At 45.0% G+C, this 118,364-nt stretch overlaps 3 protein-coding genes across 3 annotated transcripts; 2 read left to right on the forward strand and 1 right to left on the reverse strand.

Annotated features, from left to right (window-relative positions):
- Nucleotides 1-11,471: 11,471 nt before the first annotated feature.
- On the reverse strand, nucleotides 11,472-30,174 carry CKAP2 (cytoskeleton associated protein 2). The gene is made up of 9 exons (XM_075592014.1): nucleotides 29,046-30,174; nucleotides 27,619-27,706; nucleotides 24,610-24,688; nucleotides 22,309-23,111; nucleotides 20,010-20,241; nucleotides 18,661-18,831; nucleotides 18,384-18,453; nucleotides 14,916-15,189; nucleotides 11,472-12,403 (listed from the first exon to the last, which is right to left on the reverse strand). Exons 1-9 carry the CDS (start codon nucleotides 29,170-29,172, stop codon nucleotides 12,154-12,156), a joined length of 2,094 nt encoding a protein of 697 aa, XP_075448129.1. The 5' UTR covers nucleotides 29,173-30,174; the 3' UTR covers nucleotides 11,472-12,153.
- Nucleotides 30,175-59,179: 29,005 nt separating this feature from the next.
- Nucleotides 59,180-79,314, forward strand: VPS36 (vacuolar protein sorting 36 homolog). Its single transcript, XM_075592015.1, has 14 exons — nucleotides 59,180-59,451; nucleotides 60,432-60,500; nucleotides 62,597-62,667; nucleotides 66,608-66,722; nucleotides 67,187-67,276; nucleotides 68,996-69,082; nucleotides 73,465-73,497; nucleotides 73,592-73,669; nucleotides 74,555-74,689; nucleotides 75,204-75,269; nucleotides 75,715-75,779; nucleotides 76,472-76,556; nucleotides 77,356-77,432; nucleotides 78,419-79,314. The coding sequence occupies exons 1-14, from the start codon at nucleotides 59,356-59,358 to the stop codon at nucleotides 78,510-78,512; spliced, it is 1,161 nt and encodes a 386-aa protein (XP_075448130.1). The 5' UTR covers nucleotides 59,180-59,355; the 3' UTR covers nucleotides 78,513-79,314.
- Nucleotides 79,315-84,407: 5,093 nt separating this feature from the next.
- Nucleotides 84,408-108,916, forward strand: THSD1 (thrombospondin type 1 domain containing 1). Its single transcript, XM_075592016.1, has 5 exons — nucleotides 84,408-84,698; nucleotides 87,421-87,572; nucleotides 93,059-94,015; nucleotides 103,614-103,772; nucleotides 105,936-108,916. Exons 2-5 carry the CDS (start codon nucleotides 87,512-87,514, stop codon nucleotides 107,321-107,323), a joined length of 2,565 nt encoding a protein of 854 aa, XP_075448131.1. The 5' UTR covers nucleotides 84,408-84,698; nucleotides 87,421-87,511; the 3' UTR covers nucleotides 107,324-108,916.
- The last annotated feature ends 9,448 nt before the right edge of the window (nucleotides 108,917-118,364 follow it).

Raw genomic sequence — 118,364 nt, forward strand, 5'->3', positions numbered from 1 at the left:
ATAGAGGTAGAGGTGGTGTTAGGTGGTGGTTGTGGTGTTAGCAAAAGTGACACTGAAAGTACGATAGGAGAGGATAGAGCTTTGTTACGGATACCAAGAGTATGGAGAATGTGTAGGAGAAGAGGGATGATCCATAGTATCAAATGCTTCAGAGAGATCGAGTAATATTAGCAGAGTGTAATGACCTTTGTCTTTGGCAGCATAGAGGTCACTAGTTATTTTAGTGAGGGCTGTTTCAGTGGAGTGAGCAGCGAGGAAGCCAGATTGCAGAGATTCTGGAGAGAATAGGAGTTGAGAAAATGGAGCAAGCGAGAGAATACAAGGCATTCAAGGAGTTCAGAGGCAAAAGACAGGAGGGAGACAGGATGATAGTTAGAAAGACAGGTAGGCTCAATCTTTCTGTTTTTGTGTAATGGTATAACTGTTGCATGTTAGGAGGAGGGAATGTGTAAGGGATCGGGGGACACGCTCCCTACAGCGGGTCCCCTCTGCTCCGGCTCCCTGCACCACCGCACATGCCGTGCGCCCTCCCCGCCAGCTCCTTACCTCCTCCGGTCGGGTGCCGCTCCTCTCCCCTGCGGCACACGCCGTCTCCACCCGCACGCTGCTGGGGCGCGCGCGCACCCGATCCTCTTGGCCAGCCTCCCGCACGCCTGGCTCCGCCCCCCACCTGCCGCAGGACACCAGGGCGATCTCCACCACTCACCTGGCTGGCCCCCCCTCTAGGCACCTGAGCCTATCTCTGGGCCTGCTCCAGCATACCCCCGCTCCACCTCTTCCTCCTATTGGTCCACCCTGGTATATTACCCCAGTCTGCCCTCTCCTTCCTCGCTCTGCATAGTTTCTTGTGGCTCTTGCTGAACGGAGTTCTATGCCTGGCTCTCTTGTGTGTTTCAGCTCTCGCTCCAGTTCCTAACCCCCGTATGCCTTGGACTTGATCTCGGCTTCCGTTTGACTTTGTGTACCTCTCTACCCCCCGGGCCCGGCTTTGGACTCTACTATGCTGTTCTCTCCTATCCTCGACCTACGGCTTCTGGATCTCACTACTCGGACATCTGGCACCCCGGACTCGGCACGTATCTGGCTATCCCTCTCTCACCAGACCCGGCAACGCACCCTACCACACTCCGGGCACGCCCTCACTGCTGTGGGTGCATGTTATACCCATACCCACCTCAGTACTGGGGACTGGCCAGGTCTGCGGGCATACAGCGTTACAGAATGGTACCAGAGTAGAGGGGGGAGTTAAAAATGTGTGTGAGCGTAAGGATTAGAGTAGGAGCAAGAGGTTTTAGGAGATGGGAGGGAATGGGGTAAAGATGGCAAGTGGTAGAGGGAGAAGAGGAGATGGACAACGATACATCCTCCTCTGTGACAGCAGAGAAAGAGTCAAGGAAGGCAGGAGGAGAGTTAAGAAGAGGTGTAGGATGGGAGGATACAGGAGGGGTGTTCTAACTTATGTACTCCACCTTTTTCTTGAAATAGTCAGCAAAATTAAATGGAGGAAGAAAAACAGGTAGCAGAGGATGGTCTGAGTAGGGAGTCAAAGACAAAGAAGAGTTGGCATGGGTTAGACTTGTGCGTGTTGATTAGTTAAGAAAAGTAGGGTTGTTTAGCCTGTGAGAGGGCAGAGTTAAAACAGGATAAAATACATTTGTAGTGATGGAAGTCTGCAAGAGTGTGAGATTTCCTCCAGAGGCGTTCAAAGGAACGAGTGAAAGAATACAACATGTGTGTGTGGCAATTTAGCCAGGGTCTGGTGTTAGAAGGGGGAGAACGGCAGTGAGAAAGAGGGGCATGTAGATCAAAGAGGATAGGGCATAGTTGTAGTTCCTGACCAGGTTGTCAGGGTCTGGAGCAGAGCTGAGAGAGGAGAGGAATGAGCGCAAAGTGGAATCAAAAGTTGGTAGGTTAATCGAGTGCAGGTCTCTGCAGAAATGAGGGGTAGATAGAGGTGGAGAAGGGAAGAAGTGAGAGAGAGAAAATTAGATGAGATGATGATCAGAGAGAGGAAAGAAGGAAATTGAGATATCAGAGAGAAAGTTTTTTTGTGAAAACCAGGTAGTGGCTATCCTGGTGGGTGCTGGCTGCAGTCCACTGTTGAAGGCCAAAAGAAGAAGTTAGAGAGAAAGTGTGAAGCCCAATGGAAAGAGACAGTTGAAGTCCCCAAGGAGAAGAACAGGGGACTCTGAGGAGAGAAAAGGAAGCCAGGATTCAAAGTGAGAGAGAAAGACAGAAGGGCGGTTTGTAGAGGTAGGTGGGCGATAGATGACCGCCACGTGGTCAGGGAGAGGGGGAAAAAGCTGAACAGTGTGAGCCTCAAAGGAGGGAAAAGCAAGAGAGGGAGGAGTAGGAAGGGTTCGGTAATGGCAGAGAGAGGAGAGCAGGACCCCCACGCCTCCACCCCGGACATTAGGGCACAGAGTGTGGGAGAAAGAAAGGCCACCATAAGAGAGGGCAGGTTCCAGTGCAGAGTCAGGCTGACTGAGCGAAATCTCAGTTATAGCAAAGAGGAGCAGAGAGTGAGAGAGAAAGAAGTCATGTACAGAGAGGAACTTGTTAGAAAGGGAGCGAGTATTCCAAAGGGCACAGGAGAAAGGGAGAGAGGAGGGAGGGTGGCAGGGGATGGGTATGAGGTTAGAAGGGTTGTCACCAGAAGGAGTAGAAATTGCATGTGGGAGGCGAGGACGAGAGCATACAGAAATAAGACAGGGACCAGGATTGGGAGAGATATGCCCAGAAGCAAGGAGGAGAAGCATGGAAAGAAAGAGAATGTGTGAGCGTGATTTGTAGGGGTGTGTTTTAGTGCAGGGTGTATAGCTGTGTAGTGCCAGAGGGCGCAGGTAAGAAAGGAGTTCATGTGAACTGAGAAGTGGAGAAGGAAGGAGAGATGGAGATACATGAATAGAGTTAGGCCCAGGACATAGTGCACTCAGCGTCGCTGAGCCGCGCTGAACAGATGCACAAAGCCCCTGCATCTGTTATCAGCGCGGCTATAGTTTCTCACTCCGCATGCTTGCTGATGCGTGCGGAGGCTGAGAAACTTCACCGAGACAGGCAAGTTTGAAATTTGCCGCTCGGGGAAGCGGAGGAGCGGTCACGTGACCGCTCCCATCCAATGGGGCTGCAGCCGGTCCTACAGAGCCATCAGACCAGACAGAGGCAGCACAGAGGTGTGTGTGTGTGTATGTGTGTGTGTGTGTAGGAGGGGGGGGAGCGGGTGATGTGTCCCCCTTCTGCCCCGATCCTTGTGCCGGTCTCCCTGCCAGCGCGGGAGATGCAGGGGTGTTGCGCTGCCCCCGTGGGGGGGGGGAAAGGGGGAGCAGGTGATGTGTCCCCCTTCTGCCCCGATCACTGTGGCTGCCTCCCTGCCCGCGCGGGAGATGGAGGGGGGTTGCGCGGCCGCTGGGGGGGGGGGAGAGGAAGGGGTTGTGTCCCGGAGCAGTGGTGGCAGCAAGGTGGTGTGTGTGTGTGATTATATGTATGTGTGTGTGTGTGTATATGTGTGTGTGTGTGTGTGTGTGTATGTGTGTGTGTGTGTATGTCTGTGTCTGTGTGTGTCTGTGTGTGCATGTGTGTGTGTGCATGTGTGTGTGTGCATGTGTGTGTGTGCATGTGTGTGTGTGCATGTGTGTGTCTGTGTGTGTGTGCGCATGTGTGTGCATGTGTGTGTATGTGTGCATGTGTGTGTGTGTGCATGTATGTGTGCATGTGTGTGTATGTATGTGTGCATGTGTGTGTGTGTGTGTGTGTGTGTGCGCGTGTGTGAATATATTTATCAAAGTTGCTCAATGTTAATAAATAATTTATTCTCACAACATGTCTTTTTTTTTAATTTTTAAAATATTATATAATATACACACACACACACAGGTTCCCCAGTGACACACAAACACACAGACCACTTCAAAGTGACACACACACACACACACACACACATACACACACACTGACAGTTACCAAGTGACACACACACAGTGATACCCGCCTCCCAAGCGCGCTTGCTGTCTCCTCTGCCAGGACAGCAAAAAGCTCCTGGTAGAGCGAGCGGCAGCAAGCAAGAGCGAGCAGCAGCACCTAAGTGCTTACTATGTCCCAGGCCTTAGAGACATAATGAGGCTGGTAGAAAAAACGTCTATTTTGAAAAGAAGTGAGGCCAGAGCAAATATAAATAGTAGAGGATGCATGGCAGCAATAGTTTAGTGTTGAGAGACGAGTGATATCTGGGATGGAAAATGTCCTCCTTTTCAGCACAGTTTCCCCCCTCTGCACACTTGGTGACCTCATCAAGTCTTTTGCCGTTTTGTATTCTCCTACGCAGATGATGCGCAGATATATCTATCCACACCTACCCTCATTCCTGCAATCCAGTCCCAAGTCCCGGATTGTAAGAACAAGTGGAGGAAACTGTCAGCATTCTGCCCCTGGGTTTGGCTGGAGCCCATCCACCCGGAGCTTTGCAGGTTCCAGACAAACTATTCCCTGCTTCTGCAATCACCTGCCTCTTGCTGCCTCCTGTGCAGCTCTGTCCTGATTGGCCTCCTGTGCTATTTAGTTACTGCCCCACCCTCAGGAAGTTGCTGGACATACACTTTGCAATCGAAGTTGCAAGTAACTGTGCTTGTCACAGACTCTCTGTTTGGCCTCCTTGTGCCTTGTATACTGCCTCCAGTCCCCTGCTTCCCAAGGCCTCCTTGTATAGTAGCCCCGGCGCTGCTTTCCTTGTTCCTGGCAGACTTCGCCTTTGCCGCGCTGGAGCGGCTACGCTGGTTTCCCCAGTGTTTCCTGTGGCGTGTCTGCACCCCTGTTTTCTGTGGCCTTCGTCCTTCTCTGTTCCTGTTCCCTCCTTCCAGAGACCCTGCCACGCTGAAGCGGATTCAATGAACTTTTCCTGCCTTCCCGTGCTGACGCGTTGGATTCCCAGCACTGTGGCTTCTGGTTCTTGCTTCCTCCAAGTGGAGATTGTTCCTGTGCGGAAGTCCCTGTACTGAAGCTTCTTGTTCCTGTGACTCCTGTCCTTGCGCTGTAGCGCTGCAGCACCTACACTGTAGTGTTTTACGCTGAAGTTTTCCCGTTGCCGAACCTTGCTTGTGCCTCGACCCTGCTCCTGTGCCGCCTGCTTTGACCCCAGCCTGGATAACGTTTACGCTGATTTCTCCAACCCTGATCTGGCTATGTCTGACCACGGAATCCGCACTCCGGACCTGACTCCGTGGCCTAAGGTTGGTGCATATACATCCCCACCTCAGCCCCGCGGTCCGGTACCAGTTTGTGGCAAGCACGTACGTTACAGAAGCCTCCCAACAACAGAGCTCAAGAGCATGTGAATAGGTACTAGTAAGTAAATATGAAGATAGACATCAAAGGTAAGTGTAACAAATCCAGTTTAGATTCATCCGTAATGGTCTTGATCCTATTAAGCTCTGATGTAGGGTTAGCCAACCAACCATAAGAAATGGGGATGTCTGAGAGGAACTCCAATGGGATCAACCAAACCCCCAAAATAGCCGGTGAATGTAACCCTAGAGGTGGATCATAACTGGTGAGTGACTACATTGTGTATTTATTTATAGATGTGCTATGTTTAGCTGGATTTAACTTGTTTGTTGATTATATGTGATATATGTTTTTTATACAGTTTGCTATATGTGTCTTGGCATTCTGTTGTTGAGAGGCTGCTGGAGTTACCTCTTCCGTTACGTCACCAACAGACTCCCGTGATCGTGTATCACGGGAGATCCAAGAGGTGACGTGTGGGGGCGGAGCATCGGGCAGCCAATCACTACAAATGCCGGCACATTCGAGTAGAACGCTACTCTTTGACAAAGTGCCCGGTGGCACGAAACGCGTCAGAGCGTCCTCCTCGAGGTACTTGCGGCAGCGTTCTATGGATTGCATATTCCAATAAACATTATTTTTAAGTGACCCAGCGACCTCAGACTCTCCTTGGCACTTCAGTGTATGCAGTGCACGGCCATCTCCTCCCTGGCGGAAGAAATTCTACTTTCCAAGACCTGCATTGCCTCCTGGCTCTATCCACGTGGATGGTGTTCCGATGCCTTAAAGTTAATGTCTAAAACTGAGCTTCCTACTGTATATATCCCCCTATAGTTACATAGTAGATGAGGTTGAAAAAAGACATATGTCTATGAGATGAACCTATGCTAAATGTAGAAGACAGGTGCTTATTTGATATTTGTATTAACAGTATATTGATCCAGCGGAAAGCAAACAAAAAACCCCAGTGAAATATCATCCAATGATATCTCATAAGGGGGAAAGGAATTCCTTCCCGACTCCAAATATTGGCAATAAGAATTCTCCCTGGCTCAAGATCCTTCCCATGTTTACTTATTTGGTATATCCCTGTATGCCTTTCCTTTCTAACAAGATGTCCAACCTTTTTCTAAAGATATCTATTGTATCTGCCATCAGTCTCCATGGATAATGAATTCCAGATTCTAACTCCCCTTACTGTAAAGAACCATTTCCTTTGTTGCTGGTGAAATCTTCTTTCCTCCAACCTTAAGGTATGACCCTGTGTTGTTTGTACTGCCCTTGGGATGAATAGTTATTTTGAAAGCTCCTTGTATTGTCTCCAAATATATTGGTATCGTTATTATATCCCCTCTAAAATGCCCTTTCTAATTTAAACAAATCTAATTTAGCTCTCCTCATAATTCAGATTTTCCACCCCCTTTGTTAAGTTGGTGGCTCTTTTCTGCACTTTTTCCAGTTCCATATCTTTTTATGGAGTGGTGCCCAAAACTGTGCTCCATATTCAAGGTGTGGTCTTACTAATGCTTTATCGAGTGGCATAATTACGTTTACTTCCCTCCCATCCATTCCCCGTTTAATGTAAAACAAGATCTTGTTTGCCTTTGCAGCTACTGCATGACATTAGGCACATTGCTAAGTCTGCTGTCTACAAGCATCTCACTCAAGGATTCTCCTAATTTTTCCCCATTTAATTTGTAAGTCACCCGTTTATTCTTGCTTCCCAAATGCATAACCTTACATTTATCTGTATTAAACCTCATCTGCTGTTTACCTGCCCAAATTTCCAGGCTCTCCAAGTCCTTCTGGAGAGAAATTACATTCTGCTCTGATTCTTCTACCCTACACAATTTAGTATCATCAGCAAACATGGAGACTTTGCTCTCTATACCAACCTCAGTCATTAATGAATAAGTTAAAAAAAAACAGGGGTCCCAGTTCCGATTCTTGGGGTTCTCCACAACTTTAGTTCAACCTGAAAAAATTCAATTTACTACTACTCTGTTATCTATCGTAGATCTTGCCTAATATCCCATTTTTCCATCACAGTGAATGGTACTACCATCTATCCCAGGCCTGCACAACTTGTAAAGCGAGAAGGGCCGAACTGCTCCAAGAAAAACAGATTCGGGCCGCACGGGTAAAATCATCATCATCATCATCATCATCATATCTCCCCCAGAACCTCTCATCATCATCATCCTCATATCTCCTCCAGCACCCCTCATCAATCTCTCCCAGCACTCATCATCCTCATATCTGCCCCAGCAGCCCATCATCCTCATATCTCTCCCAGCAACCCTCATCATCCTCATATCTCCCCAAGCACTCATCATCTTCATATATCTCCCCCTGCACCCCTCATCATCAACCTTTGCGAGACTCACCCTCTATCTCACACCCCCATCTCTCCCCCTCACCCTTAACACAATACTCCCCCTCCACATAACACACAATACCCCCTGCAGACCACACACATCCCACCCCCCTGCACCTCACCTCACTCTCCCCCCTGCATCTCACATCACATCACTCCACTGCACCTCACTCTCCCCCTGCACCTCACATCACCCCACTGACACTAACACTCTGCCACTACCACTCTGCCACACTGCCACTAGCTCTGAGGAGCAGCTGCAGGGGGGGGGTGTCCTTCCTTTCACTGTGGAGCATGGCTGGAGGGGGGAAGCCATCTTGGTCCCTGGCAGCAGTCACCTCACTTCCTTCTCTCACTAACAGGCTCCGCTGTCACTAACCCCACCCCCACCCTCTGCAGTCAGACTGGCCTCAGCTCTGTCCCTTCTCTCCTCTCTGCCTGCAGGGGATCGCATCAAACTGCTGCCGATCCTTCCCTAATAGGCAGAGGGGGTTGGAGGGGGGGCAATCACAATGCTAGCGCTCGGCAGAGCGGACTCAGGAGGGGGTGGGGAGCGTGTCAAAATGCTGGCGCTCCTTCCCTCCTGTGTCTGCAGAGCGGGCTGGAGGGAGGGGGGCATCGCGGGCCGCACAGTGAGTCCAGGCGGCCCGCGGGCCGTATGTTGTGCAGACCTGATCTATCCTGTCACCAAAACATGATGCCTAGGAGTAACATTTGACTCTTCCCTTCTCCATTCACAGCATGGCTAAAATGTGTTGCTACTTCCTCCATATTATTGACAAATTCGCCTTTCCTCTGTTAATCTACGGCTAAAACTATGGCATGCCCTTTCCAGTCTGGATTACTGTAATATACTGCTAACAGGCCTCCCTGTAATCTATCCAAAATTGTTCTGTTAGAATAAATTCACTGTCTCCCAAAACAGTGCTTTTCTCCTTAAATCCCTCTCCTGGCTTCCCATCAAATTTCAGATGTCCTACAAAAGTTCACCTCCTTACGTTTAAGCCTCTCCACTAATCTGCTCCTTCCTGCATATCTTTGATCGCTCGTTATGCTTTTGCTCTCTACCCAGAACGGTCTCCTCTTCACCCCTACTGCACTCTCGTTTTAAACCCTTTTCTCTCACTGCACTTTATCTGTGGAACTCCCTCACACTCGGTATACACCAAGAACCCTCTCCCCACTTTACAGACAAAACTTAAAACTCAACTCTTAAATAGCCTGGACTCATGGCTACTGTGCAACACCCAGTCGCTCCTTCCAACAACTGCACTTATTCCCTCACCTGCTGCCTCTGTAAGTCTCCCAACACACCGCTTAGGCCTCGGGCCGCGCTGATCAGCGCTCCTGCTCTGCCTCGCCTGCTCAAACTAGAGCTTTTTTGTGTCCTGGCAGGCAAGGCAGTGTGCGCGCTTTGGGGGCGGTGCATAGGCGGGCGGAGGCAGGAGGCAGGGCTAGTCCCCCGCTCCCATTGGATGTGAGCGGTCACGTGACCGCTCCTCCGCTTCCCTGAGCGGCAAATTTTAAATTTGCCTGTCTCTCCAAATGCGGAAGCGGCTGCTAAAGCCGCGCTGACAGATGCAGGGGGTAACTGCATCTGCTCAGCGCGGCTCACCCTACTATGTCCCAGGCCTTAGATTGTAAACTCCCTTGGGGCAGGGATTTCCATTGCTATTGTATCACTTTGTTGCACTTATTGTACTGTAATTTTGTCTCTTATTTAAAGCGCAGAGTACGCTGTGGGCACTATATACATACACACCATTGTTGGCAAAGATGGTACTTCACTATATTCCAAAGGATAGCAAATGACCAAAACAAAGATGGATGACATTTGTGTAAAGTGGAGAAGTGATGCTTGCAACCACAATACCTGGAAGGTCATTGAAGACCTCCATCCAGCAGTGGAGCAACAACTTTGTTCTGTTCTTCAGGTTTGACTAAGTGTGCTCTCCAACGATGGATATGGGGTTGGTACTCAAAAATAGGGGGTCTTTGCAATCATTTGAGAGATTTATACTCCATTCCGCAGTTTGTTTTTCACCGTTATTAAAAATCCAGGGATCCCAGGAAAGTCTGGAAGTTGTAAGAAGTCGTACCTACACTAGTTTTTATTTTGCATACAAAGTGTATATTGTGGAAAGACCGACATTTCAAGTGGACGCCAGTAATTAATGTGCAACTTGGTGGATGAGTGACTTTTCCTTGACTGATGTATCTTAGCAGTAATTTTGTAGGTTGTGTATTTGTAATTTAATTATTTGAAAATAGATCATTTTCTAGGACGATCTACATGATAAATGTAAAAAATTTTCTTTTCTACCTTGTGTAAGTCAATTAAATGTTTCAATGCCAACAACCAGTTCATGCAATTGTTTAATCTAGTCTAATGTACTACAAAATCGTAGAGATCCCATCATATCTGATTTTGGTAGGAAAGGAAGTTAAATCCAAGGCTGCTGCTGAAGTCCCAGCATAAACCAGCTTAGTTTCAGATTTAGTAAACGAGACCTGCTCACCATTCTGTTTTGTTGATACACACAATAGTGACCACAAGGGGTCACTGTAGCCCTAGAAATTGCAGTCCATAAAGTAGGGGAAAAAAAAAACCCACATGTGGAACATATGTATATCACCACCAAAGGGAAGCTACCTCTAATAATAGATCGTATAGAGGGAGCAACAAAGAGGCCAATCAAAAGCATAACATCTCACTAAAATAATACAATTTTAATAAAACGATTTCTGATGAAAGACATGATATACAGTGAAATGGAAATAAAATCCCGAGAGAAGAGACAGATGGGTGTACAATATTAAATATATATATATCAGTATACCTACCACAGTATAAATCCCATAGAGATCAATTCTGGGACACTATCCCTTGGTACAAGTATACATGTGTATAAGTAATGTGACACATATGAGATAATTGGTAAACAACAGAAAATCTCTCCAAAAAATAATATATATCCCCGTGAAGAAGCGTGCTGCTAGTCACGTGAAACGTACGCAGGGGTAATGTGACGTCACGACAGCAACGGCCACGAGAAGAGAGCAGGAAGTAACACATATCAACGCCCACTGAGGCACGATTGTATGACCACACTCACGACAGGGTGAGGGAGAGCATAATTAGAGTGCTATGCTACTCCTGTACCTATATTTATAAATACTGACATCAAGACGATATTTCAACTCACTGCGAGCTATGGTTTATCTACGATTATCTATTACTAAACTGATGATCGTAGTATAGGGCACTACAGGATACCCAGAGACAGCATCTAGTATTAAGGCAGCATTCACTCTCTTTATTAAACGTTTATTATTTTAATTTGAACGAGACATGTTATGCTTTTGGTTGGCCTCGTTGTTGCTCCCTCTATACCATCTATTATTAGGAGGTAGCTTCCCTTGACATTGGTGGTGATATACGTGTTTTTCCTACTTGATGGGCCGAGTGCAGTTTCTAGGGCTAGTGTGACCCCCTTGTGGTCACTATTTGTGTGTATCTGTATATAATTTCCCTATGCACAGAGCCTTCCCCTATTGTAATATTTGGAGAGCAGTGTTAGAAAATATATTGTAAGATGTTGATATTGCAGGTGACAGCTCAGAATGCAGCACGTATTGAATGTACACTTCCACTCCCCAGATAATACTACGAACTCTAAACTTGGTAGAATACAATAAAAAACAAAATAGGCATTGGTAAAATTATTTAAGTTTGGTGAATGCAAGTAAGGTGAAGAAAAAGTAAATAGAAATCATAGCAGATTAGAGAATGTCTGGAGAATATAAAATAACACAATTCAGTTGTAGTCTTTATTTACATGGCTATAAAAGCTGTAACCACTTATTTTCCTTTAACTTTTAGCATTCCGTTCATAAAAAATAATAATAATACATACAGTATTTTTTTCTTGAAACACTGCACACACAATATGACAACTAAAAATCAATTAAGACCAATTAAAAAAAAAAACAAAAAAAAAAAAACCCCATCGGTTAAAGTTTGGATTTTTGAATCAGAAAAAGCTGAAGAAGTGGAAAGAGTAGTTTTAATCCCATCTGTGTCGGAACTAATTAGATAGAATACAATGCAGGCAAGCCCTTCTGCCTTATTAAAAAAAAATAAAAAATACTAGGACACTACCAACTGTTCACTTTGTATTTAAACATGTGCTCACGTACCAAATCATTAAAACAAAATCTAGTTCTGTGTTCCAGTTAAAAGCAATGGGTTTGTAAACTTGACTAACAGTTCAGGATTCTTTACAAGCTAAAGAGAAAAAAGGACTTCATAAAATAGTGACTCTCAGGAAACTACAACCCAATCATGACAGCTGCTGGCAGAACTAGGATCACACAGTAAAACACATGAAGTCATATTTTGTTAGATTTACAGTGAATACATGAAGCACGCATCGATATAGATCAAGCTTGTTAAAAAGGTGCACTTTGTACAAAGACTCCTTTACTCATAAGTATAGTCATTGCTTGCGTATATTGTTGACAGTAACATCCTGGAGAGCATCATTTTGTCTGTATATGTAGGCATCAGAAGGACTTCCCACCTCCCCCAGCTGAGCAAGAGAAGAAACGCAGGGGTCATGGTCTTTCAGCATGTCCGGTAATTGCTGTGTCTTGAGTTCAATACGCCGGGAGCGCCTCACTGGGGTTAGAAACTTTAAATCCCTGATGGTAGAATCACTGTCTTGAAACTGCATCTTTTTTTTGATGCTATAGAAGGGGGAAAACACGTATTAAACATAATGTATCAATAAGATAAAACCATCTCCTTGTACAGGGAGTGTGAAAGATTGGCTAACAGCAACAGACTCAACTGTAGATAAAATACCTGCTCAACGGAGTTGACCATATCTAAGGAAGGCGGTGTAATGTAAACGAATTTACAAAGAAATGCATTTAGTGTGCGTGACCAACACAAAGAGCCTAGCGGATAGGATGCCCCGAACTTCGTGACGCGTCATGGAGATAAGCAGGAAAAGATACGGAAATCTCAGAAACATACAGGGTAACTTCTTTGAAGAACGTTTGACACCTTTAATAATGTTAAATGTATGGAGAAAGAGGGATAGAAAAAAAAAAAAAAAACCCCACAGGATTTTCTGGAGATTACAACCACCAAGTACTGGGCAAATTCCAATGACCGGGATAACTTGCCGAAACAAGTGAATAGACCCCCTTATAGCACAGCACGCCCCAAATTGTAAATATGAGAAATTTAAAACGTAACCTTTAATGGTTGATTTAGATAAAATTAGGTTGGACAAAACAATAAACAGCACAAACAAATGATCACTAATACTGTGATACGAATAATAATTAAAAAAAAATATATTTGTTCTCGAAGTGGTATATAATAATAAATACATATAGTAGGTTGTAACCAAAAACTTGGGATGATGGGCTGTTAGAGAGGTGATAGAATGCGCATCACCATGACGTTAGACCATAGTGTCTGATGTTACATAAATAGTTACACAGTTCATATGTCCTATTAAAAAGGTAGTCAGCTTGGTGTATTGATGAACAACTTATATTCGTTAGACGCTGACACATTCAAATGACCAAACGCGGCCCAACTCCACTGGTCATTCCTATAAATAGAAACAAAGCGCAAACAGAACCCACTCCCTAAAAATAAATTTAAAAAAAATAAAAAATGGTACATGCTGCTCTCTACCTACAGACTCTCCCCTTCTTAAAGCACCAGTCGAAGGCTTGAGGCACAATCCGTAGTGTGTGGTTAAAAACAAAACAAAAAAACAGAATTGTGCAACACTGTTAAAGCGGCAGTTCAGTCTTTTTTTTTTTTTAATTAATTTTTTTACTTCAATAGTTTTATGTGGGCAATCTCTAACTACTTAAAGAACTGCATAGCTGCCGGTCAATTCGTTCTCCGTCTATTGATCGGCAAAGTTTGGCGACATCTTTAAATATGGGGAATGTAAATCATTGCTATAGGAACAAGCATGCTTATTAAAATAGAATACAAGAAAATTGGTCTTTCAAAGTTGTGTTTTTCAAAACAGAAAATGCTAAAAGTATTTTTTCTTACCACAGAACTGATTTATTAAAAAAAAAAACACACATACAGGATACTGCCTGAACTGCAGCTTTAAGACAGCCTTAAAGTGTAAGGTCATGTGATCTCATGTGGTAATCGGGCTTCAGATATCCAAGGGTTTCTTCCAACGGCAGTTACTCATAGTAGTGAAGACAGAAAACCAGTAACATTTACGCGAATTCTCATACAGAAAAAGAGGGTAAACCGCACTCCAAACATCCAATAACACAAGCTTATAGCAATATCAGGTACACGTGGACTCTGACTTTGTGCAACCTGGAGAACACTGCAGGTCGAGGACACGGTGAACAAGAGTCTGAGGCGTTCCTTCAAACAACCATGGCTGAGTGCAGGTGTATCGTATATCGCTATAAGCTCGTGTTTTGGGATGTTCTATAAAATGCATTTTATCCTTATTACAGTATAATTTGAGTAAACATTACACTATGTTCTGTCTTTTATCTTCGCTCTTCGAGGAACTGAAGTTGGAATAAATCCTTGGGTATCGGAGACGCCAGATTACCATACGACACACGATTTTACCCTTTAAGGCTGTCTAATCAGTGACACACACACGATTGTGCCTCAAAAACCTTAAAGAATGGTCATTTAGAATGGAGGCGCCTGTAAAGAGAGCATCATCTATCATGGGGGTTTTATTAAGCATTGAGCAGAGCACATTTTGAGGGAGTGGGTTCTGTTTGCGCTTTGTTACTATTGATGGGAATGACCAGTGGCGTTGGGCAGTTTTTGGTGTTTGGTCAAAAAGACACATATTAGGCTTTTGGGACTCAAATTTGAAAAGGTGTGTCTTACAAAAATAAATAAATAATATATAGTAGGGAGGTTTCCTTGCTGCTTTAAAAGCAGGCAAAAATACTTTCCTTGGTACCATTTTATTCTGCTATTCTTGAAACACAAACGTGACAAAACATGCATGAAATATATATATATATATATATATATATATAAAAATGAAGCCATTAAGCCGTAACCTGAAACCTATGGATAAACAGAAAACAAAATTTGTCGATAAATAAAGGATAGTTTACCTGGAAATGCATTTTGGATGGGTCTTCCGCTTTAAATCATGCCTAGAAGACCTGTTACAAACCGTTATAAATATAAGAAATATAAACATAGCATGCATGAAGATCTTACCTTTGTAGGTATGGCGTTGTTCGAACATTAAACTTTATTAGTGTTGATGCATCACCCCCATTGTCTGGACTTAGAAGCTCTTTGGGTGGCTCCTCTATAATCTTCCATCTCAGTTTTTTGTCCTTCTCAGTTCCTCCCAACTTCCCTTCCTTCTCTCTCTTGACTTTGACATCTTCCACTTCCGGCATTAAACACTCCGATTTTACCACAGCCTCGATTTTCTCTACTTTTGCACTCTTGCCACCATACAGGATTGCGTGTTCGAGGTTCTTCCCTGAGCACAGAACAAACAATGTATTTAATTGTGGAGAACCTTTAAGAAGAACCAGCTTACACATTAAAGAGGGGATTGAGTGCACCCAATCTAAAACAGTGGAATCAACCAAGATAAGTCTCGCACGCTCCCCGGCATTTAATTTAAATGCTTTGGGGAAGAGCGCAGGGCCTCTGTAGCCACCCCCCCCCCCCCCCCTCCATGTCTTTTGACAATATTAATTACAGTCATTCTTAAAAACTATGGCAAGTTCTGTCAGCTTGGGATTGATCCCTAGTTTGCCTATACTAGACCCCAATTCAGTCCCCATCTCTTTGTCCATTTCCCTATAGGAGAAGGGGGGTAGGGCAAAATAGTACCAAGAGTTCTACAATATTTTTTACTTCTAGAAACAGTGCGTTATTAATCCAGATGCTGTTGCAGAATTTTGAAAATAAAACTATATGGGTGCATTTTGTTTATTACAATATGGAGTAACGGCCAACATATTGAAAATAAAACACACACACACACACACACCACACACCACACACCACACACCACACACCACACACCACACACACACTAAGCCTGCTGCACATATCACCCTACAATTAGGCTAAGGCCCCGCTCCCCCAGTCAGTGCACCCGCACTGCATGCAGGCAGCGCGCTGAGAGGCACAGACCACTATCTGCGGTCTGTAGGGAGCGGGAGGCGTGGTTTGAACAGAGGGTCTGTCCGTTCGTACCCCCCTCCCCTCCTCCGGTGTGCAGGAGCCCGGAGGCCAGACTCCCTCCTGAATGAAACTTGAGCCGGCCAATAAAAAAAAACAGGCCGTCTCCCTACGAGCTCCTTCCCTGCTCCCCTGCTTACCGCCTCATTGGCTCACATGCGCACCACGTGACGCGTCAACGCTCCAGAACACCTTCTTCTGGAAGCGCTGGCCGGCTGATGCGTCACAGCACGTAGTGAGCCACGGAGGGAGGAGGCAGCGGGGACCAACGGATTGCAGGTAATGGGCTGGTGGCGCACGCGCCACCGGACGCAGCGGGACCAAGCCCTTACAGCACTGACTCGGGAGCTGGTTTTATCAGTCGGTCATGCTTCTCCCACATGAACGTAACCAGAAACGGAGACATTGACTATGGTGCACGGGTAACTCACTTCTAACAGGTTAGCGCTGAAGTATAGCAAGGAGACTATGGCTAACAATTTCCCAGTGACTGCCCCGAAGTAAAGTTGGTATTTTCTGTGCTGGCCAGCCATTCCCCCTCTTTTGTTTTGTCCTGTGATTGCACAATCCCATATGAACACATACATTACATACACTGTAGTTTCAAAAACCAAATACACTCCAATTCTACCATTAACATTTGCTTAAAACCACAACTCTAAATAGCACAATACCATGTTGCTACATGGACAGTTCATCTTTGATAAATATGAACATCTCAAATTTGAAACTCCCTTAAAATCTGAGGACTTTCACAAAACTACTTAAATAAAGCAAGTACTGCTCAATCCCCTCTACACCCAAGCCGAGACGAAGCGAAGACAAACAGAACTAGACAAACTGACTCAAATTACTTTTAGTATCAGTAGCCTTCATGTGCAATATTTCAAAGTTAGCCTTCCTGTTGATATTATTCTACTCTTCCTCACCTTCCTTGCCAATTGTCATTGTGTCCACTTCTGTTTGCAGATTTAAATTTCTCTTGCATCCCCTTTTTATCTCTTTATGCAAAGTCTGCTCATCTTTCTGTAAAAGGAAATCTCTGGATTTCTCATCTGCTTCATCACACCACTCAATAGTGTCCATGATCTGCTGTTCTTGCATGGCTCACTTTTGGCAGTTGTCAGTGTTTTAACTTTAAACAGCAGGAAAGGAGACATCAGCTTGTGCATCCCTCTTCAGAAAAGAAAGCTTTATAGGGAGACTAAACTGGTCTGCACCAAGATGATGAAAGTTCTTTATGATGTCATTGAGGCAGCAGCCAAACCAGAAATGTCCTGGTCCAGAAATGTGCTGCAGCTTTTAATACCATAGGCCAGTGGTTTAACTTTATTGGTTAAGGAGTCCTATAATTATACTGTATTGTGAAATTCTGAAATTCTCTAATAGCGTGTCAGAGATCAGATGCATTATAAGGAACCCCAACTCTCACTAATAGCGTGTCTGATATCAGATGCATTGTAAATGCTTTTGTGTTTGGTACAATTTTTTAATGACCGGAAAATTGCAGGGAACCCTTTAAAGAAGCCAGTGAAAACCAAATGGCTCCTAGGAACCCTGGATAAAAATAAATAAATAAACCACTACCCTAAGCTAATGAACAGATGCACTACAAATCCGTTTATAATGGTAACTTATGATCTAGAAACCAAACTGTAGGGCATCCATTGGACAGTAGTTTCTGCTCAGTAAATCTTTATTACAAATCAAAGCTACTTTAGGAGACTCTAAAAATCCATTTGAAACATTACATATTTCCTATTATGGGTGAAACTATTGCCACTTTATAAGCCCATCATAACGCGCAAGAATCCAGGGAGGAGAGAGGAAAAACAAACAAAACACTAGTCCAAACAAATTACATTTTGCACAACTGACTCAAATCAAGAGGGCAAAGCGTATTTTTCCACTTCATTTCTCAGAACTATTTAAATCACAGGTCTCGTTAAACCAAGGCTTTACAAGCAGATACCTCCAGTTAGAACACAAGAAAAATAGGCGCATGGAGCACACATTTTGAACCTATCTGGTAACCTATATTTTAATTAAAAAAAAAAAAACCCACCACAACCCATTACATGCGTCCCAGAAAACAGTACAACTGTACTAGAATATTTTATGTGGTTTTAGATGGTGTTAAACGCACCTGGACACCAATATTGGCTTAATCTCAAATTACACACCTCTCCTTTGCTCTCAAAAAGGACTTGTAACAAATTGTATGACCCTCCCACAACAAAGTGGTTATATTTATTCAATTATACAACCACTTTTCATTTGATATTTAACGGGCACACAATTTAATTATAAATCGGGAGCCACACTGAGACCGCGTTATAAGTGGATCCGCGTTGTAGCAGATCGCGCTATAACAGGATTGAGCTGTATTTAGATATTAGTTAAAGATTTTTGTCCTTAGAACACATGCATAATATATATAGAACAATCCCATATGCCCAGCTATGAAGAGAGCAGACATACCAGAATCAGATGGAGCAGTCTTGAGATTTTCCACAGCATCTGCAAGAATGTTTCTCAGCTCATCTAATGGCTTTAAGACAGGTGGGGGGGAAAAAAACAGGGAAGTTACTATGGCTTTATAGTAGAACCTACTAATTGAGTTCTATCCAATACCAGTGATATATTTACATATTTGCCCATAACAATATTTCCTGAACATATGCTGCCTCGTTGGGCCTGTCTCCAATTTAAAAGTAGCTCTATGACAAAGGACACTTTTCTTGTGATACTTTAATACCTGTGCTCCAGCTGCCACAGCTTCCTCACAAATGGAAATCACTTTATCCAGCCGGCCGTGCCGCTGCTCAAGACGTGCAAGACAAACCCAGTACTTGGATAGCTTTTTTGCTTCTGGGACACTCTGAATCTGTTTCTCCAAAATGTTGAGTACTGCTTCCTTAGGACAAACCTTGCGTATGGCAGATGGGAGAAGAAAATAAAATTCAATGGACCCTTCAGGGTGTGTAATCAGACAGACAGACACAAAGATTGACAAGGGCCAGGAGGCGATCTACAGTGCATTACAAATTCTGCTTTAGAAACCTTAGTGACTTTTTGTAAGTACAGTATCAACTACCCAATAAAAACGATCTGTGTTCTAGTGATCTAAATAAGTATTTTTTTTGTTTCAATTTTTTTTTATTGTATTGGAGAGACAACAAATATTCAAACATTGGTACACATATATTGTTCAAGTATTACCAAAAAAAACCTCTACAATTCGTTATCAGTGCTTAAGTAAAATATTCGTTTTAACATAGTTTTTGTGTTAATATGATCTGTTTCCACATCTTAGGCTGTTCTAGGGAAGCAGCCGCTTTCTTGCGTGACTCTCGTAGAATTTAGAAAAGAATAGAGAAGAACAGAGAAAAGAAGAGAAAGAAGGGGGGGGGTGGGGGGGAGAAGCCCATTTATCTAGTTTCTCTGTAGTTATGTCTGTGTTCCTAATTGCCAGGCCAAATTTCCCAGATTTTGTGAAATTTGTCAAGTTTTTGGCTCAATTGCGCTGAAAGGAGCTCCATCATTTTTATTTCCCTTAGTCTCCGTAACACCGTCTGTCTAGAGGGCGCGTTCACCTTTTTCCAGGCCGCTGCAATAGCACAGCGGGCTGCCGTAAACACGTGAATTGTCATTTTTCTATTTTTTAATGGACACCATATCCTTGACATGTACTGATCATTAAAACAAACCCTGCAAAGTATTTAAAGACATTTTTGGACAATGATAATTGGTTATAAATTATGGTATACTGTAAAATTCCTAGGCATGGTTTTAGAAAAAAACTGGTAACATTTAATAAGCCTGATAAGTTTTATATAGTAAAACAAAGGCCCTGCAAGACAGAATTTGACACAAGAAATAATGCCTCAAATAGTTAATTACAGGTCATTTTGTAGATAATTAATGGGTTGTGATTCTTTTTTATTGGAACAAGAAAATTCTTCCTAAGTAATAATGGGTACAGATTACTAAACCTCACAGGTCTCCTTATCTGAACACAACTAGTATCATAATCTATGCTGAACAGAACAAAAAAAACACAGTATACAATACTGCAGAAACTAGAAGGGGAGAGATGGGACATACCTCAATTAATTTGAGACAGTCTGAAAACATTTTGTTAACTTGTACAGTGAAGATTTCCTGCTCGTCCTCTTCTGCCATGGTAGCCCAGAATAATGGTGGAGTTTGCTCTTCCGGTTCATTCTTAATCTTTGGTTCTTGTTTCAGCCCTTTACATGTAGAAGACACCTGGGCTGAGACTGGGGGCCTCTTCATTACCTTCCCATTTAACGCTTTCCATTCTGCCAGACGAGCCCTGAAGGTTAACAAAACATGAATACACAACTACATAATCCTAGTTAGGCCGCGGCCATAGTTAATCAGACGGCGCGAGCAACAACTGGAGGCCAATGCGCATGTCTATAGTGCACGCGAGAGACGGTGCTTCCCAAACTTTAGACAAAATGTTTGTATTTGCTGCGCGATGGCCGGGTCACGTGCTCAGTTCAGCCAATGAGGGCGAACCACTCACATGACGTCACAGGCCCGCCCCCAGTCACACAACCCTGCAAACCACAGATCACTGCAAGTATAGGAGCGCGTGATGTCACGCGCTCGGTTGCGCCTACTATGGACCTGGTCTTACACTGCAAAGCTACAGGCGTGGGCAAAACTCTGTGGGCTGTGAAATACAGCATCTTACATAGCATTGATATATAACGGCTACATACTTTGAAATAAAAGGAGTGCAGTTTCCCTGACCTTGAATCACCAGTCACATACACTTTCACAGTATGTGCATACACAATTGTATTTTTAGAGCGGGGGTGGGCAACACCAGTCCAAAAAGGGCCACCAACAGGTCAGGTTTTAAGGCTATCCCTGCTTCACCACATGTGGCTCAGTTGAAGACTTAGGCTACGGTCTCAGTCATCACTGTGACACGCGTGCACAGCGCTAACCGCGATCTTCAGGAGAGAGGGAGAAGTTGCGACGGGAGGGGGCGTGGTCGGGGTTTTGAGGGCATGGCCATGACCTCACGCGGCTGGTTCGCCCTCATTGGTTGAACCACCGGTGGGGGCGTGGCCACGGCTCCGTCGCAAGTTCCACACACAATTTTTTTGAGTGTGTGGAATCGTGCAGTACAGCGCGGCTGCTGAATGTGCGCCGACGCATGTACTCGGCCCTGAGTGACTGGGGGCCGGTGCTTGTTCGCACAGTGCATGCCGAGGCGTGTGCTGTGGCAGTCACTGGGACCGCAGCCTAAGGCCCCAGTGCTCACTGCTGCGCGCACAACTGGCTGCGCATGCAGAGATTACAGCTCGCGATCTGCGGTCTGTAGGGGAGTTATGTGATGAACGGGGGGAGTCGCCATGGCGGGCATATCTACCCTTCCATTGGCTGCCAAGCACGTGACTGCGCCATCGAGGTGTCTCTGGTGTGTGGCACGCACCTCGCCGTGGCCACTAGGGACCCATTCAGAGTCACTGATTTGAAGTTGCCCACCCATGCTCTAAGAGGAAGCTTTTATTATTTTAATACAACATGCAATTGCCAGTTTGTCAACTGGAAAGGTTCTCGTTGGGGGAAAAGGTCAATTTAACAAAGGAATACATTCAATTTGCCAGGCAAGGTTATAAAAAAAAAAAAAAAAAAAAACAAATTGGAAAAAGTGAACAAGCATTCAGTCAGCCATCTTTAAACCATGCTGGAATTTAAAACATTTGAAATATTAAAGTAAAGGCAGGTTGCAAATACATCATTTAATTTTCTGGAACAGTATAAAACATATCCTCTGTTCAACCAGCTTACTTCTACAACTGGAATTTTACACAGCAGCACAGAGGGGGAAAAAAAAAAGTGTTTGCAGTGTTATAAAACTTAAATGCATCTCAGCCCGACACGTCCAATATTACAGACTATACGAACAAATCAAAACTAGGTGCCTTACATTGAGTAGAATCACAAATACCTCCGATGCCCAATGTTTTTATTTAGAGAACGCAGCAATCACACCTCCTTTAGTTTTAACAAAATTCAAACCAGTTGAATCACATTTTTAGATCCCCAGATCCCCTGGTTAGAGAGATAGTTCATTACCACTAGTTTATTTCAGTTTAGGTAAATCAAAATGGTCATGAAGCTTCCAGTTTGCAGGTTCGGATTACATGACCGTGGGAGCCATTTTTAAAGGTCCAGGAAAACACCGGCAACTAAATATTTCAGGAACCAGATGGCCTCTGGCTGGAAAGCAGCTTTATACATTTAAATAAATAAATAAATAATAATAAAAAATAAAATAAAAAGTAGCTTCAACCTAAAAACCCAATTAAAATGATTTTTCTTCTTCACGTTTACATGCATTTCTATGTTGCACACATACTTGCGTTCTTCTGCAGACTCTTTTGGCCTTGTGTATTTACTTCCAGCAGCAGGCTGTTGCGCAGTTTTGTTCAGCGTAGTACCTGGCCTTGTGCTTACTGGCCCTGCCAATGTTCTTCTCTTATGTAGCATTTCAGCTTTCTGTCCAACAGATTCAGTTGGCTTTTTATTTTTATCGGGGCCCGGTTTATGCAGCACGTTTTCACCCATGGACTTTATGACAAGCGCATGTGTGTGTCTTCTTGTCGTTGCTGGTTCTTCTCTGTTCTTGATGACAGCACTAGTTGAAGGTCTCGTTCGAGGTCTGGTCTCTGGAACAGGAGGCGCCCTTTGTTTCAGGGCACCGGCAGAGGCAGATTTTGACACTTGTTTACCAGCAGCAACATTTAAGGTTTTTGATTGTGTTGCTGGTTTAGGAGCAGGCACCTGCTGCTTTCTCTTCTTGATGTCATTGCTTTCAGGTGCCTTCCTGAAGGAGTTAATCTTGGATGGAATTACTTTGCCACGATATGCGCCAAGCACAGGCTTATTTACTGGCTTTTTTGGCAAGTCTGTAGCCTTTTGTTTTAGCTCTTCATCCTTCAGCTGTTTCTCTTTCAAGACCTTTGTTTTTAAGAAAGACCGAGTAAATGACATTTGCTGGCTTTCCCTTTGTGTATTTGGTTTTACCAATGCTTTTGAGTTATCTGGATTTCTTTTCACTACAATGTTCGTTATTGGATTCGCCATATCAGAGGGCTTTTGTAGACACACGCTGCCACCTTTGCTTGTAACAGACTGCGGTGCTATATTTTCTTTAGTAACCTGTTATGAAATTAAGCAATCAGAAAAATTAGTTTAAGAAAAGTACAGAGATTTATTTTCTTGTAAACTAATGGCTATAAATGTAACATCCCATGCCTATTCATGTTGGGTGCAGGCTGTATACCAGATAGTCGGATAAATAAGACTAGTTCAGCCTCATAAAAAAATTTTTTAACACACATTCCCAGTTAGCTCAAACGCCCACACCCACCACATCATGAATATATATTTATGTCAACAAGAGAGCTACTGAGTGTGGCAATTGTATATAACAAGAGACAGGGGTGCCCAAAGCTACATCCCATTGACAAAACATATATGGTAAAAAAGTATAAAGTTAAATACTTCAATAATAATAATAAATACTTGGTTATTTAGTTAACCCTTTGGCCAAAGCGTCATAAGCCTGCATACCAACTCCAAGGTATAACCAAATTAATGCAGGTCCTACAAACACTGTGAACCCTTCCTTTACCTCTGTTACAGAACAGGTAACAGAACTCTGTAACAGAGGTAAAGGAAGGGTTCACAGTGTAGTGTAGGACCTGCATAAATTTGGTTATACCTTGGCATTGGTATGCAGGCTTATGACGCTTTGGCCAAAGGGTTAATTAAGTAAGCAAGTATTTAATATTATTAGTGAAGTATTTAACTTTATACATTTTACCATATATGTTTTGTCTATGGGATGTAGCATTGGGCACCCCTGCCTCTTGTTATATTCATAAAAAAATAAATAAGCAGCAGAATAAATAAATGCCATGTTCAGCCTAACCTTCACCAGCACTCGGAGGAGAAAGTCATTGTCGGATAAATTAGGGAGGAGGTTATAGAGCCAGTTTACCTAGATCCGAGGTGGGCAACCCTGTCGCCATTCGCCACAAATGGCAAATTGGCCATGAACATGTGGCGAATGAGTTTGCCAGCTCCCACAGTAAATAAACTTTTTCCCGACGGCGTGTGCTGGTTTCCGCTTTCTGAATGAGTCAACGAAGTGAACCAGCAGCATGTGATAGTGCCGAGGTGAGTGAAGCAGACGAACAGTGTGTGTTTTACATGTTCGATTGAGCAACCTCATTTCTCAATTTTTACATGGTGTGGAGTTTTCACTTCTCATTCACCACACCTGTGGCTACATTGAAAAATAGGTTGCCCACCTCTGACCTAGATGCTTCCTTCATGTTCAAGCATGTATGATAACACAGGAAGCCAAACTAACCTTTTAAGCCATAAAATAATCACGCAATTACCAAGAATTTACAGAAATCTACTAACCACCACCACCACTTAACAAATGGAAAGTATATTTCAGAACTGAAACGGTTATTTTGAAGTGGTACTTTTGACAACTTCATTAGAGTAGTCCTGAACCTTTGGATATAAAAAATATAAAATGTAAGATATTGATATGGTTTTACCATATTCTTCATTGATGTTATTTGCCGGAAAAATCACATGCCATTTTTGCTGACAAATGTAACGAGATATAATGGCTTACCATTTTTTGCTTTACAGGTTTAAGAATTTCCACTTTATCTTGAGGTTCAGCCTGATTAACTGTCTCTGTTAAAGGTGACCTTCAGAATAGAAAATGCACAGTATTGCGTCAAGTACGTGATACACTAACAGTTTGCATCTGTTAAATAGTTCTCATAACTTTGGCATGACACTCATTTGTAGAGTAGAAAAACAAACACTGTTTTCAGAAGGAAAACACTCCCTAAGTCAAGTGGACCTGAAACATATAGCGAGTGTGTTTCTATTCTGCATATGATCTATTAAGGAAGTGGAATCCCATGGGGAAAAGATAAAACGGTCCACTGCTGAAAAAGACGATGGTGGCTGAATCACTCAAACGTTGTTAAAAATATTTATTGGGCCAACAGCAGCATGTTAAAAAATGAAAGGGAAAACAAGCAGAGATAACCTCCGACACGTTTTGTGCAGGTGTGCGCTGTCAAAGATCTATTAAGCCATATTTGGACACCACTCCTGTCGTGGTTCTACTTTGAATGTCCACGACCAAATCCTTTCAAAATTGTTGCTCGAGTATCTGAAAGCAGCGGATTGCAGGATGCTGCTTTAAGTTGAGACTGCACGGGAGAGAAAATGGAGTGTCTAACATACCACTTTCAACAAGTAAAAGGAGAGTGTTGGTTTATATGAATTACAATGACAATCATTTGAGCAATGCAATCCTTTTTTTGTGGTGAGAGGCATGCAACACAAAGTATTAGTGAAAAATTAAATGGTGAAGTGCGCTACTAATATAAATTTGTGGACTATATGGGTAAACTGTGTACCGTGCTAAAACTAATAACCAAGTCCCAAAAACCCAGCACTATAATAAAAAAGTGGTTATAGTGCATCAAGTGAATACATAACCTCAAATACCGGTACATAGGAGAGCGTCTGCAGCAGTAAACAAAGGGGGTGGCTCAGCACCCCCTGGAAATAAGAGAATCACAAAAAGAGACACAGCGCAAACTGCTCATAGTGACGTAAAAATGTTATAGCTGGGTAAGTAATCTGCGTACATCAGATAAGATGGTTAAAAGCACATCATGTAGCAAGACGGGTTACTGAACACCGAATGTGGAGCTGGTTAGAAACAGAGTCGCCGCCTGGATATCTTCCCATGGTCTTCAAAGGCGTTGATCTCCTAAAGGTAGGTGGCCCCTCACATGATGGCACCATCAGTCCTCCTTGGAATAGGCGTCTCGTCAACTGGACTCTCTGAGTAGATATCCGGTGCAGAGTACGGTAACACCGAAATTAAATGTCTCAAATGGATATACCAACACAAGTCTCTAGAATCTGTAATGTCGGAGCAAAATTTGCTCCGACATTACAGATTCTAGAGACTTGTGTTGGTATATCCATCTTTGTCCCCCTAAATGCTGTAAATCCACCACTTCTTGGACTACCACATACAAACTTTGATTGAGTGCGGCGCCGAGTGGTGAAGTGAGATTTCTTCACACTATATGTTTGAGACATTTACTTTTGGTGTTACCGTACGCTGCACCGGATATCTACCCTAAGGCTGCACTAAGTGCTGGCAACGGCGATGCGACCGATGACGTCACCCGTCACCACCAGCGAAAGTTATCATTTGTTTTTTTAACGACTGTTGCCAGTGACGTCACTAAAGGGGGCAGGCCGCGAAATTTGATTGGATTAGAGACAGTCACATGTGGCGACTGTCTCTAAAAAAAATAAAAAATCAAATTTACACGGCTTCCAAATTCTTAGAAGCGACGTCGCTCTTACTATAAGCGCTTGCGACGGAGTCAATTTGTTTTGAGACGACGTCGCGTTGCAAGGCACTATAAGCGCAGCCTAAGAGAGTGCAGTTGACAGACGCCTATTAATAGTGCCATCATGTGAGGGGCCACCTACCTTTAGGAGATCAACGCCTTTGAAGACCATGGGAAGATATCCAGACGGCGACTCTGTTCCTGACCAGCTCCACATTCGATGTTCAGTAACCCGTCTTGCTACATGATGTGCTTTTAACCATCTTATCTGATGTACGCAGATTACTTACCCAGCTATAACATTCTTACTTACTAAAACTTACTTCACTATGAGAGGTTTGTGCTGTGTCTTTTTTGTCATTACAAAGTATTGGTAGCTGGTAGGAAACTGCAACGTGTACAATAAATATGAACTTAACTGAAACGTGATGGAGAATATGGATTAGAGATAATAATAAAGCCAGATAAGTAATAAAAAGTTAATCCATGGTAAATGAGAAACAAACAATTAAAAAGGAGATGGAGGGAGTACATGGTATGCCTTTTATTGGCTCAGTGAGTAAAGACACTGACTGGCACTGAGAGTTTGAAGCAGGGGTGCCTGGTTCAATTCCCGGTGTCAGCTCCTTGTGACCTTGGGCAAGTTACTTTATCTCCCTGTGCTTCAGGCACCAAAAACATCGATTGTAAGCTCCACGGGGCAGGGACCTGTGCCTGCAAAATGTCTCTGTAAAGCACTACACAAAAACATATTATTATTATAATAGAGAAGCTTTTTGTGTCTCTACTGTTCATTGTCACACTAGGCCACCCGTTTCTAACTTATTTCCCACTCCCTCAACATCCATTGGAACCAGATATCCCTCGTATAAACACTGTATATTATATTTTGTTTCTGTAATTCTGTCATACCCGATGAAGGACCCTGAGAGGTTTGAAAAGCTTTTAACATAACTACTTGTTGGTTTAATAATAATAATTAAATATATATAAAATAAAAAATGAGTGTCATACCACCTACTTTGCTACTACATGGAAGAAAGTAAGTACTGTACCAACATGGCTACCCACCCTTCTTTATTTACTATAAAACACATTTTTTTTAAATTCCCAAAGGCGATCCATGATAACTTTATTTAGGTAAGTAATTCAAATTACGTCAAATTGAAACAATCTTGCATGCATTTACTAAGGAACATGTGTAGCAACGCAAATTGGCACCCAAAGTTAAAATGACTATTACTAACCTCTTCTCTAGCTTCTTATCCTGCAGATGGGGTCCTGTAAATGACATTTTTCGGGACAAATGTGCTTCTATGTTCTTACGTCTTTGCTCTAGTGTGAAAGTTGAAATATTAATCATGGATTCTAATAACTGCATCAATGAGCTAGTCTACAAACCATCAAGGAACATGTAATAAATAATGCATTGAAAAAGGTCCTTCTACATGGAAAGAGTTAAATTGTAAATAAAAAAAAACACCGCAGCAGCAACATTCAAATAACCAGGTCATTTATGTGCTGTGTCACTACACATCCACATCTCATTTTCCCTGGGGAGAAGGGTTGCTATATCCCAGAAAATATCCCAAACCGATCCAGACACTCCCAGTTTTCAAATCAGGGTGTGAGGTGGGGTGGGAGAAAAACCTTTTCCATTCGACACCCACATAAATGGGACAATTTTACCCAAAGATCTCAAAACCAAAATGTAGATATATATGGCCTGGGAAGGTGAAACCATGAGGAAAGCCCAGACACAAAGGGAGTCAAGGAGCATTTGCAACTATAGCTTATGTTGTGCAGTATACAGTGGTGCAAGACCTGTACGTGCCACACATTACATCCGAGCACCTCAGAAACAAATACAATATGTATTAAGGAAAATATTTTACACACATCTGACGCAGTTTTGTTGCCCCAAATTTGCACCACTTCTGCCTTTAATACAATATAACTGTGTCAGCGGCGTCATCCTTACAGACTGACTATTATAGCGACCATCAAAGCACACGGATTTATAAACTCTTATGCGCCTCTATCTATAACAATGGCATTTAGTCAGAGGGACGTGATGCAGGGCATGCCACCCGGGTACAACATGGGCACCGCAGCCCTACACAGGGGGGCTGGTCCGGGCATGCCACCCGGGTACAATATGGGCACCGCAGCCCTACATATGGGGGCTGGTCCGGGCATGCCACCAGGGTACAATATGGGCACCGCCGCCCTACACAGGGGTGCGGGGGGCTGGTCCAGGCATGCCACCCGGGTACAATATGGGCACCGCCGCCCTACACAGGTGGGCGGGGGGCTGGTCCAGGCATGCCACCCGGGTACAATATGGGCACCGCCGCCCTACACAGGGGGGCGGGGGGCTGGTCCGGCCCCCCCCGCCGCTGCTACCCACCAGATCCCACTAATTACCGAGGGAAAACCAGAAATCTGCCAAATGGGACAAAGTGCAATAAAATAATAATAATATCAATCATGCTGCTGAGTATATCCAATTACAGACGCGTTAGGGATGGTATCATTGGGCTATTATAAAGCATATTTACGCGCATAGTGATATTTAGGGCTATCAGCTGTATATAAACGATGCAAGTCACCAAACCCTAATGAAACCAGGAGCCTGAAGAGAATGAAGAAACGGGAAGGACACACGTCTCACCTCTATAACTAGGCAGCAGTCTCCGGCTGGGGGGAAGCGGCTGCACCAGATTCATCCTGTCTCGTCTACACGGAGCGAAGCCTTTTGATAATCTCCCTAATCTCGTGTTTGAATAACGCTCCGCCATTGAACCGCCTCCTACACCCAGTCCACTCACATGATTGGTGAATTTGCAAACCGTTGGCCAATCACGTCGTCCCCCCGCGCTAAACGCCGCAGCGATTGGCTGGGGAGAGGAGGGAGGCAGGGCCTGGCTGGGGCCGATGCATGTTTACTGTCCGTGAGCGAATCATTTCAAATTGTTGATCACGTGAGGTATAGTTAGTGCCTAACGTCTGGGAGTGCTTGATGCTTCCAGATGGGAGACGAGAGAGTTGACATTGAGCTGAAACACAGCTTCATTGATAGTGGTAACTATCAGACCATATGGTCATATATGCATTATTTAACAGGGCACAATTAAAGGCTGTTGCAATATCATAACCAAAAACAGTGTTTCAGAAGTTTTTTGTAGAGAACAGTATAGCTCTTGTGAGGTGCATGGAGCATATTATATGTTGCTGTTGTGCTGTCCCGCAGTGGTGCTCAGATTTAGGCTGTGCTTATAGTCCCTGCGACGGCGTGCAGCCGCAAAGCAACTCAATGTCGTACATAGCGACCGCACATAGTACTCTTGGTATTCGTATAAAGCTCTATCCTGGATCTCCTCTTAGGGCTGGGACCCGCTGCGCCCGACGGCGCAGGTGGCCGCACGAGCGTTCCCCACCAGCAGGGGAATCCTCCCGAGCCGGTCCCAGTCCCCCCTCACGGCACAGCTCACTACACGCTGTGACGCGTCAGCCGCCAGGGGATTCAAGAGAATTGTAATCCCAAGCGGCAACGCGTCACGTGGTGTGGCTGTGAGCCAATGAGGAGGGGAGGCTTCGGGGAGCGGGGAGGAGAGTGTGGGGGGAAAGCAGCGTGAGTGCCTGTCTGTGTGTGTGCCTGTGTGCGAGTGCCTGTCTGTGTGTATGTGTGTGCCCGAGTGCGTGTGTGTGTGCCTGCCTGAGTGCGTGAGTGTCTGTATGTGTGTGCCTGAGTGCCTGTCTGTGTGTGTGCCTGAGTGCGTCTGTGTGTGAGGGGCTGAGGATTTGAGGGGCTCAGCGGTTGAGGGGCTGAAAGGCTGACGGGCGGCCCCGCCCCCTCACATCATGGCCACGCCCCCATGTCATGGCCACGCCCCCCACCTGTTTTGGCCACGCCCCCCACCCCCCGTTCGCAAAAATGGTCTGAGGCAGCGGGGCCTTAGCCTTAGGCCTCGGCCAGGCTTCCCTGGAAGCGTAGGAGAGCCCCTACTAAAGCCGCTCTAATTGCACCTGTAGGGACTCAGTGCTGAGCGAGAGCGTGCCTCAGCGCGCCTCCGCCAGCAAGCAGGCAACATGGCCGAGGCCTTACCTCTCCCATCGTACTTTCAGTGTCTTCTGCTAACACTGCCTCCTCCTCTATTGATCTCTCTGTGGGGTACCCCAGGCCTCTGCCCTGGGACCTCTTCTCCTTTCTCTGTACACACTTTCTCTAGGTGACTTAATCACTTCTCTTGGGTTTAAATATCACCTCTATGCTGACGACACACAAATTTACCTTTTAACCCCTGACCTTACACCTGCTGTACAGACCAAAGTTTCTGAATATCTCTTTGCGATATCATCCTGGTTGGCCCTTGCCGACTTAAACTTAACATGGCAATAACAGAGTGCCTCATACTTCCTGCTGTTGGAAGTACTATCATTCACCCAGTAGCCCATGCACGCTGCCTAGGGGTCACACCCGACTCCTCTCACATTCAAAACATATCTAAAACCTGTCGCTTTTTCCTCCGCAATATTACAAAGATACACCCTTTTCTCTGTTGCTCGACTGCTAAAACTCTGCCTCAGGCCCTCATTCTCTCCCGTCTCAATTACTGTACTCTCATGCTGTCCGGCCTTCCTGCCTATCACCTGTCTCCCATACAATCTATCCTAAACGCTGCTGCCAGAATCACTCTACTCTTTCCTAAATCTGTCTCAGCGTCTCCCCTGCTGAAATCCCTCTCCTGGTTTCCTATCAAATCCCGCATCTCGCACTCAATTCTCCTCACTTTTAAAGCTTTACACTCTTCTGTCCCTTCTTACATCTCAGCCCTAATTTCTCACGATGCACCATCCCGACTCTTGCGTTCTGCTCAAGGATGCCTTCTCTCTACCCCCTTTGTATCTAAAGCCCTCTTCCGCCTTAAAGCTTTTTCACTGACTGCCCCACACTTCTGGAATGCCCTTCCCCTCAATACATGACTAGCACCCTCTCTATCCACCTGTAAGACCCACTTGCTTAAAGAAGCATATGAGTAGCACCGTGGCTAATACTATACGCAAGATACATAAAGCTTGGCCCCCTGAAAGACGCACTTACCTGAATGCCTGAATACCCTCCGACTGTCTCTGTACATTCTTCCTACCTACCAATTAGATTGTAAGCTCTTCGGAGCAGGGACTCTTCTGAAATGTTACTTTTATGTCTGAAGCACTTATTCCCATGATCTGTTATTTGTATTATTTGTTATTTATATGATTGTCACGTTTATTACTACTGTGAAGCACTATGTATATTAATGGCGCTATATAAATAAAGACATACATACATGCATACATAGTACTTCCACTGCAGCCAGGGATTCTGGGAAATGGCATGCAAATGAGCACAGTCACCTTTTACTTATAGTGTATTTGTCCTTAGTTTAGATTTTTTTGTGACACGTCTGACAGACGGTCACGAGACAATATTGCTGGGATTCACTAACCTCTGTTAAAACTGGGCCTCGCACCGCAATACCACATTAACGGACATTTGAATTCTACAACATTGAATGTACTACTCATAAATCAGAGCCGGGCTGTCGACAGGGTGGTGGTGGGGGGGGGGGGAGGGGGGGGAACGACAGCCGGTATTGCTGTCCCGGGCCCGCCCAGTCAGGGGGCCTGGCGTCAGCAACACTGTTTCCATTCTGTGCAGGGAAGCCGGGCCCTCCCCTTTCCTGGCTGCCACCCTCCCTTCTCTCCTGCAGTACTGCAGGGCCCTCACCTTCCATCAGCACCGCCCGCATCTTCCCTCAGCACCGCCCGCATCTTCCCTCAGCACCACCCTCCCCTTCCCTCAGCACCACCCCCTCTCTTCTCTCCTACAGGACTGCACCGCCCTCCGCTTTCCTCAGCACCGCCCCCCTCCCTTCTCTCCTGCAGTACTGCAGGGCCCTCACCTTCCCTCAGCACCGCCCGCATCTTCCCTCAGCACCGCCCGCATCTTCCCTCAGCACCACCCTCCCCTTCCCTCAGCACCACCCCCTCCCTTCTCTCCTACAGGACTGCACCGCCCTCCGCTTTCCTCAGCACCGCCCCCCTCCCTTCTCTCCTGCAGTTCTGCAGGGCCCTCACCTTCCCTCAGCACCACCCCCCTCCCTTCTCTCCTGCAGGACTGCAGGGCTCTCACCTTCCCTCAGCACCGCCCGCATCTTCCCTCAGCACCGCCCCCCTCCCTTCTCTCCTGCAGGACTCCCTTCTCTCCTGCAGGACTGCAGGGCCCTCACCTTCCCTCAGCACCGCCTGCATCTTCCCTCAGCACCACCCCCCTCCCTTCTCTCCTGCAGGACTGCAGGGCCCTCACCTTCCCTCAGCACCGCCTGCATCTTCCCTCAGCACCACCCCCCTCCCTTCTCTCCTGCAGGACTGCAGGGCCCTCACCTTCCCTCAGCACCACCCTCCCCTTCCCTCAGCCCCGCCACCTCCCTTCTCTCCTGCAGGACTGCACCGCCCCCCTCCCTTCTCTCCTGCAGGGCCCTCCCCTTAATTCAGCACCACCCATCTGTCCCTCCCTCCCCAGGCCTGCTGGTCTCTACCTTGTGCTGGCCATGGTGCTCCAGCAGGCCCATCCACATGCCCCAGGCCCCCCTTATACCACCCTCCCAGGCACCTGACCCACACCAAGGGGAGAGAGGGCTTATTTTTATGTGTGTGTTTGGGGAGGGTGGCTTATTTTGTGTGTGTGTGTGTGTGTGTGTGTCACTGTATGTGTATCACTGTGTGTGTGTGTGTTGTGTGTCACTGTGTGTATGTGTCACTGTGTGTGTGTGTCACTGTGTTTGTCACACTGTGTGTGTGTATTCTGAAGCCAGGGTCACGTGTGATGTGTGAATAGCCCCCGATAGCATTAACTCAGCCCCCTTTCCAAATCACTCCAAGTCCTATAATATTTCCTTCACTTTATTGGAAAAGCAGCAGTAAATACAGGCTCTTGTGGATGGTGTGTAGTAGTGATTTGTAGTTAGAAACAGGTAGAAAGAGATGGCCTTTCATAGGAGAGTAACAGAGATGGGTGCTGTACTCACTGTCTCCAGGGTGGAAAAGGAAGTGAGGAGCAATGTGGGTAAAATGAATAGTCTTGGGACAGACTATCTGTGAACAAAACAGGGGGGAGGGCAGAATAGCCATTCTGAGAAGGATCGCAGAGGCTGCAGTAGCAACTCACTGATTACATGCCCAGAGGCAAGAAATGCAACATTGTAACATTGTAACATATCACACAGGCACAGTGTGTGTGTGTGTGTGCAAACTACATGCAGCTGAAAATAAGAAATTGACAGGCAGAAGCTGCAAACAAAGGGGGGGGTGAACAGTGAGAGCAAAAATGGCTGACTTGTTCCATGATACTCCCCGTCTGGTATCTGGAGATACCACTATATAACTTGAATATGTGGAACATATGTGCAATGCAAACAAACATAACATAATAATGCAAAGTCCATGTCCAAATAACGAGGCGATACCGGCCGGTACCACTGGCGTTGAAATCCTTTGGCAAAGTCTTTTTGCAAAGGATGTTGGGTGGATGCACCGGTCCAGGTTAGCTGGGTGCACCACAATGTCTCTCTGTGAAAGTCTCTGGCACTTTTTCTTTTTAAACTTATGGAAGAACAGTCTCTTTGTCTCTGTAGTTTTACCTACAGAGTGCATCCCCTTTTAGGTATGCCAGCTGTGGCAGCCTGTCACTCTAACACCTGGCGTTTGGCAGAAGGAGATGGCTTTTGGCTCCTTGCGGAAGCGGATCGACAATCCTGGAAGACCAATTGTCAAATCTAGTCCAGTAAAGAGGATGTCGTTCGGGGAGACTCCCTGGAGCTGAGCACTGGGGCTGAACACTACACGGATTTGATCGGGTTCCTGAGGGTGGTAGACCCCAGATGATTGGAGGTACCAGCATTCTTCACCTTTCTGTATTAGAGGTGCTGGCTTTGCGTGGCCAATAAGGAATATCTTCTGGATGAAGGCCACAAAGTTGTTTTTGGCCTCCGGTTCCCTTTGTAGGTCGCAGAGGTGCGAAGTGAACCTAGAGATGGCATGTTCTCCATTGTTTGGGAGGCGCCTTCTTGGTGAACGGAATGGTAGCGGGTTCACCCAACTGCCCGGTCCGTCTTTGACGAGCTCCTTAACGTCAGGAATTCTCTATCTCCCATCGATGGTGTTTGCTTGTCGTCATCCTTTGTGGTCTGGAACGCTGTGCAACCTAAGACATCGATGCATTCCTCTTGCACGAGAACGTCTCCACGTATTTTGGTGATACGCCTTTGTGTCTTTTTATTGACTGCCGTCAGGAGGTTGTTTTCTCCTAGGACAGGATGAAGAACAGTCTCTTTTGTCCTTGTAAATCCCTTTGTGAAATGTCTCTACGACTGTCTCTTTTTTGACATGCGAGAGGACAGTCTTTTTGCCACTGTGGCTTCACCTGCAGGGCGCAATCTTTTGCGGCTATGCCAGCCGTGACAGCTGGCTGCCTTGTCGCTTGATACTCTGTGGAGAGGAATGGCTGTACGTCTCAGCTGTGTCATTTCTCTCAAGGGAACTGTCTGATTGTTTCTTTTCCTTTGGGAAATCCCTTTGTCGGTCACCTTTGGGAGGTTACTTTCTTCCTTTGGTGGAGTTGACTCGTTATCCTTGGTTGTCTTAACCACTAAGCATCCTAGGCCATTGTCACATCCCCCTGATGTGAGGATGTTCTTGTCGATCTCAGGGGTATGACCTTGTCTCTTCTCTTCACTTGGCCCTCCTGTCACTCGGAGATGGCCAAGACATGGTTCAGAGAGGGATGTGTGTCCACATTCTGTTATCACCGTCCTGCGGACGTCAACATAGTCTTGTCCGTGCCCTTTGTCAGTGCACGCGTTGCCAACTATCACCCATCCTAGCTCAAGTCTTTGGACGTATGGTGCGTTGTGGGGTCCGTTACGCTGTTTACGGACTTTATGTACCCTCAAGATGTCCCTACGGAGCAGCAGCAAGATCTTGGCGCCTTGTTCTACCGGCGGGATGTAGTTGGCTATTCCTCTGAGGTGCGGGTGATGGCGTGCCACGTCTGGTGTGGGAATCTCATCCCTGTTTGTGGCCATGTGGTTGCACTCGATGAGTGTGGGGAGAGCTATCTTCACTCTGTTATCCACTGAACGTATGACGTAGCCTCTTGCTCTTCTCCCTGTTGTCTCAGTTGACCCTGCACAGGTTTTGAGGATGTAGGGTGAGGCAATGTCTTGTGAGTTGAATAAGTTGAAGAACTCCGTCTTCGCCAATGATCTGTTGCTTTGGTCGTCGAGGATTGCATACATCCGAATAGCCTTCTCAGGTTGTCCCTGGGGGTGCACTGCGACAAGGCATATTTTGGAGCAGGACATTTTGTCACTTTTTTTTCCGCAAACCTCGGTGCGCTGAGACGTGACAGATGTTGGCTCTCCTTCCTCCCCGCCATGCTCCGCTACGGAGGATGGGTTGTTGAGTTGGTGGAGTGTCAGCGCCTCTGGATGTAAAGATGTTACGTGCTTGTCACTTTTGCACACTGCACATTTGATTTCTTCTTTACAGTCTCTGGCTAGGTGAGTTGTGGAACCGCAGCATCTGAAGCAAACTCTGAATTCTCCGAGTAACCTCTTGCGTTCCTCTAGGGACTTCATCCTGAACCCAAAGCACTTGTTAAGTGGGTGTGGCTTCTTGTGTATGGGACATTCCCTGTTTGGGTCCCTTGTTTCCTCGTCTCCGGCGACCGACTGATCGGGAGTAGTTTGGGTCGTGGGAGACACGTCCGTACAGTGGACCGAGATGGATGTTTGAGTGTTACCGTATCTCGCCACTGGTCTTTCATTCCTCAGGCTGTTTGCACTGTGTGGTTTGCGCACCCAAGATGAAACTGGGATCGTTCCTTGTCCTTGCCACTTCGCGGATGAAGCTCAAGAAGAATGAGAATGGGGGAAGGCGACTTGCTTCTCCCTTTTGTATTTCGAGCCTTGTGAAATCCACCTTTCTTGGTGAAGGGTAGTTTCTCCAAGATGGATCTCACTCCACGAGCTGAGTCTAGGACGTTGAGACCTGTTAAGGAATGGTCTTTTCTTGCAAACTCCAGCTCTTGCAGCAGGTCCCCGAGCTCTCATAACTTCGAGTAGTCTCTAGCTGTGATCTTGGGAAAGCTGTCGACTCTTTTGAAGAGCGAATCCTCGACTGCTTCGGGGCTACCGTAGCACTCTTCTAGCCTTTCCCATACTAGGTCGAGACCTACTTGGGGGTGGTTCACGTTTGCCGTCCGAAGTCTCTTCGCGTGCTCCCTGGATTAGTTTCCCAGCCATTTGGATAGCAGGTTGAGCTCTTCCCTTGCTGAGAAGCCCAGGCTGTTGATTGCATCCTTGAACGTGAACTCCCACGTCCGGTAGTTCTCAGGACGGTCGTCAAAGTTGGTGAGTCCTGTTTGCACCAGGTCACGCCGGTTCATGTACTTGGCTATGTCTGTCAGGCCTGAGGCATCAGCGTGTTGGTCACGTTCTGAGGTAGTTGCTGGGAGGGTCTGTACGGTCTCCTCTTCCTTGGCGTGGACGCGTGATGACTGCTGGTCAGTATGAGGGGCTGTGTTCTCCCATGTGGGTGTACCTGGATTGCGAGCCTGGTGTGGTGCATCCGTGTACGCGCTGGCGTGTGGATCACTGTTGCGGCTGTGGCTATCCCAGGCAGCATGTACCATTGAAGGAGCAGCGTCTTCTCCTCGTGGACCTAGCAAGTCTTCTGTGTCTGTGGAGTCACTGCCTCCGTGTTGAGATGGTACACTGGTGTTTACACTGAAGAGGCTCCTTACGTAGTCTTCAGTGCGTTGGATTGGGTCCTCTGAGGCTATCCGTCTGTATGGTTGCTGCCCGCCGTCCTGTTGCACGGCTGCTTCTAGGACTTCAGCTTGGGCTAAGACGGCGGTGGCTTCCTTCTCTTGATTAAGTGCCTCTAGTTCCGCAACAAATTCGGCTTTCCTACGCGTAGTGGCTGCGGCAGTAGCGGCGGCAGCAGTGGCGGTAGCGGCGGCGGCATTAGTGGCGGCAGCAGCCGCGACATTAGCGGCAGCTGTCTGCTCCTCTTCTATGCGCGCTCTTCCTGCTCTTACGGCTGCCTCTCTCCGACTATACTCGGCCCTGGCACGTGCGGCCTCTGCGGTGGCTCGCGTCTTGGTAACGTTTGTGCTTGTGCTGGACGTGTTAGATTGCGCTGATCTTGCTGACCTTGATGAGTGCCTGGATGTGCTTGAGCGCTGCGATGCGGTCTCCTGCAAAAGGTCTTTTCTCTTATTCTCAGCTTCCGTGATGGTGGTTTGCACGATGCCATCACGTTCTAGGTCAATCGCCTTTTGCAGGTCGCGCTCTCGTATGCTATCTTCTTAAGCTAGTAAACTAGTTCTTGTTAGATAGGTGAAATAGGCCCGTGACAGTGCTTGGTAACGCGAGTGATCTATCTTCAATTGAGTTATTGCCTGCTCGAGCTGTTTACATAGTTACCAGCACCGGCGACATTGCATATCCCAAGTGTGGTTGTATCCCAGGCCAACTCTAATTCAGCGCGGTTTGCTTCAATGTCAGTCTCATATTTTTCGCGGAAAACAGAGGAAGGAAAAATGGAGCACTATATCCAGTGCTGAAAAATCAGCAAAGAACCACCAGGAATGCGTTCTCATAAATTAAAGCTAATTTAATGGATCCAGAATAGAATACAACACACACCAACGTGTTTCGGACTATGAATAGCCCTTTATCAAGGTGAATTATTATTAATTAACGTTGGACTTATGTGCTTTGTGTTTTAATACACCTACTGAATTTACCTGCCTGAGTGATGTCTCCTTTTTGCCAGTTGCTTGTAATGTATGTTTTTGTTATCTTTATGGATTTGCACCAGCTCATTCAGGATACTATATTGGAGTGCCTGTGAAATCTTTTTCAAATATATATATATATATATATATATCATTGTCACAGGAGACTCCTGTGGCGGGTAGGATCTCGGTGGCCGGAACAGCACGAGCGTAGTAGGGGTCACAAGCAGGGGTCCGAAACAGGCGGCAGGCAGCAAAGTCAGGTACAAGCAGAGGTCCGAGGCAGGCGGCAGGTAGCGAAGTCAGGAAACAAGCAGAGGTCCGAGGCAGGCGGCAGGTAGCGAAGTCAGGTAACAAGCAGAGGTCGGCAACGAGGAGACTGGAACAGGACAGGTGGGGCAGGACAGGTCCGGGAGCAGGGACTGAGAACGGGGACAAGGGACTGAGACCAGGGAGCATGGACTGAGACCGGGGAGCAGGGACTGAGACCGGGGAGCAAGGAACAAACAGGGACAAGCCAGATTACTAGCAAGGGCCTTTACTGTGAACAGACTACAAATACAGGTACAGGAACAGTTCAGGATCAAAGACAGAGGCATGTGATAGGAGTCTGAATTGAACAAAGGCAATTGAACAAACCATGAAGCAGAAGCTATAAAGGGCAGAGACAGGAGCAACAAGAAGACAGACAGGCAGACAGAGGAACCCAGACGAAACAGAAGACAGCAGCAAACCCAGTGGACAAAGAAGAACTATGGCTTGGCAGGAGGTCTAGGAGACCCTGACATTACTCCCCCCTCTCAAGAGCGTTCTCCGGACGATCCTCCAGGCTCTTCCCGGAGGCCTTGATGAAAAGTGGACTCAAGGTGACCCACCTCTGGTGGTTTGTCAGCGGGCAGAGAGTACTCCACAGGTACAGACTGAAAAAGTCCATCAGAAAGCCGACAGAGGAATTCAATTCTCTCTCGGACCAGTTGAATGTCAGGATGCATCAACCCAAATGCCAGAGAATCTGTGAGCAGTAAGCTTGACTTTGCAGAGTAGGTCACAGGCTCAGCAGAGGATGCATCAGATATTCGTAGATAAACGGAAGAACGTGCGCTTGTCTTCACAGCAGGAGCAGAGGAGCCAGTAGATCCTCCTGACAACCCTCCAAGTTTAGCAAGGTGTCCCTGATGGAAGGCCGACTCACGATGGCCTTCGGACAACACTCCATGTTTTGCAGGAACATAGGGATCAGCAACAACTCCGGACAACCCTCCAGGCTCTTCAGGGAAATCTTGATGGAAGGCCAACTTAATGTGTACGTCAAGTGCTGATGGGAAATCTGTGAGAGGTGCATTTATCCTCATCACAAGAGCATTGGCATCAGCATCAAGAATATTAGGCATAGCAAGGAACTTCACCAGGGATCCGTCTAACGTCATAGCCGGGGCATCGGGAACAGATACATCAGGCTCTTCACATGCGGCAGAGGGGACATATTCACTTTCCGTGGTCTCTTTTTGTGACCAATATATCTCTTTTAGTTTTGGAATCTGGAACTTCCCAATGGATACGTTCAACTCCATTGCAGAGGCATGGACATCAGGAATGTGGGCATCAAGGACGGATGCAGACTTTTCACATGGGTAAGTGGGAACATAGAATTCATGCTCCATGGTCTCCTTTTGTGACTGCCGTTTCGTGGTGTCACCTAAATTCTCATTAAGACCAGCTATTTGATTTTTCAGCTCTTGAAGCTGTCCTTCTGCACTTCTTTTCCCACTCAATGCAGTTGTCAGTTCGGCTTCTTTGGAGTGGAGTCGCGACTCCATATCTCCCAGCTGACTCAGAGTAAAGCTTAAATATGTTTCATCTTCTTCATTTCTGATCTGCAGCTGCCGGTACTCCTCCCGGGCATTGTCCAGCTCCAGCTGCAGCCGGACCTTATCACGGGCTGTGTGGTCCAATAATTTGCAGGCATCGGCCATTTTGACCTCATAGCGCTGTGTCAGGCCAGCCACTTGACAGACGGACACCTTCTCTCTCTCCTCCTTTTTGGCAAGCTGTGTCTTGAGCTCAGCGATCTGCGCCTGCAGCGCTGTGAACTGCTGAGATGTGTATTCAGCTGCTAGCTTTAGCTCTTCCTCCAGCGAGGCTCTGGTTATGCTCAGTGTGGCCTTCAGCTCCTCATGCTGTTCTTTGGGGACACACTGGGTACTCAAATAATCTTGCAGCATCTTTATTTTGTAGGCAGTCTGGAAACCTTCTTCCTGCAGAACTCGCTGCTTTTCTTCAGCATTCACCCATCTCTCCTTGGTGTCCTGCAGATGTGTACGCAGTTCTTGCAGCTGACTCTGCAGCATATTTTCTGCTTGTGTGCGCCGCTCCAGGGAGACACGTTCTTCTTGCAGCACTCTCTCTGCATTCTGCAGTGCTGTCTGCATGTCTAACTTTTCCTGGGCCAACTGTTTCTTCTCCTCTCCTAATTCATGGAGTTTCTTATCTCCTTCACTGACTTGGACATAGAGATTCTTGCACTCCTGGGTTACCATTTCAAAACTGCTATTTAAGCCTTCGAAGATCTCTCTCAAAGAACGTAGTTCTGTGTTGAAGTGGCAATTCTTCTCCTCAGAGGCTTCCAGTTTTGCGCCAACTTGAGCCATGAAACTCTGGTACTGGGCATTATCAGCATAGGCCTTCTCCAGCTTGCTTGACAGGATCACCCTGTCCCTCTCCAACTGCTCTTTTTCTTTCTCCTGGAGAACACACTTAGCAATTGCTGAAGATAGACAGCTTTGTAATGCAGCCTTGGCTTCTTGCTCCTTATCTAAACGCCCATAAAGACAATCAATCGCTTTCTGTGCAGCTTGAAGCGTCTGAGTTAGGGCATCTTTCTTTTCTTCCACTATTCTTGGGATACGTCTGTGAGTTGCTTTAAGCTGCAGTATATCTCTTTCATTAAATGCATACTCTGGGGTCAAATTTTCATTCTTAATTTCTTCTGCAACTTCCACAGTAATGCCTCCCTTCTTTTTCTTCTTCTTCCTTGCTTTGAGAAGTTCTGAAGAATCAGTGGTACTGTGTTCACATTTACTGCTCAAGACTGTTTGAGTAGGAGCCATAATTTCAGACATGGGGAAACCACACTTCCCAAGAAACCAGTAAAGAGGAAATGTGTTTTTAAAACAGAAGCATTAGAATGAACAACAGGAATATTAGACACAGAGAGACACAAGATGGGAGAGCTGACCTTTTGAGACTTTAGCATCAGTCACGGAGATTTATAAATGCAAGGAAAAAACATAGACAGAGAAACCCTGCAGTTTAAATCTGAAACTTTAGAAATCAGGCATAGAAATATCATAGACAGCAGGAAACTACTACAGAGAAAACTTGCAGTTAGATCTGAAACTTTTGACATCAGACATAGGAATATCAGACAGAACCTTGCAGTTAAATCTGAAACCTTAGATATCAGACATAGGAATATCAGACAGAACCTTGCAGTTAAAATCTGAACTTTTTGACATCAGACATAGGAATATCAGACAGAACCTTGCAGTTAAATCTGAAACTTTAGATATCAGGCGTAGGGATATCATACAGAGAAACATGCAGTTAAATCTGAAACCTTAGATATCAGGCATAGAAATATCATAGACAGCAGGAAACTAATACAGAGAAAACTTGCAGTTAGATCTGAAACTTTTGACATCGGACATAGGAATATCAGACAGAGAACCCTGCAGTTAAATCTGAAACTTTAGATATCAGGCGTAGGGATATCATATGTTGCAGACAAACAAACTTTAGGGGAACTTGCAGGTAAACCTGAAACCTTAGAACCAATCATATGAAAAACTACAGATTGCAGGAAAAATCACAGTATGCAGTAACAAAATAATAGAAGCACTCTTGTCTTTTGAAATGGGAACACTGTGAACAGCAGTGGTCCAACCAGTGATGCAGAGACAAGCCTTATCCAGGGAATGAAAAGTCAGAGTCTAAAAGGTGGCAACAGGTACTGCAAGGGTTAACCCAGGCACTGCACAAAAGAAAAATCTCAAAGAAAGGTGCACTAGTCTCTGCAGTAACAGTTCTAGTCTCAGCAAAAATGTTTTTTCGTTATGAACGCAATAATTCTTGCAGAACACTAAGCAGCAAAAAAAACCTTCCCAACTGGGATTTCCAAAAAAGAAACGAAAGTACTTATCTTCAACCATGCAGATGTGGTCTGCAGAAGAAGAATCTGTTCCAGCGAGATCCAGAAGTGGCCTTTGCTTTCTGTCACGGGAGACTCCTGTGGCGGGTAGGATCTCGGTGGCCGGAACAGCACGAGCGTAGTAGGGGTCACAAGCAGGGGTCCGAGGCAGGCGGCAGGCATCAAAGTCAGGTACAAGCAGAGGTCCGAGGCAGGCGGCAGGTAGCGAAGTCAGGAAACAAGCAGAGGTCCGAGGCAGGCGGCAGGTAGCGAAGTCAGGTAACAAGCAGAGGTCGGCAACGAGGAGACTGGAACAGGACAGGCGGGGCAGGACAGGGCCGGGAGCAGGGACTGAGAACGGGGAGCAGGGACTGAGACCAGGGAGCAGGGACTGAGACCGGGGAGCAGGGACTGAGACCGGGGAGCAGGGACTGAGACCGGGGAGCAAGGAACAAACAGGGACAAGCCAGATTACTAGCAAGGGCCTTTACTGTGAACAGACTACAAATACAGGTACAGGAACAGATCAGGATCAAAGACAGAGGCATGTGATAGGAGTCTGACTTGAAGCAAAGGCAATTGAACAAACCAGGAAGCAGAAGCTATAAAGGGCAGAGACAGGAGTAACAAGAAGACAGACAGGTAGACAGAGGAACCCAGAGGAAACAGAAGACAGCAGCACACCCAGTGGACAAAGAAGAACTATGGCTAGGCAGGAGGTCTAGGAGACCCTGACAATCATTAACCTGTATTGCTGCTTTAAGTAAAGCTGATTAACACATAAAAAAAAAATCAGATAATTATTTTTAAATAATGTAACTCTTTCATGGTAAACAACCGCTGTGGTGGGTTTCTACAATCCCTGGTCCACAAACGGTTTGCCAGTCCCCGAAACTAGAGGTAAATAGTTGATTTTGTTTTGCTACCTGTTTATATTATACATCGATGGAAATCTATTTGTGGGTTCTTTCAGGCTTGGAATTGTATACTTTTTACTTAATCACGATTACATTGTACAAACTAAAGGCTGTTCATCTGAAATTCTTGTCTCTTGTATAACTTCCCATGCATGTGCACTGAGTGCTAGCATAGATTATTGCTGGTGGTATTCCAGAATGTTCTTTTTTCTGGTAAGAGAAACACTCGCGAGATCCACTAAGCTCTGTTACGCTGCATTGCAACGCCATAAACTGCCAGTGACTTGAATGGTCGTTAACTCAAGATCCCGGAATGATAACCCAATCGTTGTAAGGGACATATGGGACATTTTACTCTTCATCCATGTAAACATTTTAACCTTTTAATACACCCACGTCTAAATTATTGTGACCGTAGCGTCACTTCACATGATGGACTGCAGAAGCAATTATTAAAACTTTCATGAGCGCAATTAAAGTGGTGAATTCAACATTTAGTTTCTGACACACCTGAGCCCCTATTATTCCCTTCTTGTACAACCACACTGTCTTTAGATGTGGACAAGAAGAGCACTGCTTATGGGTATATACACGACCTCTGGAGCCTAATCAATAGCTTAACACTAGAGCCTTTCATGCATCTACATGAGAACTTGTTCTCTCCAAATGCGTCTGAAAATAGTTCCAATAGTTATGGAAAAAACTTGCTTGTAAAGTTGGTAGTGGAATACGCATTTAGACCCACAGGTAAATTCAAACAGTCAAAAAAGGTGAAGGTGGATTAATAGCTTCTATATTACCAATGGTGACTCTTAAACGATGTTGTATTTGCTCTGTGGCATTACAATGCTCTTGATCTTTGTGAGCAAATGAATCAGGAAATCCTTATTTGAAAAAAAACAAAAAACCCCACTATTAAAAATACATATCACCATCTAGGTGATGCGTGCAGGAAAGGTGTAATTGTACCTTGTTCGGTGAATCACTTTGCATGTGTGATGCCCTCTCGGCAAAAAAAATGTATGAGTGTCACCTCTGCTCCTGATGTGTAGATCTTAGTGTTTTTTTAACCAATCAAACCGCCGTGTCCTAGACGAAATTGCTGTCACTCGCAGCCTAATCTGCTGCCACTGCTGGTTGCTCGTTCTATATGGATGTAGCCGGTCTATACCTTAAACACCTGCTGCATGGAACACAGCATCCTCCAATCACCGCGGCCGCCCAACACTACAGCAGGGCTCCTCCGGTCTATCAATGTATGGAATAGATTAAATAAACCAGGAATAATCTTGTTTAGATGGTCAAAGAATGACATCGAACATACTGTATCACATATACCTAATCAGAAGGGATCTGAACTTCATATATTAATGATAGAACATATAACAAGATTATGGCCAATCCAGATATTCCATTGCCAACATTGATTAAAATGGCATCCCACATTTCATAGTTCATATGGAATTGACACCAAAAAGGGAGAGATTCAAGCTAGTTTTGGGGCATAGTTATATATCAATAATGGCTATTATAATAAGTCATTGCTCCTAGATTCAGAAACAAAGCAAAAAGGACCGGTCTTACTACTGTGGGAGGGCTACCGTGGAGTTGATGGATATTGGTCGAAACAGTTGGGTGAGCATGTGGGAGACTTTATAGGAAAGAGACAAGATCAATATCTATATTATGGCCTAGGGGGTCAAAGTTTTTAAAGTGTAAATCCAGTAGGATTCAACTGTGAGGTTCTCTTGACATAGTCACCCCCTCACCAATTGTTTGTCACCAATTCAATACCACAGAAAATTAAATTATTGGGATTACATTGATGTTTATCTTTTCTTATTCATTTAACCACCACAACATTTAAACTGTGATTACGGATGTTGGGCCAGGGAAGAGCGCGGGGCCAGGTGCAGTCGCATCAATGGCACCACCATCAATCCGGTACTGGTTACCCGATTGAAGTCAATGGGAGTTAACACCGGAATGGGTGCGGTAACCCGTACCAGCATTTAATGCAATGTTCTCCTTAAAGGGGCAATCCCACATTGCGGGTCAAAAATATTCTTAAAACAACTTATCAGTGTCAGCGGCAGCCTTAGAAACGGAAAATATGACACACACACACACACATATATATATATATATATATATATAAAGCAGAAAATAGCCGTGTTAGTCCAGTTGCGATAGTGCAGAGTAAATGAGTTCTTCAGTATTAGGTGATACCTTTTTTATTGGATGTTGGGGGAGGGGGGGAGAGAAAGTGTGGATTTCTCACTTTCTCTCTCCCCCCCCCCCCCAACATCCCTTCCCCTCCCCACCTTTCTTTGACACTGTCTCCTGGCTTCAAACACTTAGCACCCTACCTTATCTACAGTAAATATCTGTTTTTTTTCTCTCTCTCTATACACTGTTTTAGCCATTGATTCCTGTGTAAATCAGTATTGCCTGACCTGAAGAAGAGAGGAGAACTCTCGAAAGTTTGTCCTATGACATAAATTGTTAGTCCAATAAAAAAGGTATCACCTAATACTGAAGAACTCATTTATTCTGCAATATATATATATATGTAGCCAGGTCCCCCTTGACATGCTAGCCCCCCCTTGCGCACTCACCCCCTCCTTCTGGTATGCGAGCGCGCGTTGTTAGTTGTTGCTGAGTTGTTAGAGTGAGTTCCTGTTGCTGTGCTGCCTCTGTCAGTAAGAGGCACCTGGAGGTCTGCAACATTGTTGCGGTAGTCTGATGCAGAGCTGTGAGTCTGGCAGCACAAAGCAGACAGAGAAAAGCAGTTGGTGACTGGAGCAGCTAGGGGAAGGAGGTAGGGTGCAGGGGTCTGTGACTCTCTGCACTAGGCCAGCAAATCCCCTAGGCCCCAGATAGCCCTGAGTCATCTTAGCTGAGTATTGTAGGGACAGGCCCTAGGTTAGGGACCCTGCCCCATTATATATTTGCTAGGAGTGTATCACGGACATTGCTCGGATTGCTAAGAGGGAGCTGGACTATCTCCACGGAGGCCCAGCTAGCGTGACTGCGGCCTACTGGCAGCAGTCAGACCCTAACTAAGGTAGAGACGGTGCGGAGCTGTACGGTGATATTATCCGCGCTGGAATTCACCCCACGCGTAGGAGGATATCCCGGTGGATCCAACTCCAGTGATATAGCGGCACCCGTGGCTGGAGCCCGGGCAGGTAACCCACAACTCACGTGCACCAACAAGGCCTATCACCAGACATAGTGGCTGCGCAGTCACACACACACATTGGTATATGACTTGGGAGTGCGAGACATTGGGTTGGGGTTACTGGACACAGGGTGGGATCACTCTTTGGGAGGTAGCGTCCGCCGTGACGCCTAGAGGTGGTAGCGTCCGCCGTGACGCCTAGAGGTGGTAGCGTCCGCTGTGACGGATAGAGGTGGTAGCGTCCGCCGTGACGCCTAGAAGTGTTAGCGCCCGCCGTGGTGCAAATTAGCGTAAGCGTCCTGCATGGCGCAGTAAGTGTCTCCTCCAGGAAGGGACACAGGTTATGCAAACTGTTGTGGTTATATGTTGTGTTGCGGAATAAGTAAAGTCCCATATATATATTTTGTGTGTGAGTATTGATTGTCCTGCGAGGAACTACTCCCCCTCTGGTGGGAGCCATCGCAGGTGGAGGCGCTGCATCGTTATACGTAAGTTGTCCACAGTAATATTACCCCAGGTTCCCCGTGGCGGAAGCTCAGCCCTCCTGTGAGCCAACAGGTTATGCACCACAATTAGTAACCATGTATGTTTCCTGCCCCCACACCGTGTGATCTGCGATTGGGTGGGGGAAACCCCGTTACATTTTGGAGGCGCTGCTGAGATCTTAGACCTGGGGTGCCCTATTCAAAACAGATCAGCATCATGGTAATTCCCTCCCGTCAAGAGGTCCACGCGTGGGCCACCACCGTCCGTGAACCACCTAGACACGTTGTCGCCGTAGGGAACGTCCCGGCGTTAGTAGCAGAAACTGACATCCGGAACTCTCTGAGCAAGCTCTTAGGGCAAGATAGAGTATGGTACCGTGGCAGGGTGTTCGACTCTACTTATGATTTGAGTGCCCTACTATTCACCGTCGGGCGGGACATAGGCCCTGAAGCGGCCCCGAATATTCTAGTAGCCCCCGAGTGCCCACCAGAAGGATACCCCCTTATATACTCGGACTTGCCAGTAATACGGGAAATGTTCTCGCTCAGAGCCCCTCCTCAAGATCCAGACGAACCGTCCACCAGTACCTGGACACCCCGTACCCCCGTGTCCAGTACCCCAAACCGGGTTGACCGTCCCCAACCCAAAGTCTCCTTTACCCCAAGCACCCTCCCGGAAGCCAGTAGTTGGGCTGATTGCCCCCCCTCTCCACCCGATACCGTACCCCACGAGGTAAACTCCCGGCCTATCAGGGAGAGAGCAACGAATGAAGGTTCCATAATGGGGGTGACGTTACCCCAATTCGTAGAAGCCCTCACTGTGGCCTCCCAATCTCAAAGCTACCGGAAGCTTAAGGCCTTCTCTGGAATACTTCCAATACCCCAGGGAGAGGAAGGGATAGACCTTTGGAGGGAGAATGCCGTAAAAGTAGTAGAGGAATGGTCGTGCACTGACACGGTTAAGCGGCAGCGCATCATGGAATGCCTCAGACCCCCTGCGTCTACTATGTTGACCATCCACAGGGACCAACACCCAGAGTTGACAGCGTTGGAAATGGTGGCGTTTCTGTTAGAAGCATACGGGCTAGCCGAAGACGAAGGAGCGCTCTGGACAAAGTACTTCCATCTTTATCAGAAGGAAGGGGAAGACTTGTCGGCTTTTATCCACCGCCTACAGCTGGTCCTCGGGATCCTACTCAATCGTAAGCTGGTCTCCGCCTCGGGGATGGATGAAGCTCTCCATAAGCAGTATCTGCGGGGATCAAGCCCCACTCACCCCATAGCCAACATGCTCCGCAGCAAGATAATGGACGGGGGCCCCTACAAGTTCACCGAGTTGCTGCGGCAAGTGAAACTACAGGAGGCTCATGTTATGCTACACTCCACCGCTACACCTAAGAGCCCCTCTGCATCCAAAGGAAAGGGCTCTACGGAAAAGAAGAAAGAGTCTGCTGCCTTGTCCAAGGGGTACAAACCAAGACCCCCCGACCGACCACCTTCCCCGTCCACGAGTCGCCCGGAAAGCCGCCCGGTTGTATGCTATAACTGCGGTAAGAAGGGTCACGTACTCCGTAACTGCCCCGAAAAAGAAGGTCATCCTGAGGAACATACTTCCGATAGAGGGAAATCAGCCAGATCTATGGTCTGCAGTGTACCGATGGCAGAAGCTGACCCCGAACTCCCTCATTCTGGAACCCCGGATGCCCCTTCTGACGCTGGCCCCAGTGATGACGCCTCACCCGGTGAAGCTTGCAGTCAAGTGGGCCCTGCGGCCATCGTGCCCGTGGTACTAGAAGGGATATACGCCTCGGCCCTATTGGACACAGGGTCACAAGTAACCATAATATATCGCAAGTTCTATGATCAGCACCTTCAACACTGCCCACTAAGGCCGGCCGAACATATGAAGGTTAGGGGGTTAAATAATGAAGACTACCCCATCGATGGGATTGTAAGGGTCCAGCTGGACATACTCCAACTGAACACCGGCAAGAAGCACCCCATGCAGGTAGCAGCCATGGTATGCCCGGAGCCCCAAGACCATTGCAAGTACCCAATCATCTTGGGAACCAATGCGGACATAGTACAAGCTATAATCCGAGCCTACTTGAAAGAGACCAACGAGTTGCCGCTGGCCGATTCGCTCCTAGACCCCATCTTACGAGAAGAGTGCCACCGGGTATATGCCTTGGAGCGTCATGGGGACCTCTACAATCGTCAACGAGGACTGACGACCATATTACCAGGGGGACTGCAAAAGATGGCCGTCTGGTGTTGTTATCCCGACCGAGACAAGAGCGACCAACTGTTCTCGCTGGAGAGTGAGCCTGAAGAAGAAGAGGTTCAGCGAGGGTATAGAGTACTACCCGAAGTGAGGGAATGGACGGCTAAGATCCCCATTCGAACCCACGTGTATGTGCAGAATCTCTCCCCCTTTCCGATGGAGTTTGATGTCGACCAGAAGTTGGGATGCATATACCCGGTCAGCCCGGTGGGAGCCACGCCTCAGGTGAAGGCGGCGGCCGCGCATGAGCGGGTAGTCGATCTGGACTTCAACTTCGGCGAGTCAACACTGTCCACAGAGTGGAAGGAACGGTTGACCACCCAGCTGCTGCAACGACGACATGTGTTCTCCACGAGCGAGATGGATGTGGGGTGCAGCCGCAGTGCCCAACATACCATTCGGATGAGTGATGCCACTCCGTTCCGGGAACGTTCTCGTCGCATCGCCCCTCGGGATGTGGACGATGTGAGGAACGCCATACAAGACATGGAAACCGCTGGGATTGTGACGGAATCACGAGGACCTTACGCGTCGCCCATAGTGGTGGTGCGGAAAAAGAACGGGTCCGTACGACTGTGTATCGACTATCGAACACTGAACAATCGCACGATCCCGGATCAATACAACCTTCCGCGCATCGAAGAGATCCTGAATGCGCTGAATGGAAGTCACTGGTTTAGTGTGCTCGATCTCCGATCAGGGTACTATCAGGTGCCCATGACTGCGGAAGACCAGGAGAAAACAGCTTTCGTCTGCCCCCTGGGATTCTATCAATTCACCCGTATGCCCCAAGGTATATGTGGGGCGCCTGCTACGTTCCAAAGGTTGATGGAAAAGACTATCATGGACATGATTCCCCGGGAGTGTCTGGTGTACCTGGATGATATCATCGTCTTCGGAAGGACTCTGGAAGAGCACGAAGAGCGATTGTTTAAGGTGATCGACCGTCTGGGGAACGAAGGTTTGAAATTATCCCTAGACAAGTGCCGATTTTGCCATACCTCGGTGACCTACGTGGGGCACATAGTGTCCGCCAAAGGGATCGCCACCGACCCTGCCAAGGTAGAGGCTGTAGTGAACTGCCCTCGCCCAGAGAACGTCACAGAGCTGCGATCCTTCCTTGGGTTCTGTGGATATTACCGCCGCTTCGTGGAAGGGTACTCGAGCAAGGCTAAACCCCTGAACAATCTGTTGAAAATATACCCTTCAGAGACCGGGAAGAAGGCTGTATCGGCCCGCCAACCGTTCGGTGACAAATGGACCTCTGAGTGTGAGCAGGCCTTCCTGAAACTGAAGAAGTGTCTGACCGAAGCGCCCGTACTTGCTTATGCGGATCCCGAACAGCCATACGTCCTGCATGTGGATGCCAGTCTAAATGGACTAGGCGCCGTCCTGCACCAGAAGCACCCGGAGGGTCTGCGGCCTGTAGCTTACATCAGCCGCAGCTTGACACCCAGTGAGCAGAGATACCCCGTCCACAAGTTGGAGTTTCTGGCTCTCAAGTGGGCTATCACCGAGAAGCTCCATGATTACCTGTACGGTGTCACCTTCGAGGTAAGGACGGATAACAATCCCCTCACGTACATCAATACGTCGGCCAAATTAGATGCAGCAGGCCACCGATGGCAGGCTGCCCTCAGTAACTACAGCTTCTCCTTGAAGTATAAGCCGGGACCATTGAATATTGGGGCGGACGCCCTCTCCCGAAGGCCAGGACTACTCGCTACCCCTGATGATGAGAAATGGGAAGAACTTCCCGGCCCCGGAGTGCGGGCTATGTGTAAAACTGCCGCCATAGTTAATGACCAAGTGGCCTTCTCCGAATTACGAGTGGCCGATTCCTTGGGATGCCAGTCGCAGGCTGTCCCCGCCGCCTACTGCGACCCAAAAGGGATGCACCTCACGCACGACAAGGTGGTCCGGTGGAAAGATCTGGTAGACTACCAAATACGAGATCCGGTTGCTAGTATCATCCGGCACGCTGTTGAAAAGAGGAACCCAGCCCTTCTGAAACGCGCGCCCAATGACTTGGTGGCCTTGCTCATGCGAGAAATTTGAAATAGACAATTGCTTGCTCTATCGGGTGGTGCAATACCACAACCACCCGGATAGGTGACAACTAGTCCTCCCTAAGAACTTACAATACCTGGTGTTGAAGTCCCTACATGATGATCATGGACATCTTGGTATAGACAAGACTTTTGGGTTAGTCAGAGATCGCTTTTTCTGGCCCAAGATGCGAGAAGCCGTTGAACACCACTGTCGCCGCTGTACTCGGTGTATTCAGCGCAAGACCCTACCTACTCGAGCCGCCCCCATGGGTCATCTAAAAAGTTCTATTCCTATGGACCTCATGTGTATGGACTTTCTGTGTATTGAGCCTGATAGCCGGGGAATATGCAACGTGCTAGTCATCACCGACCATTACACTCGGTATGCTCAAGCCTTCCCTACTAAAGACCAGAAAGCCATCACCGTGGCGAAGATATTATGGGAAAAGTACTTTGTACATTACGGCCTTCCTAACCGCCTTCACTCTGACCAAGGAAGGAATTTCGAGAGTACATTGATCAGGGAACTGCTCAAAATGCTGAACATTGCCAAATCCCGAACGACCCCGTATCACCCCGAAGGGGATGCGCTACCCGAGCGTTTTAATCGGACCTTACTAGATATGCTCGGAACACTACAGAGTGCTCAGAAATCGGAGTGGAGTCGACACGTGGAAGCCTTGGTGCATGCATATAATTGCACCAGACACGAGTCAACTGGGTTCTCCTCATACTTCCTCATGTTTGGGAGAGAGGCGAGGTTACCAGTGGATGTGCGTCTTAGAGTCTCAACGGATGGGGTACATAATGCTACCCACTTCAAATATGTGCAACGACTCAAAGACAGCTTGCAGCAGGCCTATCAACAAGCTGAAAAGTCCACCGCTAAGCTGAATGCGGGTAACAAACGGCGATATGATCATAAGGTCAAATATAGGGAACTCCGTCCTGGGGATGCGGTGTTGCTTCGCAATCTCGGGGTCCCGGGAAAACACAAATTGGCTGACCGATGGAGAGATGGAGTGTATGAAATTGAATCCCAGATGCCTGGCCTCCCGGTCTATCGCATCAAAGACACTGATGGCCGGGTAAAGGTATGGCACCGTAATCATCTCCTTCCCATCCCACAAGTGGAAGATGAAGAGACAGAGATATTGGCCACACCGCTCAACGGTGAGCCCGATGTATCAGGGTTGGGTCAAGAGACTGTCGATAACGAGACCAACCCTGAAACTTTGCAAGATCCTATGGAAGGACCCTCTCAAAGGGACTTCCCCGCAATGGGGGCATCTCCCGGAGGAGCTACGGGTAAAGGGCCCCGTAGGCCAATGCCTACTAAGGTGGCACCCACAGGCCAGCCTTTGGACCCACAGAGCCCGAGCTTTGTGCCTACAGAGACAATTCTCCCCTCAAGGGAAGAGGCCGAGCCTCAGGACTATGTGTACTACTCCCCTGAGGGAGTCGCAGAAGAACAACTCCGACGGAGCCAACGCATCCGGTACCCTCCATCTCGGGTCACCTACGATCAAATGGGGGCACCCCATTATAAGGCTCAGCAGTGTTCTCGGAGCAGGATCCAATCTGTGATTGTGATGCTCACGGAATTGTGCAATATTGTTTAGAGTTGGGCATGTGCTAAGTTATATGATCTGATGCATTTTTATTATATAATTTATGTATGGGTTGAGTTATTTATCCCAAGCGAGGTCGTTGGGGTTTTTCACCAGGGGGAGGATGTAGCCAGGTCCCCCTTGACATGCTAGCCCCCCCTTGCGCACTCACCCCCTCCTTCTGGTATGCGAGCGCGCGTTGTTAGTTGTTGCTGAGTTGTTAGAGTGAGTTCCTGTTGCTGTGCTGCCTCTGTCAGTAAGAGGCACCTGGAGGTCTGCAACATTGTTGCGGTAGTCTGATGCAGAGCTGTGAGTCTGGCAGCACAAAGCAGACAGAGAAAAGCAGTTGGTGACTGGAGCAGCTAGGGGAAGGAGGTAGGGTGCAGGGGTCTGTGACTCTCTGCACTAGGCCAGCAAATCCCCTACGCCCCAGATAGCCCTGAGTCATCTTAGCTGAGTATTGTAGGGACAGGCCCTAGGTTAGGGACCCTGCCCCATTATCTATTTGCTAAGAGTGTATCACGGACATTGCTCGGATTGCTAAGAGGGAGCTGGACTATCTCCACGGAGGCCCAGCTAGCGTGACTGCGGCCTACTGGCAGCAGTCAGACCCTAACTAAGGTAGAGACGGTGCGGAGCTGTACGGTGATATTATCCGCGCTGGAATTCACCCCACGCGTAGGAGGATATCCCGGTGGATCCAACCCCAGTGATATAGCGGCACCCAGGCTGGAGCCCGGGCAGGTAACCCACAACTCACGTGCACCAACAAGGCCTATCACCAGACATAGTGGCTGCGCAGTCACACACACACATTGGTATATGACTTGGGAGTGCGAGACATTGGGTTGGGGTTACTGGACACAGGGTGGGATCACTCTTTGGGAGGTAGCGTCCGCCGTGACGCCTAGAGGTGGTAGCGTCTGCCGTGACGCCTAGAGGTGGTAGCGTCCGCCGTGACGCCTAGAGGTGGTAGCGTCCGCCATGACGCCTAGAAGTGTTAGCGCCCGCCGTGGTGCAAATTAGCGTAAGCGTCCTGCATGGCGCAGTAAGTGTCTCCTCCAGGAAGGGACACAGGTTATGCAAACTGTTGTGGTTATATGTTGTGTTGCGGAATAAGTAAAGTCCCATATATATATATTTTGTGTGTGAGTATTGATTGTCCTGCGAGGAACTACTCCCCCTCTGGTGGGAGCCATCGCAGGTGGAGGCGCTGCATCGTTATACGTAAGTTGTCCACAGTAATATTACCCCAGGTTCCCCGTGGCGGAAACTCAGCCCTCCTGTGAGCCAACAGGTTATGCACCACAATTAGTAACCATGTATGTTTCCTGCCCCCACACCGTGTGATCTGCGATTGGGTGGGGGAAACCCCGTTACATATATATATAAACGTAATTTCTTTTTGCATTGGACATTAGTCAATTAGTCTGTGTTTGTTCAATATAACAAAAAAACAAAACAAAAAAAGTTTTTTTCTGTAACTTCATCTCTGGCCCGTTCACCTTTCCGTCTCATTCATCATCATCATTTATTTATCATCCGCCAACATATTCCGCATCGCAGTACAAAAGGGTCAGCGGATGATAAAATTAAAATATCAAACATTACCATACATTGGTACAGTAAGCAAGGAGGGCCCTGCCCCAAACAGCTTACACTCATTGCCCGCCCTATGCAGTTCTTTCAGTTTTGCATATCTTTCATTTTCTAGGGGGCTGTCAAAATGCAGTTGATGTGGTCACCACACCATACTTTCTTTCATTTTTGTTTTACAATGACGCAAAGGTTTAAAACATTTTATTTTTCATTACAGCTTATGGAGGAGACTTTGGCCTATAGCTTTGGAAATAAACAGTGTGTACAGTATGAGAACATCAAGTTAACATATACCTCTCCAAAAACGTGCGCGTTGTGTCACAATAACTTTTGTTCACATCCCCTGTTAAACACATTAGTTGTAGCATTGGACTTCATTATCAGAGCCCTTTATAGACTGCGGCTCCGCTAGTGCTGAGCGCGCTGAACGGGCGGTGCTTGGCGAGGTGACTTGCATATATATATATGTAGCGGTCATGTAAAATGGCTACAGTCATCTCTCCTGCTGACAGTAAGGCCTGGTAAGTTGTGGGCATGCCAGCAGTAATTATGGAGGTTTGCCCTCACACCCTGGTGAGGTGCCCTATGTATGGATGGGAGTGGTCACAGGCTCTGACTCCATGGTTAGTGATGTCAGAGGTGTGTCAGCCTCCAGAGTATACATAAGGCACAGCACTGATCAAAAGTTAGTTCTGTGTCCTGCGTGGTTCTGAGTAGTTCTGCCAGAAGTCTGAGTAGCGTTATGTTATAGTAGCTGAGTAGGAAGACTGTGACCAGGGACCTGGCACAGGGATATCTCCCTGAAGGGGAGATAGGGAACCCACCAATTAAGACAAGGACATACCTTTCAAAGGGAAGCACTAATGATTATGTGTGGCTAAAGAGACTACTGCGAGGGGCAGCTAGCCCACCTCAAGCAATAAAGATGCTCTTAATCACAAACCCTCTCGTGTACATGTGTGGAGTGAATGTACAGAGAGGAGCACCACAGAGGAGTTCCTCGCCAGGACCATCCCCAAGTGGACGCTGGGATCCTGATGAGGTGGAGGCGCTGCACTGGACCTAGGTAGGACTCACGCACACTACCTCAGCTGCCTGTCTGGACGGGTTCTCCCCACACACCATCATGCGGGAGACTCAGGAGTCCTGTTGCCAACAGGTGCACCATCAGACACTATCACACTGTAATGGGGACCGGTTAGACCACAGGGGCCAATGTGAGATTGGGTGGGTCAGGCCGGGTCAGAAAACCCGTTACATATATATATATATATATGCATATGCAAGTCCCCGCTCACGCGATGCGCGCCCGCGTACGCGCGGGCACACACGCGATGCGCCTAAGTAAATAAAAAAAAGCTGTGTGTGCTGTGCACGCGCATAGTAAGTGAAACTTCTTTGACTTTTGTCACAGAAATTGTATTTGTGTTGGTGATGTTTTAATTAAAAATCAAAATACAATTTCATTGACAAAACGCAAAATAATTTGACTTAGAATGCGCGTGCTCGGCACACATCCCCTGTATTAGCTATTTGCACTACGTGTGAATTCCTCGTGTGTGCGTGTGACTGAGTGTGCGTGTGACTGAGTGTGCGTGTGACTGAGTGTGCGGGTGACTGAGACTGAGTGTGACTGTGACTGAGTGTGACTGTGCATGTGACTGAGTGTGCGTGTGAGTGCGCAGGTGACTGAGTGTGCGTGTGAGTGCGTGAGTGACTGTGAGTGTGCGGGTGACTGAGTGTGCATGTGAGTGTGCGTGTGACGGAGTGTGCGGGTGAGTGAGTGTGCGGGTGAGTGAGTGTGCGGGTGACTGAGTGTGCGGGTGACTGAGTGTGCGGGTGACTGAGTGTGCAGGTGACTGTGAGTGTGCGGGTGACTGTGAGTGTGCGTGTGACTGTGAGTGTGCGTGTGACTGAGTGTGCATGTGAGTGTGCATGTGACTGAGTGTGCGTGTGAGTGTGCATGTGAGTGCACGGGTGACTGTGAGTGCGCGGGTGACTGTGAGTGTGCGGGTGACTGTGAGTGTGCGGGTGACTGTGAGTGTGCGGGTGACTGAGTGTGCGGGTGAGTGTGAGTGTGCGTGTGACTGAGTGTGCATGTGACTGAGTGTGCGGGTGACTGTGAGTGTGCGGGTGAGTGTGCGTGTGAGTGCGCGGGTGACTGTGAGTGTGCGGGTGACTGTGAGTGTGCGGGTGACTGAGTGTGCGGGTGAGTGTGCGTGTGACGGAGTGTGCGGGTGAGTGAGTGTGCGGGTGAGTGCGGGTGACTGTGAGTGTGCGGGTGACTGTGAGTGTGCGTGTGACTGTAAGTGTGCGTGTGACTGAGTGTGCATGTGACTGAGTGTGCGTGTGAGTGTGCATGTGAGTGCGCGGGTGACTGTGAGTGCGCAGGTGACTGTGAGTGTGCGGGTGACTGTGAGTGTGCAGGTGACTGTGAGTGTGCGGGTGACTGAGTGTGTGGGTGACTGTGAGTGTGCGTGTGACTGAGTGTGCGGGTGACTGTGAGTGTGCGGGTGACTGTGAGTGTGCGGGTGACTGAGTGTGCAGGTGACTGAGTGTGCGGGTGACTGTGAGCGTGCGGGTGACTGTGTGTGCGGGTGACTGTGAGTGTGAGTGTGCATGTGACTGTGAGTGTGCGTGTGACTGAGATGTGTTTTAGTCTCACCCTTTATATTCTGCATGAATACACCATGTTTGTAAAATTAGTACCATTATTATAGTGTCCTTTGCGCAAATAACTGTGCTCTCTCCTGCAGTCAAGCACAACACCACTGAGGTTGTATTAGTACTGTGACCACTGCCTTTTACAATCTGATATATTGCTGACTTTGTATAGATCAGATATTTCCAGTACACAGAAGAATGTTATATTTCATTTGGGTTGACAGTTGAGATTTGTCATACAGATGCCTTGGTATTTCCTTAACCCTGAGTATTTACTAGCACTGAGATTTCCAGTGTTTAGTGTGTCCTGTTTTGACAGTCTTTCATTGTTCTGCTGAAGGCTCATGCCAGTCTGAATGGTTCCTTCAGTACATATTAGCAGAGAGAACAGGACACCAGGAGCTGCATGCAGCTATATCGCAGCAGCAGCAGCAGCAGCAGCAGCAGCAGCAGCAGCAGCAGCAGCAGCAGCAGCAGCAGCAGCAGCAGCAGCAGCAGCAGCAGCAGCAGCAGCAGCAGCAGCAGCAGCAGCATTTGACACTGACTGAAACGTATTCATACACACACACAGGCACTGAACGGCTGGCTGCAAGGGCAGGGAATGCACATCCACTTCTGCCCTGTCCTGCTACTCGCTGCGTGACACACACAGAATCACTAGGACTGTGATGTTTTCAATGTGATGTCCCTCTCCCCAGCCTATTCTTCATTTGGTGTCCTTTAATGTGGACATCGTTGCCAGGTCAGATCTCATCACTCCCCTCCCCTTCCCTCCTCCCTTCCTGTCCATCGGCAATTCAGCGTGTCAGCGACACACCGCTCTGCTTCCTCCCGGTTACCCTCCATGATCCCTGGGCTCCTCTCCTCCGGCCCCGGCGTCGCTCAGTCAGCGGGACACAGGGAAGCGGAGGGAGGAGAGAGGCTGAGCAGCGGCTCACTGAGTCTGATTAAAAATCCCCGCGCCTGCCTTCTTGCTACACCTTTCACTCTAGCACCGGAAGCTCTGCAGCAGCCATCTTGCTATACCCATGGCAGCTGACGTGTGGGGGTAACGGCGGCCGTTAGGAGCGGCGCCGGCGGCTATCGCCGCCGCCGCCACATGTCACAGTGGGCGGGTGTGTGGGCAGCATGTCACAGCGGGTGTGTGGGGGGGAGCGGCGGCTGTTAGGAGCTAGACGCGGGGGAGGGTAGCCGTGACGTCACTTCCGTTTCACATTTCGCCTCCAACTCTCCCGTTTCACTCCGTTCAGAATAGGTGCCACTAAAGAAGTTTCACTTCAAAAATGTATACGTACACGCTCAATATTCGGCAATGCCGCCCCCCCTCCCCCTGCGCGCGAGCAGACGCAGGACACCCGCCACGCATGCTTTGAGCGCCAGGGCGCTCAGCGCTAGCGGTCCCGCAGCTTAAGGCATGGCTGTCTTTTCAATGCCACTGCTGCCACCTAGATTTTGTTTTATATCATTACCCTTTGGATCATATTCCCATTCTCCCTATAGACTCACATAACTTTAGCCCATGTACTTTATTTGAGGGGGAGGGAGGGGGTAGGAGGGGGAATCACTTAGGAACATAATTTGTCCCATAGATTTCACAAGAATGAAAGGCTCAGTATCTTACAAACAGCATTTCCCCGCAGATTTTAAAAGGATTACCCTTTTTAGCACACATTTGCTGTCCCTGCAGACTATAACAGGATGATTGACAGTCTTACACACATCATTAACCTTCATGGACTAAATTAGTTTAAAAAAAAACTTTTACAATGTTTTTTTTTTTTTTTTTTTACCTATCACAATTTTATACACCTTATTTACCCAGCAGATTACTAAAAATATTGCCTCTATAGACATCACCAGGAAGCCTGCTATGAGCCTCTTGTCCAGAGGTGTCGCTGTGCTGTATCTCCGGCGTCAAGCTCCCTGTATGTTCTGTCCTCCTGCCCCGAGGTGTCGCTGTGCTTTTTCCGCTGCTCCCTGTATGTTCTGTCCTTCTGCCCTGAGTGCTCGCTGTGCTTTATCCCTGGCTCCTGCTCCCTGTATGTTCTGTCCTCCTGCCCTGAGGTGGCGCTGCGCGTTATCCCCGGCTCCTGTATGTTCTGTCTTCCTGCCTCTCCTCTGTCCGGGAAGCGCTGAGCCCGGGGCCGCGGGTGAGCATGGACCGCTGTTCCTGGTGCACCGGGCTGCTGGACATTGATGAGACGCTGGTGATCCAGCAGCGCGGGGTGCGGCTGTCAGATGGGGAAGAAAAGGTGAGGAGATCCCCATTCAATAGGACGGCAGATAAGCATCATCTGGGCCAGCAAGTCTGCCCACTTCCTAATACCAGACCCAGTATGATCTTACTGTAAGCTGGATACTGAAGCAGGAGTTCTTACACTGTGCACCCTATATAGACTATCACATTTCAAATTGAACAAATTAACTCTCCTGTCTTTTTTTTAAAATCTACTAGAGATTGATTCTTAGATACATTGTTTTTTCCACAGAGATTGTATATGTGTTATGTATGTGTATGTGTATGTAATGATTGTAACAGTAAGGTGGTATGTAAAAGTTTGAGAGCCCCTGTAATATAAATAGTACAATATACTGTACTATACCAAAGTACCACCAGGGGTTGCTATGGATTTGTAATAGTTTACACTTGCATTGATTTTGTGTGTGCGCGTGCCTGTGTTTTCTCTTATTTACCAATTTTTATACCAATATAGCTAATATGAGTGATAGGTTACTATCTTGTTGTCGATTCCAGCGTGGCACCCAGAAGGGTGGTTATCAACTTGTAATGCTAGCATGAGTTATCTAGTAATACCAGCATAACAATCAGGAGACGACTTGCATACAGATGTAGTAGGCGTTATTATTCCCATTAACGTGAGTAATAACATGAACAATAACACAAGCCTTAAGGAGAACGTGTATTTCAATCGTTTTTACCGCCGAGATAAATGACTCTGTAGCATTAGTGCATTAAGTGTAATAATGCTTTCAGGTAATGAGCTGCATGGATATTTACCAATCTGATAAGGTGATTAAGGGAATTTAACACCACTTCTATTTGTGTGTGTGTGTATATATATATATATATCTCCCAAAATTTGTATTGGTAATCTGATCTGTGCATATACCGGTAGTAAAATGCATGGTGCCGTGCATCCTGAGGAGGTGTCACTCGCTTGGAAGCCAAAAATAACCTTGTCTCTTTTATTATTTCATATTTTCTTACAAGACCAAATTTGACACTGGAACTTTACTTCTAACGACTCACCGGCTTATTTGGAGGGACCAGAAAAATCATGTAAGTAGTTAAATGTGGGGTCCTATATATCTCTTCAGCCCTTATCAACCCACTGCTGGCTGAAGGCCTCCCAAATAATCGTCCAGGTACTGCAGTTGCAAGTCTCTTCTGCACGTTTCTCCCAACAAATTATATTTCATCCTCCCATCTTACTTTTGGTCATCGACTTGATCTTATAATCTCTCTTGGAATCCAGTTAAGTACCAGTATCATGTTTGTGCAACAATGGTCATTTCTTGCAATATATCCGCAATTATATATTTTTATAATGTATATTTAAAAAATGTACATTGTGTACTAAACTTAATTTCTGTCTGTATGCACCAGCTTGTTAAAAGGGAGAGTATGTGTCATTATATTAATATAGCGGCAACAGTGTTTGCAGCGTTTTACAACATTACAATTCAGGGAAAGTAAAGTACAAACAATGGGGATAAGAGCAGCATGAAAAGACAGCAAAGAGTGACCCTGCTGAAGAGCTTACAATGTAAGGCCTCATTCAGGGTGCCAGAGACAGGAGTTGGAGGGCAGGCGTTCGGGAGGGCGGCAGTCTGCTGGGCGATGTGTGTTCATCCCCAGCAGACTTTTTCAGGAGTTGAGAAGGGGGCGGGGCTACAGACGTGAGGTTAGGGATCGAGGCTGCAGTCTTGAAATCATTCTCAAGAATGATTTCATTGGCTGCCGAGGTCCCAGTGACGCTGCTGCAGCTTCAAAAAACGAATTGGTTTGTTTATTGAAACTGTAGCCAGCGTCAACTCCGGGCTTCGGAGACAGGGCAGCTGCCACCCTGACAACCAGTATTCAATTTGAATACATTGTGTCCCACGGCAGCTCGCACGGCAGCACGCCCTCCCTCCGAAGCCTGCACCCTGAACGAGGCCTCAATGGTACATTGAGAGACGGTCCCTACTTGGACAAAAGAGAATGAATGGCTTTGGCCTGTTTAATATGTCAAGTGAAGGTGATGAGTACCTTTTGTGGGGAAAAAAATAAACAGAAGTAAAATTATTTCTAAACAGGTTTTTTCTTTTTTTCTTTTTCTTTAAACATTTCCATAGTAAACAAATGCTTTTGGAGGTTTTTCTAATTTTCATCTTTTATATTTTGGTGATAAACTACAATCCTGCAAACTGTAGGTGAATTGTTTGGTTCTTGTGCCTTTTGTGAAGTAGATATAATGCCATCATTTGTTAAGATAAATATATAATTAAGTGATGAGGAAAAATGCAGCTGCTCCCCGCCCCCCACCAAAAAGCAAAATATATAACATTTTCACAATAAACAAACACATTACAGGCAGTCCTCGTTTTACAACGCTTCGCTTTACAACGAATGGCTTATCCAACGCTGTGCAATGCAAACCTATGTTCATTTTTACAACGCCAAAACGGCTTATCCAACGCTCTTACAACGCTTTGCAAAGTTGTTTGTGTATATAATATATATTATATAATATACTATTATACTATATAATATATATTATATTATTATATTTTATGTTTATAATATATATATATATATATATATATATATATATATATATTACACTATATAATGTATATATATATATATATATATGTATATATATGTATATATATGTATATATATGTATATATATATATATATATATATATATATATATATATATATATATATATTTATATTACATGTGTGTGCTGCATATCTTATTGCCTGCATAAAATATTTGGTGTATTTTAGTGTTAAAAATGCCTTCAGGAACGGAACCTTTCATTTAAACAGTGTTCCTATGGGAAAACGTGTTCCACTTTAAGACGTTTCGCTATCCAACGCCATTTTGAGTAACGCATTGTGTCGGATAACCGAGGACTGCCTGTACCTTGGATTAGAACAGGGGTTCCCAACTCTAGTCCCCAAGGGCCACCAACAGGTCAGGTTTTCCGCATATCCCTGCTTCAGCACAGGTGGCTGTCATTATGACAGCCGCCCGTGCTGAAGCAGGGATATCCTGAAAGCCTGACCTGTTGGTGGCCCTTGAGGACTGGAGTTGGGAACCCCTGCTTTATTCCCTCTGATTTTACTTAAACCGTTCTTTTTCTTTTCCTGTTTTTCCCCAGGATTCCTGCGTTGCGTTTCCTCTCTCTCAGATCGTTTTCATTGAAGAGCAGGCAGGGGGCATCGGAAAAAGGTATAATGACGCTTCTTGAATTTTGGAGGGATGTGGCTTTTAAGTAGGTACACACTTGCAGGTTCTGCCTCCTGTTTTCAACACTAACCTCTAAGGCTGCGTCCATAGGACTGCAGCCGTGTGGAGGCGCGCGGAGGCTGAGGGAAAGCGGGTGCTTTCCCTGGCCTTGGTCCGGGGGCGTGTCGGGGGGGGGGGGACCTGTGACGTCACGGAGCTGGTTCGCCCTCATAAGACACACGCTTCCGCACACCTGCGGAAGCGTGCTCGAGTCCCTGCTAAAGCCGCTCTCATTGCGGCTGCAGGGGCTCAGTGCCGAGCAGCAGCGCGCCTAAGCGCTGACCATGCCCGAGGCCTAAGGCTCCTATTTAGTATATGCTGTGAAAGACGTCTTCCTCATGCTAGAAACAAGTTTAGATCTACTCATTTTAAATTGTATTTTAATGTTATCCAGCTTTTTTTCTCTATCTTATCATCTATCTCTACCTTTGCCTACAGTATATTGTTTCCCTGTATAGCAACCCCAGGCAGAAGTGGCAACTCTGTCTACTTTTATATGATTACAGCAATTGTAGTTGAAGAATATGCAAAACATCTTTAATTACAATTCACGTAGTTCTGTTTATTGTAACAAAAGTATAGGTCGTGTTTTACAATGTCTGCAACTATGAAATGTGTGCAGAAAACGATAAACATTTCAATGAGGTTATAATGCACTGAATCACCAGACTTTTAAATGACATTTACAAATCTATTTTTAGAGTGTAGTTTTATACACCTTAGGCAAATTATGGCCATCTGTAAATATGTTATATTTGCTTGATAAATGTTCAAAATGTTACAGAAATATTTAGCTATTTCAGGACTTCTTAGTTACACTGCAGTTCACCAATTCTTACATTTTTCTTTCCTTTTATTGTACCAGACGCTAAAAGCCTGGTCTGAGAAACGTGCGGCATAATAGGGTATTTGGGGAAATGTTTGATGTTTTAGGTGTGTCTGAATTGCTGAAGTACAGTAATGATACTTTTGTGTTGATTTTGGAAGTCATTCAAAGGGATAGTTTTATCTTCTGCTGCTGGGTGGCACACACGTTTGAGATACGTTTGTAATAATAGTAACCAGCCTATTTCCGTCCTGTCATTGAAACCTTATTAACTGTATGAGGACAACTGGAAGAGAAGTTTAAGACTTCATTGTATACGTTACTGTGAGTGAACTCAGATTGGCTTTTAATACATTGTTTACAGTATATTGCAGACTCCACTGACACCAAGTGGGTTAAATGACGGTGGATGTTATGCACTCTCACTGAAAAGGGACATGCTGCATTGTAAATTGATATGGAGTACCATCATCAACTGAATGCTGCTGCTTCTTTTTGAGACTGTATTTGTACCGATAGAAACTTCTCCAGTGTGGACAATTATGTTTCTAATGGTCATTACTGTGGGTTAGAGGACAGAGTGGGCAGGTATTGCTCTGTCAGTGCTTTTCACCCAATTTTTGGTTAAGAAACCTTATAATTATATTTTGAAATCTTGTGGAGCTCCAACCCTCTCTTATAGCGCGCCTGAGATCAGATGCATTGTACGGAACCCCAACTCTCTCTAATAGCGCATCTGAGATCTGATGCATTGTAAGGAACCCCAACCCTCTCTAATAGCCCGTCTGAGATCAGATACATTGTAAGGATCCCCAACCCTCTCTAATAGCACGTCTGAGATCAGATGCATTGTAAGGAACCCAAACTCTCTAGTAGCGTGTCTGAGATCAGATGCAGTGTAAGGAACCCCAACCCTCTCTAATAGCGCATCTGAGATCAGATGCATTGTAAGGAATCCCAACCCTCTCTAATAGCGCGTCTGAGATCAGATGCATTGTAAGGAACCCCAACCCTCTCTAATAGCGCGTCTGAGATCGGATACATTGTAAGGAACCCCAACCCTCTCTAATAGCGCGTCTGAGATCGGATACATTGTAAGGAACCCCAACCCTCTCTAATAGCCCGTCTGAGATCAGATACATTGTAAGGAACCCCAACCCTCTCTAATAGCCCGTCTGAGATCAGATACATTGTACATTCTTCTGTATTTGGTACAATTTTCAATTGACCTGAAAATTGAAGGGAACCCAAGGATTCCTAGGGCAGTGTTTTTCAAAAGGGGTTCCCAAGTAAACATGCTCTTTATTGGCACTACTTTTAGGTAAAGTTTTGCATACATGGTGCTAAACATTGAGCTTGTGGGGGGTGGAGTTATTTATAAATACCTTGTATTATTTCCAGGAGAGTAGTGGCCACCACAACCAAGACTACCCCAAGTTTCTAATAACCAGTCACCTGTGATACAATACAGGGGATGTTTCACAGCTTCATTCTGTAATTATACGTATTTTTGTGAGTCTAAAGTATATATGTATTTTTACATGCATTTGTGAACATAAATATTATTTGACTTTAACTGGTACACGTATCAATGTATTATACGCTGTATGTAAAACCCTTTTTCACCTAAAACCTCTCTCACTGACTGCCGTAATGCCCTTCCCCTCAATATCTGACTGGCACCCTGTCTCCACCTTTAAAGACCCATCTAAAAACGCACCTCTTTAACTATGCATACGGCTAGCTCTGCTGGCTGACACTATACATCTCAGATGCACTGACCTTGGCCCCTTGCAGACGCACTTACCAGAACACCCTCCTACTGTCTCTGTACGTGCTTACCACTTAGATTGTAAGCTCTTCGGGGCAGGGACTCCTTTTCCTAATGTTACTTGCATACGTACTCTACCACCTCCTTCTGCAGTGCATAAAAATGACTTCAACACACACTTGTCAGGTGTATAATTTTTGTCTTCGATACAAAGCCACACTAGTAACCAACAGGAGAGTACTCGCCTCTGCAATGATCTATCTATTGGTATTTGGAGTTAGAAGGCAATAGTGGTGAAACTATCAAAGACTTCAATAATGTTTTGGGCCTCTGTCCTCTATATAAAATAGGTCCTATATTGTAGGAAATGGGTAGTCACACTCTGCCGTGTCCGTATTACAGCGTACTCCTTTCCCTAGGGGATTGGTTTGCTATTCAGACATGGAAGTCTGCATTTAGTGAGTGTGCTCAGCACAAAGTGGTAGTGATGTGTGTGTAAGCGCAGTCCAGGCACGTGACATAATCACCACGCAGGCCAATCACAATGCAAGTGATTAGAATAGAAGACTGGGGTAAGAATAAGTAGCAGGCATGACTTGGAGAAAGTGACCACACGTGGGGAGGGGCCGCCATGCAGAGAGCGCTGCAATACAAAGTCATGTACAGGCAAAATATATGGGGGCGTATGGAGCCTTGACCTAGTGAGGACACTTTGTCATATATTGAGTTGAAATCCACGCTTCATAGCACATTGAATACAGGCCAAAAAGAGAAGCATACACTGATCTGGCAGAGCGTGAGGTGCATCTAGCAGCGACTGAGCTGGTTGATAAGCAACATTGTATGTAACATTGCACGGATAAAACTGTGAGGGAGGAATCCACGTTTGTTAAAGGCCATGCTAGTGGTAATGAATAAAGGTGAGCAATTGTCTCAGCAAAGAAGTAGCCAAATGTTCCTGCGTGCAAAGGGATTTTTGGTTATATCTTGAAGGGGGAGGCGGGGTTGAATGGACAGCAGGGGATTTTTTCTTGTGTTTTGATGTTAATTTCTTTGCATTTATTATACATTGTTACTCTGCTAATATTAATGCAGGTGGGAAAAGTGAATTTCAAGAGCAAATATATGCTTCAATAAAATGTAGTGCACAAACACAATAGGGGAAAAAAAATCACATCAAAGTGCTGATGTATACATAAAAATACGAATACATAACTTCTGAGGAAATATTCAGCAATATGTAGGGTTTTTTCTCTGATGTGACTTTTTTTTTCTTTTTTCTGTAGTGCCAAAATAGTGGTGCACCTCCATCCTGCCACGCCCGGCAAAGAACCCGGCCCGTACCAAACCAGCCGCTTCTCGTACGTCAAGCTATCCTTCAGGGAGCATGGCCAGATTGAGGTAAAGAGATTTGCGTGTCTGTTTCTTCGGCAGAAAGGGAATTTGCCAGTTAACGTGTTTCTATCGAATACTGTGTTAATTTTACTGCCGCTGTCTCACCACATGTTACAGTAACACAAAGACTTATAATGATTAGTGCGTTGTCAAGTGCTGAATACCCAAACCAGGCTCAAACAGTTATTAGTTTTGCCATGTAGAATAAATTGCAGACACAATATATAAATGCTTATCCATCACCATGTGATGTGGTAAACTGTAGCTTTCAGCAGCACTTCGTAGGGACCGTTTGCTGCCGTCGGAAGTGAGGATTCATCAGGATCACTTGGATTATAACTGAGGGGCTGTGATTGTAGGTTATAAACTTAATACAGTACATGTATGCCTTGTAGAAAGTGACAAAGATGAGCATGGTTTTCCTGGTTGTTATAAACAAGATCTCATTGATGTACTGTGTTTGTGTGCAGTTCCACAGGCGTTTATCAGAGGAGCTGACACAGAGGAGATGGGAGCGGTCATCTGTGTCGCCGGCCATTCAACTAAGTAAAGGTCCACAGGTAATGACAACCAGTGTGGCTGTTTAAAAGCAGAAATACATACTTTCCTTTTTCCCCCCAATATAAACTTTACAATGTCCTTATAACATTCAGGGAGGTTATAAGATGAGTTACTCTTATGAAGTTCCCTGAAGTCATCCATCATGCCATTTTTGCTCGTGTCAAGGGCTTAGTATCACCTTTTACTACAACTCTACACTTGGCCACAACCCGCACGTCAACTCAGAACTGCAGAGAGTGTAATGTAAATGTGATTGTAACATGTCCATCTCTTAATTCAGATCCTCATCGCAGGCTCCAGTTGGGATGTAGTAGTAATTGTTTTTAATGCTTAGAATTCAAAATATCTGCAAAAAAAAACTGTCTCAACACATCGTATCGTTCTATAGCACTGACATGCAGTGCTGGTAATAGTTCAATAAGCTCTGCCATGACAAGCTTACACACAGTTAATTGATGTTTAAGCTACAAGGATATAGCGTAACTTGCCCTAGGTTACATTTTGTTGGCACTGGATATGTATGCATAATTCAATGTTTGTTTGAACATCTGTCCAGGAGCTGGTAATATAACATGGAAGGTTTCAAATGTTTTATGCTATCTGTCCTGAGTTTTGTATTGCATTGTGGATTTGTAGTGCAAAGTTGTTTACCTTTCTAAAGGTGCAGTTCCCCCTACTCTCTTTTTTTGCCCCCTTTTTGTTTTATTATTTTGTATGTGTATGGGAAGCGAGGGGGGGTCCCTGTGGTTCACAAGATATCACTGACTGCAGCGGCGATACCGTCTCCACCAGGTGCAGCAAAGTGAAGGTTTCAGTCTCGCGTGTCTCGCGTGTCGTGCGGGCCAATAGGATTCCACAATGTCACCCGTCGCCGCTTCCTTTTTGCCCCGCGTGCAGCTGGGGATTTAAATAACTAGGAAGTACCGGCGGCACCTTTCCCGCTAACTATCTCGGGAACCCAGGGGCCCTGCTGCTGAAATGAACGTGGTGCAGACGCAGGGACACCCTGGCTCCCATCCGGTTAAAAAATAAAAGGGCCCAGAAGGGGAACTGCTCATTTAAACATAAGTTGAATATCTCAGAGCAGCAATCCACCTCTAACACACTAAATCATGGGTGGGCTACTCCAGTCCCCAAGGGCCACCAACAGGTCAGGTTTTCAGGATATCCCTGCTTCAGCACAGGTGGCTCAATCGGTTGCCCACCTCTGCTGTGGATGTTCTTTTTTTCCCTCTTCTGGAGCTGACCGTTCAGTAGTCTCAGTTCACAAAATGTCCACTGTTTGTGCTAATATAGGAAAACAAATTCAAATATGGCTTCCTGGAAGGTTGCCAATAGAAAGCCGCAATGTTATCTCCCAATTACTCTGCGGCTATGTATTGGCTGCCAGGGCGAGGCTGACTGGTGTCAATATTGTGTCCATTGGACGGGTATTCTTGCCAGTGAAATCTAAACCCTGATATTTCAGGAACACTGGATCCCCGGAGCTTGGAATACATTATTCGCTGCAGGTGGAGTTAAAACTAAACGTGAAGCACAGATTGCTGCTAATAACATTACCAACATTTTAAACAAAATACCCTACTTCTCTACTGTCGCAATGTAAATTGCACACTGATTACTGCACTTTCACAGCCTACAAGGCTTTGTGATGTCTTTAATGAAAGCCAGTTCTGTGGGAAACGCTTTGTGCCCTTCCTGTTGCCTTTTCCCTGCAGGCTGGAAGAATAAAAGCTGTGGGAATTGTTGGCATTGAGAGGAAACTGGAAGAAAAAAGAAAAGAGACTGACAAAAACATTTCCGAGGTAAGGGCAGAAGGAATTCGGTGTCCGGGTCAAACCTCTATGGGGTAGTTATTGTGTTCCTGGCTTGGATTATTTCAGTATACAATTGGCTTAACACAAAGTGGCAAAGATAGAAACAAATAATACTGGGCAGTAATGATACACTTGTGATATTGCGATAGGACTGCTCTTAAGGCAGCAAAATGTAGAACTGGGCTTTTTTTGTTGTACATTTAATTTTTTAATTACAGGTTTGAAGTGGGGGGGTCGTCTCTCTGCAGCTGAACTGTTCTCATTTCTGCTCCAGGGACCCCCTGCTTCTAGAGACACATACCTCCGTAGCAGTACCGGGATCTCTGTGGAGTTTAAATGTCCAGGTCACGTGGGCCAATAGGAAGCCACAAGGGATGACATCACACAGGACATTTAAACGCCGCCATTTCGTTAGGCACACGAGTTTCCTGGCTGCAGAGATACGTGCCTCCTTAGCGGTGCTGGTATCTCGGGAACCAGGGGGTTGCAGGAGCTGAAATTAGCAGTGTTAATCTCAGGGGACCCCCTATTTCAATCCTGTACTAAAAACTTTTATTTTTGGGATGTGTAAAAATATTGCAAAGTTGTAGTGATGAGAAAATGGTTTCCTACCTAATTTCCAATGTTTGGTTTTCTTATTGTCTCTCCCTGTATCTGGATGTACTGCAGTTCAGTACAGTATACCCAAGGTTTTTTTTTCTCTTTTATGTTGGAGCATAAAATAAGTGCGCTCTACCCCATATACCTTCCTGTGCCCTGCGGCTTTCATCTTCTCTTTACTGCTGTCTCGTAGCTAAAACCTCACCTCCCCTGTGGACATCATGTCCCCTCACTGTATGTGCCGGTACTTTCCAGTTACATTTCCAAAGGGCTGGGTTAGAAACAATTTGCAAGTAGAAGGGCCAGAAATATACCACAATGTCATTTTATCTTTATGTAGCGCTATCCAGGTACATAGCGCTTCACAGCAGTGATACACGTGACATAATATAACACGTGACATAATATAACACGTAATGGGAATAAGCCCTTCAGACATAAAACAATAGGAAAAGGAGCCCCTGCCCCGAGAGTTTACAATCTAAGTGGTAAGCGGGGAGAAGTTACAGAGGCAGAAGGAGGGTGTTCTGGTAAGTGCGTCTGCAAGGGGCTACGGTCAGTGGATATGCGATGTATAGTGTCAGCCAGCGGAGCTACTCTTATACTTCGTTAAAGAGGTGCGTTTTAAGAAAGGTTTAACATTTTGTTAACCTCCTATAATGTGGGCTGTACCACATATTATTAACTCGGCTTTATAGTGACTTGTATTGTGAAAAAACACACTTGGCTGAATGAGCAAGTGCAATGAATTTAGCAGAAAGCAGACACCCGAGGGCCACTACCAAGACCTTCAGGTGCCGGATTTGGACCTCGGGCCGCAAGTTGAAGAGCCCTGGTATTTACCAAATGCCTTTTGTCCCCACCATCAAATCACATATGTTTAAAATTAAGTATTTCAAAATCTTGGACTCCTAAGAACTCCTCCCGATGCCCAGAGTGGCAGTTACCGAACCTTGTGACCAAACACCGCTCCTCATTGTTCAATCTCCTAATTTCTCGAAGTCTCCCAACATACCTCTTACAGTGTGCGCTCTCCCAGGGCATGGGCTCCTTTTCATGTTGTGTGCATTGATTGTATTAGATTTATGCATGTTTTAATAATTTACTGGAGTCCTGTTGGTGTGACTCCCCCCCCCCCCCAAAAAAAAAAAACTCAAAGCACATCCCAAATATCTAAAAACCAACATTTCATCATCATTAACCCCGCCTTATTACTTGTATGCTGCATATGGCCTGCGCAATTGTAATATTTCCTCTTAATTGAGTAGGTGATCTGCTACACGTTGGTTTGGGCCATGCGTGTGTACATTAGACACCTCAATGCATTCAAGGAGAAGCAAGAGGAACTGTATGAGAATTCTGGTTTTGTTCTTAGTGGGGGGGATGTTTATTATTTATACTATTAATGGAAATAATAGTATTATGAGTAGAAAACAATTGAAGAGATTTAGGTATTCATTTGTGGATAAACAGAGAAAAGTCTGGCTAGACTCACTATAAAGCCGAGTTAATATGTGGTACAGCACACATGTTATAGAGGCGAACCACTTAATTGGTTGAATTGTAGTTAATGACCAGATTTAAATTGGGCGCTTGCAGTTTCCTGCATCTGCTGCGTGTTGCTGATAAGGATGTATTGCTGCAGCATTGTGTTTATCTCAGGAAATTCCTGTTAGGCGTGTGCTTGTTCCCCTTTTGTGCTCGGGTCGCTGGGATTCAGCTGGTGCTGAGTTGGGACATGTTCTTAATTAGGTTTGAAAAGTTTCAGATCAGTTACCAGCTTGCTAGCAAATAGGCGTGCATAGGGAGCGTGGACCTGCTATAAAGTCACCGGCTTATCAAGCTGATGGACAAGGTTAGATGACGTATTTTCCCATCAGTTCAAGTGAGTGGACCATAAAGTGACTTACAGCTTCACACCTCTGACTGACTGTGTCACTGTCTTTGGTATGAGTTTTTAGTTTGAGATCCAAATGCTAGCAATCTGAGACCTTGGCCAAATCACTCTGTTGTTCCAGTATAAAAAAATGAAATGATATACTGTTCTGTGTAGGTTACTCTGTGTCTGGATTATGAGCCCGGTAACAGATGACACCTTATTTTTTTAGTTTACAGGCTAGAGCGCCTGCTTCTAACATGATTATAAAGCAGTATGAAGACCAGGCGGGACAGACCTTTTAGATGGGAGTTTCCCCTCTGTGAATATCATGGATTTGTTTTGGTCGAGTGGCACTTCATATTTTTTTTCTACATATCGGGTTAATTCACACGAGAAGCTGTAATGTTAATATCTTTGGCTTGTTTGAGACTACAGTGTTACGAGTACCGTCTCTCATAAGGACAGTCCCTTCAATATATGGTACTGCAAAACTGTCAGGGTTCAGGACCCAGATGAGGGGCAATTGAAGGTTCTGGGCCAAACCAAATGATCTTTTTAATGGGACAATGATTTCAGTGTCTTGGTATACATAGGGCAGTGCTCTTTTAATACGTTTCCAAAGTGGCCAGATGAGAAACCATTCACACATAAAAGGGCCCTGCGTTTGACATTTGAGTTGCATATAATAAGGCTTCACCAAATTCTTCCACATATTGCACTCATTTATAACATGTATACCATATACATTTACATCGCCTTAGCTGTAACGAGTGTTGCAGCTTGAAAACCTGCTGTCTGTGCAACTTTAATGAAATTAGCAGGAGCAGATAGACCAAGGGCCTTTGGTGGTGGATTTGGCTCATGGGCACCAAATTGAAGAGCGTTGAACTAGGGACTGTGTGAGTATGTTTGGGATCCTAAGTAATTACTGAGTTTTCTAATGCCCTAGTGACACGTGTGTGTGTGTGTGTGTGTGTGTGTACAACAAAAAGGAAAGTGCTGGAAGTGCTTCTGCTTTAAAACAATAAGTGATATAACCTCTAGTGATTAGATATAATAAAGAGTATAAAGAATACTTATACATATAAGCAGGGCTGCCTGATAACGAAATGGCAGAACAAGATCAGGAAAACTTACACATATGGCCGCGCTTATAGTCCTGGCGACGCGACGTTGCCCAAAAACAAATACATTGCCGCGAGCGACGGAGCGCCGTCGCGGAAACTGGAGCCTGCAAAATTTGATTTTTCAAGGTCTGTCGCGTCACATGACGGCCCTTGAAGAAATCAAATTGCCGGAATCCCTCAACCCCGCCGCCCGGCGAAACATAACTTGCGACGGGTGACGTCACCCGCCGTGTCGCCGTCGCCATCGACAGCACTAGAGGCACGGCCTAACAGATACAAACCGGTGGCGTTTGTATCTGTTTCCTGTGTGTATAAACTGCCATACCCCCAAGGTTTCCATCTATGTGTATACACTTCCATACCCCCACTTGACAGGTCTATCATATTTTGCTAATTAATCACCAGGAGAGTTCTTTGTTCCAGGGGATTATCTGTTGGCTTTACAATGTGTTGCTGGACCCTCTCACAGCGAATGGGTTTGGGATATTAAAAATCATTTCAGGATGGCATTAGATGTAGCTATAATATTTGGCTTGAAAAATATTTCCGGTCTTGATTTTCCAACACAAAGCTTTAGACAATGGGAAGTTTGTCATGTACAGTATATGACTTTATACTGCTGACTGATAGGTATGCAAACGTGTTTTATCTATCTTAGCTCAATGATGCCAGAGGTGCCTGCAACATCTGCTTGTAGAAATGTTTTCTATATAATCTATTAAAAACAAATTACACTTTTAATACAAATGTTGTTTATTTTCCAGGCTTTTGAAGACCTTAGCAAGCTGATGGACAAGGTTAGATGACACGTTAATCTGAACTAAACTCCTAACCTACTATTTACTGTGTCAACAATAATACTGAGATCTGGTTCCCATCATATTTTTGCAGGCAAAGGAAATGGTGGAGCTGTCGAAATCCATAGCTTACAAAATTAGAGACAAACAGGGGGACATCACAGAAGATGAGGTAAATAGATGACCATCTGTGCTTTGAAGAATATATATCTGTTTTGAGTGATTGGCGGAGCTATCCTGGCAGGATATCACAACAATATTTTTTTTGCGGACCAAATCCAGAAAAGTGTACAAAAGTGATAACACAATTTCGGTACTTGATTTAGGTAGATCAGGCTTGTTGGTGGCAACTTTACTCAGTAGTCTAGTCAACAGTGCATCTGCACTTCACATATATCCTATTCTAGCCTCTCAAATATAAAGTTTTATATTGCAGTTGTCGAGATTCTATACGTGTTTTTCGCTTTTTGTTTTTTATTAGTGGAGGATTGTCTGTCGCCTTTTTAAACATTTTTTTTTTAACTCGCCATAACATTAAAGCAACAATCACCCCTAACTAAACACCCTGACCCCCTTTTTGTTTTTTTGTTTTTTTGTTTAAAGGATTGGAACCAGGGAACTGGAGTTTGGAGAGAGGGATGGGTGGGAACTAATCCAGAGATTAACCGTTTTTAGCACCAGGGCCCCCCTCCATGTTTACCAGTGACGTTACTATTGTTACTTCCTGGTTTTTAATGGGGATTGTAATGGCCGCACCCTTGGAAACATCAACCCATGATGTGGCTTCCTATAGGCCTGAGATTTGGCAGCCATTTTGTTTCCACTTGAGGAACCTGAAAATAGTGTAGTTAAACTCCGAGGGACGACCCCCCCATCCTGAAAAACAAAATTGGGTGTAAATTGCTGTTTTTAAGAAGATTAAACGGTCAAATACACTGAACTGTACAGAGCAGATACAGGATAACGTGGTCCTTCTCAAAGGAACAAATTCATTGACAGTGAAAAAACAATCCAGGAAAATGTTATGTTTTATGATCTGACTAATGATATTTTTAAGACCATCAGGTTTAAATCCTACCTGTTGAGCATGGGCATAGCCAACCCAGTGACCCGGGAAACGCATGGATCGGGCACGCATTACCACATGCAACTAGCAAAGCAGCTGGGGACAATATTACAGACGCCTTTAGAGGTAATACCAATGTTATTTTCAATGGACATTCAGTAATGCAAAAACAGGTTGTGTTTTTTTTTTTTTTTTTTTGTGCCTGATATGACTCAAAAATAGGTATTGTGATATTCGGCAACCCCGCTGTTTGCTCGCAATTGAATTAGACCTTGAGGGTTGGTGGATCTCTTAGGCGGGAGGCTACGATCATCGTTGATTTTGGAAAATGAATATCTGTTCAGAATATAACTTCCTTGTTATGTAGATTCCAAAGCCTTTGCCTGCAAGCGGAGATCAGACCACAATTAGCAGACTGATTTTCCGTCAAACTTTATACCTTACACTAAATCACGTAAAGTTGTAAAACTGTGAGATGTTATGTTAACTTTGTATTATCTGACTTTCTTCTTTTGGTTAATGCACATGGGCACTGGTCCAGAAAATGGTGCTGTGAAATCCGTACCATGGTGTCACTATGTAGTATTAAGGGACGGTAGGGCAGGGCATGTCCGTTCTAACCCTTATTTTATTTTGACAGGAACGAGGGGGCATAATGTCTCTCTCAGAAGTATACTGTCTAGTAAATCGTGCGAGAGGGATGGAAGTAAGTACCAGGCTGTATTATAAGCTGAGAAAGAGCAGGAACTTTGTAGTATTGCAAGTTCCTCTGTCATTAAGGTGTCAGACTCCCGTTCAGGTGGTTAACATATTTAATAGAGGATTCTGACCTATGTAGAACCTTGAATGTAACCCCTGCCAGGAGACCTGAGCTGCATAGGATTGCAGGCGTTAAAGTAGATATAATTTTTAAGAGGAGATAAAAATGCACTCTTTTTTTTTTTTTTTTTTTCCATTGAATGAGCTTATCTTGGCGAAGCGGCTGAGGGTCCATTGGTGGCCAAGCTCTGGCTGAGACTTGTCCAATTCTGGCCAAGTAGGCCTGGAAATGAATTGCACACAGCCATGCTTTGCGTTTGTGACTGCGCAGTGATCTTTGTGTGACCCCCAACGCGACAGGAGTGATATGTGGCACTTTTATTGTTTGACAGTTGCTGTCACCGGAAGATTTGGTGAACGCTTGCAAAATGCTGGAGTCTCTGAAACTCCCATTGAGGTAAGAGACCTTTTGATTGTTCTAAGCGCGGGTTTTTGTGAGACCAAAAAGGTAGTTCCGATGATTCAGAGATCACTTCCCTTCCCAGCTCACAAGCAATCAAGGGCAGACTTGGCAGGCATCTGTATGAAATGTCCAACGAGAACTTCATCGCTGTCTGGTTTCCTGTTAAGTTTCCCATTTGGGGACTTTGATTGTGACTTTTTCAACACCAAATAAACAAGTGACCCTTTCCTTCAGGTGTATGTTTAAAAAAATAAATAAATAAAAAAAACCTGCTAAAGAACTGCTACCAAAAGTAGCACGTTTAGGATTTTGGATAGCCACAGTGCACAAACCTTGTTGATCTAGTTTCTTTGCACACTTATAAAATATGCATATTATAAAAACGTATACATTTTGCTTTTCCACTGTGGTTACGTTGTTGTGCAGTTTTCAGTGTTATCTGATGATAATAAAATAGTATTGTAACGTAAAATACATTTGCGATATCTGAGTTGACCTGCCACGGGAGCTCAGCAGGGATTGTTGGATGCCAGTTACTGCATACATGACTTTATCTGCACTGAGTCCACGTGAAAGCTGCATTCCTGCCGCCGTTTGTAATAGAATTCTGCACAGGCTCCTATTTTGTGCAACAAGAACCTTCTCTTCACATTTGGCTTATTGATGTGCTGCTGCGTCTTTTTTAGGCTTCGTATTTTCGACAGTGGAGTGATGGTGATTGAACACCAGTCTCATAACGAAGAGGAAATGGTGGCTTCGGCTTTAGAAACGGTTTGTACATTTAACTTTAAAATTTATTTTTTTTATAAAAGAGGGGACTTTTATTTAAAGGACACATATATTTTCCAGTTCGTGCAACCTTATATAATTAATAATGCGTGCGTCATTTTCATCCTTTGTAAGCAAGTCGGCAAGCATTGTAGAAAAGATCATTTCAGGCTCTCCTAACGCTTTAGCAATTTCATATGCACGAATTCCTATTTGTGCTATATATTATATATATTATATATGCTTCCTTGCAATCAGTAAGATCAGTGTGGACGGACATGGAACAAGAGGCCTCTCTAGATCAATATGGCTTGTGATGTGATGGTATTTTTTGTGAATTATATTTAATTATATAAAACAAAAATATATTTTTCAATTTTTTTTTTTTAATTATCTAGCAGATGTTTCCAGCAATCAACATGTTATCGGGCAGCTACTATCATGAGCCTGATTTTTTTAATTTTTTTTACACATTGACCAACTTTCCTGTTTTATTAGGGAGGTGCCTTGATTTTTATCTTAAAAAAAATATATATATATTTAGCGTTTTACTACTTCCTCCCTCCAAAATATTTCCCTCATCCAAATGCATGTCAATGGAAGGTTTGGAAATCTTCCACATATTAATCCCTTCACTCTTGGAGCGAAGGAGTTACTACAAAGTCTCCCTGGATGGAGCTTGGATATGTTGACCAATCTGCTTATTTATTATGAAACCTTACTCTGAGGCTCACGGCTGTTGCTAATATCAGAAATTTATTGTGCAACACTAGATGTTAAACCGGCACTTTGTTTTCAACAGGTTTCTGAAAAGGGGTCGTTGACTTCTGAAGCGTTTGCCAAGCTCGTAGGGATGTCTGTTCTTCTAGCCAAAGAGAGGTATTCCCATGTGTTTACATTGGTTCTTATGATATATATCCCTCCCTATCTCCCCCTCCCTATCTCCCCCTCCCTATCTCCCCCTCCCTATCTCCCCCTCCCTATCTCCCCCTCCCTATCTCCCCCTCCCTATCTCTCTTCAGTAGCCAACTCAAAACTCCTCTCCATCATATTCTATGATGCCCCATTAACCTCCTATCCAATCCTCCCCATCACCCTACCCTCCCCATCACCCTACCCTCCCCAACACTCATGATCCCCCACCCCCCCCCTTCCTAAACTCTTTCCAACACCCTCGAAAGTCGCCTATCGTTCCAATCGCCTCCACTGTTCCCACTGTTGGACCCATCACCATTGCCACCGACGAGATTAAATTTGGAGACCTAACCCATGCCAACCAAGCAAGCTGTCAATGCATCTAACCCAAGGGTGCGCAAACTGGGGGGCACGCCCCCCCCAGGGGGGGCGGGAGATTGGTCTGGGAGGGCGGGGGTTGTTGCAGAGGTCCCGCACTCTTTCCCCAGGCAATTAAATTAAATGCCGGGGGATCATGTGTGGCCTCGGCAACAATAAAACTTACCGGGATTCAGACGCTGTGACGCGTCTCCATGACAACGCGGTGTCAAATTACGCTGCTGTGACGTGACATCACAGGCGTGAAATGACGCTGCGGGTCACATGACCTGATGTCACGTGACCCCTGAGCGTTATTTGACGCAGCTGCCAGGTAGGAGGGGGGGTGCGAGCTCCGGAGCAGGCAGACAGGGGCGCAGCAGGAAAAGTTTGCGCACCCCTGATCTAATCCATAGCCCGACCATAATGTTCCCACCCCTACCCACCACAATGACATCTTAACAATTACTATCTAATCTATATGTAACCCCACCATTTACCATGTACATCGCCCTGGATAAGAGCGTTATATAAATGTTATAAATAAATTATTGTTTCTAATTACTGATGGTTACCATATGTTTCCCTGCCAGGCTGCTACTTGCAGAAAACATGGGACACCTTTGCAGAGATGACTCCGTAGAAGGCTTGCGCTTTTATCCAAATCTGTTCATGACACAGAGCTAGAGACTTTAAACTGCTGGAAATGAAAGGCTGAAAACGCGTGCATGGTGCATTCAATTGAACTTACAGCCATCAGTTTTTTTTTGTTTGTTTTTTCACTTTAAAGAGGCAGTCCAAGCTGCTTAATATATGCAGCCTTTGATTTACCTTTTTTATTGAAAACGAATGACCTAAGTAGCTGATCGATTCGTTCTCCTGTGATCGATCTGCATAATCCAGCTTCCCAGGTTTGACTATATGGCTGCCTTTCAGTTTCAAATGATTCCTTTGGTCAGTGTCACTCCGCTACAATTCGTATATTACTGAGGTAACATTATTGTTACAGTTTGCAGCTCAAACTGCTGGGGATATTGGCAACAAATTATCACAAACAGGAAAATGTTACAAAGATCTTGCATTGCTGGGGTGATGCTCTAGAAATCAAAGAATGCTCAGTGCATTGAAACATTAAAAATGGTATTAAGAATTGAATTTTAAAATAAAAAAAAATGCCGTAAGTATTATCTAAAATACTACAGAACTGATGTATTTAATCAAACACACGTAGGATATTGCTTTGATTGCTCCTTTAATGAGCATTACCGCGGTGAACTGGATTGCCAGTGGGTTAATATATTAAATTATTTTATGAGATGTCTGTGGGAAGAGAAGTACAAGAAATCATTTTCTAACAACGGTGTTCCTGTGAGCACAGAAGAGGGCTCATGCTGAATCTTTATGTTGCTAATATCTTTCATATGCATAATGGGTGTAAAAATGTATTTTCTTAATGCTAATCGACAATAAAACTACCATTTGGAGAATACTCAAATGTAAATCTCGTCTTTAAATTAAATCCAACATGTATTAAAAACAAAAAAACTGACTGAAGAAAACAAAAATAATTTTACGGATTTCAAATGTTTTACACCAATTGTTCTAACTACTGGTCATCGAGGGTACAGTCCCACGTAGGCACAGTAATGTATTGAATTGGTTACATCTTGGGGATTTTTGATACTTTTACACTGTTTTCGTGTCCAATTATTTTTAAAAGAAATAGAAGCGGTGTAATTGTTCCTGTTTTCTCCACCACTGTGATGATCGTCAGATTTGTAGCCCAGCTAGACTAGTGGAAAGGTATTTAACCCTATTGCTAGTAATAAGAAAAGTAAAAGGCAGAGAATAGGGGGAAATAACACGAGTTGTGTGTCTCAGTTTACTTACAAATCATTCCAAGATGACATTTAAAAAAAATACAGGCAGTCCTCGTTTTACAACGCTTCATTTTACAACGAATGGCTTATCCAACGCTATGCAATGCAAACCTATATTCATTTTTACAACGCCAAAACGGCTTATCCAACACTCTTAAGACGCTTTGCAACGTGTGTGTGTGTGTGTGTGTGTGTGTGTGTGTGTGTGTATACACACACACATACACAACGTTGCAAAGCGTCGTAAGAGCGTGTATATATATCATATTATACTATATAATATTATATTATATACTATATTTATTATGATTTATTTATATATATATATATTACAGTATACACACTATATAATTTATATGTGTGCTGCATATCTTATTGCCTGCGTAAAATATTTGGTGTATTTTAGTGTAAAAAATGCCTTCAGGAACGGAACCTTTCATTTAAACAGTGTTCCTATGGGAAAAAGTGTTTTTGCTTTACAACGTTTCGCTATCCAACGCCATTTTGAGTAACGAATTGTGTCGGATAACCGAGGGCTGCCTGTATAGTGTTTTTAAATACTTCATGTGTCTGATTTTTGAAAATCTACCATTAACACTAGGGTCAATCCCACAGCGTTATGAATGTATTTATATTTTTACATATCTACTTTAGAAATCATACAATATTCTACCTAGAAATTGTACAATAACCGTTCCAATCAATTAACACTCGAACATCATATTGCGCCGAAAAAGCATTACCATATTATCATAGCCATTTCCAAGACTGATTATACAGTGTGTGTGTGTCTTACGTGGCGCTGCCGTCTGTACGGACTATTTGACAGTCTTTTTTAGGGTAAACAAGAGAACAAGCAGCACAATATTGTAACATTCATGCTTCTGCTGCTTTAGTCCATCCCAGCAGGGACTTCAACTGAAATACATTTGAGGTTCTCAGGCTTGTGCCTGTAAGATTATTCCCAAGCAGTGGGACTGCAACACTTTGAAATACATTTCAGTTACTCGGGCATCTGCCTGTTTCATTCCATCCCAGCAGGGAACTGCAACACTTGCATAGAAATACACCAAAAAGGAACCCTGCTCAACTGGAGCGCTTACTCAGACAGAGATGTTCTCTCTCTATGGTTGGGCGGCTTATCCGCTTTCCAGCTGTACGAAATACAGAACATTTACAGTATGTTACATAGTTCATAAGAAGAGTTTTTATTACCTTGAAGGGGGCGTCCTCCCCTGACTGGATGCAGGGAGCAGTGACGCTCCAGCCTCTAGGAGAGCGTGAGGCAGCAAACCAAACTGCCATAAAGACCTGCTCCTCAATTAGGAGAGCAGGCGAGCGAAATTAGAACTATTGTGCACTGGATTTGCCACCCTTCAGCCTCAGTAACGGTGAAGCTGTGGGGCGGGTCACATTTACATTGTGGCTGCACGTTCTGATCGAAATCGGACAGAAAGCTGCCTAATAGCCTGGTACAATGTCTATATGTTGAAAAGAAGGGGGGGAAAAACAAGCGTGTGCCACATAGCATAAATCCGTGTTGTCATTTAATATCACAGTAAAACGGTTTCAAGATTGGCACACTCAAGTGTAGCAAGAACAAGCGCATTTGAGAGATTTATAAATTCTCCCGATGGTGGTGATCATTGGCTGAAAGAGACACTTTGCTGCCTTTGATTCGCCTGCTTGTTGTCAGTAGGAAATGGTAATGTGCCACGTGTTTTTAGAGTAGAGAAGAGAAATACTGGCCACTGGTCTGTTTTCTCTGTATTCCTCGCAGAAATACCAACTTCTGAAGGATTCTCATTCAATGAATCAGGACTGGCTTTTAGCAACACAGAGCATACTACCAACAAGGACTGGTTTCTGATCATTTTTTGGGACTGATATTGTCATCTTAGCGCCAGGGACTTGGTTCTCTTTGTTTTGTATAAATGGAGAATGATGTTGAAAATAAGGGATAGTAGAGTTAATGGCAACTCAAAGAAGCATCGTCTCAGAAGGAAAGCTGTCAGGATACAATGTACGGTGCATCCGTAGCACTCGCAAGGCTTCCAGCACTGTGCTGGATAGGAATTATGTATTATTGTATATAAACACAGACTATATAGAAGGATATATCTTTTTTTTTTTTTTTTAATTGGTGTGAAACTTGGATGATAAGAATGACATAGAAAATCAGGGATTCTGTGCGACAAAACTCTGGGTTAGTGATTTCCTTCTGTTCACATTCACTATTAACGACTACCCAAAAGAACATACAATAAAGATACGGTGTTCTATAACTCACACAATTCTTTCCAGGGTCCTGGTGGAATAGTTATTCATTTAAATCTACTTAAAGGAAACCAGGAGAAGGAGTTACTAAAGGTATGCGCACGCATTTTGGTGCTATTGTACATGAAGGACATGCCCAAAGATGGCTACGGAGTAACAGCATTTTAATTTCCCTTAAGAAAAGTTGCATGATGTAACGGTTAACCCTACAACAGACAAATAACACGACAACAATTGGGTGTACTAACATAGTTACATAGTAGATGAGGTTGAAAAAAAGACATGCGTCCATCAAGTTCAAACATTATTTTCACTGTTAAGTACTTTGAGCCATTCAATAGCCCCACCCCGGCCAGGAACAAAGATATTCGCCGTGCCACCTACTAGACACATACGGAATTGAAGTTAAAATAAATAAAACTCTACAAACTGTAGGAAGTGATTTCTGCTGGTCTCCCACAGCGCACAAAGGGTTATTGGGGTGACAAGTCTAAGGCACCATGTGACGAATGGGTTATGGGGTCAGACCGTAGCTCTAGCACTATAAGCTAAACCAGCTGCTGGATAGCACCACTGTCAGCATAGTTTTGAACTCTACTTCTCATTCAGTGCTCATACTGTACCTGTACAAAAGCCTTTTGCTATGTTCTGGGATAGAGAAGCATATCTAATAAGCAGTCTTCTGCCATGAGACACCTTATGGTGCGGAAAGACAATTTACAGTCCATTTATTTAAATAGGATAATGTATTCTAGCACCAATGGTGCCTTATGTCAGATCACGGCTTAGTAAGTATGGCCCACTGTTTTTTTCATTTATAAGATTAGAATTAGTAACTCAAGTCACCAGATCACTTTCTTATCAGCGCAAAGTTCACCTTTCCTGTCTTGCCTTCAGATACAATCTGGGCAAGCTACTCATCTATCTGAACAAGCTCCTCACCCCTACCACATGCAGCACTTATCATCTGAGATCTGACTTCAAATGACTGTTCATGGTCCCAAGGTTCAACATGGAATCCGTCTGCTCCTCTTACCGTGCACCCCAAAACTGGAACAACCTAGACTCTCACAGCCACCACCAGTCTAAGTTCTTTAAAAAGTAAAACTCTCACATTTTAATCTGCTCTGTAACTGTTACATACGCCTATAACATATTATATCTAGCTGTGCATTCTATGTCTTGTATATAATGTATAACCCTGCTCACTTAATGTAACTTTATTTGTAACCATGTATTTGTCATAACTCTGTGCCCAGGACATACATGAGAACGAGAGGTAACTCTCAATGTATTACTTCCTGGTAAAACATTTTATAAACAAATTATATTACTTGCTCTCTGCATTTGCATTTTTGCTGTGCTTCACCTAGTTTTTACTTGTGTGTCAGAAAAACGGCATTTTACTTAATCTCACCTGGCCCCCGTAACTCCTAGCCCTCAGTACACACAACTTTGTGTCACCCCCACCACGCAAAAGTCTTATTTCAGGGATTCACATTGCGAATCCGTTCTGCGTTAAAATCCGGAGAATGGCCAATATGCGTCGGATTCGAATTCCGGCGAAAATGTCCCCCATCTCTACCTGTCACAGCCACTTTATAAAGACGTGGGGAAAGTGTGCAACATTTTGTGGTAAGATTTAGCCTTTTAGTGTCGCATTGCAAATAATGAGGATTGCACTTTGTGTCATGATCACCTGTGGATGGATAAAGAGCACACGCATACTTGGTATTATCTATCCATCCCATTGGTTTCCAGACTTTTAGGCATCTCAAAACCATTAAAAAAAAATGTAATGTGACTCCTTGGAACATTTTATGCATAGTGTGACTTTGCACATAAATGTATTCTGTAAGTACAAAAATATTATTGCTGTTAAAGGACTAACAAACTGCTTTTCCACATGACATATAATTGATAAATTTAGTCTAATATCTGATGTTTTTTAAATATTGACAGGACAAGGAACGAATAATGATTTGTGGTTTTCAAAAGTAATGTCTTTTTTTTTTCTCATGGAACCAATGGTAACACTGCAGAACCAAAGCGTTCCACATAGTACAGATCTAATCTACAGTACCCAACGCCTAAATGTATCTAACGTGTGTGTATATCTACTTTATCTAAATCTGCAAGTTTAAGCTGTATCTATCTGGGTGTAGAAAATGGTTCCTCTGTTTTATCAGCATAGAAAAGTGCCCAGTGATGGAACACAAACTCATTTTCATATATCCCAACTTCCAAAGCTAGTGGAAAAGTCTGTTGTTCTCACATGCTTCCTTCCTAAATGTCCTGGGGGAGGGGGGAGAATACACTGTACTGTAGTCAAATCTAACAATGCACAAGTATTAAAGTCCGTTTAAATGTCTCCTACCTTTTCCCATTTGCTCTAGTTAATTTTAGAGGCAGGCAGAGAGGGGAGTTCACCATCCTTTCCCCTCTCCTCCCTTCCTTCAGGGAGGAGGTTGTATTAGCAGGAGCTTGTCTGCAGAAGCTGGTGAACCGAATCTTGCTACCCACTGCAAACAGATAATGAGTCAAAACCGCGCTATAGCAACATGGAAACGTCTAAAACTCTGCCTACTAAAGAGCGCAAAAGCATGGCCGTTCCATTGGAAGACTAAGACTTCTGCGCCCGGAGAAGACGGTGGAAAGCAGAGCTAGTCGGGTGCAGCGAGATCTCCTGTTTGGCTTGATGTGTGTTTCACTGCGGGTAAGATTTCTGTTTCTGGCATTCGGTATCGTGCCTGGTATGACGAGCAAAGACTTGTATGTCCTCAAAGCAAGTAACTATTAAAATGGGAGAAGGTGTGGCTCAGTGAGTAAAGACACTGACTGGCACTGAGCAGGAGAACCTGGTTCAATTCCTGGTGTCAGCTCCTTGTGACCTTGGGCAAGTCACTTTATCTCCCTGTGCCTCAGGCACCAAAAACATACTTGTAAGCTCCACGGGGCATGGACCTGTGCCTGCAAAATGTCTCTGTAAAGCGCTGCATAAAACTAGCAGCGCTATACAAGAACATATTATTGTTATCTATCTTTGTTTTGCAAATGTATTTAGTTGGTTGTGTTTTTTTAAGTTTTGATGCCATGGTTAATACAAATAATATGTTTTTCTTCTGTTGCGCTGCAGTTTGTATTTATTTATTTACTAAGCAGCGCTATTCAATAAGACACATTATAGCACTGGAAGCCACCATACAGCCTATTCAAATGGCTTCATTTGGAATATATCAAATGAAAATGGCATGCGATGTAAATGTGCCTTAAACCAGTGGTAACTATAGGTCTTCGACACTTTGCACTGAATATATTACGTTGATGGCTATTTACTAACGTGTAGCTGCTACATGTGATGTGGGAGCGTGTGAGTGTCTGATACGGCACTGTACTAGCTCTCCCACGTGCTGGTCACCGGGCTCATCTGCAGTCCTGCACACAGCGGCGAGCACATTGTGGGTACATTGACTAACTTCATGGGCCACGAGTACTTTTGTACATTTGGACATTTGGACGAACATGCTGCCCATGTATTAGGCTTAGACTTTAGGAAAGAATAACAAACAAACTCTTATTCAGAAGAACGTACAATAGAATGCAACTGACAGGATGGAACAATCCCAGCGCATCTGTGTGCCCGGCTTGGAGTTCTGTAATCTTTGTCTCTGAAGTGCCCAAGTCACATGAAATCAGAAACACAATTTCTGCCTGGTATTCATTGATTGTATACATGAAATATAAGGGGCCTGACAACATGTGTATATATAACTGTGAAGATTCTTTTAAAAAAAAAAAACAAAAACAACAAAACATGTTGAATCCTTTTCTGCACAATTTGAGCTTATTCTTAGCTTCCCCTTAAATCAATCTTTCTACTTTCCTTTGACACTTTTTTTTACGGCCAGAGGGCCTGCAAAATGACCCATTCATCTGGCAGTTAATGGGTTAAATTAACGATCATCCCTAGAGCTTCTGTGAGTCACAAATAGAAAACAATGTGATAACCGGTAACTTTTGACCCATGATTGTGTTTTTGTGTCTGTGTCATCCAAGCGCGCTCTCTCTCTCGACATCTTGAAAACTCAAATTACAAACTCTTTTTGAAGGATGCATTTCAGGGCCCACTTCAATATCCTAGTGAATATGCCATCCTTTTATCCATGCAATCTGCATCTATGTTTAAATGTATTGTACACTAGTTGGCATGTAATGTAAAGCACGTTGTACATAGTCAGAGCTGTACTCAATTAAAACGTGTTTGTAAATACAGTTATTAAAAGTCTCTTATTTCATTAGCACATTCTGTTTTTTTCAGCCTGCTATTATTTTGGTGCTTTTTATGCTGCTGAACATAACAGAGGAGCCAACAAAATGAACGGTATTGTGCAAAACACAGATTTAATTGGGTCACTGCATCTTCTTATGATGTTTTTAGCATCAAATGTGAAAAATAAATAACAATAATGGTAATAAACAAATGTACAATATTTGTTAGTCAAAAGACCAAATTACACACAGATCTGTTAAACAACGGGATTTAGTTTATCCCATCTGATGTAGCAGGTTGGTTTGATTCAGTAGAAAATAAATAAATGAATGCAGCACGTGATACATTCGTTTAACATCATGTTACTCATAAAAATGACTTGCCAGATTGCTTACTGACACTGTGTGGCAAAGTACACTAAGTTAATTCTAAAAGACCCATGTTCCATACCACTCACTTTCAGTTTGTTTGTAAAACCTCTATTAATTTAAATTAATACAAAGGTCACTGATTTCCTTAATGCTGCAGAACTGGGCACTGATCTTACACCGTGGAATCCCAGTCTTCTGGTTGGGGAAATCTGGCATCATTTTATAATTATCAGGACATTAAAATGACACGCTAAAATAACGTGTCCCTCATTCCTTATAACATATGCAGTGACTTCGCTGTCATGTATGATTGGTCCTTGACTTCTTCGATAGGACACAGATAATATTTTCCATATTGGGGAGCTCCCAGCACAGATTTTAGTCCCCTTTATTTGAATGCTTCAGATCTCTTCCCCAGCACTAGGAAGTGGCTTCGTCAGATATTAAACAGTGTCCTAATGGCTTAATAAATCAGATTACTGCTTCATTCGAGTCTTTTACAACTTGCACATTACTCGCACTTCACCTAGACTTGGAAATACAAAACTGATTTGCCCTCTGTGGTAATGTCTTCCACTAGCATTGCTGGTAATAATGGTCTCTCAACTGCAGAAAAGGAGGTTAAATTACATTACATTGCAGAGCACAGTGTGTAGGTGAAACAAAGTGTCCAGGTACAATGCATTCTGGGTATGTGCGATGCACACAACATTTCCAGAAACTTTGACTTAAGAAAAATCTATGTTGTCTTAATGTTATAATATTCTATTAACATTCTTTTGTTTGTAAATGTTCAGGGAATATACTTCCAGCCATACATATGCTGTGAATACTATGTGTCGATGAGAAGCATGGAGTGAAGCAGACTGTAACCCTGCAATAAACAGAATGAAACAAACACTAAAAGGCTGTACCAATATATTTTTACTGGTGGTTCTCTGGGATTACGGTATGTATATTTATATAAAGCAAGTAATCAAATGTAGAACTGTACAATAATTTCAGAAGGGTTTAGTCTTCTAGTTCTATCTTTGCTGCCCTTAAACCATTTAACTGAGTTCCTACCAACCCTATAATTACTAGACACTTGGGATCCTGTCCTGGGATAGCACCACATGGAGCCATGCAGCCCACACTATGGTATACACCCGTCGATTACATGAATTCTGGCAAACATTTGCAGTGGCAAAGTACAAATCTCCTATATATGAAGAGAAGAGAGCGACACTCCAGAGGACTAATGAAAAATGGCAAAATGTATTGAAGACAATCGTCATTTCGGTCAGTCCCTTAGACCTTTGCCAAGATACAAATGTGCGCTCCTAAGGCTGCGCTTATAGTGACGGCGACGCGACCGATGACGTCACCATTGCGATTGTTACATTTCAAATTTAGTCGATGTCGCTGGCTACAAGGCCAGCAACGTCATAAAGGGGGAAGGCAGAGGGACGGAGAAGCTCCTGATTGGCCAAAAGGGGAGACTGTCGCCGAAAAATGAAATATCAGTGACTACCAGATTTTTGGTAGCACTGTCGCTCTGTCGCGTGCACTATAAGTGCCGACGACAGCGACAGTGCATTTGTTTTGACGCGACAGTCGCGTCGCCGGAACTATAAGCGCAGCCTAACATTGCTTATATACCTAAAAGTGATTAAACACCTGTGAAGTTAGCATAATCCCTCCTACTGACATCATCGCCATCACTGCCTGGGGTCAGTACCACACACCTCTTTAACTCTTTGCAACATCAGTATAACAGGTGGAGAGTTCATTCAATCTGTATGCTTCTGTAAAAACTATTTAAAATGAAGACATAGTTGACCCAAAGAAAAAACTTGTGCATATTACTTAACAAACACACAAACATATAAACAAGAACAAAAAGACAGCATAAAGTAACAGTTACACTTGTATTGTATTGTATTGTATGCCTTTATTTATATAGCGCCATTAATGTACATAGCACTTCACAGCAGTAATACATGTGGTAATCAAATAAATAACATATAATATAAATAACAGATCATGGGAATAAGTGCTTTAGACATAAAAGTAACATTAAGGAAGAGGAGTCACTGCCCCGAGGAGCTTACAGTCTAATTGGTAGGTAGGGAGAACGTACAGAGACAGTAGGAGGGAGTTCTGGTAAGTGCGTCTGCAGGGGGCCAAGCTTTATGTATCGTGTTCAGAATATCCACAATGCTATTCATATGCTTCTTTAAGCAAGTGTGTCTTAAGGTGGGTCTTAAAGGTGGATAAAGAGGGTGCTAGTCGGGTACTGAGGGGAAGGGCATTCCAGAGGTGTGGGGCAGTCAGTGAAAAAGGTTTAAGGCGGGAGAGGGCTTTAGATACAAAGGGGGTAGAAAGAAGACATCCTTGAGAAGAACGCAAGAGTCTGGATGGTGCATAACGAGAAATTAGGGCTGAGATGTAAGGAGAGGCAGAAGAGTGTAAAGCTTTAAAAGTAAGGAGAAGAATGGAGTGTGAGATGCGGGATTTGATCGGAAGCCAGGAGAGGGATTTCATGAGGGGAGATGCTGGGACAGATCTAGGAAAGAGTAGAGTGATTCTGACAGCAGCGTTTAGGATAGATTGTAGGGGAGACAGGTGAGAGGCAGGAAGGCCGGACAGCAGGAGGTTACAGTAATCAAGACAGGAGAGAATGAGGGCCTGAGTTAGAGTTTTAGCAGTCGGGCAACAGAGGAAAGGGCGTATCTTTGTTATATTGCGGAGGAAAAAGCGACAGGTTTTAGATATGTTTTGAATGTGACGGGCGAATGTGAGAGAGGAGTCCAGTGTGACCCCTAGGCAGCGTGCTTGGGCTCCTGCGTGAATGATCGTAGTTCCAACAGTAATGTGAAAGGAGGTAGTAGGGCCAGGTTTGGGAGGATGTATGAGGAGCTCTGTTTTAGCCATGTTGAGTTTAAGGCTGCGGAGGGCCATCCAGGATAATATAGCAGAGAGACATTCAGAAACTTTGGTTTGTACAGCAGGTTTAAGGTCGGGTGTTGAAAAGTACATTTGTGTGTCGTCAGCATAGAGGTGATATTTAAACCCAAAAGATGTTATTAGGTCACCTAGAGAGAGTGTGTACAGAGAAAAGATAATAGGTCCCACGACAGAGCCCTGGGGTACCCCCACAGAGAGATCAATATCTTAAGAGACTAAACATAAAACTAGAAGATAGAAATCTACCTATGAAATCTAACATACGAATGTACATCCTAAAAGCCAGCAGTGGGAAAAAGGCTTTCACAAGGAATAGAAAATGCTCTCATCCAGAATAAGAGGTAACATATTAATAGAATAGATGGTTACAGTGTATCACGACATTAGTCAAAACTAATAATATAATGAAACTACACTAGTAACGACGGGAAATGAAAAGCAAAACTTTACAGTACAGCATTAGTTGAAATCAACTTTGACATTCTCAAGCACAAGTGGTCTCTCCTTTCACTATACAGCATGTATGTCAGTTATAGGATATTAATATGATTCACAAAATATATTGATATGTTTCAAAATATTATAAACCACAAACTCCCGCACCTTAGTTAATGTTATATAGAATAATCCTAAAGATCATCAAGTTCAAATACTTTGATGCACAAAGGGTTATATTTTGAAAAAACTTTAATAGTATAAAAAACAAACTTTAGTAGTATGTGTCTTGCTTAGTGTGTGGGCACGAGTGGATTCAACTGCCTGGTCGCAATGAATAGGTTAACACCTGGGACCACGATCTGGCTCAGACCCAGATACCAGCCTTTCGTGTCAGTTCTTGCTGCCTATAGTTAGAAAGCAGGTGACTTATCTTCACAAGATCTGTTACTTATTAAATTTGATCAATATGTAATCCATGTAATAGCAATATGGTTACAAAAAAATCACAGGGTCGTTAGTGTCGGTACTGGCGATATTTAAATGCCATTAATTTAATCAGGTACCTTAAGTCAGGGGTGCGCAAACTTTTTTCCCTGTGCCCCCCTTCCTGCTCTACCCCCCTGATCACGCCCTCCTGCCTGCTCTCGCCCCCTGCTCACGCCCCCCTGTCTGCTCTCCCCCCCCTGCTCACGCCCCCTGCCTGCTCTCCCCCCCAGCTCACGACCCCCTCGTACCTTGTCTCCTGTGTCAAATTATGCCGCAGGGTCATGTGACGTCACGTCATTCAGCATGTGGACATTCCACCAAGAGGAGGTGATGTTAAGAAACTATTGCTTCAACGGGAAGCCCAATGGATTTCCAGTTTGATTCTGTAAATCCACATGGTCTTAATGAAGAACTTCGATTGTCTTATGCACAATATGCACAAGTTTTATCTATGGGTTAACTATGTCTTCTCTTTTTAACATAATCACACAGATTGATTGAACTCTCCACCTGTTTACTTATGTTGCAAAGAGTTAGAGGTATGTGATACTGACACCAGGCAGTGATTGCAATGATGTCAGTAGGAGGGATTATGCTAACATCACAGGTGTTTAATCACTTTTAGGTATATAAGCAATGTTAGGAGTGCACATCTGTATCTTGACAAAGGTCTATATGACTGACCGAAACAGCAATTGTCTTCAATAAATGTTGTAATTTTTCATTAGTCCTCTGGAATGCCGCTCTCTTCTCTTCATATATAGGAGATTTGTACAGAGAGTGTATCTTATTTTCTCCCATCTAAAACATTTACAGTGAAAATTCTATTTGTCACTCACTATTTGTTCACTAGACTCCGTACAATTTTGTTCTCCAGTGGTGCTTTGTCCATTTCAAATAAGGGATGATGTAAACCATTGTTAGATAAGGTCTCCACTTTAATCCCTACATTCACACATATTTTCAATTTCTCCTTCTCCCTCTCCCCTGGTACCTTTCCCACCTCCTTAATCATGCAACAGTTATGCCTTAGTTAAAAATAGTAATCTCGACCCTACCATTTTCTTAACTCCAATTCTCACCTAGAACATCAACAATGTGGCTTCCGCACTGCTCACCCTACTGAAACCGCCCTCACCATAATAACTAATTACCTCCATGCTTCCAAAGACCAAGGTGATTACACCCAGCTTATATTTTTCGACGTCTCTGCAGCTTTTGATACTGTGGACCACCCTCTTCTCCTTCACATTCTCCATACTCTTGGTATCCATAACAAAGCTCTATCCTGCATCTCCTTTTACCTCTCCCATCGTACTTTCAGTGTCTCTTTTGCTAACATCTCCTCCGTCGATCTCTCAATCGGCATACTCCAGGGGTTTGTCCTGGGGCCCCTTCTCTTTTCTCTCTACACACTCTTTAGATGACCTTATCACAACTTTTTGGTTCAAATATCTCCTCTATGCTGACAACACAACACTTTAATATTTCAACCCCTGACCTTACACCTGGTGTCCAGATTAAAATCTTTTAATATCTCTCTGCCATATCATCCTGGATGGGCCTCCACTGACTCAAACTTTACATGTCAAGGATGCAGTTTCTCATACTTCCTAAGACAGAAAAGCCCAATGCTACATCCAAAATGACATAAATACACAGTGAAATACTAATATATTCTCTTGAAAAGGGGCCATATAGTTAAACCCTTTGGCCAAAGTGTCATAAGCATGCACGCCACGTCAAGGCATGACCATTAGCAGGTCCTAACACTACCTGATTAAAATTCTCATTTACCTCTATTTGGAGGGAGAATTACCACATTGGATCTGTCCAAACCCAGCAACACGAAAAAGACCTGCTAACTTAGAAAGTGGGGAGGGGCAAGCTTAAACCCTGGGGGGGAGGGGCCACTAACCTCCAAACAGCTGAGACCAGCTGGAAAAAAGTTAATAAACACACAAATCCCAGCAACCTCAAGAAACTCCAAAGCATACCACATAATATATATATATAAGTGTCAAAAGGAGTGCTACTGAGTGTGGCCAAATGACCCTTTTTCAAGAGAATATATAAAGTATTTCACTGTGTATTTTTGTCATATTGGATGGAGCATAGTGCTTTTCTGTCTTTTGTTGTATACATTTGGCCATGCTCAGTAGCACTCCTTTTGACACTTATATACATATACGCAGTGGTTGAGAAATCACCAAAAAATCTACTCGCCACACAAAAAAATCTACTCGCCACCTAGTACCAAACGTGTGCTGCTTGGGCCAATATTTACTCGGCCGGGGGTTAAATTCACTCGCCCGGGGCGAGCAAATGTATAGGTTTGTCGAACACTGCATATACGTATAAATATCCTTCCACTTTGGTGTGCATCCTGACTTGTATGTTTCCAGGTTAATACTAGTGAGACTCAGTTCCTTTTTTTAAATATATATATATATATATATATTTGTAATTCGTATCACCCATTCACATTAGCTACCTTTACAAACTGAAACAATCAGAACTACAACTCCTACATTAATACTAACTATCTTATATTTTTTCCAGTTTTTGTTGACGCTGATTATCTTCTCCTGAGACATCCTCATCACATAGCGTTAAGTAGAGACACTGTGTATGTAGATTTTTACCTCCCAGACAATGGTACTGTGACACCAAGGAACATATGCATAATTCTGCTGGACATTAGCAGCAACAAGACAGTGACAAAAAAAGAACTTCCTGCTAATGAAACACAGGGAAGCCTAGAATTTGAGTGTTTCTATTTTATGGCAGCTGGACCCTATCAATTTCAAATGATCCTCGATGTAGAGAACGGCAGCAACATCCACTTGAGGAGCAGCATACTGAATGTCACGTGGCCAATGTTTCACATTGATTTAAACAGGACATCACAAGATGTGCTAACATCCTTTCGGATTGGGGTTTTCACCAATGAACAACTTTGCCAAGTCCCCCCAGACTCAGACCCTGCAGTGGTCCTGGAGGTTGAGCATGGCTCAAGCCTTCAAGAGCTGGAAGGACTGAGCATTGATGGAGCCATGCCATACAAAACTCACAAGAAAGTCCCTATGGTCACATCACAGTGGCTGGAGTTTGAATGTGCATCTGTAAGACCTGATGCCGCCATCACAGTGTCTATGAAGTCCATGCTTTCTAACTCAGTAATTGCTTCCATGGGACCCATTGACCTTGTTAAGAAATTTAAGTATAAGCTCATAACGGCAACAGAACAGAAGTGCGATGCCTCAGTGACTGTGCTTATAATACCACCCCCATGTACCTATGCTCAGGGGAAGATGGTTGTTTACAAAGAGGCCCCACGGAGTTTGGAGGAAAGTATTACCTCATTAGCAGAAATTGCTCTGCAAACAGGGGAAAACACTGCTCACTTCAAGTGCACTTTATTTGATATTGGGAAAAACAAGTACTGTTTTGAGCTTTTCATTTATTCCAGCGAGACTCCAAGAGATAAAGAATGTATGGAGATACGAAGAGAAATAGGTTTGTATATGGGCCTTTATTATGGTAATTCAGTGCGCTACAGAAGTTCATGAAAAATAATCGCTCTATCTTTTGCCATTGAACAGGAAAATAAACAAGCATTCGGCATTAAGTTAATTTCAGCATATATAATATAAAGTATCTGAGTTTAATGCAACTGTTCAAACTCCCCTTTAAAATGTGCAACAATACAATCTACACACTGACAAGTTATTAGCTAAGTTGCCGATCGATCCGTTCTCCTGTGATCGATCGGCGCAGATTCGGCTTGGGGGTTCACTAAATTATGTCAGTGCAGCAGAAGAGTACCCAAGATGCAAAGTTCTGTGGGGAAGATCATGTGACCAGGCAGTCACTAGATACAATTGGTGCATGCTAGAGAGAGGACAGGGCTCAAACAGGTGTGTCCCAGAACCTGTTTCAGAAGAGGAAGAGGATGTGACTTTGTTAATAGTTGCTATAGGAACAAAAAATACTTGTTACATTATAATACATAAAAAATGTCTTTAAAAAAAAAATATATATATATAAATTTAAAATGGTATTAGTATTTTCTCATAGTACAGAACCGATTTATGAAAAAAACAAAACAATGTACGATATTGCTTGATCTGCAGCTTTAACTCATATACTGTAATGTTAGTATCCTGTCCCCTGAACATGTCTGGCTCTTTTTTGTGTGTGTAAAATCATTATTTTTCTAATCTCTAGTGTTTGGCATACACAATTTTAGCAAGCTCAAAACCCTGTCCCACAGGATAATATATGTATATTATATGTATATATTAAAATGTTACGAACTGGGAAAGTGACCTTAAATATACAGCAGTAAACAAAGACGCCCCAATGCACATCGAACAAGAGAAATTATTTGATTAATTTCTATGTTTTTTCTTCTCATAAGTACGGGATATTTAGTACCAATCTTTTGTCCTAACCATGTTAATCGGAAACCACGTCAAGGTGACGCTATCAGCAGGTACCTACACTACCACTGTTACACTGTGTCCTTTGGATGTCCTCCACTGCATAGAGAAAAGAGGAAACAAAACAATTATATAGTTAATAGTATGGGATGCGTGACATGTATGTGGTGCCTAAAGGGTTAACATTACATCTACATTTGAACCCTTTCTCTATGCAGTGGAGGAAATACAAAAGGACACAGTATGAAATTGGTAGTGTAGGACCTGCTGATAGCGTCACCTTGACGTGGTTGGAGGCTTAACATGTTTTGGCTAAAAGATTGAACTAAATGTCCCGTACTTATGAGAAGAATAACCATAGAAATTATTAATTTGCCATATTGGATTCTTTGTTTACTGCAGTGTCTGGGGTTACCATGGTACTGGGCCCTGGGAAGGGGTTCACTTTGATCTTCTGGACACACAATATTTTTATTTATTTCTCTTGATTTCAGCCACTCCACTCTTAAAATAAATAGCATTTTCTTGTGCCCGTGTTTCACGGGTGGACCTGTATCTCGAGTCTAATAGTAGACGTTTCTAAAGCTTCCAGTATGGCGATGTTTTCTATTTGTTGGATCGAGTGTTTTGAGACTAACCTTGTGTTGTATGTTACCTGCAGGAACTGACGCTAGGTCAATACCACACACTTTGTGTATTACCTCTATGACCTCTGTCCAAAACATCATCATTTTGGGACACTTCCAAAAGTTATGTAGGCGGAGAATTACATTTCAAGCAGTTGCCATTATTGGCTAGACCCACGATATATCGTCTACAAAGGTGACATGTTTGCAAAGTGTGTCAATTTGTAAACCAATTCATAAAAGTATGCTGATGACGATGCTTTAAGTCTTTTTTGGTTAGACCTTTCAGGACTTCCTCCATGTCTAGGTGTGGAAAACACTTAATCCAATTAAATATGCCTTTTTGGGATTTTGTATAATTATGTTGTTTTTGACCAATTTTGTAAATGGTTGAGGTAGAGATTCATAGGGTCACTTGTCTACCTTGATATATACCTCTCTGTTGGTGATACCTTTTAGAATGTCTTGTGGGCATTGACATGTTTAAAGGGGATAAATCAGAGGGACTGACACCCAACCCCAAAGTGCTGGAGGGGCCTTTAGCACAGAGCAATGTGTTCCAGGTCCACGCAGGATTAAAGGGGTTAAGTCAGCTGGCTATAATTTGTAATGCCAGGGTACATTTATAAATGTAGTAACCTGAAACGTTAGAGGATTCCACTTTTGTGTGATGTTACTAATGTTGAGCAGGATGCGTCCCCCCCGTCCATAACGAAAAGTGCCCTCTTCTTCACCTTTCCCTGCCAGGCCCTCAGTTTGTTTAAAGGCATGCATGGAAGAATGAAATAACTTGTGACATACAGTATTACATGATTGCTTTGTACACTACACATGCATCACATTAACTCATGTTGCTCAGAAACTCTGCAGTACAGAACTGGACAGCCCACCAACAACTCGTGATGCGGCCACAAAACCTTTGACTCCATTTGACCTCTGTGTGTTTAAATACTTACAATACATTTTTGGAAAATGGAAACAAATCATATTTTAGCGTATTTTAACGCCTACAACCTCTGTTGGAAAACTGTTCCATGTTCAACGAAGTTCTCCTTGTAGAAATGCTTCCTCAGGTTCTCTGGGACTAGTTTGAAGGTTTCTTTCAGATACCACCTCTTGGCCCTTTGTTCCAGTGTGAATAAGGTGAATTCTTCCCTGATAGTGGATCATGTGGTCTAAGAAGTGCTACTCCATAAGACACCTTACAGCTCCATTTAAGTGAATGGGAAATAAAAGTTAATCTCCGAAGTACATGGTTAGCTGTCTACCGAGAGTAGGTTATACCCCAGGATAGCAAAGCTCCCTCCTGATACGCTGCACTCGGTCACAGTCCATTACAAGCACTCTGTGGTTTACTGTGTGTTGACTGCTAGTGATACTGTGGTAGTTCCTCCAGCAGAGGTTCAGTGGTACCTGCGGATCAGGCCCCCTCCTCAGGCACTACCTGTGCGGTACCTTACGCCGCCCTACTCGGCCCTGGCATCGCAGACCCTCTTCAAGGGTTCCTGGGACAAGTTAACCAGAACACCCCCTTTAGCCATCATGCACCTTCCAGCCCTCAGGACGAGTCAGACCCAACAATATTCCTCTGTCTCAACACAGATCGCCCTGTAGGTCAACATAGGCTGCAGCTTTGTGGCGGGGAAGGTGAGTCCCGGTTATGGTATGCCGGAGTCCCCTGGCAACTAAACATCTCCCTCTTTTATCAGCCCTTGCTCTGAAAGCGTACCTGATAACTTCCAGCCTCACATCGCAGAAAGCTTGTCCTGTTGTGCAGTATCTCAGCAGCGCCTCCAAATGTAAAGGTGTTTCCCCCACCCGGTGGGAGATTCTGTCATTACAGCGTGTGTGGTACATGCTACCTGTTGGTAACTGAGTCATCCCCTGATGTTTGTGGGGACATAGGACAAGCTTCTAGGGTACATATCCGACATAGATCTCTAGTGGTACAGCGACTCCATCTGCCGCAGGCTCCAGATGTATGGAGGCGATCTCCTACGGTATAACACAATCCCCTCTCCTTCCCCAGAAAGATCACACACCAGGCAGGAGGTATTATAATTGGAACGGTTTATTCTGTTCAGCTCAATGCAGTCACAGCAGGCCTCTGCCCTATACAGTCTCTGGGTTGTATCCAGCTGTAGGATGGTCCCTGGACCTGCACTACGGGACAAGGGCCCCCACAGCAGTCCTTGCTCTTCCCTGATCCTCTATCAGGATCAGGGGAAAGGTGCACACTCACTCTCCCCCAAGGGGAAGAGGAACAGAGAAGACCAGTATTCAGGCAACCTGTATCTGACCTGCCTCTCAAGTGGGGAGAGGCACTAACTAAATTTGGGTGGCAACCCCCTTAAGTACAGCCAGGAGGAGGGCACCAGCTGTGACCCAGGATTGGGTGAACTCAGACGTGTTTCCACCTCCTCCACTGTCTCTTAAGGGCACTACTGGGAGTGGGGAAAACCCATGATAAGTACTGGCAGGCCTGCTCTTACCAGGGCTTACTGCCAGTGAGGGCAGACTGGTAGCCAAGAACCAGTCCTGGCTACACTCTTCCTCTGGTGGAAACTCCCATGTCCTCACTGGGACTGAATTTTGTAGGTACCATCCTTCAGATGCATATCCTAAACAGAACAGGAGAATCAATACCAACAGTATAAGAATCACAATGTAAAAGATACATACTTTTCTGTATTACAGGGCATATAACTTTGATTACATCACAGCATTCCATGAAAAACCACAGGTCTCTCCCAACATGGAGAACCTCATTACTCAGTAGTAATGCTCCAGGTCAGGATTGTTAACAAGTGCCCCAGTAATATCAGGCACAGTTACAGAAAATACCCTCTTAGGCTGCTGTTCTGATACATATTCTACCCGGTCCATGTATATGGATCTTCCTACTTTCCACACCCCTACCAAGTAAGCGACCCTTTCCTCTACATGGTAGAAAGTACTCCTACTATGAGCAGTAATGTAGGCCCACAATTACATCAATCAACCACTGTTCCCTGTTCTCATCAATTTCCCGCATGATAGGTTCTGGCACATACGGGTATTCGAATCTGTGGGACTGTCTATAACGCTACACCACATGCCGCTCTGCTCTACTGATCTTAGTGAGTCTACGGCCTTCAGCTTGGCTTGGCAGGACCCAGAATAAGGGTTCCTGTATGGGTGATTCACAGTACCGTAAGACTACCCCCTTAGACTGCACTATCCCAAGCTTGATCTCATGCTCCCGGCGCCTAATTGCTTCAGCTGTCTCCTCTGGGCCGAACTCTCCTGCCCACAAGTAATCTACTATGTCACCCTCTTCCAAGATTAATCTAGTGTGGTGCATGTAAGGGACATACCCCTGGAACCTGGGATCCCACTATGGTAGGGACTTAACTGAAGCAGCCTTAGTAGATCCCGACCCGGAGGTAGTATGGGAAGAGAAACCTGAGGTGTCAGAATTCACCGACATCTCATATTGACTTCCCCCAGGAGTGACACTGCGTGCCATCTCCTCATCACTCGGAAACCCATCCCCAAAGTCCCAATCCCAGTTCTGAGAAGGAACGGCTGGTTTCAACAGGCTCCTGGCCCACCCCATGGTGCTATTCAAAAAGGTTGGTCTGGACAGTACAGTAGGGGCAGCAGTACTAGTTGAGGGGCAAGGGGCTTTACAGTCCTTAGAGTCTCGATGAGAGTCCTTGGTTTTGACCCCACCCTGACTGGATACCAGCGCTATGCTGACTATATTGGGTTCCATATCTGTCTTTGACTTAGGCCTATGAGCCTTTAAATGTTCGGTATGTGGCCAAATATTCCGGGGTAAGAGCCTCAATGCTCACCGGAGCCATCTTGCGGTTTAGGCGTGCCTGGAGAAAGTGCATAATTGATCCCCATAATGTTAGTGGAAGTGGTACTCACCGGAGCGGGAATCAGACATTCTTCATCTGCCCGGGCGGTCGCGCTGGTAGTGACGTCATCGCTGGAGGATCTCGCGAGATCCCGGTACAAGTCCAGGTCCCGCACCAGAAGTACGTCCACATCCGGTCCTTGAATGGGTGTGTCGTCATCATTGTCTCCATCCGCATGGACATCAGCACCGGAAGGCACCTCCATATATGTAGTAGAATCACAGGCAAGGCCGCTGGGAACCTCCACGATCAGGATGCTCTTCTGAAGCTCAGGCTTGACCGTCGCCGTCATAACCACTGGAGTCCGCCGTCGTTCGGAGCTACTGGTTATGGTCTGTTTATCTGCAGCATCGATAAGGGCACTCGGCACAGACCGAAACACCACGGATGACTGACGGCTACTGGCACTAGACAAAGGTAGGGACACTTCCACAGGGGAGAAGTACTGGATCATTCCAGCGTTGTCCGTGACAATCGGCAAGGCTCGTTCTGTCTCCTGCGCCTCTAACAACAGCGGTTCCTCATCACCCCAGGCAGTTACCTTACCTGGTTGTGCTTGGGTTTGTTCCGGTTCCCTGACCGTCTCTGTTCCTCTGCGGGGACCGGGTCTGGAACCATCTCGGAACGTTCTTCAATCATCGGGGTACTCTGACACCCAGAACTATTCTCCTGAGGGCCCTCTTGAATCTCCTGACTTGAGGTAGTTGGTTTAGCAGCATCGACCACCCAGGTATTGGGGCAGTCGCATCCTTCACCGTGAAAGCCATAGGCCATAGCAGCGTCGGCTTCAGAAATCGAACTCCGCATCACGCACACATTGCGCCCCATATTAGGTCGCTGCCTGGAAAGTCGCACTTGGGGCAAAGGCATTTAAGGTACCTCTTCCCTTCCACCTTCACTACCAGGTGGCCTCCTGGTAGACGATAGACAAAGTCCATTTCACTGGCCATGGTCAGGTATTTATGTAGGCACAGGCACAGGAGTATTGGTAAGATAGCTTCTCTTTCTTGCCAGGCTCCAAAGAACTGAGGGTGTGGTTGGCCACATCTGGTTCCTCCCTCTGGTGGAGATTAGAGGAGGGGCACACTGGGACAGGGCGTGACTCTGGTTCCTCACATCGCTTGGGTGGGGTCCTGGCTTTCGTGCCAGACCCTTGCAGAGCTTTGCAAGAATAAGGCATGCAACTTTCCTGCAAGCCTCCCACACAGTTCCCAGTCTCGGCGGGAACCACCATTTTAGGAATCCGTTCCTCGTAGGTCTCCACAGTACATTACAGTAGCTGTCTACTGAGACTAAGTTATACCCCATGATATCAAAGCTCCCTCCTGATACGCTGCACTCGGTCCACAGTCCATTACAAGCACTCTGTGGTTTACTGTGTGTCGACAGCTAGTGATACCATGGTAGCTCCTCCAGCAGAGGTTCAGTGGTACCTGCGGATCAGGCCCCCTCCTCAGACACTACCAATGCGGTACCTTACGCCGCCCTGCTCGGCACTGGCATCGCAGAGCCTCTTCAAGGGTTCCTGGGACAAGTTAACCAGAACACCCCCTTTAGGCATCATGCACCTACCAGCCCTCAGGGTGACTCAGACCCAGCAATATCCCTCTGTCTCAACATAGATTGCCCTGTAGGTGAACATAGGCTGCCGCTCCGTGGCGGGGAAGGTGAGCCCCGGTTATGGTATGCCGGAGCCCCCTGGCAACTACACGTAGTCTCCCTATACTGACTCCTTTCTGCTGCTATTATAGAGAAGGCACTAGCAGCAGAAAGTAGGTAGTAAAGAGACTCTATACTGCCTCCTTTCTGCTGTGTGTGCCCTCTCTATACTGCCTCCTTTCTGCTGCGTGTGCCTTCTCTATACTGCCTCCTTTCTGCTGCTAGTGCCCTCTCTATACTGCCTCCTTTCTGCTGCTAGTGCCCTCTCTATACTGCCTCCTTTCTGCTGCTAGTGCCCTCTCTATACGGACTCCTTTCTGCTGCTAGTGCCCTCTGTATACTGCCTCCTTTCTGCTGCATGTGCCTTCTCTATACTGCCTCCTTTCTGCTGCGTGTGCCTTCTCTATACTGCCTCCTTTCTGCTGCGTGTGCCTTCTCTATACTGCCTCCTTTCTGCTGCGTGTGCCTTCTCTATACTGCCTCCTTTCTGCTGCGTGTGCCTTCTCTATACTGCTTCCTTTCTGCTGCGTGTGCCTTCTCTATACTGCCTCCTTTCTGCTGCTAGTGCCTTCTCTATACTGCCTCCTTTCTGCTGCGTGTGCCTTCTCTATACTGCCTCCTTTCTGCTGCGGGTGCCCTCTCTATACTGCCTCCTTTCTGCTGCGTGTGCCCTCTCTATACTGCCTCCTTTCTGCTGCGTGTGCCTTCTCTATACTGCCTCCTTTCTGCTGCGTGTGCCTTCTCTATACTGCCTCCTTTCTGCTGCGTGTGCCTTCTCTATACTGCCTCCTTTCTGCTGCGTGTGCCTTCTCTATACTGCCTCCTTTCTGCTGCGTGTGCCCTCTCTATACTGCCTCCTTTCTGCTGCTAGTGCCTTCTCTATACTGCCTCCTTTCTGCTGCGTGTGCCTTCTCTATACTGCCTCCTTTCTGCTGCTAGTGCCCTCTCTATACTACACGTCACCATCTGCTCTCTTACATTATTTGAAACACAGATCAGTAGCCCATAAAAGTACCAGAAACATATCTAAATTACAGTAGCAGTTGTGACCACATGTTTTATTAACCCCTTTGCTACCAGAGGTGCCTGCAATGCTTTGCAATATGTTGCCGGCACCTCTGTCAGCACGGGGTTGACATGTAGGCCTCTTGTTTTTGGAATCTGTGTCTGCGCTATAGCCATGTTTATATTTTGTGACCCCATTTTATTTGGAAGCTTCCCTTAATCACCTTGCCTGTGCATTTATTTTAAATGGACCATGTAGCTGTTACATTGCTTTCCTCCTTCCACATTATACTCTGTGGCAAACACCTTGAGAGGCACTTACTGTATGTGTGCCACATGCAAAAAAAACATACCACAGAATAAAAGTCTTAAAAAAAAAAACCCTTGAAAGATCACAGATGAATTGCATTGAAATCCCAGTAAAGCATTATTAGTTGGGAAAGTATTTGACTTATTGGTCTGTGATGACCTGTATTAAAGTTACACATCCATCCTTTATGCACAGTGGGCCAGCATCCTCTTTTGGACAAGACCATGCCATTGACTTGTCCCAAGGTAATGCATGCCCACCCCAAAGTAACATGTCCCCAACCAATCAACTTCCCAATGGGGTGTACTTACAAAATCATTGGGTTTAAGAGTCCCGTGTTTTAATAGTTGTTCCATTGGGCTGATATGTGGATGTGGTGCTAGTATGTGCATGTTTTGCTGTGGCCTGAGGCTCTGTGATGCACACGTTAACAGATTCATAGTTGAGTAGTAGTAAACATGCTTTAAAGGTGAAATCACAGGTAGGATTATTAATACATCGCTCATTAACACCTTTTTTAAGCTTCTACAAAGGCCTTCAGCTTTGTTATGAGCAGAATGTGTGTGGAATACATGGATAATGTGTATCAGCTTCTACAAAGGCAGATTTCCAAGATTTTTCTGGACACAAAAAGAAATCCAATTATACCCATCATAGTGTGAATGTATACATATACAAATGCATATACACACACACAGACACAAAGACGTAACCCAACTATTGTTCTATGGGCCAGAGTCAAATACATTTTTTCCACAATCTCACTGCCATGGGTGCTGGGGAGTAGGACCCGTTTCAGACGACATCTTTATAGAACGAAGAATACTACATCTGTACAGCATGAGGGTTTAGTATTTCCTACCTTTTGCATTATGATTAGAAATAAATATTGGATTTCTGCGGCTAATAGCTGCACCATGTTCATTTTTCGGATCTTAGGGTGATCAAAAATGTCAACCCTCAAATACGTCATGTCCCTTAGTGACCTTAAAGCTCCATTAAACTAATGGACTGATAAATCTCCGTTATGACACAGGTTAATGCTCCTGAACGGGTGTCAACTTTCATTGACGTGAATGCGTTAACCTGTAACGGAGCTTGATGAAGCGGGGGGTGACTGTGTTTGTGACTGTAAGCAAACGTGTGGTTGTTTTGACGTTACAGAGACGTGGAGTCTGTGGCAGTCCTGGAGCCCGTGCAGCACCACATGTGGAGAAGGCCAGAGGGAGAGATACAGACATTGTCTTACAACTTCAACTGCAAAACCTTCCTGCAGCGGAAGCCCGAAGGAGACTTCATCCTGCTCTCTAGAGGACTGCTCAAGTATGTGGAGTGGTTATGTAATACAGGTTAGATCAGGGGCGCTCAACTCCAGTCCTCAAGCCCCTCCACCCAACAGGACAGGGTTTCAGGATATCCCAGCTTCTGCACAGGTGGCTCAGAGGCTCAAGTCAAAGACTGAGCCTCTGATTGAGCCACCTGTGCTGAAGCAGGGATTGATTGAGCCACCTGTGCTGAAGCTGGGATATCCTGAAAACCTGACCTGTTGGGGGGAAGACGGGGCTTCAGGACTGTAGCTGAGCACCACTGGGTTAGATGACGGATCATAATAACCGCCAATATACGGTCATGCAACATGGGCCATAACGCCAATCTGCAACATTACGCAATGCAGGGAACCTCTGCAGCTCCAGAAAGGTATTGGACCAAAATAATGAAAAGCAAAACATTTTTATTAAAGACATTAAAAAGCGATGAACGTGTAGCAGAACAGACACAAATAGAAGCATTTGTGAGAAATGCGCGTCTGAGAAAAACAAATTCACCACGTGCCAGAATATGAGTGCAATTAAAGTACATGTGAGTGACCAAATTGAGACAGGTTGTGCAAAAAAGGCAATATTACAAACGCAAGTTCTTTGCCCAGCTGTCGGTCCTGTCGTTGCCGCCTTCCTACTCATTGCTGACGGGCCCCGGCTCTCCCCAGCTTCGGGCCTCCCTCATTGACACTGTCCCACGCCGAGCCTCTGACGTCGGCGTGCGGCGGGAGCTGAGCCCAACAAGAGGACTGATGGCAACGAGAGGCCTGGCAGCAATGAGAGGAACGGGAGCTGGAACTTCTTTGTTCGGCCACCGGGCCCCAGTTCTCCCCAGCTACGGGCCTTCCTCACTGTCCCACGCAGAGCCTCTGACGCCGGCACTCACCGGCATGAGAGTGAGGCCCACACAGCTGGGGAGGGCCGGGGCACCAGAAGCCTGAGACCATCCTCAAGGTAGCTAAGTCTGTATTATGTATGTATTTGGGGGTGTTTTTTTTTTGTATGTATTTGGGGGTGGTATTTTTGTTTGTATTTGGGGTGTGAGGGTTTGTACACATTTGAGGGGGGTGTATGTAGGTGGGGGTTGTATGTATTTGATGGTTGTTTTTTTATGGATTTGGTGTTTTTTTTTTTTAATATCTATTTGGTTTTTTTTTGTATGTATTTGGGGGTGGGGATTTGTTTGTATGTATTTGGGGGTGGGGGTTTGTATGTATTTGCGGGGTGTTTTTTTAAATGTATTTGGGTGGGGGTTTGTATGTATTTGGGAGTGGGGGATTGTATGTATTCGGGGGGTGTTTTTTTAAATGTATTTGAGTGGGGGTTTGTATGTATTTGGGGGGTGGGTGGTTGTATTTTTGGGGGGATTTTTTATGTATGTGTTTGGGGGGTGTTTTTTGTATGTATTTGGGGAATGGGAAGTTTTTTGTATGTATTTGGGGGTGGGGGTTGAATTTGGGGGGTTGTGGGGGTTTTGTATGTATTTTGTGTGAGTGGGGCTTTTGTATTTTGTGTGGGGGGGGAGGGGTTGGGTAATTATTGTGGGGGGGATTGTGTGACCAGGAAGAAGGGAGAGAATGAGTGTGAGGAGGGGGGATTGAGGGAGTGGGATTGAGTGAGAGTGGTGTAATTGATAGAGGGGGGAGAGTGAGAGGACAGAGTGGGTGTAAGAGAGGGAGTGAGGAAGAGAGGGGATAAGAGTGAGACGGGGAGGAGAGAAATACATGGGAGGAGGAGGGGCTCGCGAGGTGCGAAATGGGGTGCTCGCAAGACCGCTGTCACATGTGGTTGCGGGGGGCCCTGATCATAACTCTAGTCCTGGGCCCCGGGAAATCTCTCGGCAGCACTGCCCTTAAGTGTTATATACATATTTAGAAATTACATAAGAGGAAAAATCTTGCTCAAAAGATAATCTGACTTCCTTACCTTGTATAACCTTATACTAGGGTGGCCAACTCCAGTATTCAAGAGCCACCAACATGCCTGGTATTAGGGATAGCCCTGCTTCAGCACCACCTGTGCTGAAGCAGGAATATCCTTAAAATCTGACCTGTTGGTGGCCCATGAGGACTGGAGTTGGCCACCCCTAGCCTTACACCTTCCTTTAATGTGTTCCTTTTGGGATAATGGACACATTGTCATATTTGGCTAAATTTTCTCGTTATAGCTGTGAAACCTTCAAGCAAGTCTACCACACATACAAAAGATGACCCTCAAGCAAGTAACATAGTAACTATCACTGGTATCTCTCTATGCTTGTTCATCATCATTGTCACCATTCTGATCACTGTGTGGAGGAAGCGCAGCAAGGCTCAGAAGTGCAGTCCAGTGATGAGACACAGCTCTGCCCATTCAGTCAACTGTCGTAAGAACTCCGACGAGGAAAATATCTTTCAGCTGAGGGAGAGCTGCTCTGATGCAGGGGAAGGTCTGCAGGAAAACGCAGAGGAGGAGGCAGTCCATATACCTTTGAATTACAGGCCAAGTGTGTGTGCTGCGGAAGAACAAGCCATAACAGAAAATGATGGTTCACAATCAAATGCTCAGAAAATAATTCCACCCATTTTCAGTTACCGTCTGGCACAGCAGCAGCTGAAAGAAATGAAACAAAGGGGCCTAACTGAAGCCACAAAGGTGTATCAGGTTTCACCGAATCCAATGGCAGACACTGCGGTAGATGACGCATTGACTCCACCATTGGTCACAGACAATTCAGAGGAGGCCACTGCAAACAAATTCAGGATCCAGTCTCCGTTTTTAGAGCACAAGAGTGTCTATGCCCGAAGTCATGGTGAAAGGCCTAGCTCAAAGTCGGCATTCCCACCATTGCAGGTTTGCCCTGGTATGAGCCCCAGCCAGACTCTGCCAAGGTTATCCCAGGCTAAGAACAAAGATACTAATACAAAGCATTTTGAGAGGGGCTATCAAAAAAATCCTAACTTCAGGAGAACATCTAGCTTTCATGAAACCAAACATAACAAACCCCACAGGGAAAGAAGCCTCTCAACCCTTTCTCCAAGGCAAACTATGTTTTATAACTCTAGAACGAGGACATGGGAGCATTCTGCAGTAGAACGGTCTAAACATAAATCCATACGAGCGGATCAAAGTCCAAAAATTATTTTCAGAGGAGCCGATTTAACAGTCGGGGCAACTGGTTATTGCACAACAAATCAGTACATGCAGCCGGTGGAGAGGAAACCTGACTTAATCGGCAGCCGTTATCTTGCTGCGAGGGCATCAAAGGCTGAGAGGCCAGAGCAAAACAGAATAAGGAAAGGCCCTTCCCCAGTTGATAAGACGTCTTTGAACAAGACCCAGAACGTCTCCTGTTCCCCTAAAGATAGTTACCAGAGGAACAGTGCTCTTACTCCTGCACAGCACAGAAGAGAAAAGTGCCAGAGCTTCCCTCGGGGAACAGAATACTCTTTTTATGACAATACAACATTTGGACTCACAGAAGCTGAGCAACGGATGATTGACCTGCCGGGATATTTTGCTTCTAATGAAGAGGATGAAACAAGCACATTAAGTGTTGAAAGACTGGTGATATGATCTTAACCATTGAAAATATTGTTTCTAATGTTTAGTTCAACACAGTAGGATCTGGGGTCACCAAACAATCACTGCTCAGTGAAGCTGCTTTTAGTTGTAAAACTAAAATTGTCTAACATTTGTTGCTGATGCTGTGCAGTCAAAGCATATTTTCACTCTCTATTGCAGCTGAGATTTTGATGTGGCCCCGTTCACTTTACAATTTAATCCTATACTTCCTCCTTCAATAATCTTTCCCGTCTTCAACTTTCTTTATGTCATTGCAGCCATGTGTATTTGGGAAAAAACTTGAAACTCTGGTACAGGGGTGGCCAACTCTAGTCCCCAAGGGCCTCCAACAGGGTCGATATTAGGGATATACCTGCTTCAGCACAGGTGACTCAATCAGTGGCTCAGTGATTCTGATTGGGCCACCTGTGCTGAAGCAGGGATATCCTTAAAACCTGACTTGTTGGTGGCCATTGAGGACTGGAGTTGGCCACTCCTGGTCTAGTGTATATATTTTAATTACCAACCTCCCTTCATGTTTAACCACTGTTACATTTTATGAATGTTATTTTGTCCCTATATCGTGCATCATCTCGTCTGCCGTAATATTGTAATCCCGCAGAGCAATTTCACAATGAGCCCATGTCTCGGGGTGAAGACTCAATGACTCAAAACCAGAAACACTCCAGGCTAGGATCTTCCAAATAATATTTTATTGTTATAATGTGTTAAACCCCAAACCATTGTGACTCACATATTGAAATCAAGTATCCACTATGGTAGCATTGAGTATAGAACCCATCATAACCATGTGTCTTCAAAGTGTTTTCCATATCATCTCTCTGTGTCGTGATCCCTACGGTGCACATGCATAAAATGTTTGTTTTTTTGTTGCGGGGGGGATGAGGGGGAGGGTCTTATGATAGAATGATGAGGATTAAACTCAATGTTTCTGTAGAGAATGTTCTTTTTCGATGTGTATTTGTTCTTAGTAACATTATGATTCTAATATCGACACACAATCTGCATTATTGGTTAATATCAACACAAAGAAATCAGCCCTGTACAATTGAACTCATTATTTTCAGGGTCCATTGTCAACTCAAAATAATACCCCCTACTTTGTTACATCTCAGAAATGATTTCTTTCCAGGCCCTAAAAATGTAGACTACCTTTAAAAATAGATAATATTATATAGATAATATAAAATATAGGTCCTTTTTTTTTTTTTTTAATAGGTGGAGCTATTCCATACTGTTAAGTAAATATAGGCCACAATCTTTTAGGACTGCAGAAAAAATAATTCATCTCAGAAGGGTCTGCAAAGAACAAGAGTAATACGCCACCAAAACCTTACCTTAGAAAGTGTGTGTATATATATATATATATATATATTAATGAGGGGAAATCAGTAATAGTAAAATTCCAAAACAATATTTTCATGGCCATTGAAACCGCTGAAACACACTGTATTAATTCATTTATAGGCATATTCTGTTTTTCCAAGTGGAGCTCTGAGATAACAAACGTATATGTTTAAGTTATAATAAATGTGTTACACCGCTGTACAAGACCTGTAAATGATGAAAGATGGAAGACAGGGCACATGGATTTGAAAAAAACAAAAGTATTTATTTAAAGCTAACACAGCATTTCGATCTAACTAGTCTTTGTCAAGTGTAAGTGGCTTACACTTGACAAAGACCAGTTAGGTCGAAATGTTGTGTTAGCTTTAAATAAATACTTTTGTTATTTTCAAATCCGTGTGCCCTGTCTTCCATCTTCATCTTGTACCGGGGATTGGATGCAGCCTTTCGTTCATTGATGTGTGCACCGGTAACTCTATCTATTTTGTTTATTAGTTGCTTTATTTGGTGTGTCACACTTATGCATTTTTCGTTTTGCAAGTCCTGTAAATGAAAGGAGAAATTCTCTTTACCCAAATCGTTTCTTGCTTTCCTTTATTTTTAGCTCAAATTGAGAAGGAGATGTGAGGGAAATAACCCCCTGTTAGTTTAAGCATACCTAGCTGTGCTGACAAACCCTATTCCAAGATCTGAATGGAAATAACAGCAGGTCTAGGTATGACCTAACTAACATACCGCTAGGTCCCAGCATTAAATCTTAACAAACTTGTGTGGCTATACGATGGTATGACAGCACCTGTTTTGCATATAATTTACATATCGTTATCACTAACGCCTACTATAATTAACGTTATGCTCTGTACCGGAGAAACCAGGATTGAACATGTTAGTGTCCTTTGAAGATAGATGGAGTCAACGGGAGATAATGGGTTGCTCAAGTAGTTCCAGACAGAAACTTCAATACTGATATTCAAAATACATAAAGAGAGGGCTCTTGAGTAGAGTGGGTAAAGGTTCAAATTAGAGAGAAGTCTTGTACGTTTCTCAATAACCAAAAACACCCCCTGAAGGTCACAGTGGGTGAAGATATTCCACATCTCTGTAACATGATTGGGGATGTCTGTTCAGGTAGAAATCTTCAACAAGACTTGGTTCTCACATTTACTTCTTGGGTTTGTATTCCTTCTGTCCTTTCCCACGCCTTGAGTCTCTGTTGAAGACGTGACCAGCCACTGGTAAGAGAAATCCAAAGGCAAAAAAACAAAAACAGCAGAGCATAGCCAAGGGAGCCAGGGTCAAAATAGTCATAAAAATATATTATCCTTGTATACTGTATATCCTTTGAAGATACACTGTTAGTTTTAATGTCACATTGGGTTCACGTTAAGGGAATTAACGGAGTTTAGTGTCTCTTTGCCTAAGTGTGAAAAATGGCCTGGGATTGAACAACATACCAGTCTGAGGATGTCCCTGCCCTCTCTTGTGTGGGACAGCAGAGAATTCTGGGAGAAGTGAGTTTCCCTGAAACAGTGTCAACATTTAAAACTAAAATTGTTTAGGGAGAGAAATATTCGGGGTGAGATATTTTCAAAGAAGAATTATAAATGCAAAAATATGTATGAAGCATGCAGAGATATGAAACTTTTGCAACTATTTGATTCTCATCCCGAGTTGAATAGTTTAAGTTACTATAATAGACTCTCTCTGTATTCTAACATTGTAATGTCGCTCCGTTTTTTTTAAATAGAATTTTAAAGAATAAGTAAAGCATAAATCATCACATGAAAAAGAAAATATTACTTTTATAGTTACATTTCATATATATGTGTCCAAAAATAGTTGATTCGGAAACAGTAGAAAACTGAACATGTCCATCCTGGAGCAAATATCATCCAGCAACATTATGGTCCTCACTGGGTTTTATTCATTCACATCTCGCTGTGACCTTTCCAGCTTAAGAAGGCCCATTATCGGACCTCAAAAAAGAGATCATCGCATCATTTACGTTCTGTTTTCACTGAGCAGATATTGAGCGTTTGTCAAAAGTAATACAAAGACGCAGCTTTGTAACAGAAACATTTGGATGGGCCCCTCCCTAATTCCATTTGCACACCCTAATGGCTGACAGTTATTTAATCTCCCACCCACCCCCGAGAGAGTGCAGAACAAAGAGCTTTTCTTTTGATGGGTCCCATTGAACTAAGGCCGCGCGTATAGTGCCCGTGACAGGCGCCGCCACCGCCCAAAAACAAATACATTGCCGCCGCATGCGCGTATAGTAAGCGCGACGGCGGCAATGCGATGGAGCGCCATCGCGTCGCGGACTTTGGAAGCTGGGAATATTTGATTTTTCAAGGGCTGTCGCCTCATGTGACAGCCCCTGAACAAATCAAATGCCCGGAAGCCCGCGTCGCCGCCGCAATGCGAAATAAAACTTTTGCTAGTGGCGACAGCGACAGGTGACGTCACCGGGTGTCGCGTCTCCGGTCACTATACGCTCGGCCTAAAGTTAGTAATGTGTTTCATAAGTTAAATGTAAGTGATTGACACCTTAGCAAAATATTATACTCGACTGTATTCTTTTTGTTTTTAAAACTTTTCTTTTTTAACGTTTGAGCAGTACCACGTTTTGGATACTTGTACGGTCTTTATTTAGTTTCTCTTGTAATAACGCAGTTTATGTGTCTTAAATTGTAATGTTAGATTTTCATTTCTATCATCTTTTCTTCGTTCTGTTTGTAATGCAATTATCATGTTACTATTAGCCAGATCCTTCCCAAAGTACAGGTGTTAACACCTTAAGGAAAGTACTCTTTGTTATCAGAAACCGACTGGGATGTCCTTCCCTTTTTGCCGAGTGTTCATTCCATTTTGGTTGCAACATTCCCACTCAAATAATATGTTATCGCTTTTAATAAACTGTAGATACTTTCTATATTCTTTAACGCAGAAACCCTATATTCCACCCTTTTTTATGTGTATAAGTAAAGCATGTGACAAGGTATAATTGTACATTCTCACCTAACCTGGCAATCGTTTTGGTGCTCCTGTTATAAATCTGTCAAAATCCTTATGGTGTTACTAACATAATAGCTGCTTCAATCAATGTAACTCAGCAGCTACAATGTATCCTAATATTACTAAGGTAACGCTATCTATTTTTTGCAGTTTGCTGCTCAAACTGCAAGGAATATTGGCAACAAATTATCACAAAGAGGAAAGTGTTGCAAAGATCTTGCACTGCTTGGCAGGTGGGCTAAAACCTGCTATAGAAAGCAAAGCATGCTTTAAAACTCATTAAAAATGGCATTAGGAGTTGAATAATAATTTTTAAACATACAGTAAGTATCATCTAATACTACAGAACTGCATCTAATACTACAGAACTGCATCTATTACTACAGAACTTCATCTAATACTACAGAACTTCATCTAATACTACAGAACTTCATCTAATACTACAGAACTTCATCTAATACTACAGAACTTCATCTAATACTACAGAACTGATTTATTTATAAAAAAAAAAACCCCCATAAGATTTCACGTTTTTCTACTTTTATTGTGCTGCTGTTAGTAGAATGAGCAGTGGTAGTTGGAGCAAAACTACTTAGTGCCTTATCCTGTGTACCTCTGGCGTGTTCGTTTGGCCTGTTTTCACCATTAACGTTTACGGCTGCTTCTGCATATATACAATTAGTGCCTTTGTTAATCCAGCTGTAATATTACATTTCTTTGGGAGGGACTACTTAATTCCACTAGATAATACAGTGGGTAGTTGTGGTTTTGGAAAATATGACCAAATGTTAATTATACATGTATAAAGAATAGTTTTATAAGAGTGCTAGTTTTTTTTTTTTCAAACCAAATGTTTTTTTATTGAGTGCATGGTACAGGCATCATGTAAGCTAACAACACATTGTCATGTAAATCAGCATCCATCGCACTACATTATATGATTATATGAAACAACTAGACTGACAGGGGAGACATACTGACTCACCGTTTTACAAAACCGCACAACAGACATGAAAGGGGGGGGTGGAGGGGGGAGCAGTCTTCGAGACGGCTGTCCTCTGTGTGGCCCTCAGGATTTTGGGTCAGCTTCGGTTTAAGCCCTCAGATCATCACCAAGGTCAAATGTAATCCCTGTCCACCCTACCTGTCGGAGGTCTGTCTGCCATCAGTACTAGCTCATCCAAGGAGAATGCATTTTGAGCTATCAGAGCAATATATTGGAGGCATCCACCCCTGGGATATCTGATTGGGCCAGCCATGGCGCCCATGTTTTTAGGAAATTTGTGCCAGAGTCGTTGACCAGACTCGTCAGCTGTTCCATCCGGCAAACATACCAAATTCTATTCCAAATTTTTGGGATATTGGGTACCTCTGGTAGTTTCCACAAAGCTGCGATTTCGCACCGTAGGGCCGTGGCAAAGTGTGCTATTAATTTGTGCTCTGATCTGTTTAGGCCCTTGGTATGCCTCCCCAGCAGAAACAACCAAGGGTCCAAAGGGACCTCGTGACCGAGAACATTCTGCAGCCAGATTCTGATTTCTTCCCAGATCGGGGCCACCTTGGCGCAATTCCACAGCATGTGGAGCAAGTCTGCCTGCTCCCCGCATTGTTTCGGGCACAAGGGAGGGTAATCTTTTACAAACATATCCATCTCATCAAGACCTTATATGCATTCTCCTTTAACATGGTGCATATTTAGCTCTTAGCTGCTGCTAGTACTATAGTATCCCAGTCCTCGTCTTCTAAAATCTCCTCTAAGTCCTCCTCCCATCTTACCCTGTAACTCAACTTATTGTCGTCGTCTTTTGCAGGACAGATCACCTCTCGATATATACCAGAGATAAGTCCCCTGGTATCTGTCCCTCTTGAACAAAGCTGGTCAAAATTCGTTCGCCGGGGGCGTTTTGGGATATTAGTGTAGAACGCACGGATCTGGAGGTACCTAAAGAATTCCGAGGTTGGAATTTTGTTGTCAGATTGAATTTGCTCAAAGGATTTTATTGAAATTCTGCCCTCCAGATGCAGGAGCCTCGTGAGGCCCCTCTGTTTCCAGATTGTTAGGTCCTTACTCTGCAGGCCGGGAGCGAAATCAGGGTTGCCCACAAACGGAGTCATTAAGGAGTTTTGCCTTGTAAGGGCATATTTGTGTCTGCTACCCTCCCAGACCGCCAACGAGCTGCCGAGAGCGGAAAGCGGTTCACTGATGGTTCTAAACACCTGTTTTGGTAGCCAGATTAAGTCTCGTAACTCAACTGGAGCGCAGCATTCCTTCTCCAGTTCCATCCAACGCCTAAGGCTAGGGTGTGAATGCCATTTGGTAATTTGAGATAATTGGGCCACTCTGAAGTATTCAAACAAGCAAGGTACCTCCAGCCCCCCTCTCGTCGTGGGCCTAATTAACATACTTGACTTTATGCGTGGGGTTTTATTACCCCAGACGAATTTCACCATAGAGGACTGCAGACGGAGGATGTCATCATGAGCCAATTGTACTGGGAGATTGTGGAACAGATATAGTATCCTGGGGAGGAGATTCATTTTTAAGCTCTGGATTCTACCGATCCAGGATATTCCGTAACCTGACCAACGCCTGAGATCCTCTTTCAGGGTCCTTATTAGTCTGGGGTAGTTCGCTTTGTATAGGGCACTATATTCTTTTGTTATATTAACCCCTAGGTATTTAATGTGGGAGGCTTGCCAATTGAAGTTGAAGTTTATCGCTATTAATTTTTCGGTGATCTTGGGGAGGTTTATATTTAGGGCTTCTGACTTTAATTGATTGATTTTGAAACCAGATAACTTGTTAAATTCCCTCAACAAACTAAAGACATTCGGCAGAGAGGTAAGGGGCTGGGATAATGTTAGTATAACATTTTCAGCGTACAGGGCCACTTTATGTGACTGCTCCCTGTGGACGGACGTTGACAGAGGTACACAATTAGGAGGCTTTATAATGTGAAATTATAATAGGCTTTATTGTGCCTGTTCCTTTACATCAGGAAATTATCAAAACACAGGGGTGGGGGGGTGGGGGGGGGAACAAAGCTTCCATTCACTTGGGAGTATTTCTAGTGAAATCCTATGCAATTAGTTCACATCTCCCTTAGTCAAGCAGTTCTCGCAGCCCCAAAACATATAGCATGAAAATAAGCAGATATAAGCAGTCTCTTAAGAATAAAAGCCTTATCTGTTTCTTGGAGGGAAAATCTCACTTCCTGGTTCAGCTTCAGGTGCAGTAGTTTTCCCTGTGTCTTGAATTCAGCTCTGCTGGTCTTTTGGTCAGTCTCTCCTGGGACTCAAGAACCTCTGCTCTGTCTCTCCAAAGGTCAGCTCTCAGTCAGAGCTAGGGAGGAGTTACTTCCTGTCTCAAAGGCAGGCTTTTTCTACTACCTGTAATCAGGCAGGTGGTGCTAGTTAATTTGCTACCAGCAGTTAACCACCACACTGCTGGATTAGAGGCACCTTTGTGAACAGGGATAAGTCCCCTGTTACACTCCTCAATTTGAATTCCTGAAATATCTGGGCTGAGGCGGATATGCGCTACTAGGGGCTCAATGCATAGTGCGAAAAGGAGCGGGGACAGGGGGCAACCCTGTCTGGTGCCACTCTTTATCGAGAATTCCTCCGACAGGAAACCCTGGTGCCTGACTTTCGCTTTCGGTCCCCTATAAAGAGCTAGAATTGCACTTATCATTCTCCCACCCAAGCCAAACTCCGCAAGCGTCTCTCTCAAGTAGGGCCAGTCTATTCTATCAAACGCTTTCTCGGCATCCAGGCTGACTACCAAGGACGGGATCATTTTTCTCTGTGCCAAATCAATTAAATCTACTATCCGCCTGGTGTTGTCTGCCGCCTGTCTGCCGCATATGAACCCCACTTGATCCGGGTGGACCAGTTTTGGCATAACCCTGTTGAGGCGGTTAGCCATTAATTTGAAAAAAAAATTGGTATCCGAATTGATCGGATTGGGTGGGAGTAAAAGGTGAAACCCTTTTCCCCTTGGTGCTGCACGCGCCAGATGTCCACTAAGTTGTTGGTCCTCAGTCCTCTAAGCCATGCGGCCTTGGCTGTCGGTCTTAGATGACCCCCCGGGGTGCATCTGTCCAAAGTCTGATGTAAAGTCTGATTAAAGTCGCCGCCTACTATTATGCCACCCTCCGCTATCTTAGCGAGCAAGGAAAACACTTTGTCTAGGAAGGTTTCTTCTTGTTCGCTGGGGGTATAAATGTTAGTCAGAGTTATAGCTTGTCCTCTAGCCTCTCCCACCACAACTAAGAACCGGTTATGTATCAAAATTGCGACTCCTTTTTTTTCTTATTGGCTGCTGCAGAGAACCATTGCTTATACCTGCTATCTATATATTTGGGGGCGCTAGACGAGGAAAAATGGGTCTCTTGTAGCATGATGATGTCTGGGTCAGATCGCTTATAGTCCGACATGGCCACTCTCCTTTTCTGGGGGCTATTAAATCCCTTAACGTTGTGGGATAGGATAGTGATCTCCCTACCCATTGTTGCTAACCATAGCTCTTGCGACTGTGTGGGCTCCATCAGCGTGGCTGTATATCTTCGCCCAGGATGCTCTTAGGACTGCTTGGGATCGACGACAGCAGGGGGGAAGAACAAGGGGATACACAAAGGGGAAACATATAGACACTGACGACACTACAAATAAACATCTAGTGGCCAAACGGGGGCAAACCCCCAATGCCACACTATTTGCCTCTCCTGGGTGTCCAGCTTGGGTGCCGTCCTGGCTGGTCCTCCTCCTTCCTCAGCAACCCAGACCTGCTGGCCCAGGGAGGGCTTTCATGGGCCCCCCAGGGAGAGGTCCCCAGGTGCCCATGCGGAGATTCATGGCAAAGGTGGGCACGACTCCCGGCCCCTCCCTTCCCTCTTCTTACAACATTGGCTTATAATATAAAGAACATCCACTATGTTAACTATTAACTCCCTCTCCCTTGATGAAATCGCTGGCTTAAGCTTGCGCCCTATCTAGTGACAATTTCTAGATGACCCCTTCCTGCCGGAGAATGCCTTCTGCGTTCCTGTCCTTCCATTGTGTGATCCCTTACTGCTGTCTCTCTTTATTTAAAAACTCTATTCTTGAGGGGGCCCTCTGGGAATGTCCTTGTACCTTTCCCTTCCTCGCGCAACCCATGCTGGCCAACTCTCTGCTTTTTTTATAATTCTATGTAACCCCTTTCATCCCTATCTCGGCTCCTCCCCTATCTTCTGACCCTCTCCCCTTGTTCTGTGGGCGTTCGCCCGGCCTCTCTGGTCTGTGGCATCCGGTATTCCACATGTCAGGCGCCTTCTGCTGATGTCAGCTTGGACCGCAAGACTTGCCCCCTCCAAGATGGCCGACCATCGATATCCGGTTACGTGTTTCCGGCTGCCGCCATATTCCTGCTGGATGCCCCCGGGGCGGATGCTTTCCCGCTCCATCTTCCCGCCGAACCTCAGCGTACACATCTGCGTCAGCGTGTCAGCATGGCCGCCGAGACCTCCCTCGGCGCCATCTTGCAGATTCTGCATGTCAATGCCATGCGTGAGGGCCCGGGCATCGGTTTTGGTCCAGGAAATCAGGTAAGGATGCCGTTTCTGTCTTTAATCTTTTTAGGGTCGCATCCTGCTGCGGGTGTTGGGGAGCCGATCCAGAGACCCTCTCAGGCCTGTCATTGCGCTCCTGTTCAGGGTTATTGTCCGGTTTAGCAAACCACTTAGACGGGAGTTAGTTTTAACAATAACTTTTATTAACAGTTTAAGCCGCAACATCGGCAACTTGGAATTTATGTAGTATGGGCATATATCTTCTGGCTTTCAGGCATGTCCATTTATCAGGCCAGGCTCAGGCATCCTCATCATCCGGTTTCGCCTAGGCCTACTTGCCTTTTGCCAATCTGCCTCTGGTGGTTGTTCTTCGCGTGGGACCGACACGGGGCCCTCCTTGACTCCCAATTTTTGGAGGAATTCTTCTCCTTCTTCCAGCTCCCTGATAGAGATGGCCCTCCCATTTTTGATGACAAGGAGGCCAAACGGGAAGGTCCATCTATACCGTATCGCTCTCTCGTAGGAGCTTCGTGATCGGTATCAGCTTTCTCCTCCTGGCCAGCGCAACAGGGGATAGATCTTCATAGATCTGCAGGGAGGTATCCTCAAATCGGCAGGACCCCTCTGCTCTGGTCTTGTGGAACACCGCATCCCGAGATCTAAAGTGGTGCAGTCTGGCAATAACATCCCGCGGCTGTTCTTTGGCTAGGGGTTTGCTCCTGAGGGCCCGGTGGCACCGGTCCATGTGTAGCTCAGCCTCTGGTAGATCTGGCAGCAGAGCTTTCAGCCATCGGGAGACGAAATCTTCAACGTTAGTAATCGCCTCAGGGATGCCGCGAATCCTGATGTTGTTGCGGCGATCCCTATTTCCCGCATCTTCTTGCCGGTCAGCGATTTCGTATATTTGGGTCTGAAGGTGCGACGAGCGCTTGTCGTTTTCCTTTAAGGCCTTAGTTGTGGCCGCCATTTTTTCCTCCAGTGCCCCGGTCCTACCGCCCACGTTTTGCACTTCTTTGCGAAGCTCCTGTATTTCGGCTTGTAACAGGGTTTTTAGGTCGCAGTAGAGGCGATCGAAATCGCAGCGGCGGACCGGCAGCTGTCCCGGTCCCTCCGCC

This window comes from Ascaphus truei, chromosome 3, assembly GCF_040206685.1.
Source record: "Ascaphus truei isolate aAscTru1 chromosome 3, aAscTru1.hap1, whole genome shotgun sequence".
NCBI lineage: Eukaryota > Metazoa > Chordata > Amphibia > Anura > Ascaphidae > Ascaphus > Ascaphus truei.

Excerpts from the sequence above, each read along its gene's own strand:
- THSD1 (XM_075592016.1), top strand. The coding sequence starts at position 87,512 with ATGAAACAAACACTAAAAGGCTGTACCAATATATTTTTACTGGTGGTT. Across the intron at positions 87,573-93,058 it reads GGTGGTTCTCTGGGATTACG|TTTTTGTTGACGCTGATTAT; the intron begins GTATGTATATTT and ends TATTTTTTCCAG. Across the intron at positions 94,016-103,613 it reads GGAGATACGAAGAGAAATAG|AGACGTGGAGTCTGTGGCAG; the intron begins GTTTGTATATGG and ends TTGACGTTACAG.
- CKAP2 (XM_075592014.1), bottom strand. The coding sequence starts at position 29,172 with ATGGCGGAGCGTTATTCAAACACGAGATTAGGGAGATTATCAAAAGGC. Across the intron at positions 20,242-22,308 it reads GAGTCTGCAGAAGAACGCAA|GGCTCGTCTGGCAGAATGGA; the intron begins GTATGTGTGCAA and ends GTTAACCTTCAG. Across the intron at positions 15,190-18,383 it reads GACTGCTCCATCTGATTCTG|GGAAGAACCTCGAACACGCA; the intron begins GTATGTCTGCTC and ends TTCTGTGCTCAG.
- VPS36 (XM_075592015.1), top strand. The coding sequence starts at position 59,356 with ATGGACCGCTGTTCCTGGTGCACCGGGCTGCTGGACATTGATGAGACG. Across the intron at positions 62,668-66,607 it reads GCAGGGGGCATCGGAAAAAG|TGCCAAAATAGTGGTGCACC; the intron begins GTATAATGACGC and ends TTTTTTCTGTAG. Across the intron at positions 73,670-74,554 it reads GGGACATCACAGAAGATGAG|ACCATCAGGTTTAAATCCTA; the intron begins GTAAATAGATGA and ends GATATTTTTAAG.